The 144,179-nt window shown below is 40.0% G+C and overlaps 1 protein-coding gene across 2 annotated transcripts; it reads left to right on the plus strand.

Annotated features, from left to right (window-relative positions):
* The first annotated feature begins 49,453 nt into the window (after positions 1 to 49,453).
* Positions 49,454 to 106,897, plus strand: HTR2A (5-hydroxytryptamine receptor 2A). 2 transcript variants are annotated; one of them, XM_043578784.1, is made up of 4 exons: positions 49,454 to 50,091; positions 50,532 to 51,266; positions 54,056 to 54,256; positions 106,023 to 106,897. In XM_043578784.1, exons 2-4 carry the CDS (start codon positions 50,855 to 50,857, stop codon positions 106,820 to 106,822), a joined length of 1,413 nt encoding a protein of 470 aa, XP_043434719.1. In that variant the 5' UTR covers positions 49,454 to 50,091; positions 50,532 to 50,854; the 3' UTR covers positions 106,823 to 106,897. The 2 variants fall into 2 exon arrangements, with proteins under 2 accessions (XP_043434719.1, XP_043434717.1); XM_043578782.1 differs by having other exon boundaries at positions 49,454 to 51,266.
* The last annotated feature ends 37,282 nt before the right edge of the window (positions 106,898 to 144,179 follow it).

The raw sequence follows: 144,179 nt of genomic DNA on the forward strand, positions 1-144,179 counted from the left end.
AGGAGCTGGCTGGCACCATTTTCCTCCCCCGACCCCCAACATAAACACCCAACCACCTGTGGGAACCAGCAGGCCAATGGCATTCTCTACCTAACTTACTTACACCATGACCCACACCCTCCGGCCAGGCCTCTGTCAGTCCCAGGGCTGAGGATCCCCTCCTCCACAAAACCGACACAAACCTTACCAACACTGGGTCTCCTGACCTCCCATGGAGGATGCCCTCACTTTGTTAGACCTATACTGCCCTGGGTGCCGTGAAGAGCAGCCCCAAATACCCCAGTCTCCGCAGTGGCTCCAAGTCTCCTGTGGAGGACCACCAGCACCATCTAGTTAGTAGTGCACATCCCACCCACTTTCAAGAGAAAGACTTGACTGACTTTCCTAACATGCAAAAACAGGCACAGGTAAAATGAGGAGACAGAGGAATAGGTCACAAATTAAAGAATGGCAAAACCAGAGCAGGAAACCTAAGCAAAACAGTTATTAAAACTGCTTAAAAGCATAAAGTTGAACAAAAATCAAAATGGCTGTACTAATGCTTCAGTAAGGTTTCATTTTATACTAAGTATCCTTTTCCCTCCCTCCTGGAACCTCCCCTCCACCCTTCTTACACTTCTGTTTTAGGAAACTGGTACCAACCTAAAGACATGATAAATGAGGCTAGCAGCACTTAAAAAAAAATCCCTGTGAAAAGAAGCTAGATACTTGACTTTCCCATAAACCTCCCAGCCCTTTCCTGTAGGTGGGCTTTAGTTTTCAAGTACTCAGCCTGGGGCAGTCTCCTTTGCCTGGGAAAGCAATAAAGCTACTGGTCCTCTATTATACCCAACTCTGTCTTCACAGTAAGTATTTCAGCTTCAGAGCACAAAGGTCAGTTTTAGGCAACAATCTGAGTAACATGCCTGATAGAAAATTTAAGATAATGATCATAAATATAGTCACCGGACTTAAGAATGCAGGACCTCAAGAGACCCTCAAGAGGTAGAAAACTACTAGAGAGGAAAAGCACAATAAATAAGATTGAAAATACACTTGATAGATGGGGTGCCTGTGTGGCTCAGTTGGTTGAGTGATTCTTGATTTCAGCTCAGGTCACAATCCCAATGTCATGGGATTGTGCCCCACATCAGGCTCTGCTGCACTGTGGAGCCTGCTCAAGATTCTCTCTCCCTCTGCCCCTAAACCCCACTCACACATGCTATCTCTGAAGAGAGAGAGAGAGAGAGAGAGAAACAATACACTTGGTAGAACAAGTAGACTGGAAAAGCAGAGGAATGAATCAATCAAATAGAAGAGTAACGGAAAGTAATCAAGTTGAAATGAGAGAAAAAAAGATTATGCAAAATGACAACCATTTAAGCATCTCAGTGACTCCATCAAGCATAGTATCCATCACATTATAGGGATCCCAAGAAGGAGAAGATAAAGAAAATGAGGCAGAAATTTTATTTGAAGAAATAGTAGATGAAAAGTTTCTTAATCTAGGGCAACAAAGAAACATCCAGATCCAGGAAGCACAGAGATCACCCAACAAAATCCATCTAAAGAGGTCCACACCAAGACACCCAGTAATCCAGATGGAGAAAACTAACGAAAAAATTTTATCACAAGAGAAAAGAAGGTAGTAATGTAAAAGACAAACCACATAAGGCTACCAGATTTTTCAGCAGTAACTTTAGAGGCCAGAAGGGAGTGGCAGGATACATTCCAAGTGCTGAAAGGGGAAAATCTGCGACCAAGAATACTCTATATCCAGCAAGGCTATCATTCAGAATAGAAGGATAAATACAGAGTTTTCCAGACTAACAAAATCTAAAGCAGTTCATGTGCACTAAACCTACAATAAATATTAAAGAGTACTCTAATATTTAAGCAAGAGCTTAAGTGACAGTATGCAAAGTAGGAAAAATAAAAGCAGTAAAATTAAGTCTCTGTGAAGAAAATCGGTCAAGGGATTCACTAAATAAAAGGATGTGAAATATGACACCATATACCTCAACTGTGAGGGAGGGGAGTAAAAAGTGGGTTTAAACTAAAGGAACTTAATATGGACTGCTATATGCAGAAGATTTTATTTACGAACCGAATGGTAACAAATCAAAAGCTACTAATAGGTATGCAAAAAATAAAGACAAAGCAATTCAAGTGTATCACTAAAAGCCAGCATACCATGAAAGAGCAAGAGAAGGATCAGAGAAAAACAACAAAAACAAGCACAAAGTAACAAAATGGCAACAGATACATATCAATAATTATTTTGAATGTAAACGGACTAAAAGCTGCAATCCAAGGACATAGGGTGACAGAATGTTTAAAAAATATTTTTTAAAAAGGAACACCCGGGGCGCCTGGGTGGCTCAGTCGGTTGAGCGCCGACTTCGGCTCAGGTCACGATCTCGCGGTCCGTGAGTTCGAGCCCCGCGTCGGGCCCCTGTGCTGACAGCTCAGAGCCCGGAGCCTGTTTCAGATTTTGTGTCTCCCTCTCTCTGACCCTCCCCCGTTCATGCTCCGTCTCTGTGTCAAAAATAAATAAACCTTAAAAAAAATGTTTTTTAAATAAAAAGGAACACCCATCTATTTGCTGCCTACAAGAGACTCTTTTTAGACATAAAGACATCTGCAGATTGCAAGTGAGGGGATGGAGAAACATCATGTAAATGTCAAAAGCACGCCAGAGAACCAATACTTGTATCAGATAAAATAGACTTTAAAACAAAGACTTTAACAACAAAGAAGGACAGTATATAATAATAAAAGGGATATTCCAACAAGAAGATGTAACAATTTTAAGTTTTTATGCACCAATATGGAAGCACTCCAATACATGAAACACTTAGTAACAAAGAAACTAATTGATAATACAATAATAATAGGGGACTTTAACACCCCACTTAAATCAATGTACAGATCATCTAAAGAGAAAAATCAAGAAACAGTGGCTTTGAATGATGCTGGATCAGATGGATTTAACAGATATACTCAAAACATTCCATCCTGAAACAGCAGAATACATATTCTTTCCAAGTGCATATGCAACATTCTCCACAATAGATCACGATTAGGACAAAGCAAGCCCCAATCAATTCAAAAATATTCAAGTCATATATACAACTTTTCTGACCATAAAGCTATGAAACTATCAACAACAAGAAAAAAATCAGATATAAAGACCACAAATACATGGACATTAAACATACTACTAAATAATAAATGCACCAACCAAGAAATCAAAGAAGAAATCCAGAAGTCCATGGAAACAAATGAAAATGAAAACACAATGGTCCCAAACCTTTGGGATGCAACAAAAGTGCTTTTAAGTTTGTAGCAATACATGCCTATCTCAAGAAGGAAAATCTCAAACAACCTAACCTCACACCTAAAGGAGCTAGAAAAATAAAACCCAAAAGCTGAAGAAGGAAGTAAGATGAGAGCAGACATAAATTATATAGAAACTAAAAATCCATGAAACTAGGAGCTGGTTCTTTGAAAAGATCAAAGCTGATAAACCTCTAGCCAAACTCATCTTAAAAAAAAAAAGGAAGGGGGCGCCTGGGTGGCGCAGTCGGTTAAGCGTCCGACTTCAGCCAGGTCACGATCTCGCGGCCCGTGAGTTCGAGCCCCGCGTCAGGCTCTGGGCTGATGGCTCAGAGCCTGGAGCCTGTTTCCAATTCTGTGTCCCCCTCTCTCTCTGCCCCTCCCCCGTTCATGTTCTGTCTCTCTCTGTCCCAAAAATAAATAAAAAACGTTGAAAAAAAAATTTAAAAATAAAAAAAAAGGAGGGAGGCAAGAAGAGATGAACAAAATCACAAATGAAAGAACTATAAAAAACTGTATGACAATTAATTAGACGGCTTAGAAGAAAAGGATAAATTGCTAGAAACATAATCTACCAAAGCTGAAGCTAGAAAAAAATAGACAAGTTGAACAGATGATCAGCAAGGAGACTGAATCAATAATCAAAGAAAAAAACTCCAACAAAAGTCTAGAAACAGATGGATTCACAGTGCATTCTACCAAAGATTTAAAGAAGAGTTAATACCTATTCTTAAACTATTCTAAAAAAAAAATTGACGGAATACTCTCAAATTCATTCTAAGAGGCCAGTGTCATCCAGATAACAAACCCAGATAAACATACCACAGAGAAACCCTACAGGCTAATTTTTCTGGTGTAGATAGATGCAAAAATCAGTAAAAGTACGAGCAAACCAAAATAAACAACACATTTAAAAAACCACCACAACCAAGTGAGATTTATTCCTGGGATGCAAGGCTGGGGGGTTCAATATTTTCCAATCAACATGATACATCCCATCAATAGGAGAAATGATAAAAACAGTATGCTTATTTCAGTGGATGCAGAAAAAGCATTTAACCAAGTACATGCATTCATATTAACATCCCTCAACAAAGTAGGCTGAGATTGAACATACCTCAACATCATGAAGGCCACATATGAAAATCCAACAGCTAACATCATACTCAGTGAGGAAAAACAGAGCTTTTCCCCTAAGGACACTGTTCACTTTCACTGCTTTTATTCAACATAGTAATGGAAATCCTAGCCACAGCAATCAGACAAAGAGAAATAAAAGCCACCCAAATTAATAAGGAACAAGTAAAACTTTCACTATTTGCAGCTAACATGATATTCCATACAGAAAACTCTACAGACTCCACCAAGAAACTACAACTGGTAAATGAATTCAGTCAAGCCACAGGATACAAAATCAATCTGCAGAAATATGTTGCAATTCTATACACTAATCATTAAGTAGCACAAAGAGAAATTGAGAAAACTATCTCCTTTACAATTGCAGCCAACTTAAGATACCTAGGAATAAACTTAACCAGAGAGTCAAAAGACCTGCATTCTAAAAACTATCAAACACTGATGAAAGAAATTGAACAAGACACAAAGAAATGCAAAGACATTCCATGCTCATGGATTGGAATATATTGTTAAAATGTTTCTGCTACCCAAAGCAATCTACACACTTAATACAATCTCCATCAAAATACAGCATTTTTCACACAGTTAGAATAAACCATCGTAAAATTTGTATGAGGCCACCCAAGACCTCGAATAGCCAAAGCAATCTTGACAAAAAGCAAAGCTGGAGTTATCACAATTCTACACTTCAAATTTTATTCCAAAGCTGAAGTAATGACAAAAGTAGACACATAATCAATAAACAATGGAAAAGACTAGAAAACCCAGAAATAAACCCACAATTCTATCATAATATTCAATGTAATCAGTGGAAAAGAATAGAAAATCCAGAAATAAACCCACAATTGTATAGTAAATTAATCTTCCACAAAGGAGGCAAGCAAACCCAATTGGAAAAAGACAGTCTTGTCAACATATGGTGTTTGGAAAACTGGTCAGCTACATGAACAATGAAACTGGACCACTTTCTTACAGCATACAAAAAAAAAAAAAACACTAAAAATGAAGACCTAAATCCATAAAAATCCTAGCAGAGAGCAGAAACAGTGATATCTCTGCTCACAAGTGCTCAGTGATATCAGCCATAACATCATTTTCCTGAGGCAAAGGAAATAAAAGCAAAAATAAACTATTGGGACTACATCAAAAGGTAAAGCTTCTGCACAGTAAATAAAAAAATAAAACTAAAAGGCAACCTATTGAATAGGAGAAGATATTTGTAAATCACTTATGGAATAAAGGGTTAGTATCCAAAATACATACAGAACTTAAAATTGGAAGACAGGATCTGACATTTCTCCAAAGATGACATACATCCAGCCAACAGACACATGAAAGGATGCTCTGTATCACTCAGCATCAGGGAAATGCAAATCAAAAACACAATGAGGCATCACCTCACACTTAATGAGAATGGCCAAAATCAGCACAAGTGTTAGCAAGGATGTGGAGAAAGGGGAACCCTCTTGGTGGGAATGCAAAGTGGTGCAGCCACTCTGGAAAACAGCATGGATGGAGGTTCCTCAAAAACTTAGAGGGGTGCCTGGGTGAGTCAGTTGAGCATCCAACTTTGGCTCAGGTCATCATCACACAGTTCATGAGTTCAAGCCCTGTGTCAGGCTCTGTGATGGCAGCACGGAGCCTACTCGAGACTCTGACTCTCTCCTCTTTCTCTGATCCTCCCCCACTTGTTCTTTCTCTCCCTCTCTCTAAAAATAAACTTTATAAAAGTTAAAAATCAAAGTACCTTAGGATCCAGTAATGGTACTACTGGCTATTTACCCAAAAAACTCACAAACACCAATTCCAAGGGATACACGCACCCCCTATGTCAACAGCAGCATTCTCTACAATAGCCAAAATATGGAAACAGCCCAAGTGTACATCCACTGATTAATGGATAAAGAAGATGTGGTATACATACAAATGGACTATTACTCAGCCACCCAAAAAATAAAATCTTGCCATTTGCAACAACATGGTTTGAGCTAGAGTGTATAAGTGAAATAACTAAGTCAGAAAAAGACAAATATTGTACTATTCCACTCATATGTATAATGTGAGAAATGAAACAAAGGAGCAAAAGACAAAAACACACCAAGAAATAGACTTTTAGACAACAAATTAATGGTCACCAGAGGCAGGTGGTTGAGGGGATAGGGGAAATAGGTGATGGCCATTAAGGAGGGCATTTGTTGTGGTGAGCATTGGGGTGGTATGTGGGATTGTTGAATCATTTTATTATACACTTGAAACTAATTTAACACTGCATATTAACTACTAGAATTAAAATTAAAACATCCCTTCACCAAATAGCACAATTACAAGTTCTAGATCTCAAACTATATTTTCAAAAAATCTATCATTACTCCTTTGATCTACCTCTAAGATAAAGTTTTTGTAGCTGAGAAACTTAATTTTATAGTTATATATATATATATACATATATATGTATATATATATGTGTATATATATATGTGTATATATATATGTATATATATATGTGTGTGTATATATGTATATATATATGTGTGTGTGTATATATATATATATATATATATATATATGTTTATGTATTTTTGGCTTGTTAAATGAAACTGGTTTCACCGAGTTCAGTTTTCCATCAAATGCAATGTTTTCTGGCAAACACCTATCAAATATTTGGCACATTTACTGAAACACTTTGTACCCATTAACAAAAAAATATCAAAGACAAGTGTGTTGTGCCAAGAGGATATGGAAGCTTATCAGAAAGGGCTATCAAAGAATGAATGCTGATAGAAACACAATACTAAAACCCATGAATTCATAATGACAATTTAAAGAGAGCAAGGGAAAAAAACTAACTGAACATCTCTGAAAGTAAGTAGGTCACCAGTGCCTTATTTTGGAGGTTGGCTATTGGAAATTAAAGAGGAAAGAATTTGACCATCAGGTTGCCTTCCCTACATGAACTGTGTTTTATCATAGTTTTAGTTCATGATGGAAATTTTTATTTTATTTTTCTTAACCCAAATATTCTAGCTACAGTATGTAAGAGGGATACGAGATGTAGAAACACACTACTATAGACCAATTTCCCTGATGAACATGGATGCAAAAATCCTCAACAAGATATTAGCCAACTGGATCCAACAATACATTAAAAAAATTGTTCACCACGACCAAGTGGGACTTATACCTGGGATGCAGGGCTGGTTCAATATCCACAAAATAATTAACATGATTCATCACGTCAATAAAAGAAAGGACAAGAACCATATGATCCTCTCAATAGATGCAGAGAAAGCTTTTGACAAAATACAGCATCCTTTCCTGATAAAAACCCTCAAGAAAGTAAGGGTAGAAGGGGCATACCTCGAGATCAAAAAGCCATATATGAATGACCCAACACTAATATACTCAATGGGGAAAAACAGAGCTTTTCCCTTAAGGTCAGGAACAAGACAGGGATGTCCACTCTCGCCACTGTTATTCAACATAGTATTGCAAGTCTTAGCCTCTGCAATCAGACAATACAAAGAAATAAAAGGCATCCAAATCAGCCAGGAGGAGGTCAAACTTTCACTCTTCACAGATGACATGACACTCTAGATGGAAAACCCTAAAGATTCCACCAAAAAACTGCTAGAATTGATTCATGAATTCAGCCAAGTTGCAGGATATAAAATCAACACACAGAAATCAGTTGCATTCCTATACACCAACAATGAAGCGACAGAAAGAGAAATCAAGGAATCAATCCCATTTACAGTTGCACCAATAACCATAAAATACCTCGGAATAAATCTAACCAAAGAGGTGAAAAATCTATACACTGAAAACTATAGAAAGCTTATGAAAGAAATTGAAGACACAAAAACATGGAAAAAGATTCCACACTCCTGGATAGGAAGAACAAATATTGTTAAAATGTCGATACTACCCAAAGCAATCTACATATTCAATGCAATCCCTATCAAAGTAACACCAGCATTCTTCACAGAGCTAGAACAAACAATCCTAAAATGTGTATGGAACCCGCAAAGACCCGAATAGGCAAAGCAATCTTGAAAAAGAAAACCAAAGCAGGAGGCATCACAATCCCAGACTTCAAGCTATACTACAAAGCTATAATCATCAAGACAGTCTGGTGCTGGCACAAGAACACTCAGATCAATGGAACAGAATAGAGAACCCAGAAATAGACCCACAAACGTATGGCCAACTAATCTTTGACAGAGCAAGAAAGAATATCCAATGGAATTAAGACAGTCTCTTCAGCAAGTGGTGCTGGGAAAACTGGATAGCAACATGCAGAAAAATGAACCCGGACTACTTTCTTATACCAGACATGAAAATAAAGTCAAAATGGATGAAAGACCTCAATGTAAGACAGGAACCCATCAGAATCCTTGAGGAGAAAGGCAAAAACCTCTTTGATCTTGGTCCCAGCAACTTCTTACTCAACACGTCTCCAGAGTCAAGGGAAACAAAAGCAAAAATGAACTACTGGGACCTCATCAAAATAAAACCTTCTGCACAGGGAAGGAAACAATCAGCAAAACTAAAAGGCAACCGACAGAACAGGAAAAGATATTTGCAAACGACATATCTGATAAAGAGTTAGTATCCAAAATCTATAAAGAACATGTGAAACAACACCCAAAAAACAAATACTCCAGTGAAGAAATGGACACAAGACATGAATAGACACTTCTCCAAAGAAGACATCCAGATGGCCAACTGACACATGAAAAGATGCTCAACATCAGTCATCAGGGAAATACAAATCAAAACCACAATGAGATACCACCTGACACCTGTCACAATGGCTAACATTAACAACTCAGGCAACAACAGATGTTGGAGAGGATGTGGAGAAAGAGGATCTCTTTTGCATTGCTGGTGGGAATACAAGCTGGTGCAGCCACTCTGGAAAACAGTATGGAGGTTCCTCAAACAACTAAAAATAGAACTACTCTATGACCCAGCAATTGCACTACCATGCATTTATCCAAGGGATACAGGTGTGCTGTTTTTTTTAAAATTTTTTTTTTTCAAAGTTTATTTATTTTTGGGACAGAGAGAGACAGAGCATGAACGGGGGAGGGGCAGAGAGAGAGGGAGACACAGAATCGGAAACAGGCTCCAGGCTCCGAGCCATCAGCCCAGAGCCTGACGCGGGGCTCGAACTCACGGACCGCGAGATCGTGACCTGGCTGAAGTCGGACGCTTAACCGACTGCGCCACCCAGGCGCCCCAGGTGTGCTGTTTTGAAGGGACACAGGCACCCCCACGTTTATAGCAGCACTATCAACAATAGACAAAGCATGGAAAGAGCCCAAATGTCCATCCAGGGATAAATGGATAAAGAAGATGTGGTATATATATACAATGGAGTATTACTTGGCAATCAGAATGAAATCTTGCCATTTGCAACTACGTGGATGGAACTGGTGGGTATTATGCTAAGTGAAATTAGTCAGAGTAAGACAAAAATCCTATGACTTCACTCATGAGGACTTTAAGAGACAAAACAGATGAACATAAGGGAAGGGAAACAAAAATATAAAAATGAAGGGGAACAGAAGAGACTCATAAATATAGAGAACAAACTGAGGGTTACTGGATGGGTTGTGGGAGGGGGGATGGGCTAAATGGGTAAGGTGCACTAAGGAATCTACTCCTGAAATCATTGCACTATATGCTAATTTGGATGTAAATTTACAATATAAATATAAATATAAATATAAATATAAATATAAATATAAATATAAATATAAATATAAATATAAATATAAATATAAATATAAATATAAATATAAATATATATATAATATATATAAACGAAAAACACTACTTTGCAGCCCCTGAGTAAAATAATTGATTCTGACAACATTAAGAAGAAACCCTTAGACATATGCTAATGGCAACTTTACGATGGAAGAGTCAGGCTTCAGCAATTGACTCTTAATATCCCAAGGATTAAAACAACCAGACATTGCCTTCTGATGTTACACAATAAAAAGCACCCAAGATCCATTCTATGAAGTATTCTTGCCAAAAATGTTCAACAAAAGTCAGATCAAGTACCTAAAATTAGTATAAGTAACAAGAAATATAGGTGATGGAAGCTATCATTTAGTTAAATTACACAAGGAAGCCAACTATTCTATACTTAGGACTTTTTACACGTTTCTTATAACAAGTCACTGACCTGGTGCTGTCACAAGTCAAAAGGTCATCCAGAGAAATAGGAAAGGAGTCAATATACATGAAAAGAGTCTTAGGAACCAATTATGAAATACAATGTATAGATCTTGTTTGGATTCTAGCTTTAGAGAAAGAGACCTCTTTGAGAACATGGTACTGGGTTATAATGAATTATTAGGTATAATAGCATCGTAATTAAATTTAGAAGCACGAAGGTGTAAAATGACATGTCTGATATTTGTCTTCTGACACTTCAGAAAAGTTATGAAGTCAATATAGAAAAATCCTAACTCTTAAACCTTGATGTTGAGCATGTTCAAGTACTAGCCTGTGTACTATTGTATGTTTAATGTTTTTATGTTTAAAAAAACTTTTATTAAGAGTAGTCACTGAGATCATAAAGATATTTCCAAGTCTGCCAGCTAAGTTCCAGAATTATCTCTGATAAAGTAATAGAAGATTTGGGTGCACTACCAGCCTCTTTTAAGCATACGGTTGTCTTCCCAAAGTGATTTTATTTTTTTTTAATTTTTTTTCAATATATGAAGTTTATTGTCAAATTGGTTTCCATACAACACCCAGTGCTCATCCCAAAAGGTGCCCTCCTCAATACCCATCACCCACCCCCCATCAACCCTCAGTTTGTTCTCAGTTTTTAAGAGTCTCTTATGCTTTGGCTCTCTTCCATTCTAACCCCTTTTTTTTTTTCCCAAAGTGATTATTTTAAAGGGACAAGTGTCTTGAGTTGGAAATTGTCTTCTTTTTAATGAAATCACTTGAATTTGTAGTTTCACATGTCTTACTATTTACTGTAAAGTCAAATCATTCCGTCTCTGAAAAAAAAAAATTAAACCCCATATCTTCCATTGATAATGGAAAAGAAGGTCAGGTGGAAGAGAAAGCATCACTGGACCTCATAACCTTCCCTCTCAGAGATTTATCTTCTTACTGACTATAGCTGTCTCCCGGGGGAACACCACACCTTTAATATTTCAGCCTAAGACACAACATAGGAACCTTCTCTTACAACTCAAGCTAAACTGAGGTAATGTGGCAAATTTACACACTAGATTTTAGTTGAAAATTGGGAATAAAAAGTGAGCACTAAGAGTAATATAACCAGATCAGGGTTCCACGAAAAGTAGCCACTGAACCAGCATCATCACCACCACTTAGGGGTCTAATATACATGCAAACGCACGGACCCCACCACAAGTTACTGAGTTAGAGGATCTGAGGATACAGAGCACAATTCCATGCTATAAAAAGCTTTGATTTTTAACAATCATTAAACTTGATAGCCCCCAGAAATTCTTATTAGGTTGGTTTATGATAATAATTTTCTCAAACTTGATGACACATTAGAATCACCTTGGGAATTTTACAAGTCCTGACACCCAGGGCTTACAAAAAACCAATTAAATGAGAAACTCTGGGAGTAGATGCCAGGCATCAGTAGTTTTTAAAACTTCCCAGAGGATTCCAATGTGCAGTTAAACTTGCGAATCATTGGTCTAGAATGGGACATAACCCAGCCATCATTATTTAAGAATTCCCTTGGGGAACCTGGGTCTCAGTCAGTTGAGCGTCTGACTTTGGCTCAAGTCATGATCTCACCATTTATGAGTTCTAGCCCCATGTCTGGCTCTGTGCTGACAGCTCGGAGCCTAGAGCCTGCTTCACATTCTGTGTCTCCCTATCTCTCTGCTCCTCCCTTGTTCAAGCTCTGTTTCTTTCTTGAAATTAAACAAAAAAATTTTAAGAATTCCCTAGATGACACTGAAGAGCAGCTCAAATTAAGAACCAATGAGTGGCTTACACCCAAGATACATTCCATTCATCTTCAAAGAAGGCTCTAATGCATCTATTTGCTTCCATAGAACATTGATCATTTTTTCCCTACACACCAGAAATACCCACAATCATGACTCAATGCTAAAGAAAAATCCAAGAAAACAACAATGAAGGAAGTCATCAATTCCGTCTTCTAGCCTTAAGTGTGTTCCTTCTAAATTCTCATGAGCTTTGTCTTTAATAGATGGGTGACAGAAGCGATTTTATCCCCAAGACCTTAGTAACAACCATATCAGAATCTAGTACAATAGAGTAATTTTAACATTAAATTCTGATTTAGTATATTAGGTAAAACATGTAATCTGTATTGCCAAAAGTAATTCAAGCATTTGAGCATCCAGAACAGACCATTAGAAGTATGTGTGTGCTATACACATGTGAACTACTCTGGTTTCTAATTTGATTGTAGACCCTATGGCTAGAAATGATTTTAGATATTGATCTCCACGATTTCTGAAGGCTTTAGGGTTCCAAAGAACAATTCATCTGTTATTAATGCTATCCTCAACTACCACCAGAGGGATACTACCATGTTATGAACTTGTGTTTGGGATTTAGACCTGCATTTGAACCCAGATCCCTCAGTTACTATGGGATCTTGAACATGTTACTTTATTCTAACCTTGATTTCCTGATCTGTAATAATGGGATTAACACCTGCCCAGAAGGACTTTTATGAGGATGCCTGGGACATGCTGAAATTTTGTAGCATATTTGTGTTCAACAATGGGTAGCTATTGTTTTCAGAACACCCCGAGTCCTTTTGATGCCTCCATGATTTTGTCACACTATTTCCTCTGCCTAGAATGCCCTTCCCTTATGTCAGCCTGGTTCATTGATTCATCTGGTATTTATTAATTACCTGCTATGTATTGAACCTTTATTAGGCATCAAGAATAAACTAACCCACATCAGACATTCCATCATTCATGTTAGCACAACCCAAGCTGATAAATGCTGAGGCAAAACATAGAAATAAATTGAAGGGTATAAAAGAGCCTCTAGGGTATCAGAGAGCAGTACAATGTTGGGGTTGAAAGCATGAACTCTGGAGTCACACTCCCATTGCTGCTTAATGTGTGACACTGAGAAAGTTATTTCAGCCTCTGTGCTTGGTTCCTTTGTACCTACTACATAGTGTTGCTGGGACAATTAAATGCTGTTCAATCAACATAATACTTGACATACAACAAATATTTAATAAAGCCTTTATCTGGTGAAAGCCATCTTGACTTAAGTGTCATATTTTGTATGAAACCTTTCCTGTTATTGGCCTAAGGCACATAGCAGAAACACAATACTGTTTCTGGTTGCATGAATACAATGCACATGTGCTGCAAATAAGTCAGATGCTTTGATCAAGTTATACTAGATTGTATTGCAGTTCTGCATGGCAGCATTTTAGCATCTAGTTTAAGGTTTGTCATTTTAACCTCTATGTAATAGCTCATGTATTTCCCTAACATTCCCTAAGATCTTCAAAGGGAAGCTGTTTTAGCATAGGAAATGGTTTGTCTTTGTTAAAGTATAGCTTAAGTAAGTCTATCTTGGCAATTTTGCACCTATCCATACTAACTATAAGGTGGCAACTACAATACCCCCTATGAATAAAAAATCATATTAAGCACTTATTAATATAGTTGTATATACACTAAAAGATAATATTAGAAGAATAAACCCAGCTTGGAGGCTACTATGTCCACATTTGTAACTACTAAAAGATAGACACAACTCCTTCAAACATAGGCTTCCAAGCTCCATGATTTTTCACCTTCTTGCAGCTACAAACCACAAGATCCTTATTATATTTAAATCCTTTTTTTAAGAAAATGATTACCAATATCCCCTAGTAATTCTAAAGCCAACTGAGTCTGTGTCAACATGTACACAGAGGCCAATGTTTCACTGCAACCAAGCGCCACCTAATTCAATTCCTAACCCATCAGCTCCGATAGGTATTATAAACATTAGGAAGAGCGTACTAACATTTATGCTTCCTATGTGCCAGACACCATGCAAAGCACTTCACAGGTATTATCTCATTTAGTTCTCTCAACTTCTGAGATACCCAGTGCCACTGCCCTATTTCACAATGAGTGATTTGAAGGTTAGAACGGTTTATCTAGTCTATTTTCAAAGCTTTAATTTTTAGCCAGTTTTCTTCTTGGTGTTTTCAGCTCATCTGGGTTCTTGGTTATGGATAGGATACCATCTTAGAGTTTCCCATTCTTGTCTTCTCTGTTGCTTGGTATTATAGTTCTCTGCTTCAGGTTATTGTTCTTAAAGGTCATTATATTCTCTGCCAAATTTTTCCTCTGAAAGGGTCCTCAACTAAGTCTGAGAGTCTGTGTTCAATGTATCAGCCTTCGTACCTACATGGAAGGATGTGGCAGAAGACGAACCCTTCTATGCTGTTGGTTGAAATGTGAATTGGTTCAGTCCTTGTGGAAAACAGTTTCGAGTCTTCTCAAAAAATTCTAACTACCATGATTCAGCAATCCTACTTCCAGATATATATCCGGTGGAAATGAATAAAGGATATTCAAACCGTATTTCCACTTCCATGTATTTTTGTTTATTTTTATCTATAGCAGCATTATTTACAATAGCCAAGATATGGAAAAAAACTTAAGTATCTATCAATGAATGAATGGCTAAAGAAGATATGGTGTACATGATATGTATTTTCCTAATCATGACCAAGAAAAGGACATCCTGCCATTTGAAATATAAATTGGAGGGTATAAACACCAAGTGAAAAAAGACAACATACTTCATGATCTCACTTACATGTGGAATCTATAAAAGCTAAACTCTTAGAAACAGTAGAATGGTAGTTCATCAGGGCTGAGGGGTGGGATGACTGAGGAGATGATTGTTAAAGTGTGTAAACTTGCAATTATGAGTAAGTTCTGGAAACCTAATACCCAGTATCGTGTTTATAGTAATATTCCATTATATACTTCAGAGTTGGTAAGCATAGATTTTTCTCACACACACAAAAAAATTAACATGATCACTTCTTAGCTAATGGTAACTGTCATGGTTACCATATTACAACAGAAAAATGTATTATAACACATCATACCCTTTAAATTTACAATGTTATAGGTCAGCTATATCTCAAACCAAAACAATACTGCAAACTCTATACATGGGTTCAAAATCCAGAGAACTTGGCAGCAAAGGAATACAGCAAAGGAATACAGATGAAGCACTCAGAAGGTACTATCCTAGGGAGGTTCATGTGGAAAAAAATTCAGACTTGAGAGACTGAATTCATGTTATCAGAAGAGCAAATGTGGGAAGCAACAGGGAAGAATTGGCTCCCTGAGGGAATGAGACAAGGAGTTTAAGGATAGCATTGAAGTAGAGAAGAGAAATGGCTTAGCCTCTTGAAAGGTTACATCCTTGTCAAGTAAGGCCCTTGCGGTCAGGCAGGATTCCAAGCCACCCAGTCCGCTATCTTCGCAAGGATGGTAACCAACAGCAAAGCCGTTACCAAGTATGTAACAACTACCAGCTCCTCTTAGACACCATTCATGTGGGGAAGATTCTAGATCAATTCTGGCACTGTCCAGCATATTGAGGGGTAGAAACGTACACCTATTTCAGTTGTGATGAGAAGGAACACGTGCAGACAGACTGCCACCACAAAGAAATATACTTAGTGACTTAGCCACGTGTCTTTATCAGAGGAAATCCGAAAAGAGATACTTAAGAGGGGTGGGAGGGAACCTACACAGTGTTCCTTATATCCTTTGCAGAGTAAGAGGAGAGTCAGATAACCCAGGTATGGTTGGATTCCATTTGAAGCAAACACAAAAGGCAGCCCAGATGGGGATTCTGCCCCATCACTGGTGTGACTCAGTTTGACTCAATACTCAAATCCCCAGTCCCTCATGTTCCCTAAGGCACCGGCTTACCTCTAAGGCACTCATCTGCCTGGGCAATGGCAGGAGAGCTGTACCCAGAGGTTAGAGCACAAATCCTCCCAGCACTTTAATGTCCAGGCTAAGGAGAGATACCTAATAAAGTTCCTCAGATTAGCCATGCTCAATCCTGAAGGGACAGGGAAGAGGTGGGTGGCTGGGCCTAAGAGATGGGGCTCAACTATGCATCTTAGTCAAAAGGGAAATCAAGGGACAGTGAATATTACATAGGATTTTTCCATCAATACTTCTGTCATCTTTCTCCTCTGCTACAAGGGGCTTAGCAAGAAGCAAAAGTTACTTTGTTTTGAAACTCAGAAGGGTAGGCAAACTAATGGGGACAGCCCATTCTCTTGAATAATAGGAGGGATTTTAGATGGCAGGGCACACACATGAGAAAAAAAGAACATATTTGTGTAACGGGAAATTCTTAATTTTTTCTGTATGGTGTAGGATATAGAGGTCTCCTCTAATCCACTCCCAAAGAAAGTACCTTCAGAAAAACTAAGCAAAGAGTACTCTGGCTGTTAAGGTAACAATAGAGTGAGGTGAGGAAGTGCTAAGTCTGGCTGGAAGGTAGGAAGCAGTGAAGGTGAAACACATAGAGCCAGCCTCACCCAAGCTGTGTGAGGTCCTCCTATGGACCAACAGAAGGAGAGCTCACACTGTTTGCCCCTGTAAAATCAGACTTGTGTGCAGAACTGGCAGGGACATTGGCACTGAAAATCTGAGACCCTTTGGTTGCCAAAGGAAACAGAAGAACCAACACATCCTGAGGAAAGTCAGAAGCCATTCCAGTTACAGAAATATCACTACATAACAACCTATGTCCGAAATTATGTGGCTTAAAACAACTATTGTATCTCAATTTTATGAGTCAGGAATTTGAACGAGTCTTGGCTGGCCAATTCTGGACCATGGTAGTATCGCCTTGGATCACTCAGCTGTATTTAGGTGGTGACTAAATAAAATGTCTAAAATGTCTGCACTCAATGTGCCTAGGCCTTTCAGATGAGGGAGGCTGGAAGGTTGGGCTTGGATGGGCCCCTCAATTTCTCTATCTAGACTCAGAACTACTCCAGGGTACCTCCCAGCATGTTGATTTGACTGTGGACATATGGCCCAGAACTCTCAAGGAGCACTCCAAGAGACAGTAAGTAGGAACTGCTATCCCCTTAGTAGTTAGGCCTACAAGTGACATAGCACTGCTTTTCCAAAATCCATTGGTAAAGCTACAGCAGGCCAGCCTGAATTCAGGTAAAGTAGACCCACCTTCCAATGGAGCATCCTTAAATCTGTCAGAGAAACAAGTTTAGCACACCAACAATTCTGTTTTCCAAGGAGAAGGATGACTGAATACATACAGTATGTGTTCCTCAGTCTGCACTGAGGCACCCAGGCATATACACCAGGTTTTACAAAAGGGAGCTGCAGTGCAGAGAGGAGATAAAAGAACATCATCTGAGTTTTAGTAGAAAACTGAGGAGACTGATTAGCCCGAGTTGGGGCAGATCACCTGTCAATGTCAGATGTGCACCAGGCCAGGAGCCACCAAGGCCCTGAGCCTCCCTTCTGTATCACAGCCTCAGAGAAGCCTCCACCACAGCCTAAGGAGAGGACAAAGGATAGTCAACACCCATGGCCACCACATACCCTCACACACATAATGTGCCTGTCAACTCCAGGCCATCAGAGAGAAGGGGACCAAGTCCCATGATGTTGTAGGTGGAGAATGAGAGAATACATGTCTATTCCTACTCTTGTGATCCCCTTTTTCTCCCGGACAAACAGATGCCACTTATTTATCCCATTTACTTGTGATCTGTTGCTGAGAAGGTGGAACGAAGGTCGGCCTCTATGGGGACTTCTACATACTGCATGAACACAAATAAGCAATTTCTGGGACACTTGACTGGCTCAGTTGGTTAAGCATCCAACTTCTGATTTTGGCTCAGGTCATGATCTCATGGTTGCTGAGCTCAAGCCCCACATCAGGCTCTGCATTGGCAGTGTGGAGCCCGCTTCAGTCGCTCTCTCTGCCCCTTCCTCCCCACAACTCACACATGCTCTCAAAATGAACATTTACAGAAATAAGAGATTTCTAGTACATCACGACTTTCTTCCATATTTTGTCATTATTGCCACTCCTTCTGTTCAAATACTGCAATAAATGTTAGGGATATAGAGTTTCTTGTTGCAGGACATTCCTTCGTGTTCATGGCAATGCATCATGGTGGGCTTCCAAGAAGAATGTGAATATACTCACTAAACAGACATGGTCCACTTCCCTAGTCCCACAGACTCAATTACTCAATTACTTTACATACAACTCAGCAGCATAACCAAAATTGGGGCATATGCTGGCAACTAGAATGACAATGTAGTTTCTTTGTTAGAAGTAGGTGGTAAATAATCTGAACGAAGAAGCTCAACAATAAGATATAGGCAATATATTTATCCACTAATTTCCTTTCTTAGACTATCCACCCACATTCCATGCAGACATGGAAATCCTATCTGACAACCAAAAGATTTGATCATCGTTTTCCAATAGGCTCAGGATTCAGTATCTGAAAATATATAATTCTGTTACCTGTGCCATGTAGTATTAAGGATTATTATGACTTTCTCAGGTACAACTTGTAGAAATTCATCCAACGACCCTAAACCAAAAAAGGGAATTGACCTAGGCAACTGGAAATTTCAAGGGAGGATACACTTCAAGCACAGATAGATCTAGAGGCTTGAATGTGGTCATTCACACTGTCTCTCTACCTGGGCTCTGCTTCTCCTTGTGTATTTACCTCATTCTTTCCTACCTCAAGCTTACAGATTATTCTTCAAAAGTGAGATGTTCTCCTAGAATATATAATTCTAATCTCACAGGACTCTACCTCAGTCTTCTTAGATGCCATGTCCACTCCTAGACCAAGCACAGCGGTGAAGGAGATGGGCATCCAGATCACACTAGTTAGGTCCTGTTCTCACCCTAAAAGTCAGAAAGCCCTAACAACAGGTCTATCAGAACCCTGGACTTGAGAGGACAGTTTCCCTACTACTCAAAGAGGGATGCTGGGCTGAAAAAGGCAACACATGTCCATCTCACATGATCAATTGGGTTTGGTTAAACTGAAAAGCACATGCTAAAAGCAATGGTAAAACAAACTCTTGAAAGTAATCTAACAGTTTAAAATACAACTATTATATTCTATGCTGTTCTACTTTTATTGTTATATTTTTGTTAGATTTTAATTCCCATCTTATTCCACTTTATATTTAATGCAGTTATAGTTCTTCTTCCTTAGCACTTCCTGCTCCCTTGCTATAGTATTTTTTTCTCTAAGCATAGAAACATACTGCAACATTTTCCATCACAGTCTCCCCTTAAGCCCCACCTTCTTTTCCAGCTCCCACACTGTTTCTCTGGCCCTATTTATGGCAAAACTCAAGAACTGCCTATTAACTATCTCTTCTTTTTCACCTCTAATCTTGTTCTCCATCTATGCCAATCAGACTTTCATCCCACTTACTTCCTCAAACCTTTAGTCAACAAAGTCCTCAAGTGTTATCTCTTTTTTAAGACTTACCATCAATTATCAGTCTTCTCTTGATTCATTGCTCAGAAACATTTGACACTATCTGGTCACCTATGAAGATTTCCTTCTCTTGGCTTTCAGAAGACTTTTCTTTCCTTAGTGTCCTCCCACCTCAGTGACTTCTCCCCTTGTTTCCTTTGCCAGTGATCCCTCGTCTCCTGGACTTCTACCTCAGAGGTTGGCCTTTAGTTATCTTTTTCTCATCTATGTTCACCATTTAGGCAAGTCTGCCAATTCCACAGCTTCAAAGACTGTATACAATTTGAGGACTTTCAAATTTATACTCCAGTCTTAATCCCAATGCGAGGCTCCTACATTCAACTGTATCACCATTTGCATGCCTAAGGGGGCACATCGAATGTAACATTTGCCCTCCACCCCACAATAAGTTTCTCCTACAGTCTTTCATGTCTCAGTAAATGGTAACTCCATCCAATTGCTTAGGTCAAAAGCCAGAGTTGTCCTTGACTCCTGTCACACTCCATATTTCAATCCATCACCAAGTTTTATTGCTTCTACCTTCACAATATATCCTCAATCCAATGAGTACCTTCTCACTTTCACCAAAATCAGGTAGTCCAAGCCTAGATTATTTGAACAACTTCCATCTGGTCTTCCTTCTACCCTCTAGCTTCCTACAATTTTCTACCCCACTGCCAAACACTCTTGTGTTCTGAAGCATCCACCTACTTGCCATGATCTGTGCAACCCTACATCATCTGAGAGTTGTTTATTCCTCCCATCTCCTTAAACCATCTGCCTCTCACTTTCTCCCTTGTTAAGCTGTACATTATTCTATTCCTCAGATATCCCAAATCCATCTCAAAAGGTCTTCACATTTACTTTTCCTCTGCCTGGAAACCTCTTGTCCCAATTCTCAGAGCTCGATCCCCCTGGTTATTCAGATCTTAGCTGTAACATAGCATCCTCTGAAAGATGTTAACAACCCTCTCTAAATACTTCCCACCCACCTATCTTCCTACACTGTGTCATGGTCTTTGGCACTCACCATCACCTGGCCAAGTATTATATACTAATTTGTATACCGTGATTTATCTTCCCAAGTAGAATGGAATCTTTATACACATCTGTATACCCAGAACCTAGAGCATTAGGGAAAAAATGGTAGACCCAGAATAGTTAGTAAGTGAGGCAAATGTCAGAGGCTGTTGGAGAGAAACTGGGGGAAAATGTTAGCTGTCAGGGTAACTGGAACTGGAAAGAGATTACAGAAAACATCTTTCTGTTTAATTAGAGAGTTTTTATTAGTGACAGAACATCACTAACCCAATTATGTTTGCAGGAATATAAGTGATTTTTAAATACTGTTAAAAAAAGTACCAACATTGAGAATGTCAAACTTCTGACAAGAAAATGACAGCTGAGATTTGTTAGGAATACGTAATGAACATCTTCTGACTAAGTAGGTTATGATTAATAAATTGCATCTTAGAACTAGTATGTTTAAGTAATGCATATGAAATTTGATAGTGTCCAGTTATCTTTGTAAATCCATGTTGTATGGCATTTCTTCATTTAATATTAAAGACTATTAATATCTATGATTTATTTATCATTTAAATTTTGTCTCGATCTAAAATAGTCCATTTTCTTATATCCATTCATACTTAATTTGTCCATTTATAAACAGTTTTCAGACTGCCCAAGTGGTGCTAAAGTGGCATCTTTTCTCACGAATGGCACACAATTAAGGACGAAGATAGTGGTTTTTCAAACCCTTAAAAAATCTATATAATAACTATCTCCTAGAGCAACAGCCTATTCTAATTCCCCTTTCACAGGCTCTGCTTCAAGCATGCCAACGGAGTAGGTACTAAGTCCCTAACAGTACTGCTCTCCTTATAGATAAATAGAACAGAAGTGGATAACTGGCCCTAACTGGGCCATTCAGATGGTCTTTAATTCTGAGATGGTCTTCAAAATCCTTCAGCAATAAAACTTCACTTCCAGGAACAGAGACATACTTTTCCTTATTCTTTCCATGGAATTCAACTAAAAACCCTAGATGTTGTATGTAAAATGAATTTAAGACTATTCTGAATGGTGGAAAGGAGGCAGACCAGCTAGGGTCCTTGGAATCCAAGGAACACCACAGTGGTGAGTTCCTTGGGTTTTCTTTTTCTCTCATAGATTCCAGACTGACTTCTAGAGAAGGCAGAAACCTAGAAACACCAATAGGATTCAACAAGAAAAAACTTTAAAAGCTTCTCTCTAGCCAAAGGATCAAAAAAAGGCAAGCCTAGGAAGATGTTTTTTCAACTAATAACAACTCTCCTCCAATCCAACATCAAAAGATTAAACTGTGGTCCCATCAAGCAAAAGCAGAGTGGAAATCCTAGACTTCCACTCTTTCCAGGCTATACTGAGGTACCTAAAGGACCTAAGATGTTATTAGAGAAGGCTGAGTAGGTTGCCAGGACACTTACCTCTACTGAGTGACAAACAGCCCTAACTAAGTGTCACTGGAAACTGCATGAGGAACCTGGACTTCTAATGTCCACATGGCAGTAACAGAGGCACTCCCCTCCACTTCCCTGTAAAAGCATGTATCAGAGGAAGCCAACAAAAACAGAAGGTTTACTAAAGATCCCGAATCTCAAATCAAAATACCCAAATGTCAGATTTCAACTGAAAAAAATTATACAAAGCAACAAGATCTCTAATTGAAAAGAGATCATCAATAAACACTTGGATAACAGTGTATTAGAATTTTATGACAATGATTTTCAACTAGCCATTATAATACTTCTCCAAGAAACACAAACACACTTGCAACAAATGCAAAGTATCAAGTGTCAAGGAAGATAAAAAGAAATGAATGAAAATTTCGTAACTGAAAACTACAAAAATTTTACTCGCTCAATGGGTTCAACAGCAGAATGGAGAAGATATGGGGCCAGGCAGTGAGTGGACAGTAAATGGAGAGAGCGAACAATATAAGTTAGCTAATATGAACACAGAATTTTTTTAACATTAAAAGATACTGGTTGGAAATGAGGGCAAGTCTCAAGTCAATAATCAAAACTCCCCTATCAAGGATCCAGAAAAAGCAAAAATAAACTGCAATATAGGAATGAAGTAATGAAATAGCATAATCAAGAAAATTGAGCAGAAAAAAAATGAGTAAAATCAATGAAACAAGTAACTGATTCTTGGAAAATAAAAAAATGTCAATCCTCTAACAAGATTGAAAAAAGACACAAATTACCAATGTCAAGGGAAAAAAATCCAGCATATCACTAAAACTTTGTATATATTGACAAAGTGTCCATTATGATAAGTCTACACACATAAATTTGACAATTTAGATAAAATGGACCAATTCCTTGCAAAGTACAAACTACCATAACTCACTTAACCTAAAACAAAATGAAATCAAGGATCTGAACTGGATAGACATTCCATGTTCATGGAGTAGAAGTTTCTACATATTAAAGATGTCAATTCTCTCCAAATTTATGCACAAATTGAGTTAATTCCGTCCCCAATTTCAACAACAATTTTATAGATACAAGTGAAGTTGTTGAACATTTCAATGAAAAGGCTAAGGATCTAGAATAGCAGTCATTTTTTTGAAGAAGAAAGTAGAAAATCAAGTTACTCAATTTCAAGGATTATTTATCTACAGTAATCATAATTGTGTGGTTTTGGTAGAGGAACAGGCATACCGATCAAAGAATAAAGAACTCAGAATTAGTCCCACACAATTATGCCTTTTGACAAAGGTGCAAAAACAATGCATGGGCAAAAGTTGCCTTTTCAATAGCACTGGAGCAACTGGTCATCTATAGCCAGAAAATGAACCTCCACTTAAGTCCCACGCCTTATACAAAAATTCCTTTAAAGCAATCCCGAATATAAAACTATGAAACTTCTTCGGAAAAAAACCCAGGTTCATCTTTGGGGTCTAGGGCTAGGTACAGAGTTTCTCAACTTGACACCAAAGTAACAACCCATGAAAGGAAAACTATATAAATTTGATTTAATCAATTTATCAATTAATCAATTAATACTAAAAAAGCTTTCTCTGTGAAATTGTGGATGAAGAGGATGAAAAAACAGTCTGTGGAATGAGAGAAAATGTTTATAAGGTGCACGTGTGATCAAGGACTGGTTTGTAAACTATACAAAGAATCCTCAGTGTAAAATTAAAATTTTTTAAATTAAAATTGAAAAACCCCAAACTGAAAATGGCCAACAGATATCCACAATTGTTTTACTGAAAAGGATATACAGATGGCAAATAAGCACTGGAAAAGATATTCAATGTTATGAACCAAGGAGCTAAAAAATTAAAACAATGAGATCACTACATACCTGTCAAAACTCAATAAAGAATAGTGACAACACCAAATGTGGGCAAGGAAACCAAACAAACTCACACCTTTCTCATGTGAACATAAGATTTTATAACTACTATAAACATTAGTTTGGCCTTTTTGTAATAATCTAAACGTGCAACAACCTTACAACCCAGCAGTGTTATCAGATATTTATCCCATGGACATTTATGTTTACACAGCTACCCGAACATCAATGTTTATAATTGATTCAAAATAGCAAAAAGGTGGAAACCTGTTGAGCAACAGGTCAATAGATAAACTACAGTACACTTTTACCACAGAACTCTATTCCACAATATAATGAACTGCCAGTACACATAAAATCCTGATATACCTCCAGACAATTAGCTGAGTGCAAAAGCCCTTTTCAGTGCATCGCATTCTGCATGATTTCCTTCATGTACCATTTGAAATAACAAAATTACAATGAGGAACAGATTAGTGGTTGTCAGGGGATCAGGAGGAAGTGGAGACAGGAGAAATTGGGTGTAGCTATAAAAGGATAACGTAAGGAATCCTTGTGATGATGGAAATGTTCTGTATCCTGACTGTGCCCATGTCAATATCCAGGTAATACTGTCTTCCAAGAGGTTACCATGTTGAGGAAATGTGTAAATGGTACACAGAATCTATTTCTTTTTTTTTTTAATTTTTTTAAGCTTTATTTATTTTTGAGACAGAGACAGAGCATGAACGGGGGAGGGGCAGAGAGAGAGGGAGACACAGAATGTGAAACAGGCTCCAGGCTCTGAGCAGTCAGCACAGAGCCCGACGCGGGGCTCAAACTCACGGACCATGAGATCGTGACCCGAGCCGAAGTAGTACGCTTAACCCACTGAGCCACCCAGGCACCCCTACAGAATCTATTTCTTGAAACTGCATGTAAATCTACAACCATCTCAAATAAAACACAGCAAGTCTGTTGGGAGCTTGAGCTGAGAGTGGATTTAAAATGGAGGCTGGGAGGCCATGTTGGACCAAGTAAAGCAGGAAAAGAAGTTTGAAGTGATTGGAGAATAAAGCAAACAAGGCAGGTAAGAATGAGAAGCTATGAAAAAGGAGCAGTCTAAATAGATAGCTGCCTTGATTCCTCCTGACAGTGGAGTTCTTGGTTCCACATTAATGCAAGGCATAGCAGCAATTCCCAATTCTGAGATGTCTAAGACAGGTGTCCTTGTGTTTTTCCAGGTCAGGTTCCTTTGGCCTTATGCCAGTGTGAGTGGGTTGTATTACTTGCTACGCAACAATTCCTAACAAGACAGCCATGTTCAAATTACCTCAACTCTCCTAAGAAAAAAGAAACATAAGGAAAGTAAGGATACAGGACATATACTTCCTTTTGTTTGGTTGCACCAGGGTTCTGTATTTTTAAGACTAATAGACGGTGAAGTATTAAGTGTATTCAAATATTGATGTTACAGGTTAATTTTAATTGTAAAAAGGCATCTGCCAAGTAACATATATAACCTTATAATGTCACTTATATGTCCCATTTCAGTGGGAAATTTTCAAATTGTTTTTCCACTAAAGCAAGGTGTTCTGATACAACCTGTTTTTCTCTTTAGATCAGCTCATATTCAATTATTTTAAAAAACAAAGAAATGGTTAAGATAAACCACTGTTTGCTGGACATTTTTCAAGCTGGATAGCATAAACAGTGATCAATTTATACTACAGGACTGTGTGCACTATGAGTGAAACATCATTAGGCTTATGTTCATTTTATGCTTTTAATGGGGACGACAATTAAATGCAACAGGTGATTCAGATCCCTTCTTAGCAAGCAGAGAAATCATTCAACGAAATAATCCTCTAAAAAGCATTGGTGTCAGATTTCTTTAAAATAGCAATTACCCTTCCATCTCCTAAAATTCAGAATTAGTAAAGTTAGCTGGAACTGTTTCAGAACACTTTTATTATGAGGATCCCTCACCCACCCATTTATCCATTATTTATCTATTCAACACAATTATGGCACTCAGTGTTACAACCTCTCTCAACAGCAGAGTATCTCATGATTTCGAAGAAGCATATTCTGAGATGTACCTATATAGTCAACAGAAATTAGTCCATCCCAAGTAAAACCTTGCATTTTGTGTGTAAATGTAAGCACATTATGAAATTGAGCACAGAATGTCCTCGGAGGACATATCTTCTAACATTGTTGTGTGGCAACTAAAGGTAAGGTGGAGACTTTACACAAGTATCAGAAACTATTTCTAAGAAGAATGAAAATTCAAACCAAGATCAACACTGTATTTTAGAAATTGACACTTTTGACCCTAAAAAGCACATCTGATAGGGACAAAGTGAAATGCGTTATGTCCAAACTATGAATTTAAGGATGAAAACATCATTTTATCTCCAACAGTCACAGATTGTCCAGACCCCAGAAAATATAACTTAAAGCAGCTTGGCATATTTTTAACTCAGCAAATTACAAACATACCATCCTTATTTTCTTTGAATGAGACAAGCTTTTAACTTGTCCTCTGTATGCGGAAATACGATTCATGTAGAGTGAGCAAATGCTGCCTGAGAGTAAAACCTGAAGCACCTTCCTGACCTTCATCTCTCTTCACAACAAAGCACTTGTTGACTCTCATAATTCTAATCCTAATTTTCCATTTATTGAATGTCTGTTACGTGCCAGGTACCATACTTTGTACTTTCCAGAAACTTCATTTATTCCTCACAATCTTCAAAGGAATTACTACCCCATCTTATAGTGGAAGAAGTTGAGGCTCAGAACGTTTGGGCTAGCCTAAGGCCACCATATTGCCAACACAAGTCCAAAACCTCACATATGCTTGGAAAAACGAAGATGGTGCTCGCTTCTGGGAACTGAGCCTGACAAATGGTGGCTAAACAAGAGTTTGTATCCGCTGTTTTTTTTTTAAACAAGGAGAATGGTTATCTTTTATAATAAAAGCTATTGAATTCCTTGATCTGTTCAAACACATGCTGTACGAAAATTTCCAATCCCTGGAGAGCTGAACACAGAGCAAACACGGGGTATAAATAAAGTCGGTTAAAATTGATTCCTCTTAAAAATTGAAGATAAACAACTATACATACATCTTTATCATTTATGACGTGTCATTATACTATATATGAATATACATAAACCCTTATATCAAATATAGTTAATGTGCCCAAAGAATATTTAACATTCTTCTCTCCTGAATATGATTGATTCTCAACTTTCAAAGCACAGGTTCATCCCCATGGACTTTGTTTTAGTGAAGAAAATTTGGCCCCACTCCAGAGGAGCTGAATCTCAACCTAAGGTAGAATTCAGGCATATGCATTTTTAAAAATCTCCACATATCTGTTGAATGGACCAGTGACTCAGAATCCCTACAAAAACAGAAACTCAGCAATTCCTCCTTCTAGGCATATGCCCGACAGAATACTCATGTTTACCAGAACACATGTAGATTAGTAACAGCACGACTGACAATAGTCCCAAATTAGAAGCTAACCAAAAGCCTAGTGACAGAATAAATAAGTGCTGTAGTCTATTCACACAATGGAATGCTATAAAGCAGTCAACAGCTACATGCAGTAAGGATCAATCTCACAAAATGTTGAAAATAGCCAGACACAAAAAAGTACACCATGTGTAATTCCATTGCCCTAAAACAAGTCTAGATGGCAGCCACCTGTAAGGCTGCAGGAAGGGGAGAGTGACAGGGAGATTAAGGATTTCTTGTATGCTGCTACTGTTCTGTGTCTCCAACTGGTCACATGGGTTCATTCAGTTTAGGAAGGTTAATCAAATGGTACAGAGATGCTATGTGCACTTTGCTATATTATATAGCACCTTAATGATAAATACAAAACACCCATAAAATAGCAGTCATTTGACAGTTTAGAATTTAAGAACCAAGATCATTTAAAATATACAAAGAAAATGTGATATGAGTAATAGATAGGGGTTCAAGTCCCAACAGGACCATCAGCCTATTGGACTTCAATGGACTGTCATCCCTAAACTTCTGAAGACTCAGTCACATATTATATTTCACCTCTTGCAAAGGTTTTTTCTAGGATTATGTAACACTAACAAAGCTTAATATTTGGCACTTGGTTCACCATACACATCATTTCTCTTCCTTCCTTGATTTTATAACAAAATTGAAGCTTCATAAAAATCAACTCTTACCATTCTTAAATGTAGTAGCAATGCAGGAAAAACTACCAAGAAATTTTAAGCCAGTTCAGAAGTAAGTAATTGCAGAGTATTTTTAGATACAGTAAAACATTGGTTTGAGAGCAATTTGTTCTGGTAACATGCTTGTAATCCAAAGCATTTGTGTATCAAAGCAAATTTCAACAACCATTGGCTCAGTTATGATCATGTGGCTTTTGGCATCATGTACTACTCAGATTGCAAGAAATCACTCATTTCTCAAATTAAAATTTATTAGAAATGTTTGCTCGTCTTGCAGAACAGTCACAGAACAAGTTACTCACATTTCTAGGGTTCACTGTAATTCTAATTTTGCATGCTTTTCTGGGGTGGGAAAGCAAATGATAGGTGATGACTAAGCTACCAGACAGACATCTCCAGCAACCAAATCCATGGAGTGCATAATGTGCTATCTGAAACACTGACAGTTTTCAACAACCAGGAGCTGTGATTCTAACTCAGTGGGATATCGCTAAAATGTGTCACTGAAGGAAAAAATGATCAAATTCCAGCAGCCAAATTCAAATGCAGCAGAAAAAAAAAAGAGATCTGGGTATTGAACGATTTTGAGTTGAATGGCAGTTAGCACTAGCATGTTTCCATTTAAAAGGCAAATCATCAGATGTAGCACGAACTGGCCTATTGTTAATCATAGCACACTGACAGAACATTTGCTGTGTATGGAGACTCTGGTCTCACCACCCAGTCCTCATCTGGGCTTTAGGGAAGGGTTGAAGATGCTTAACAGCAGCAAAGGTTGATGACTAGGACATACAAGCACAACTCCAACTGACCAACATTACTCAAAGAAGAGAAAAGCAGGGCACAATTCAACAATCTGTGTTTGAATCAAAAGATCAGATTGAGAGAAGTTACAAATACATGGTCAATAAGATCAAACCTATTTGTCACTCAACCTTACTGCATGTTTTTAGCACCATGCCTACTGGACCCCTTTCTGCCCCCCAGACAAAATGATGGCTCCTTCACTGGCCTTGTTTTAGAGCAGTATGTGCAGTTAGGATATCATCCCTTTAATTTCTGATTACAATAATGAACCCAGGCCTGGAAATGGAGGAGGTAGAATGGAAGGGAAAGGAGTGACTGGGTGAATAGGGTGGTTTTATATCCCACTATCTTTATGTTACTTGGCTACCAGGTGAATTGCAAATGGCTTTGTAAGTCATGAATCATGAGCACCCCAAAATAGATCATAACTAAATTGAGGGAATTATGGCATGTTATATAGCCATGAGAGATTGATAAATGATACCCACCTGAGTATCACAAAAGGTAACTCAAGAGTAAAATCCTGTAACTTTGCTCTTTACCTTTAAATCTTTAAAATCTAGTTTTCTGTCCTCTCCCCAAAAATGAATGATGGCTTACAAATATGGGATCAGGCACATGGCTAAGAAATACTTTAAAAGCACTGTTTATATGCCAAACTTTCACATGCCATCTACTCAGATAGGAGAGGAAGAATGGAAATTTGATTTATTGTTAGAGTGACTGTAATAGAAAAAATAAAAATTGAGCCTTGTAAGATGGTAGACAACTAGTTCTTCTCAAGTAGGGATCAGTTGTGTTTTTTTTCCTGTAAAAAAAAAACACTTTAGAGTATGTAAGCTAAATGGTTTGCCACAACTATTCAACTCTGTTGTAGCTCAAAAGAAGTCATAGACTACATGGAAGAAAATGAGCATGGTCATTTTCTAATAAGCCTTGACTGAAACAGGCAGGGGGCAGTATTTAGCCTGAGAGCCATACTTTGACAATTCCTTTTTTTTTTTTAATTTAATGTTTGTTTATATTTGAGGGAGAGAGAGAGAGTGCACAAGCAGGGGAGGGGCAGCAAGAGAGATGGAAACAGAATCTGAAGCAGGCTCCAGGCTCTGAGTTGTCAGCACAGAGCCCGACGCGGAGCTCAAACCCATGAGCCCTGAGTTCATGACCTGAGCTGAAGCTGGATGCTTAACCGACTCAGCCACCCAGGTGTCCCTGTTTTTCTATTTTGAGAGAGACAGAGAGAGAAGGCGAGAGAATGAACACTCAGCAAGGCAAGCAGGGGAGGGACAGAGAGAGGAGAGAGAATCCCAAGCAGACTGTGCTGACAGCACAGGTGGCCCAACCCTTTCTTTAAAAAAAAAAAAAAAAAAAAAAATTTATGTTTATTTTTGAGAGAGAGAGAGAGAGAGAGAGAGAGAGAGAGAGAGAGAGACAGAACATGAGCAGGGGAGAGGTACAGAGAGAGAGGGAGACAGAGAATCCGAAGCAGGCTCCAGGCTCGGAGCCGTCAGCACAGAAGCTGACACAGGGCTGGAACCCACAAGGCAGGAGATCATGTCCTGAGCCAAAGTCGGACGCTCAACCGACTGAGCCACCCAGGCACCCCCAACCCTTTCTTTAGAATATTAAGATCTAGTTAGCAGAGGGGAGATGTTCAGTAGGTGTTGGGGCTTGAGAAATGCACTTGTGAGGAGCACAGGGTGATATATGCAAGTGCTGAATCACTATGCTGTACACCTGCAACTGATATAACACTGTATCAACTAAATAGGATTAAAATAAAGCAAAAAAATAGAGGCACCTGGGTGGCTCAGTCAGTTAAGCATCCAACTCCTGATTTCGTCTCAGGTCATGATCTCACAGTTCGGGAGTTTGAGCCCCACATCAGGCTCTGCACTGGCAGTGGGATTCTCTCAAAAATACACAAAAAATTTAAATAGAAAGATGTGGTAGAATATGGCAAACCACCCTTTTCCTCAAAGTGGCCATGAATAGATAACAGTCCTCAAAGCCTTGGCCAAAAGCTTGAGCACACATACTTTGGAAGACATTAAGTTCTTCAAATCTCCTTACACTGAGAAAAATAAGACGACCTTCTCTTCTTGATATTTAAACACATTTCACCTGTTTTCATAAGCTCAGGAATTACAGAATCAAAACTTTAAAACATAAGGCTTTGACACAATAGAATTGGTAGGAAAGGAGAATTCAGTCTGACTCCAACAGAATTCATCCAGTGCAACAAAAAGACAATTCCAATATATGTACTTAAGACAATTTTGCCCCTTTGTTTTTTCAGTGGCATCATACAAACTCCAGGAGTTAGAAGCAAATACAGGCTGTATAGCTTATTGCAACCTTGCAACGCATTGCAACCATATGTGGAAAAAGGCTGCCAAATTCAGGAGAAAAGAGGTATGGGACATGCCAAGAGAATGCCTGTGGCTTCGTATCTCAAAGCTGGCAGCATAGACGTTCCCAGGAAATGGTCCACTATGAGAGAGAGGACCAACAACCCATTTTGGTGTTTGTTTTTTGTAATATGCAGGATAGAATAAGCATGTTAACATGAGCTTTCCTAATCCAATTTGGGATAGAGAAGGCAAGGCTGAATGAAAAATCTTCAAGTAGCAGTGAGGCAGGGTATCTACGGCCAATATTTGCATCATTGTCCTGCAGTATCCATCTCTCACAGCTAGAGAGAAGTAAGCTGTAAACCTCACAGTGTATGATCAGCAACTTGAGCAAACAAGATGTAAATTGCTCTAGACCTATGGACAAATTCTCTAAGCAAAGGGGAAGAATATAAGGGGAGTGGTTGATGAAAAACTACCAGACCAAGACTATATGCTCTTCTCAAAACATTTCCGGGGAGAATATTAAAATTTTGACCAAACATAGGTCATGAATGTAAAGGTATTAATCAATCTCCTCTATAATCAAGAGCTTGAAACAGTGAGTCTAAGATCTCGGGCAGTCTCAGGTAAGATTAACAGGGAAATCAAGAAATATAGCAGGACCTGGCTCATGGCAACAGAAAATACGAAGTAGTTTCACAAATGTAGACCATACTGAAAATAGCAGAAATAGTGCTAAAACACTAAAATGTAGGACAGTCAAGATTAATAAAATTAAATACAAAGATGCATTACAAAGAAAATGATGGCCATGAAATTAAAGCAGTAAGACAAACTCATAATTGGTGTCCTGAAGGGACAAATACTAGGAAAGTTTTTTAAGGATTCTCTCCAAGAGCCTTTGGAAAGATCATGGCCCTGTCATAACCTTGGTTTTAGGCATCTGGCTTCCACAACTATTAGAGTATTTGTTGTTTTAGGCCACACAAAAAAGATATTAAGCTATAATTCAGGAAAGTTTCAGGAGGACTTCAAGAGGAATTTCATCTATACATTCAAAGGGCACAGTATGTTCCAGGAAAAACTGACAAGGATCAACAGCAGGACATTTCCAGGTAAACTTACTCGACATCAAAAAGCTTTAAAAAAAAAAATTTAAAAAACACACCTATGCCCTCTGAGCATTCCAACACGAGGAATCAAACGCTTAAAACAGTGAGAAAAATCTCACTAAACTCATATTTCTACACAGCCATATTCAACAGAAGATACTAAGAATATACATGGTGTCCTTTTATTGGCAATAGCCAAGACATGGACGCAGCCTAAATGTCTATGATCGATAAATGGATTAAGAAAATGTGATATATACACAATAGAATGTTATTCAGCCTTAAAGCAAATCCCACCATTTGGGATCACTTAAGTGGACCTGGAGGGCACTGTGCTAAATGAAATAAGCCAGATACAGGAGAAATACTAGATGATACCACTTACGTGAGGAACTCTAAAACAGCTAAACACAGAAGCAGAGAGTAGAATCACGGATGCTACGACTTGGTGTAGGGCAAGGGGAGAAAAAGAGGGAGATGTTCAAGAGGACTAACTTTCAGTTATGCAAAATGACTAAGTCCTAGAGGTCTACTATCTGGCATAGTTCCTAAAGTTAATAGCATATCGCATACTTTAAAATTTGCTTAGGGGGTATATCTTATGTTAAGTGTTCTTACCACAAATAAAAAATGAGGAAACCTTTGAAGGTGATAATTATGTTTATGACAAAAATGTGTTCAGAGGTTCCTAGATGCGTACTTATCTCCAAAGTCATCAAGCTGTATCCATTAAATATGTACAATTTTTTTTTGTCAAGCATACCTGAACTGAGGGATTAAAGACTTTATGTACAATGTTCAAGAAAATGGCAAGAATCTGACTAAACGTTTAAGTATACTTACAGAGGTGTTTAACTTTTCAAAGTCAGGTCATATAGTTTCAGGTGTCGTTTTTGAATAAACTACTACAGAACTATCTTCTATCAACCAAAAGATAACTAGACAGATGATCAACTACATGGTGGTACATCCCAGAAAACCATAGGACTAAGCCTAGATTAGATATGGGGATTATGGTCACAAAATAGTATTTAACATTATAAACCCCAGAAATTCTTAGTATTGTTATTAACAAAACCGGAAGGAAAACCAGGGGGGAAAAAAAGTAGCAATATAAGCATGCTGATTTTCTCTTTTTATAGTTTATTAAAGCTCTCTAGTAAAGGTATACACATATACTTAAAAGTTACAAAAGCTGTAAAAACCTCTATCACAGGCACAGATCTTCACAAGTACTAGGTGTTACATTTTTACGTTGCCTGAGTAGGTTAAGTATTTTCTCCTGTCTTTGACTTTTCTTTGTGGAAAATGATCTAGAGAAAGACATTTGACCTTTGTTAACAAGTTATCTGGAACCAAGTTACTACAACAGAGTTAAAATTAACTTTGATGGAAATGGTACGAGCAGAGAATTCCCAACTAAGGAACAGAGATATTCCAAGTGAAAGTCAGGGTTTTGCAGTTACAAAGATTGCAGGTTCCCCAAATTGCTTCATTTTTAGGCCTTGAAAGTTTATATATCAATGAAAAAAAATTTGTAGGTACAATAAACATTTCTTAAATATTTTCATGTGTCACTTAAATTTTCTTGTGTCTAACAGTGAGGCACAAGTTTTAACAACTGGTGGTTCATAAGATGTATTAAAAAAAAAGTTTTAAAAATGTAAAAATGTTAGAGCTGACAATTTAAAGGAAACCTGTGTTTTCATCGATTCCACACTACATTTAGAAAACTAATACCTATCCTTCTCAAACTATTGCAAAAAATAATAATAATAAAAGGAGGAAAAAGAATGATTCCAAGTTTATTCTACAGAGAACACTAATTGAAAATGATACGTGCACCCCTATGTTTATTGCAGCTTTTTTTTTACAATAGCCATGACATGGGAAGTACCCAAGTACCTATCAATAGATATATGGATAAAGAAGATGCAATACACACACACACACACACACACACACACACACACACAGGATTATTACTGAGCCATATAAAAGAATAAGATCTTGGCATTTGCAAGGGCATGAATGGACCTAGAGGGTATTTTGCTAGGTGAAATAAGTCAGAGAATGGCAAATACTGTATGATTCCACTTACATGTGGAATCTAACCAAAAACAAACAAAAACAAAACAAAAAAACAAAACAAGTGACTCATCTACAGAGAACTGGTTGTTGGCCAAGGGGTAGGAGTGAAGATGGAGTGAAACAGATAAAGGAGATGAAGACATACAAATTTCCAGTTATAAAATAAGTCATGGATGTAAAATTTACAGCATAGCGAATAGTTAACAATATTGCAATAACTTTAAATCTTGAGATGGTAATCATACTTATCATGAGCATTTTAGAATGTATATTATTGTCAAATCACTGTATTATACACCTGAAACTAACAGGATATGTCTACTTCAAAGAAATTTTGAATGCTTACAAAAACCTTTAGAGAATCTTAAAAAAAAAAAAAGGCCATAATTAGATATAAGAACATGATGAATGCAAGGATGTAAAATCTAACAGCATATACATAAAATGTAAAAGGAGTAAGCAAGTTTTTTACAATGTGTTTGAACTTAAATGATAGTCAAATTAACATAGACTGCTATGTACTTAGGTTATTACAAATAAACCTCATGGTGACCAGAAACTCACAACCTGTAATAGATCCACCAAAAAAAAAAAAAAATCAAGCCAAATGTAACAGTGTTATAGAAAGTCAATCCCCACAAGGTACCAGAATAACTCAAAAAATAAACAAAAACTAGAAAACATAACAAAATGGCAGTAAGTACATACTTATCAATAATTAACTGTAAGCGGCCTAAATGGTCCAGTCAAAAAACAGTTTGAATGGATTAAAAACAAGACTCATCTGTGTGCTGCCTCCAGGAGACTTACCTCAGACCTATAGACACATACAGACAACAAGTGAAGGGATGGGAAACCATTTACCCTGCAAATAGAAGCAGAAACGTTTTGTTTTTTTCTTGGGGAGAGGGGAGGCCCCAAGCTATACTTTTAACCAATAAAAGAGACTTCAAAACTATACAATAACAAGAGGGAAAAAAAGAGCACTACACAATGATAAAGGGATTCATCCCACAAGAAGATATAGCATTTTTAACTGGAGCTAAAAAAAATGCATTTTTAACTGCATTTTATCTGGAGCACCTATATACATAAAGCAAAAATTAATCAACAGGAAGAGAAATGGATGGTAATGAATAGTAGGGGACTTTAACATCCCACTTGTATCAATGAATAGATCACCCAGCCAGAAAATCAATAACATAACAATGTCTTTGAATGGCACACTACACTAGATGGACATAACATGTATACAGAACATGCCATGCAAGAACAGAATATATCTTTTAAAAAAGAAATTTTTTTTCATGTTTTTTTTATTTTTGAAGGAAACAGCATGAGCAGGAGAGGGACAGAGCACTGTTTTTGCTCAATGAAGTTGGTCAGTGCTGATTGGACAGGATGAAAAAGACATCCCCAAGCTCGTTTGTCCCTGGAGTGGGAAGTGTGGGTCACCACTTTTCAGGAAGCCCTCACCTCTCTTGTGTCCCCAGCTTCACCAGATCCCTGCCTGCATCTGACCTGCCCACCTGCCAGGTGGCACAACATACCTGTGTTCTGTCTCTCCAAATTTTAGAGATTCCTGCAGCACGGATCACACTGATCCTCTGGGAGAGGCTCTTACTGAGCTGTGCCAAGTATTGGCTTGTCCAAGAAATCAGCTGTACAGCTGTGCAGTGGGTCAGAGTTTATGGTAAAGCACAGAAGGCTTACTGCCCTCAGCCAGTGTCCCTGGTCCTGTGTTGAAGAAGGCAGCTCAGTGGCACCTGCCGGGTCTTTTGCTCTCAGAGAGGCTGTGTCCCATCTCCCAAATGTATCCCAAGCAGGGGAGCATCTCCCCCATGCAACCCAGGGGAGCCTCAGCCCATACTACCCACTCCCAGGTCTCTGCCCTCCTTCCCCACTGGAACAACACTAAACCCACCAGACAACATCTTTGATGGCCCAAACCTCCCCAATTTCAGACTCTGCACTCCACTGTTTATAGAAATTTGTGGTATTTAGCCCTGCTTTTTCCACAGTTAATGGTTTGGGGGAAGAGGCTTTTTTATTTATTTAGGAGGGAGGGAGGGAATCAAATGAAAGCAGGGGAGGGACAGAGACAGAGGGAGAGAGAGGGCAAATCCCAAGCAGGTTCTGCACTCTCAGTGCAGAGCCCAACACAGGGCTCAGACCCATGAACCAAGAGGATCATGACGTGAGTTGACATCAAGAGAGGGAAGCTTAACAACCGAGCCATCCAAGCGCTCAGAGGAAGATTTTCCTTGTGCAGTTTCCTGCATGTGCTTTTACTCTCCCTTTCTCCGATCAGGGTTCCCTCTCCATTGCAGCACCTACAGCTCTTCTCTCCCCCAAATCAACTCCCTGTAGTTCCTACCTTCCACAATGGGTTATTTTCACCTTTAGTTGTACATTTTTGCTGAGCCCTCAGATCAGTTTCTTGGGTGTTCAAAACGATTTTATATTTATCTGTGCTCCAGGAACCAGACAAAACTAGGGTTTCCATACTCCTCTGCCATCTTAAACCCTTCTCTCCTGAAGGAATAATTTTAATGTACAGTAATATTCTTGCCCATTTCAATAATTTCTGGAACCCCATTGGAGGTTTTGATAAAAGACCCTGAGGGGTTTAACTGCCAGAAACAGCAATGTCAGGTGGACAGAAGGGATATTTGGATTTAAAAAGTCACAAATTATACAAATTAAAAATGGGCAAAAGACATGAATAGGTATTTTTCCAAAGATGACAAATGGCCAACTGATAGGTGAAAAGCTGCTCATTACCACTTATCAGAGAAATACAAATCAATAACTCCAATGAGATATCACCTCCTACCTATCAAAATGATTAAAATCAGTAACACAAGAAACAAGCGTTGGCAGGGATGAGGAGAAAGGGGAACCTTCTTGCACTTTTGGTAGAAATGCAAAGGAATGCAACCACTCTGCAAAAACAGTATGGAGGGTCCCCAGAAAGTTAAAAATAGAACTTCCCTACCATCCAGCAATCACACTAAGTATCTACCCAACAAATACAAAAATACTATTTCAACGAGATACGTGCACCCCAATATTTATAGCAGCATTATCTACAATAGCCAAATTATGGAAGCAGCCCAAGTGTCTACTGACTAATGAATGGATAAAGAAGAGGTAAGATATATATAAACATACATACCACACATGCATACATATACATACAAATAGTGGAGTATTACTCAGCCATCAAAAACAATAAAATCTTGGGGCCCCTGGGTGGCTCTGTCAGTTAAGGATCCGACTTCAACTCAGATCATTATCTCCCAGTTCAGGTATTGAGCCCCATGTCGGGCTCTGTGCTGACAGCTTGGAGCCTGCTTCGGATTCTGTGTCTCCTTTTCTCTCTCTCCCCTTCCCCATTCATGCTCTCTCTCAAAAATAAACTTTAAAAAAATAAAATCTTCATTTTCAATGATGTGGATGGAGCTGGAGTGTATTATACTAAGCAAAATAAGTCAAAGACAAATACCCTTTGATTTCACTCACATGTGGAACTTAACAAATGAGCAAAGGCGGGGGGGGGGTAGGAAAGGGTCAAAGCAAGATTTAAAGTCTTAACTATTCAGAACAAACCAATGGTAACCAGAGGTGAAATGGGTGGGTGAATGGCTTAAATAGGTAGTGGGAATTAAGGGGTGCACTTGTGATGACCATCAGGAGATCTATTCAAGTTTTGAATCACTATATTGTACACCTGAAACTAATACTGCACTGTATGTTAACTGTAATTTACCTAATTTAAAAATAAAAATAAACAAGGGCCTCATGAAGGTGAAAATTTGGCTTTTCTGATATACAGTTTTACTCCTGAGGAAGGTCAATAATTACTATTCACATTCACTAATCTATGATTATTGCAGCCATTAGAATACACAGGAACCAAGTATATGGTCTACCCATCTTATTCTACCAAAATTCAAGATGAGGTAGAGATCCAATGTGGGTCAAACCCAAGGGCACAATTAGGCTGTAATGTGAAAAGATACAGCCTTCCCTGAAAGAAGCCAAGACATTAAAAATCTATCCTCTGAGCAATGAGCTGTCATGATTTGCTTTTTAGATGCATTTCCTCTAACAGGCTGCTTTTCTCATAGTGCTCCTTCAGTAAAATTGTCCCCAAGGGTTTTTCCCCCTTGGAAAGTACCTCAACCATCAGCTACCCATATTCCCTATTGCCCCAAAATTGGAAATGGAATGGGGACACAGAAGGGAGGTCTAACAGGCTGTTAGGTGTGGCTCTGATCACACAAATAGAATCCTCACAGCTCACATGGTCCAATGTGGTTCACTACATGTCCTAGTTAGGAATATGTGTATTTGCCAGGAATATTCCTCCAGCACATATCACAAACAACTACCAGGGTAGCACCACCCTCAGTTGGTGCCAGAACAAAATTTGGGATCCTGCCCAAATGTCTTGGAGATTCACTTAATAGCATCTGCAAGATTTTATGAGGCAATCCTTTGGAACCGGCAAAAATATTTGCCTTAAATAGTTCTGTGCTCTTCATATAAGAGGTTATCCCCCTGCCGTATAATTAGTCTAAAGAATATATATATGTTTATCCCCAAACCTGCATTGTGTCTGGTTGTAAATTAGTTATTTCAGGAAGCACATCTAGTAAGAATGTACCAAGTGGATTCCGTATGACTTTAAATAAAGGCAATGCACCTTGAAGCACCTCAGTTAATCCGACTGAATAAAGAAGAAATTGGCAAATCAAGTGTGTCATTCAATTAATAGGCTAGATAGTCATTTTACTAGTCTGAGTAGAAGTCCTTATTCAGGAAAGGGGTCCTAATGCACTGGTTAATCACATGTCCTGGTATCTCCGCACAAGGATGGTCGGGTGGCAGGACCCATGTTGGCCAGTTCAAGTACTCAATTCTTCCAGCCACCATGATTGGTTCAGAGATGGGCATCTGAACATCAGGTCCAATCAGGATCTTCCCTCCGTGTGATAAAAGGATTATGACAGTTAAATCCTTTTCGCAAGCTTCAATAATGCAAAAATTGGCATTGTCAGCAGCTATCTTTCACAACTATATGAAGGAAGCCATCTCAGTAAAAGAAAATCAATTCAGCCCAAAGGAAAGCCAGTTCTAGGGATAGAAATATTGTCTCCATCTTTTTAGCTCCTAGATGTTGCCATGCCTTAAGCTCCAGTTCTATTCCTGGACTTGTCAATTACCTCTCTGAGTTTCTTTGACTTAGATATTTTCCCCTTGCCAATAAAATCCTGAATACCACAACTACTATGTCTTAAAGGTACAAGCTATTTTTTGAAAATTTCACCTTAAAGTCAGTGTATCCCATAGTAAGAATGTAAGATCATCCCCAGCTCTCTTCCTAGGACATTTGATCATTAAGTAATATTTCTAGGAGCATATACATGCCTCAGAAAGCTTATAAAGTCCAAAATATGATGAACTTCTTGGCCCAGATGGTTTTGATCATTTTAATGTGTTTGCTTTAAATTTAAGAAAGGCATACATGTTCTCAAAAGTAACAATAATATTCTAGAGAGGTCTTTATATCCTACTCTTGTTTAATGTTACCTTATGAGTAGTTTTCCACATGATGAAATACTCTTCAAGTGCATGATTCCTAGAAGCTTCACAGTATTTCACCTTCTTTTTTAAGGAAAAAATTCCATTTACCATTACACCAAAAAGAGTTCGATACCTAAGAATAAAATTAACTGAAGAGGCCGAAGACCTGTTATCTGAAAACGCAAGCACTGAAGAGGACACAAATGGAAAGCTATTGTACATTCATGGATTGGAAGAACGTTGGGAACATGTCCATTCTACCCAAAGTAGTCTACAGATTCAATGCAGTATCAACAGCATTTTTCGCAGAACTAGAATACTATAATTTATATGGAACCACAGAAGATCCCAACTAGCCAAGCAATCAAAGCTGGAGGTATCACAGTTCCAGATTTCAAGTCATACCACAAAGCTGAAGTAATAAAAACAGGATAGTACTGGCACAAAAACACATATGGATCAATGGAACAGAATATAGAACCCAGAGATAAAGCCATGCTTATCTAGTCAATTAATCTAGGACAAAGTAGCTAAGAGTATCCATTGGGGAGAAGACAATCTCTTCAATAAATAGTACTGGGGCAACTGAACAGCTACATGGCAAAGAATGAAATTGGACCACTTTCCTACACCATATACAAAGAAACTTCAAATAGGTTGAACACCTGAAACCATCCAACATCTTGAAGCAGGCAGCAGGCATTAATCTCTTGGACATCAACGGAAACTTATTCTAAAGGTCTCCTAAGGCAAGGGAAATGAAAGCAAAAATCAACTATTGGGACTATACCAACATAAAAAGCTTTTGCAAAGTAAAAGCCAACAACAAAATAAAGGAACATTGAATGGAGTATGTTTAAAAACGATGTATTTGATAAGAATATCTAAAATAAAGAACTCCAACTCAACACCAAAAAGACAAATAATTTGATTAAAAGTTGGGCACAGAACCTGAGTAGACCTTTCACCATACAAGATACACAGAGGACCACACATAAAAAAATGCTTAACATTACTCATCATCAGGTAAATGTAAATCAAAACCACAATGAGATATCACTTCACACCAGGCAGAATGACTAGCATCCAAAAGACAAGAAATAACAAGTGTTGGTGCAAATGTGCAGAAAAAGGAACTCATGCACAGTTGGTGGGAATGCAAATTGGAACAGCCACTCTGAAAAACAGTACGGAAGTTCCTCAAAAAATAAAAAATGGGAATACCGTATGATCCAGGAATTCTACTACTGGGTATCTACCCGCCTCCCCCCCACACACACAAAATGAAAACACTAATTTGAGAAGATCTATCATCCCTATGTTTATTGCAGCATTACTGACAATTGCCAACAAATGGAAGCAACTCACGTGTCCATCAATAGATGGACAGTGTTATATGTATTCAGTGGAATATTACTCAGTCAAAAAAACTGAGATCTTGCATTTTCACCATGTATGGACCTAAAGGGTATAATGCTAAGTGAAATAAGTCAGACAGAGTCTAAAGACAAACCGTATTGTTTCACTCGTATGTGTAATCTCAAACAAAAACATAAAGATGGTTACAACACAGAGAACAAACTGGTGGTTACCAGAGGGGAGTTTGGGAGAGGGCTGGATCAAACAGGTAAAGGAGATTAAGAGTACATTTATCATGAGCACTGGGTAACGTACAGAATGTTTTAAGTATTTTTTAAAGTTTATATACTTTGAAAGACAGACGTGCATGCAAGCAGGGGAGAGAGGCAGAGAGAGAGAGTGCGCGCGAGCACGCTAGAGAAAATCCCAAGCAGGCTCTACACTCAGTGCAGAGTCTGACACAAGGCTCAGTCTCACAAACCGTGAGATCATGACCAGAAGCCAAAATCAAGAGCTGATGTTCAACCGAGTCACCCAGGTGCCCCTACAGTTTTTAAATCATTATGTTACACCCTCTATGTTATACATCAATGTAAATAAATTTTTTAAAAAATATATTCTATTGTCTTAGCTCCCAGGACACCACACTCTTGCCTTTTTCTCCTTCGTCATCACCTCCACCCCACTGTCCTTTGTGGGTTCTTCCTCATTTCCCTCACCTCTAAATGTTAAAGAATCTCTGGATTCTGTCCTTGCACAGCTTCTTACTCTCCTTAGATGGGATGATTTCTCAAGTATTTCATGACTCTCAACACCACTTATATATTCACAATATCCTAATTTGTGTCTCCAACGTCAATCTCCCTCATTCTCCTCCAGACCTTTACATTCACTTGTGTTTTAGGACATTGTTATTTGTTATAATTCATCTCCAGTTTAACATGCCCCAAACTGATCTGAAATTTTCTAAAAGTTGTACCTCCTAAAGCCTTGCCTTCCCCACTTCGGTTAAGGACCACTCCGCCCACCCAGTTGCTCAAATCTAAAACCTCATAGTCACCTTTAGACACTTCGTTTTCTCATGTGTCACATGCTATCTTTCCACCTCCCATTCACCCCCTATCAACCCATTTTGTTCGTGTATATTTTAACATTTTCAATGAAAGGGATCTTATCAAGGTTATCACCAAACTCATGTTGCTAAATCCAATGGACTCTTCCGTGCTTTCATCTTAATAGACATCTCAGTATTCATGGACCTCTTAGCCTCTTTCTTGAGAAGACTTTCTTCTTTGGGGTTCCAAGACACCATACTCCCCTAAGTGGTCTTACCATTTCTCTAAAGATTTTTTGTTGAATCCTCTACCTCCTTAAAATCTTTAAAATCCATCCCTTGTCTCTAAATCAAAGCTGTCATTCCAGCAATTATTTCCTGCCTCTATTGCATGGCCAATTTCTTCCTTTCTTCTGGATCATTCCTATCACCACAAAAACACAGTATAATTTATCTTGAAAAAAAAATTCTCTTTGCCTCATATCCCGTCATTTGCAATTCCATTTAGATTATCAAAGTAGTTATCTCTGTCTATATTTATCACTTCTTCCCGTCTTCCTATATTTTTTTTGTATCCACATAGTTGGGCTCTTACTCCCAACTACTCCAGTTACAGTCAAAGCCAAAAGTTTCCATTTTGGCAAATGTGATTGTCATTTCTTCTATCTCATACTCAGCTAATCAGAGCATTGGACAGTTGAGTATATTCCCCCCTCACCCCTTTTCTTATCTGACTTCTGGGATAGTACTCTTTGTCCCTCCTAATTCACTGAGTGCTACTCATTCTGCTTGAGTAGCTCCCCCCTAGATTGCTCCAATGTCAAAATATTGGAATAATCCAGGGCCCATCCCTCAAACCTCTTTTCCCTTATGTTTCCACTCCTTCCCTCAGCGTTCCCACCAAGTTTCATACTTTAAGTACCACCACAATGCCACGGATCACCAAGTTTATACCTCCTCCCTATACCCCTGAACTCCAACTTGCTGCCACCAACTATTTAAGTTTATGAATTAAGGCAGGAATCTTATCTTCAATGTTCTACTCAGCACTACAACAGGGCTTGACATAGCACTCAAAGGTTCTCTGTTAGGAGTATTGTTAAACTAAACACCACTGTGCAAATATTTAACAGAGAACAGTGATTAGCTAATTCCAAGTAATTGCTTCTTTTGACCTAAGTCAATGGTGTAAGGGAGGACAACTTAAGACCTTGCTTTTCAAGCATGCAGTCATCAAGTGGTCTGGTTTGTTCTAAACCTGAGAACTAGAGCATCCAAAGGAAGAGATGGATCATTTATCATTTGGGAAATCTTCTGTTAAAATTTGTTCTTGGGGCACTCGGGTGGCTCAGTCCACTGGGCAGCCAACTTTGGCTCAGGTCATCATCTCACGGTTCGTGGGTTCGAGCCCCGTGTTGACAGCTCAGAGCCTGGATGCCCCTTCGGATTCTGTGTCTCCCTCTCTCTCTGCCCCATCCCTGCTCATGCTTTGTCTGTCTCTCACTCTCAAAAATAAATGTTAAAAAATTTTCTAAGTAAAAATTTAAAGAAAATTGTTCTCATTCTCAGACTATTAGTAGGATTTGGACAGCCTAAATCTCAAGGATATATTCTTAAGAACAGAGTTGAAGAATTCTAGGCAGCCATTTCAGAATAAAATCAGACATAGTCCACTGAGCAGAGGTGAAGGTTGACATGGCCCTGAAGAGAAACCTAGGAAGACTGCAACAAGGATGTGGCCTAGGTGTCTTTGAACAAGAGGAAATAAATGACTTCCCAAACATACAGGTCATTTAACAGTTTTTCAGACTACGATCCACAGAAAGTTTACAGCAACATGGATAAATCTCACATACTGCTGAGCAAAAGAAGCCAGAACCCAAATCAGTATATACTACAGGTTACCATTTAAATCAAGGTGAGAAGAGCAGGAGGAGAGAAATTTCAGAAGTGATGGCAATGGTGGCTTTTTTGTTTGTGGGATGGTCACACCAGTAGATGCTCAAAACTTGAACTACATGCTTATGATCTTTACATTTTAGTTTTACATTCCTTACATGAATGAAAGGGGCCTGAAATGAGTGTTGTGGGGGACAGATCAGAATTGAGAAAGGTAATTGTGAGCAAATCTCTTCACTGCACAGTCCCTCACTGCATATGTTAGGTTTACGGTACACTGCAGATATCTAAGAGGAGGCAATAGGATGCATTCTACTCCCGATTTACTTGCTCAACAATTTCCCTCACACATCTACTAATACCTGTAAGGCACTCATATTTCAGAAGCCACTCACTTTTGACTGTAGGAAAATTCAAGGCTGCAAATACCACTGCAACCATTAAAAAAAAAAAAAAGTCAACATCTGATTTAGGCAATCATCTTTTGGTGAACCCTTCCAGAATAAGCAGAACATTGCAAAACATATCCTGAAAGAAGGCCCAATTAGGAACTCAAGTAATTGTGCCCCAAGGAAGTTTCTTTTGGGGGTTATTGGCCTTAAATTCCTTGTGGAAGTATATAGTAAAGCCAGTTGTCCAATAAAGAACTTCTAGATTATGAGAATAATGTATTTTTATAATGTTTAATTTCTGAGAGACAGCACAAGGGGGGGGAAGTGGCAGAGACAGGGAGACACAGAATCTGAAGCAGCCCCAGGCTTTGAGCTGTCAGCACAGAGCCCAACGTGGGGCTGAACTCACAAACCGTGAGATCATGACTTGAGCCAAAGTCGGAGGCTTAACTGAGCCTCCCAGGTGCCCGGAGAATAGTATATTCATCAATGTACTTTTTTTTTTTTTCTATTTTCTCTAAATAAGCTCATCCAGAGTGAGCATTAAAAACACAGGTTTAGGGGTGCCTGGGTGGCACAGTCGGTTAAGCGTCCGACTTCAGCCAGGTCACGATCTCGCGGTCCGGGAGTTCGAGCCCCGCGTCGGGCTCTGGGCTGATGGCTCAGAGCCTGGAGCCTGTTTCCGATTCTGTGTCTCCCTCTCTCTCTGCCCCTCCCCCGTTCAAGCTCTGTCTCTCTCTGTCCCAAAAATAAATAAACGTTGAAAAAAAATTTTAATAAAAAAAAACAAACACAGGTTTAAAAATATAGGCCTTTCTTCCCCCACCCCCACCCATGATGGGCATACAGGACGGCACTTACTGGGATGAGCACTGGGTGTTGTATGTAAGCGAATTTGACAATAAATTATATTAAAAATAATAAAATGGGACGATTAAAAAAATAAGTAATAGAAAAAGATATAGGCCGTACAGGGGTGCCTAGGTGGCTCAGTCAGTTAAGTGGCCAATTTGGGCTGAGGTCTGGTCTTGAGGTTCGTGAGTTCAGCCCCATGTCGGGCTCTGTGCTGACAGTGCAGAGCCTGGAGCCTGCATTGGATTCTGTGTCTCCCTCTCTCTCTCTCTGCCCTTCCCCTGCTCACTCTGTCTCTCTCAAAAATAAATAAACGTTAAATTTTTTTTTTATTTTTTAAATATAAGCTTTAGGTTCCCTAAGAAGCCACACTTGTGTGCAAGAGACACACTTGTGTGCACGAGAAGGAATGCCTAGAGCTCCAGATCCGTATCTGCAGGGCAGCGAGGGAGGCAGGACAAGGGAGAGGGAGGAGATTAACTATGGTGTAGTCCCAACAGAGGCCTCAGCAGATGCCATGGAGGCTCTGGTATATCAGGATGGTCCCTCAGCATCGTCCAGTCCCGAGGCAAGGGAGCCAGACTTTTGTATTCTCACAGGAGACTCCAGGGGAGAGGCAGGACTATGGCCAAAATGGCCTCTTTGGTGGAGGTTAATTTTCACAATGAGAATCCACTGAGAGCCATCAGTTATCAACACTTCCAGCAACAGGGAAAACGAGTACCTCTGAAGGAGAAGCCGGGCTGCACATCAGTGTTCACCATAGCAGCCAACCTACAACCCTCTTCCCAACTCAACAGTGTCTGACCTTTAAGAAACCATTCCTACCAAATCTCACCCCCACCCTATTAATACACAAGCTCTGCTTAAGCACAGTAGCCAAGGCTCTGAGTTTTGCACAAGTATTCATACAGTTGTGAATAACCCCAAAGGCTACTGACAATTATTTTTGCAATATAAATCGTACACCAAGAAATTCATGGACTGGCTTTGCCATGATTGCAAACCTACCTATTCATGAAGACATGAAGCCTGAGATCAGATTTCTCCAAAAACACAGTAATCCATAAAACAAAATGTATCATCAGAAAGCTTTAATTTTGTAACAAAGTATTTTTCAATCACACTTGCCTTTGCCTTCTTGAGTAAGATTAAATTAGTATCTCATTGGACAAAGTAATGAAAATGGAACTAGAGATTCTTTGTTTCCCCTGATTCTGCTTTTAATACAGGCTGTCAATTCATTTATTCTTTCAAAATTCAGCGGGAGATACCATGCTTAGCCTTGAAGATAGGTAAGAAGTTCACCATTTAATAAAGACAGACATGTGAACAGGTATTAGTCACACGTTTCTTTCAACAAACAAATCTAAGCACTATGTGTACAGCCATCAACAAGACAAACCTAGTCTTTGCCTACATGCAATGTGAGACCTGATAAAATAGAAAGCTGAAGGGGCCTACATATGGGAGGAGAGCCATGGAAAGCTTGATTACTGTAAGCCAACAACTAGCCTTTACAGAGCTCTTAAGTTTACACGTGTCTGGTGATTTTTTGTTTGTTTAGAGAGAGCAAGAGTGCACATGCACAAGCATGCGTACGTACACATTTAGGGGAGGGGGCAGAGAGAGGGAGAGAGAATCCCAAGCAGGCTCCTTACCATCAGCACAGAGCCAATGCAGCGTCAAACTCATGAACTGAGAGGTCACGACATGAGCCAAAATCAGGAATCGGATGCTCAATGGACTGAGCCACCCAGGTACCCCATGCCTGGTACATTTTAACTCTGACATCAATTATCTAAGGTAGATACTATTTTTCCCTATTTACAGATGAGGCAATTCAGGCACAAAGATGAAGCAGCTTCTCAAGGTCACACAGGTAGTGAGTGTCAACAGTGGGATTCAGAGGACTTACCTCTGGAACTGAGCCTTGACAATGGAGTAGGAATTTGCCAGATGGATACTAGGAGGGGGGTGGGGAGCATTCCAGACACAGGGAACTGCAAGTACAGAGGCTTCAAAAGGATCAAACCTGCAAGTTCACTTGCACTCAGGCTGCCTATAGAAGAAAACTGGAATCCAGGCCTGGGAAGTGAGAACGGTGGGGGCAGAAGAGACCCGAGTTGTGCCTCACAAGGGAGAGACTGAACGAATGGAAGCACAAGTTGATCGGGAGTGAGGTCAATTTTGTTTTAATAAAGTCAACACTAGTATTAATAGAAGCCACGGACATTAACAACATCCTTTAAGCATGTTGGGTTAATTATTTATATGCATGACCTCCTTTTAGTTTCATTGCCACCTTGAGGGAGGTACTACAATTATCCCATTTTTACATGGGAGGATACGGAGTCTCAAGGAGGACAGCTGGATTGTCCAGGGCTCTGCTGTTTGAGCCAAGGAGCTGGGATTCAAAACCAAGGAGTCATGACCCAGAGCCCAGGCTCTCCGCTGCCTGCTCTAGGTGCCCGGCATCACCCCCCTCCTTCTCTGAGGAATGCAGAGGGGGAGGAGGGTGGCAGAAAGGGAAAATTCCCACTAAGGAGACGCTCCAGCCCAGCAAGCTTGTAGGGCATGGGCCGGAGGATAGGACATCTGAGTCCACCCAAGTGGCATTGTGGACAAAGTTCTGGCAGTGAGAACAAACAAAGAGTCTTGCTAACAGCCAGCTGTCTGAAGAGATGCTGATTCTGTGACTAAGAGAATGGGTGGAGATAAGCACCAAGAAGTGGGCACGGGGTAGGGAGAAAGGTGCAGAGTCAAGGTCTTCTAGGGCACAGACGAAGGGGGTCAGGCAGCTGAATGTCCAAGTCAAGAGCTGAGAGAAACCATCTGCTAAGAAGGTACAGGTTTGTCCCAAGACATGTTGAAGGGACTCAAGTGATGGAATGTGTCCAGAGACAACGTGAAGACAATGGACAGAAACCGAGAAAACTGTGCTATTCAGCAAAGACTCCTGTTTTCTTCTGTAAAAATAAGCAGATAGCGTGTGTATGCATGTATACACTTCTGCGTCTGCCATACAGCTGCTTTCTTTAGAAACTATAGAAGGCGCATTTTGTTTGGTTTACAAGGAAGGCAGGAGGCCTTCAAAATTCTCTGAGAAACTAACTCTGTCTTCCACATGTGAGATTTTTAATTACTTCTAGGCGGTACAAGTCTGGACAAAGTAAGTTAGTTGAATGGTGTTATGCTTTTAAGAACTAAAAATGCTACAAACGGTTTGAGTATCGCCCAAGAGGTGCTTGGCCACTCTGAGCCCAAGTCACTGACGTCAGTAGCTGCGCTTCGGGCATAAGCGCTTACGGGCTCTGGACGGAAGCATGGCATGCTTACAGCGCTCCCGGGATATGCCATTTTCTAGTCTTATTTATGTTAGCTCTTCACCCTAAAAACACCACAGAGCAGCTTACCTGCTTTAGCCATCTGTACAGAAGGCGATTTCTCCCGTTTCTAACAATAGAAAACTTCCCAGTGTTAACATGTAGCAAAAAGGAGAAACAAGAGAAAAAGAAAAAAAAAAAAAAAGCCTCTTTGGTCCGCCCTCCCTGGCTGTTGCTACCTTGCAGTTTATGACATGCAGATAGAGGGAGGTCTGGTGAAGTGAACAAGGCAGCCGGAGAGCTGGTCCATTCCCGTGGAAACCACGAATCCCTGGGCACAGGCAGCTCTCCCTACTTTCCTGCGGGATTTCTTTTGTGCGACTTTGAGAGGGGCTCATGAATGATTTCTCAACGTGTGCCTGGCTCAGGCAAGCCGCACAGGGAGGGAGTAACCCAGCTGAGTGGGGGCAGAGCCAGCAAACACAGACCGCGCAGCGCTGGAAGTGGTTCTACTCGTGCATGCAGTTTTTGAAGTCAGCAAAACAGAAATCAAATTACTATCCTATTATGCTGGTCGATGCTCAAGAAGGGACTCTATGCTCGCTTAATTACCATGAGAGATGCGGCAAGTCACAGAACAGCAAAGTATGTCTAACGTGGGAACCCTGAAGACAAATGTAAGTTCTCATGCTGCTGTATTTTACTGCCGTACAATTTTCTTTCTGGCTTGAAATCGTGCTTGGCCAAAATGTTACCATTTCCATGAGAATTGCTAGCGTGGAAAGTTGTCTGATCTTTGCTTAAGACTTTTTTTTTTTCCTTCTTTTATTAACTAAGAATAATGCAAATGGAAATTCCCGACAGCAGCTGGGAAATTCCCGACATTCAGCCTCAGACTTAGAACTATAACCCCAACTAGATTCAATTACTATGGGATTAACACTGGATGTATTTTTAATGGATTTTCTTAATGTAGAATGCCTCCCGCCCCACTGTTTTGGACTGCATGCTATTTTAATACTGCTGTGGCTAAACTAGTGTGATCAACATAACCAACAGAATGAGATAGAGCTCAGGGAGATTCCTGGTAATCACCAAACTTTTCTTTTCTGGCCAGGATCACCTTGTTTCTTCCTGAATCCTCAAAACTCTGCAACCTCTGTTAAAAAGTTCATTCTGCTTTTTTGACCTTGCTTTGAAGGAAAAAAAAAAATGCAACCAACAAGCCTCCCCTAACATTGTGAAGGAAAGAAACAGAAGAAGCCACTGCAGTTCCTCAATAACCATTGTGATCATGAGGGAAAAAAGGCAACCCAAGGAGCCCAGCATGTACACCAGCTTCCGTGTGACAGAGCGTGAGGAGAGAAAGATGAATGGCGGGCTGAGGCTCTGACTTGTTAGTTTTCCTTTACTTCAGCTGCTACAAATTCCGGCTTAGCAATGGATGTTCTTTTTGAAGAAAATGCTTCCTTGAGCTCCACTACAAACTCCTTAGTGCAATTACATGACGATACAAGGCTCTACAATAATGACTTTAACAACGGAGAAGCTAACACTTCAGATGCGTTTAACTGGACAGTGGACTCGGAAAATCGAACCAACCTTTCCTGTGAGGGCTGCCTCTCACCACCCTGCTTCTCCTTACTTCATCTCCAGGAAAAAAACTGGTCTGCTTTGTTGACAGCTGTAGTGATTATTCTAACCATTGCTGGAAACATACTCGTCATCATGGCAGTGTCCCTAGAGAAAAAGCTGCAGAACGCCACCAACTATTTCCTGATGTCACTTGCCATAGCTGATATGCTGCTGGGTTTCCTTGTCATGCCCGTGTCCATGTTAACCATCCTGTATGGTGAGTGGCGTTAGTTTCCCAGCTATACCCACCCTGGTAATAGCATGTGCATGTGAGGAGATGAGCTGGGGCTCAAGGGACAAACTCAACACCAGGGTTTATTTATAGTCAAGGGTCTACCGTGTCATACTCGTTAAATTTAAAGTGAACTTTCACATATTACACGATCTGACAACCTATTATTGGAGAGTTTGGGGCTTTGGGACACGTACATTTCATCTAGTAATTTTAAATGCCCCCAAAGAAGTCATAAAGCAGTAATCTGTCCTTCTGAATCCCCTTGGTTTTCACTTCTGTAGATTCCCAAGTATTCCAGCCTCCGGGACAAAACACTGTGGTATCTTTGTCACAGTTTTCAGCACTTCTACTGGAGTGGTAAAACCTTCCCAGTTGCCTTAGAACATGTGCAGAGACAATCTCAGTGGTGCAGCGGGTGTGATGTTAAAATATGCAGATTCTCCTTTAGAATAAATGAATTACTCCAGTGTCAGTTGTTCCTACCCAGAGAAGCTAATTCGGAAGTGTGCCTCTGAATTATGCCCTCCGCTCTTTAAAAACACAGCCACACCAACTCCTCCCGTCTGGTTTGGAGGGTAGAAAACAAACGGGAAGACATTAATCCTGCTGTCTCCAACAGTTTCAAAGAGTCAGACCTCTTAGCAAGTCAGCAAACACTGGGACGGCTTCAGCAGAAAGCAGAATGTGAGGTTTTCAAGTCAGGAGTAATACAGCCGGGTTTCTTTTTAAAACAATATTTAGACTGACATAGGCACACAGTCACTCAGAGCTGGAAATACATTATGGTCAGTGTAACAGGGGATCTTTCTGGCCAGGTCTTAGGGGCTATATATGTATCACCCCAGCGCCGAGTCTGGAAGAGGAGGGAGATGGGCAACGCAGAGCAGGCGCCGGTTTGCACAGGGTCGATAATGCTTCCTTGCAAGGCCAGCCTCCGTTTGGCCACTCAAATGTCACACCGGGATGATTTCATTAAATTCGCCGTCATTTCCCAGACAGGCTGCAAAGGTTCTGGCTTCCTCAAACCCCACCCCCTTAGAAGGCGAACTCCGGGAGTTGCGCACGACTCCCAGAGGTTCTGTCAGGGAACCAAAACCACAGCGCGGGGCGGGGGCGGGGGCGGGGGGTGACCCCAGTGGCAGGTGGGGGGCAGGCACCCGCCAGCTGGGTTAAGAAGCTAGGACCTGGCCAGGGCCTCCCGCTCGGGGTCCAACTGCGCCCCCTGGCGGCGGCCACTCCGCGTGCAGCCTGTTCCAGCAGGAGTTGGACCTCTCCCCGAACCCATCACCGCAGGGTGAGGAAATGCTCCCTCCCTATCCTTGCCTCGGAAACCAGACTAGGCCCGCCCCAACTGCCTCCTCCCTGCAGAGCAAACTCCAGAGGCTAACATCAGTTCCGACCAGACGGAGCGAGCGGGGCTTCCCTCCAGGCACTGCAAATGAAGACGCTCCTGTTTTAGGTTTTCCTTGTTGGTTTTTTCCCCCTCCAAATAATCAGAGTGAACAGCATTATGTTAGGCTGGTATCCTGCACCCTTTACTTTCCTAAATATAGGTGATGGCATTTTCACAGTCTGTTTGCGAATGTAGTTCATTCAGCTTTGTGAGTCTGGAATATCGCAAAGAAAGGCAATCTTTAGAACTTGCCTTTTCACAAGCACACAGATGCAACATCACTGCTTACACAGCTATCAAAACCAATACAGGTTTACCTGTTTGAATCCCTCTCCAACAAAGACAGGGCACTTCAAATATGCCTTATGGACCCTCCTCCCGCAGAGCTCTTCATATTGGAATCATCAGGGACAGATTTGCAACACTTTGTTTGGGGCCCACCTCCACCCACACCCCTAGGCCCCGGGACCCTAGAGAAAAGCTCTCCAAGCTGATTGCAAAGTGCGGGGGGGCGGGCTGACAACCACTGCCGGCAGCAGCGGCTGCCCAAATGTGATCCTTCGACCAGCAGCACCACCTGGTGACTTGTTAGAAATGACCCTTCTGCCCCACTGCAGATTCACATCATCAGGACCTCCAGGTGGGGTCGGGCAGTACCATTTTAAGACCCCATCAAGGAAATTCTGAGGCTCCCTCAAGTTTGAGAGCCACTTCCCTGAAACAATGGTCAGGGCAAGAACACCGTGCTTTTCTGCAGGTTTCCCCTACCCACAGGCACATTCCAAACTGGAGTTAAACATCCCCAAATATTATGTAATTACTTTGTCTTTCCAAATAAAAATATTGCCCATCTGGACCTTTTAATCATTTATTCATTCACACCAATAGCATTGATTGGGAGACCACCAAAAGCAATCACTGTGGAAGACTGAGGGGTTCTAGTGATTCGCAGGTGGGTCGAACCTCCGGGACCCTACAACATGTGTAAGAGGTGAACTGAAGGCAGTGCACTACAAGAGGAGCTTCAATAGAGGGGCTCAAAATACATCGAGGCTGCTAGCTCATTAAAGACAATAAAGGTCGATTCCGTTAGGCAGAGGAGATAGATCAAGAGAAACCTTGAAGACAACCCATGTTAACCACAACACCCTGGCCTAACTGCAGCCACAAGAAATTTCCAAACCTTGTGTTCCTCAGCCAGTATGGGCTTATTGTAAACACAATTTTTTTAAGGCTTTTTAATATATTGAAAATCTGTGGTAATTGCCCTTTGCCAGCACCTGTGCCTTTGCCCGGAATGGAAACCCTTCCGGCACGGTAAGTGCCACCCACCAAGAGGCCAGAGGTCCCTTACTAACGCTAACCTTCTGCATCACAGGCTATCGGTGGCCTCTACCTAGCAAACTCTGTGCTGTCTGGATCTACCTGGACGTGCTCTTCTCCACGGCCTCCATCATGCACCTCTGTGCCATCTCGCTGGATCGCTACGTTGCCATCCAGAATCCCATCCATCACAGCCGATTCAACTCCAGAACTAAGGCATTCCTGAAAATAATTGCTGTTTGGACCATATCAGTGGGTAAGTTGGGTACAGGATTTCAGGGTCTCATTTGAAAGGACAGGTCACACCTTCCAGAGGGACTGGTCCTGTTTTGTTGCCCTGAAACCTGACACGCTGAATCTCTGGGTGTTTTTTTGCTGTTGTTGTTGCGAGAGAAGGTATAATGTAGTCATTATCAGGTTTGCTTTAGGAAGCAAAGTCTATTAACGTCACTGGCTGACAATGTCAAGCTTTCACAGTTAAGACCATACATACCTACAGCACCAAAATTAGACCTAACTGTGCCAAAGCCACTTCCAGATGCTTTTTCCCCATCTCACACTTTCGAACTCAGTTCTCTACAATTCCCCCGGAGACCTCAGCATTTGTCATCACCAGACTGTGGTCAGTTTAAGACTACAGATCCCCACGCTGAACAACACACAGCTTCTCGAGACTGGGGAAAGGTGCTGGATTCTGTAACTCAGAGGCAGAGGACAGAAGACTTGCAGAGGCAGTACTTGCTCAGGGTCAAGACGTTTCTGCCTGCCTCATGCCTCTGTAAACCCTGGTCCTGTTATGTCACCACACCCCAGAAGATCTCAACCCCCTTATGTTGATCACACACATTCACCGCTCACCAGGATTGATGTTCTGTCACACACCCAACAAACAGGAAAGCCTGGGTAATGGAAGCCAGAGGGGCAGCTCCCAGGTAACTAAGTCAGTTGCACCTGTCACCTCAGCAGACTTGGTTTATAACCAGATTCCCCCGGGGTTTGCTTTAAAGCTGCAGAACTTCACAGGCAATAACACTGCACCTGCTTATGGTCACATGGGTACCAGCATCTACTAACATGAGAGACTATGGGATTTGATAGCAGGCTTGAGTCTACCCCACAGCGTGTAATAGAAATCCTAGTTCATAGCTAACACGAGGATGGGCTTTTTTTGAGTTCCTATTGTTTGCCTTGCTGCTACAGATTCTTCTGCAGAATAGGTAACTCCATCTTATGGATGAGGGAACTAGGGTTCAACAAGTGAAAAGACTCCTGCACAGTTAGCCAAAAGGACTCCCACAGCTAGCACATAGGACCGTGCCAAATTATGATGGAAATGCTAACAATCTGCATGATTTTTTCAGTTGTGTAGAGTCTTCTATTTTCCATTTTAAATTTCCTATTGCAGTTTGAACTAGATAGATCTCATTAAGCTTATTTGATCAATTAGGGAGCCAGAGCAATGAAAGGTCTTGTGGGCTTGCCGGATCAGCTCTCCAACTAATGGCGGGACTGGGACTCCCACCCTTCTGGCACCAAGCCCTGCACTTACTGCTGAATGACCACCTTCTTTATAAAACCATATTTGCTTTACCAAAGTTTGTTGTTTCTGCATCTATGCCATCTTAGACTCATTCTCTTTCAAGAGAAAGACTAGTGACTCTCAATCCCAGCTGCACCCCTGGGGAGCATTGTGATTTAATTCTTCTATGGGAGGGTGAATCTAAGAGTACAACTAGGGTTGAGGAAGACAAACAAATAGCAAGAGGTAATTAGCAAAAGTAGGCAATAATTCAAATGAAGTAAACCATGCTATAGTCTAGTTTTACCCTTGTACACTGTCCCATTGGTGAGACAGACACTAGGAGCACTACCCATCTTTTACCTTCTGCTGTACTAACGGCCCTTGCCCCATCTTAGTCAAGCTCAATAGCACTAGAAGTAAGGGCTGTTTCTGAGCAAAGACTACCAACCCGGCAACGTTTAAAGCACCTTACAGGAAATCAAGTGCAGAGAGGTTGCACAGGACGACATCACTCCATTCAGCCATCACTCCAGGAGGAAGGCAGCCTGCAAAGGTTGTGGGAGTGCTAGTAGGGGGTCATCATCAATGAAGCCATGCTTACAGCATAGCTACTATGTGCTTAGCACTGAATGGACCAAGTTATGTATTTGAAGACCTCCAACAAGGTGGTGGGGGAAGGCAGGTAAGAAGACAAAAATGGAGTTTACCTAGGCTCTATATCACAGGTCTGAGATGTAAGGCTGAGTAGAGGAGAGTTGGGGGAAAAAATTCTTAAGAACCCAAAGGAGCTTAGCCTAACTATTCTGAATTTTCTTGTGTTTCCATTTCTATTTTACATTTAGATACTTAGTTGAGATGGAATTTTGTGTATACAAAATAACGGGTTCTTTGACTAACTTCACTTAGCATCATACCCTCCAGTTCCATCCACGTAGTTGCAAATGGCAAGATTTCATTTCTTTTGATTGCCAAGAAATACTCCATTGTATATATATACCACATCTTCTTTATCCATTCATCCATCGATGGACATTTGGGCTCTTTCCATACTTTGGCTATTATATTGCTGCTATAAACATGGGGGTGCATGTGTCCTTCGAAACAGCACACCTGTATCCCTCGGATAAATGCCTCGTAGCACAATTACTGGGTCATAGGGTTCTTGTACCAATGAACATAGCCTTTTCAGCATCTGTTGATAGATCAATAAACTGAAGGGGAAAAACTGGTATCTTGTTTTCTTCCTAGATTTGAATTTGAACTGCCCTTGCATTCCTGCAATACGTTCCTAAACGAAATTGTTTTTGGAGGACCTTGTTAGTGAGTTTTTCTTAGAAAGATTCTTTTTCTAGCTACAGTAAGTAAATTTGGGGCATTACTCCCCCCTTCCACCATGGTCTTTAAGTAGGAACATTCTTTAAAAGTTATATAGAATTTAATTCTAAATCTCTCTTCCTGCTACCTTTTCAAATGTTATCTTTAATTGCAACCCTAACCTTTCTTCAGTGGTTATTTACATTTTCTACCTTGCCTTGGGTTAGTAATTACAAAGTTAAAATTTTCTTTCATACTGATTATTATTAAATGCAATTCTTGCCTTAACATCAAAGTCAACTGATCTTAGTATAGCTATGCCAGTTCCCTTTTGGTTATCATACTCTGGATCTATCTTATTCCATCTTACTACTGTTACTTTTTTGATTTAATAAAGTATATTGCTTTTAAGCAGCAAATAGTTTTCTTTGTAATCCAATCTTTACCTTTAATTGGAGTATTTACTCCATTTATAATTTGTGTAACCCATATATGCAGTGTTTGGGTTTAAATTTACCCAGTTATTTTTCCTTGTATCTTCACATTTATTCTAAAAAATTTTTTTTATTAGTTTTCTTTATTTTTGAGAGGCAGAGACAGAGCATGTGTGGAGGAAGGGCAGAGAGAGAGGGAGACAGAATCGGAAGCAGGCTCCAGGCTCCGAGCTGTCAGCACAGAGCCTGATGCAGGGACCAAACTCACGAACCATGAGATTATGACCTGAGCCAAAGTTGGACACTCAACCGACTGAGCCACCCAGGCACCCTATCACAATTATTCTATATTCTGGTTTCTATCCTTGCTTCAGTGGCCTCATCAAGAATTATTCATTCATTATTCCCTTTATAAGCTTGTTATTTCTTTTAAATCCTTTTAGTGATTGAATATTCATTTTTTTTTTACCTAATAGAGTACAACACAAATTACCTTAGTATTTGTTGGATAGTGGAAAACCTTTGGAATAGTTTAACCCATGTACCCCTAGATTTCCTATTATTTTTTCCTATTTCCTTTTTTTTTTTTTATTTTTTTTTTTCAACGTTTATTTACTTTTGGGACAGAGAGAGACAGAGCATGAACGGGGGAGGAGCAGAGAGAGAGGGAGACACAGAATCTCAAACAGGCTTCAGGCTCTGAGCAGTCAGCACAGAGCCCAACGCGGGGCTCGAACTCACGGACCGCGAGATCGTGACCTGGCTGAAGTCGGACGCTTAACCGACTGCGCCACCCAGGCACCCCGTCCTATTTCCTAATTTTAAGAATCCTTTTAAAACCCCTAGGACTTAAGTGTTCTTCTCCCTACTTCCCATATACTAACCATTTCTGTTGCTGTTCATTACTTTGGTCATTTCCATGATTCTGCTGGCCTTCATATTCCTTACTTCTGAGGAATTTCTTTTAGCCTAAGTATGTAGTTTTCTTTCAGCTTATTATTCTCAACACCTTTATTTTGCTGTCTTTTTTAAGCAGGATTTTTGCCCAGTCAATAATTCCAAGTTTCTAGTTTTCCAGCAACTTAGAAGTGGCATTCTCAAATTCTAGCTTTTAGGATTTTGTTTGATTGTGAGAACTCAGCTGACTTAGCGGTGTTCCTTAGAAACCACCATATCTCTTGCTACCCTTTGCTGCTTTGGGATTTTTTCTTTGTATCTTAGCAATTTTACTATGATGGGCGTACATGAGGTTTAGCTTTGGTTTTGTCCTGCATGGTCCTTTTATCTATTCTTGTATTTGTTACTCAATGTCTGTTGTTAATTTAGCAACGCTATTGGCCATTGTCTTTTCAAGTACTGCTTCTGCCACATTCTCTCCCCCCAACACATTTCTTGGACTCCAGTTTCATGGATGGTGGAACTTTCATGGTTAGGACTCAACTTTTCTACTTTTCATCTTTAAGTCTTTAGTCTGGGCAGTTTTACTGCATTTTCTTCTGGATTATTAATCCTCTCTCCAGCTACTTCTAATTTGCTGTTCAACCTACGTATTATAGCCTTAATAGTTCACTGTGTTTTTAGTTTTGATATTTCCATCAAATTCCTTTTGTATGTATTTAGTTCTCTGGAATAATTCTCCATGTTTTTAACAGTTTTCTTAAATACTGAATCACAGGTGTCTATATAGCTGAGTTACCTGGGGATTTCTATTTTCTGGGATCTTTTTTCCCTTTGGCTCTTAGTATGCCTGGTAATTTTTTTTTTTTTTTAATACTGGACACTGAGAAAAATTGTGAATATTCTCTCTTGACAGGGGTTCTTTAGCTTCAGCAGGCAGTTACAATAATCCCCTTAATCCAATCAGGGATTGAGTTTATTTTAGTCTGACTTCATAAGCACTTATTTTTAGTTTACCCTTATACCTAAGGGTATAGTCCTTCATGACTTCAAATGAAAGCCTCAAGCATTTTCCATTTTGTGCAACTCTGATCACCTATCTTCTCAGCACTTTAAGGACTGCTGCCGACTCTTCAGTTACTCAGGCTCTCAGTCTATTCCTCTAACTGGTATATGACTACTTGGCAGAAGTGGATAACGTTAATACATTCTTTGTGCTCCCTTCACTCCTGAATCTTAATTCCTGAAATCCTGGCTGCCTTGGTAGCCCTAACTCCAATTTTTGATCTCCCTAACTCCTGAGACAAGGCTTTGGGCCTTGAGTTCTGCTTTATTTCAAACTACTATTACCATACCTTTTCCTCATTTGAAATTGTCCAGTGCATCTTTTCTCCTCTCATTTTTGTCATTGTTCCTTTTATATTTTCACAACTTGTGTTTAACCCACCATCTGCCTACCTCTGCCTTTTGAGGAAGAAATTCAGCCTATGTTACTGTCACAATTGACAATTTTATTCTTCTATTTCATATGCTTTCCTTTGTAGTAGCTCATTTTCCCTGTTTCTTAGGTTTACTCAATTGTACAAGGCCTTCATTTCCTTCACCCCATCCCAGCAGTTTGGATTAGCTGGTTTTTCCATTCCTTTCATTATCCCAAATCATTTCACTGATATTTCTACTAATATATCATAAATAATCCTTCTAAGGTTGTTTCATTTCCTCGTTCACCCTGAGGCCAAAATCACAGATTTTTCCATAACTTTAAAAGCACTAAGTAGTGAAATAGCTTTTTAAGTCAAAAAAATGCACAAACTGTCAATATCCAGACATAACTGACTACCTGAGAAAAAATTTTATGGCTAAAAACTCAATATGAACAGTCAAAAGAAAAATTTCTGTGTGTATGAAGAGACCAAGGGTTGACATTTCCAACCTACAGTAAGTACCTACATTTTGAAAAACAAAAAGACAACCCATAAAAAAACTAGGAAAAATATGAACAGGAACAAAATGGATGATAAATGCTGGAGGAAAAAGGACAATAAATTGACTGGAAAATGCTTAGCTTCTGTAATAGTCACGGAACTGTAACTTAAAACAATGCATTACCATTGTTCACCTGTCTCATTGTTCACCTGTCTCAAAGTTAAAATGAATAGGGCACCACACTAGGTGTTTCCACGTGTACTCACATTTGTGTGAATATGAATTGCTCTTGGACAGTCTAGCCAAAGTTATTAGAATTTTACCTACTTCAGATCATCTGTTCTACAAAAAAAAACCAAAGTAGGTGTAAGAATCTATGCCTACAATATTAAGAGGTGCAGCAGTCTTGGGAAGTAGCAGAAGAGAAGGTTGGATTATGGTTTGTTGTATTGTTTTTATCCTAATTACTCTTAAGAATACAGAGGTGGGGTTATTGGATATTCAACTGGAAAACTGGCCATGGTTCTAAGTGAAAAAAGATTTCAGCATGGTGTGGACGATATGAGCCCCTGCTGGTAAAGTAGGAATTTATGGAGATCTATTAGCAAGGAGAATCTGAGGACTTCACATTTGCCAACAAGGTGAAATTAGGGGGAAAAAATGGCAGGATTATTGTATTTTCCCTTGTATTCTTCTGTATAGTTTTGTCCCAAATATTGTTATGATGATGAAGAATGAAACATTTCCATCTGTGGCATGGGAGGGGCTTCATGGAGACGGTGGCAGACCTTCCAAGTTGGCTCGAATCTAGCATACGGCAAACCTTGGGAACCACAGCCTAGATAGCTCGTTTTCTCCTACACTTGGCATTTCCGAGATTTGCTGCTGCCTCCCCTACTTACTGCTACCAGCTTGGTCATTTTGCCATTGCCAAGGCTTTCATCCAATTCTGAGGCAAATGAACGTAATTACAAATCAATTGCATTTTCTATTTGTGAGCTTCTTTGAGTCAAGAATTGATGACAGAAAAGATTGAGGCATTAGATTAAGAATGATCCCAGGGTTCTTTGGATTTCATCATCCCTTCATAAACCCAATTCCCATGATCAGAGGCAACCATGACTTCGCTACAACATATAAAATAAGCAAACCCTTTCCCCTCAATGATTGCCTTGCTAATGTCATGTAACAAGAGAAAATACTTTATTCCCCAGCTGTCTTTAACAAGTCTAAGTATAGGTTAGATGGAAAAAGTGAAATAGACTCTTTTTCATAGTCATTCACGTGACAGGCAAAGACACCTATGTAAATTTTTTCTTGCATTTCAGAAATCTATTTGCAGCTCATGGAATCATTTTTTAGTATCATGGATCGAAAAAGAAAGATTTTTTGCCTCCCTCCTCAAGGCTATGCCTGACTATGTATTCTCTACATTACTACTTTTATAGTAGGAGAAAGGCCAGCTGTGTCACAGGTATTCAGAACCTGTGTTTTCACAAACTGACAGCAGGCAGAAATCCTCAAATTAAATGCCTCGGCCACTAGGTACAACCTCTTGCCTTCGAGCAAGTCAAAAATTTACCTTCTTAGTGCAGATTGATAAAGAAACTGAGGGACAGTGGAAGGATCTCGGTGTAGCCTTAATATTTTGTATAGGACTTTGAGTATCTTTAGACAATTTTCTATCTTGTTTGGTATGGTCAGTCGGCCACAGATCTGGGTTATAAAGTAAAAGCCTGGAGTATTGCTATCTAACTGTCGCTCCTAATCCCTATGACAGAGCAAGTTTACTAACCTCTCTGTACCATAGGTTCCCCAAGCATGATGACAGTAATAGTACCTATGTCCTGACATTTAGGGATTGAGTCAATATAGTGTTTGTGTCTTAAGTGTTACAACATGTAAACCTTTCTGTAAGGTTCTTGGGGTTTTTTCCTAACAAATTATCGGGATTAGCATTTTGTCTCTTTTCAGGATTGATCTATGTATTCCCAGTACATTACTACTGGTCACTTGACATTGGTGGTTTTTACCACAGGGATTTTTGTTTTTGGGTATGTTCTTTTCTTCTTTAGGTCTTTTGAATTTTGAGTTACTAAAATTGCCTAAGTTATTAACAATATAAAATCAATAAAAGTAATGGAAGATTAAGTCTTTGAGATATTTAGAGAATTTAACCTGCAATTTTATTCTTTCTACATTGCTACTTATGCCTTTTTTCCCCTGATTTGACATGCCACTTTATCATAATCTGAGTTCCCATATATGTATTTGGGTTTATTTCTGGACTTGTTTTGTTCATCTGTTTATTCTTTTACCCAAGGTGTATTTTGGATTAAGAATACATAATAGCATTTATTATCTTATATCAACTCCCTCATTCTTTCAGACTTACCATGACCATTTTCACTTGCTTTGAGTTTTAGAAATCTCATCTAGCTCCAGGGGGGGGAAAAATACTTTTATTGAAATTGCATTTAGCTTAATCAACTTTCTAGAACTTTTGGGTGGTATACTTGTGTATCTTTTGGGTCTTTTCTACTTTTCTGTGTTTTTGTAAGAAGACTCCAATTCAATATGAAATGAACTGAATGTATAGAAACAAATATAACTATCTAATAAAATTCTAGCATTTGTCATTTTAAAAAGCCATATGCACATAGGTCCAAAAGAAACAATAGTGAACTATGCTTCATTTTTCTATCAGATCCTATCTTCTGGGGAAAAACAAAAACTTACAAAATACAAACTGAATTAACTGAATCAAATGAGCTCAACACCAGTGTTCTGCTGGCCTTTATGCTGGGGCCAATTCCCAGCTCCACTGCCTGAAACCAAGTATCTAAGGAGTCTGCCTGGGTTTCTCTCCTCTGGGACCTGACAGGTTTATGCCCAACTCCCTTACTGCCAGGAGTCAGCCCAGGAAGTGGGGTCCAGAGACTCAAGCAACCAGGACAGGAAGCCAATGGGTCACCTGCTCTGTCTCCCACTGCTGGGAGATCACAATGTAGGCTAGCACCTACCAGGACACAAAGGCAAACCTGACGAACTAATCTACATCTTCCTTCCCGTTGGTTTCTGTAGTCATTTCATCTCCTGGGTGAAGTGAAACTGCCCCCCCAACTTTTTTTTTTTTTTTTTTTTTTTTTTTTTTTGCCTCTGCCATCCTGCATGGTCTTAATCCAGGAGCTCTGGGCACCACCTCAGCCTGCAGGTGAGTGGGCCAGTGTCCATGAACAGGGATGCTCACAGCCACACACAGATGGCTGTCCTTCCCAAGAGGAGCACAGTGCCAGACAAGCTGCCAAGTGGCCAGCCCCCGCAGGGCCTCTACCCACTCAACCCACCTTCTCTTATCCCTTGAGTTCCACAGTCCTTTCCTTTTCTGTCCACAGGTGCAGAATTTAGGGACCTCTTCCCTGCTGACCAGCGCTTCTCATACTTAGGAACACCACAGAAAGGCTAGGCTTTTGGAGGACATGTCCTTGATTGTCCTCCAGGATGCTCGCCCATGGATAGGAAGCCATTTAATGGTCCACGCAGCTCAAAACCTGCCAGACTGACAGCTGACTTCTTTCTGCATGGCAGACTCAGCCACAGCTATGGGACAATATGCTCAATAAAATGACACTTAGCATATACTCTCCAGGGTTACTGGAAACTGGTGAGAACATTAACAACTGATTTTGGTGGTAAAGAAGAAGGGCTTATACTTTGTCTGCTGCTGTGGCCTGCTTACAGACTTTTTTGCTCTTTTTAATCACTCCCTCAAGGAAAATGAGGAAGGAAAGGAGGGACAGGACTCAGACTTTTGTTGCCTCTGACCATTTTTTAAGTTTTACTTAGAGAGTGTGTGCACATGAGGTGCGGGTGGCCTAGAGCAGGGGGGAAGATCCCAAGCATGGAGGCCGACATGGGACTTCATCCCATAAACTGTGACATCATGACCTGAGCTGAAATTAAGAGCCACTCTGCCTTGGGTGACTGAGTCACCCAAGCACCCCACTTCTGGCCATTTAAAGCAGAGGGCTAGCATCCATATACTGCCCCTCCATGCCCACGGGCTGTGTCAGGAAACTTCAGGTTACGGAGGCTTTCACTTTTTCCACGTCTAACCATTCCTTCTGGGGTAGATGGTAGGAACCCTCCAGTCAGAGACTATGGTAGATCATCTGATTGATAGGTTATCACCAGCACCCTTCATGTCCTAGTACCTGCTTCTTCGTTGGCCCAACAAAACTCCAACCCTGGATCACTCAGAACACCAGCCCTCACTGTTGCTGCACCCACGTAACCAAGAGCTTTTGGAGAAAGTAGCCCACTGAATTTCATGGCACCATAGATCCCTGGTTTCCGACTTTGCCTGGACCCTCACTCTGGTCAGTGCTTTGGTTTGTCCCTAGTGGATCTTTCAAGTCTTTTCCTATTTAAGTTTTCTCAACCTCAGACATTCATTCTCCATATAGATAACCTTATCCCATTCTCCTCTAAGAAAAGGCCATCAAGCCCAATTCCCCCTTTCCCCACTTCTACTTCCCATTTCCAATTTCCAAATAGGCATTCTAGGACCATCCATGTTCTTCTGTACTTTGTCTCTACTTCCTGTCCTTCCCCAAAGTGTCTTCAACTCCTCCCCATCCTGATTTAGCTCCTTAACAATTCCACCCTTGCTTGTTCCATCTTGTCACATTGTTCACCCTCAAAGCACCATCCAGCTTTGGCCGCCCTCCTTTTCATTCATTGTTCCCAAGGTCACCAAAGCCTTTCTCATTTCCCGTATCTGGAAGGCTTTAATAATATACTCAAGTAATATGTAAATACCTTCTCAATGTGAAAGTCAAGCAGTTCGGACTACAGAGAACACAAAGTCGCTGTCATCTCTTCTGCCTTTCCTGACCAGAACCCACTGGGGTAACCTTGAACCTCACCTTACCATTCAACACGGAGCACAGGCATGAGAGGAGCAAGTGAGTAGTACCGAGCAAAGATCCCTCAGATTTCAGCCCTTTGACAAGGCCCCTCAGTCCCCTTTCATCTGTCTCTCCTTGGACTCTGCACTTCAAGCTGTTCCTTCTAAACCCTGCTGGCCTTCGCTGCAGTTGCTCTGGTTTGGCCCTTTCTTCAAGTTCTGCGTTTTCTAAACCAGATCCCATCTGCTGTCCTCCATTTGTGAATTACTAATGAGTGTACATTCTTTACATGGGTTATTCCAGTTAATTTTGACCTGTGCGTTTTGTTTTTTAATCAAAGGAATTTTAGGGTTGTCTACACAACCCTGATTCAAAGAGATTTCTCATTCCTTGTCTATTCTTTTATGTATTTAATTCAGATTAATCTCTTCTTCAAAACATTCCTCTGTTCCTTTACTATCTCCCAGAAGAATCACTGTGAAGGTTTATATGAGGAATCATATTTACAGGCTACACTCAGATAGTTAAGACATGACCAATTCCCACATTTAAGGATACCACTTAGTAAACACATTTGATATAGGAACTTTGGAAACCACTCAGGATATAGGAACCCAAGATCTGATTACTCAGGGATCCTTTTTGCTTCTGATACAGCAGTTACCCCATCTAGTTTTTTGTTTGTTTTTGTTGTTTTTTTTAATTTTAATTAAAATTTCATTTCATCCAATGAAAGATACTCCACCCTGTCTGGGAGAAAGTTGATGCTCATTGATTGTCTTATTTGGCCCAGTGGTTATTGTGTCTGCCTTACACACTGGCTAATGAACCCCTCATAAATGCCCATGTTGTACTATAAACCATGTACCTGTGGTTCCTCTACTCAGAGGGAAAGGAGAGGGTCCTCTTACATTTCCCAACTACCTAAGTTCCCAGCACCTTCCTGTACATTCCTACCAGCATTCTATTGTGGCTCCCATCACTATTCAGACATCACCATTCTTAGATATATATTGAGGCATTACCTTTTGGATGCCATGATGAAAAGTCACCAAGTCTGCCCTATCATTCTGGCTTAACACACATGCTCCCCCGACGTATGCCTGAAGACATTATTTCTTTTGATTGGTCTCCTAAAGTCACCTATCAAGGAATCAAACACCTAGGAGACAAAGGCAAAGTGTATTTACCCATATATAGGAACTCAATCATGTTGTTTCAACTAAGTAAATCAACTAGAAAAGGATGGAGGAAGACCCAGAAGAATGGATAGGGAAGCAAAGGGAGGGAAAGCAATAGGGTTTCTTCAGAGGCCCTTGTAGTTTTTCCCTGATACCAAGTCATATTTAAAGTAATAGGTCCCCTATGCCAGCTGTTTTACATACAGGACCTCAGTTAGCCAAGCGTAGCTTTTTTCAGTATTCAGATGTAAGGTCTGTTACCATAGAAACAGGTTTGGCAAGATGGGTCAAAGCAGCAGCAGAGACCTACCATAAGCATTACATTAACTTCAGGCAAATGTTAAAAGTCACACTTTGGTCTCTTCTATAACTTCGTGCTTTAAACTCAGCAGGAGAGCTTTATTAAGTCAAGCAAAAAATAGTTATTAATGAGGTTTCATTTTTGACTTAGATTTCTCGTAAAATTGACAGCAGTCACACAACAGTGTGACTTGGTAATGTTCCTCTAGGGAATGGAAAACTTTCAGATTCTGGGTATGGTGATCAGAACCGCCCCCCACCCAGCCCTTTTCTCCGTGAACTGTCATAGCCACCACTTGCTCATCTGCATATTTTGAGGTATTTTATGGTTTAGCTAAACACTTGGATTGTTAGAGAAAACTGAAAGACTCAAAGAAGATGACTGAATTGTGAAAGTGTTTCTCTAAGCATCCCTAGTAGCCATTCTCATGTAGCATGTAGCCATTCTCATGAGCATTCTCATGCTCATGGTTTCTGAAACCATGTGCAACAAAATTGACAACCCATAACTGAAGACCATTTCCACCCTTGGAGGAGAACTTCCTTTGAGTCTGAAGGACGACTTTTCTGTAACAATGGAAGTACCTTAAAATTACTGTAAAATGCACGTGCTTGGGGCCCATTCCCAGATCGTCTGGTTCAATAGGAACAGAGAAGCCCAGGAATTGGTATACCTCAAGAAGCACTGCCCGGACTATCAGTTTGGCATTTGAATTTTTTTTATGTATATTTTCATGTATCATACTACACGTATTAAGATTTCAGATTGTACGTATTTGTCAAGAACCAGGTCAGCATTTCCACTGGTACACAGCTGTTCAACCATGAAGAACATACTAGGCTTTTAACAAGGGGGGGTGGAGGGGCAGGGGCAGGTCTTACTGGTCTGTGTTCTTTACTAATAACAGTAGATAGTCACTAATTTCTTGCAAAACTGACCAATAATGAGCCAATCCCGATTTCCTCAGTTTTCCTTTCAAATCTGTCAAGGTAATAAAGTACTTTCTCACATCTAAAGGAAGATCATGATATTTTACAGATATCACGACCCATCAGTAATATTACCAGAATTTAAGAGGTAAAATACAATTAAGACCTAATTTCCCTGGAGCTCTTTTGAAAGGGTTTAGAAAATTTTACATCTTACATGGGATTTGTCTAGAATTAAATTACATTTTGATGATCCTAACTTTCTAATTCCACTTTCTACTCTTGGGTCTCAATACCTAGAATGGTCAGCAAGCCTCTGAACAAAGATGCTTTTGTTCCTGTAGCAAAGAATTCTATTTCTAGATCTGCATTCAACCTTCAGAATCACGCTCAGAACAAGTTGTATGTCAAAATATGGAGGAGAGCACTGAAACCACTTACTGGCCTGCCCAGACAGTGTTACCTCCAACTATCTTTTCCCCTATCTGGAAAGTGTGTCAGCTCTTCATAATTATTTTGAAATGGGGATGGTTCTTGGGTGACTAATTTACAGACCCTATTGAAAGAGTAATGCTAAATAGCCTAGCTTCAGAATGATTTGCTTTTCTTTTTCCATAAAGATTGAAGACAGAGAAGACATCGCTTATTTAGCAACCCAATCAGTGGCTCAGCAGCGCAAAACAGGATATAAACAGAATTAGAGCAGGTGAGGAGTAACGAATCTAAAGGGGTTTTTTGTTTTGTTTAGCCCAGATCCAGTTTCAAGTAGAACTCAGTAGAGAGCAATCATAAAAGATAGGGTCTTACGATTGATATCCCTTGGTTTGTCAGGTCAAAATTGACTGGTTTAGGGGCTCTTAACAGATTTTTCCCAAGGATAAAATAAGAAGTCAGAATCAGATTGCTTTCAGAGTTCTTTAGGAAGATTGTTCCACATTAATACATGCTAGAAGCTTAAGGTCCAATTACTCTAAGTTGAAATAATTCTCACCACGTCAAAGACCCCTAAAAGTTAAAAAGAAGGAGAGTAGGGATGATGGGTGTGGCTCATAGCAAGAAGTTCAACATTTTAGAGCGGCCTTGCAGCACCAAGCCCCTCTGTCCATGGTACACTGACATTCAGAGTTGAGCATCAACCAGGTAGGAAGCTTCACCGGCAGGATGAGCTGGGTATGGAGACCCAGGAGACCCAGGCTACCATCCAGCTTTCATCAGCATGTGGGCTGTGTCCATGTACTCGTGAAGTGCCAAGTTTGGACTACAGTCCTAAAGTCTGTAAAATTGAACCCTGAAGTCTTGGTATCAAAGGAGAATATTTAGGGAGAGCCCAAGTAAAGCTTAATTAAAATTTATTATCTCTAAACCACCAGTTTGGCTGTTCTTCACATTTTAGCTCAAATTAGATAGAATTCACCAGATTAAAATCGAGTATAACTGATATAGCTCTAAAATATGGCTCAAAACTCCAATAGGTAATTAACAGGTCATTATTAATATACACAAGGTTTTGAGCCAGGCAATAGCTTTCCTCTTTAAAGAAAAAAAAAAGTTGAAAACAGTTGCAATTTCAATCCTAGAACTATTTTCATCGGTCTCCCACGTAGAAAGTATTTTAGCAAAGATAATACCCTTCATGTGATTCTATATCCTAATACTTTCATAACGTTGTTTTGATGTTTTTCTATTTTTCCATTACAGGCTCTGTTACAGGGTTTTAACAGAGACAAGTTATTCCCTCATGTTGGTAATGCATACTGTGTTAGCAATCTCCCTGTGGTTTCTAGTTTTGACCAACAGTAGTATATTCAGGACATTCATTTGGCACTTAATAGCATTTACTATATTCTGTCCTTATGATTGTCTACTTTTTAGTTTAGTACTTTGTTTCACTTGCCCATATTTCCTTCAGGTGCATTTACTCTTGTCCAAATGATTTCTTCACTGTTTTCCTATTTAATCAAATCTGACCAAGGTTTTTTTTGTTGTTGTTTTCATTTTTTTAAGGTCACAAAGGCATGTACTTTTCGAAACCAAGTTTTAATATCCAAGGTTCCATTTCACTATTAAGCATCTAATCTCACGGTTTCACCTTCAGAATCTTGTGCAACCATCACAGCTTTCCATTTCCAAGCTTCCATGCCAAGCAGAAGTTGACCATTAAGCAATTATTCCACACTCCCTCCTACCCTAGCCCCTAACTGCTAACCTACTTGGTCTCTCTGAATCAGTCTCTTCATTTCATAGAAGAGGAAATATATTTGTCCTTTTGAGCCTAGCTTACCTCACTTAGGTTTTCAAGGTTCATTACACTATGTATCTAGAAACTATATTCCTCCTTCTAGCTCAGTAGCCTATTGTAGGTACTTTTTTTGTTGATTTATCTGGTGGTGGACACCTAGGTTATTTTCACCTTTTGCCTATTGTGCCAACTGCTGTAATGGACTTTGGCATTCAAGGTTCTGTCGGAGTCACATTCTCAATTCTTTTGTGTATTTACCAAGGAGTAGAATTGCAGGTGTTCTAGGTTTTACCTTTTTGAAGAATTGCTACACTGTCTTCTACAGCATTACATTTCCATCAGCAACATGTAAGGGTCCCAGTTTCCCCGTATCAAAGTTACCTTGTTTTTTATTGTAGCCATACTAGTAAGGGTGAAGTGGTATTTCATTGTGGCTTTGAAGTTTATTTCCCTAACGACCGATGTTTTTTCATGTGTTTGTTGACTTTTGTGTGTCTTTGACAAACTGTCAAGTCCTCTGCCCATTTTTTAACGGTTTAATGTTTATTTTTCAGAGAGAGAGCAAGCACACATGAGCAGGGGAGGGGCAGACAGACACAGAATCCGAAGCAGGCTCTAGCCTCTGAGCTGTCAGCTCGGAGCCCAACGTGGGGTTCAAACCCACGAACCACAACCTCAACAACCTAAGTTGGACACTTAACCAGCTGAACCACCCAGGCACCCCAACTCTTCCCCTTTAATTGGGATGCTTAGCGGTATCTGAGTGGCTCAGTCAGTTAAGTGTCCAACTTCAGCTCAGGTCATGATCTCACGGTTCGTGGGTTCAAGCCCCACATCAGGCTCTGTGTTGAACACTTGCTCAGAGCCTGGAGCCTACTTCAGATTCTTTGTCTCTTCTCTCTGCCCCTCTGCTGCTCATGCTCTCTGCCTCTCAAAAATAAGTCAATGTAATAAAAAAATTTAATTGGGATGCTTATCCTTTGATTTCTAGGAATTCTTTACGTATTTTGGACATAAGCCTTTCAGGCAACACTTGCAAATATTTTCCCTTATAGGTTGTCCTTTTGACAATCAAAATTACACTTGTGCATGGAAGGACATTAAGTCCAATTTACCTTTTTCTTCTGTTGCTTGTCCTTTTAGTGTCCTGGTTTAATCACTTTTTATTCCTTTCATCTAGTTTCCTTCCTCCCTTCATGTTCCCTAAGGTTTATCACAAGCTATACTATTGTTAGATAGTCAATCAATTATCAAGGTTTAAATAGATTTGCAAAAAGTTGTTTCCTCTCATTTAAGTGTTGAAATCGTGTGTGGCACTGTTAATAGAAGTGAACCCTTCCGTTTTCAGACATGGCAATATGTCAGCAGTTGGCAAGTGTTGATGTTGTTTACAGAGCACTTTTGGATGCTTCAAGGATAAAGAGCCACCCTAGATTTCTTTGGGGAAGTACCTCATGATAGATCATGAAAATAAGGTGTAGACAATGAAATCCCCATGCAGTCAAATATAGAGAATTTAAGATATTCTACACCTGTGTGAAAACACTCTCAAAAGAACTAGGTATAATTACACATTTGATGGTGCTAACTCCTTCATTTAAGAGATAAAAAGAATCGAGCAATATTTTAGTCAAGTGTTAGGTAGTCTAATTCCTTCAGTCGGAGTTTGCTCTTCCTCATATGGTTGATTCTTCCCAATACATGATCTTCTGAATAGTTATTTGTTCTTGGCTTCACCCTCAAGACCTTATAGGAAGGTTAAATCTCAATACCAAGCTGTCAGAGCTTTGCCATCTAGTTCATCTACAGATTGCATTTCCAGCCACACAGCAGCCTTCGGTGATTCCATTCGGCTGGACTCTGACCCAGCTCTGGCAGCTTTGCACATCCAAGGATGCTGAGCTTTCAGATGATGCAAATGTTATGTGCTTCCTGAAGCCTGACCTCTCAAGGGAGAGGACATCCGCATGGCTTTAGAGATGGGAAGGAAACATTTTAAAATGGGAACGATTTCCACTGATCAGCTTTTAAATTCACAATTTATATCATCTAGGTTTCTAATTGCCTAAGGAAACAAGCCACCTAAGAATTGACCATCTCTCTGCAATACTGAGACAATTAATGAAATATCCTCTTTATATTCTACTTTATGATCTGGTTATTTTGTACCTCGGGACAAATGAGGTGTAGATTCTTCTGTAACTTCAAGTTTATTATTTCTTAAATTTATTCTGTTCTAGCAAAATCTAATTAATTCAAATAATAGATGTGAAGAATTAATGTGGATCTTAGGCTTACCTCTACGTGCAAAGCTAACAAATTAGCTTGCCAGTTTTATAGATGCTGGCAGAGGATATCAAACTCTTGGGTCAGAGATTCCTCGCATAGAGTATCAGAATATTCTTATACCTGTTGCCCGAGCCCTAGTTCCCACAGTGTGCCACCCAGAGAGCCATCTCACAACCACACAGTGTACTGCATTACAGGAAATGAACCTGAGCTTAAACCCAAATCCTTCCTCGTGAGCAGTAAGCAACCAGCCCCTTGCTCCACATGAAGAGGTTAGCTCTGTCATCCAAGGCTGTTCACTTTTCAGACAGCCTTGAAGAGATGCTCTGGAGGAACGACAACTCGGAATTCTGTTGAGAATGGTCTCCCCAGTTTAATTTTTTTCTCCCTTTAAAATTTTAATTCCAGGGTAGTTAACACACAGTGTTAGATCGGCTCTTTTTTATGCTATATTGCACATCGTATGTACCAGGCGGTCACAAAGTTGATCTAAATTGGCGAGAAAAAAAAATGCTGAAACAAGACAGATTTCAAATTAAAAATGGCAAATTATCAGTATCAGGGGACAAGAGAGCTGCCTTCACTTTCTAGGATGAAGGTCACTTGGTACCAGCTTGTAAAGAAGATCTACACTATTTTAGCTATCATCTATGCCAGGTACTTCATCTACTCTGGGCCTCACATGTAATGAGCATCTTGGAGGAGCTGTTTTCAAGGTCGTTAGGTCCAAGAAAGTGTGGTTTAATACATTAAACTATATATAAAATATAGAAGCTATGAAAACTCATTTATATACAACAAACTAGGTTTTGTATTTTCCTGTTTCTGGATCCAGAACTGTGTTACTTTGAAAGCTCCTCCCCAAATAGGAAATGGGCCAAAAGGACGTGTACCTTCAAGGCTTTGCTCCCGTGTTCATTTTCTGGAGAAGCCTACCTGACCCCATCTGGAGAACTTCTCACATTCTTTCCTGTCTACCCTTCCATCCACCCTACCCAGCTTATTACCTTCTTTTTATGTGTATTTATGTTTATCTTCAGCTTCCCCCACTGGAATCTATGTTCCATGAGGGTAGAAGTTTGTAATCTAGTACCTGATCAATCTCCAGCCCCCAACAATGTCTATCCACCCACAGTTGATGCTCAGTTTGTTCAAGGAGAGAACAGAGGCACAGGATTTCCTGAAGAGGTAGGATTGGGACGCAGATACAGATCTTCTGCCTCAGTTACTATCTCTACCTCTCCCTGTCCTCAGGCCTCTAGGCATGGTCTGTGCTAGCTCGACCTAGGAGCTGAATGACCCCAGGAAAAGGGGGGACTAGGAGGCGGCAGAAGGATAAGTCAGCTTTCCGGGTAAACAGACTACCTGATCCAGCCGTATGTATGCGTTGGCCTCCTGGGTTAGTAACAGATGCACATGTCTGAAATCTACAAAGGTGAGCTTTCAGAAGTCTAATCTCTCCAAGTCAGGACTGCCCAGAGTAATAAACACTTGATATTGAATTTTAATCTACAAAGCAATTTCTAAAACTCTCCCAAGCGAATCCTCTTAGGATTCCCAGGATGTAGACAAAATAGCAGAACTTGAAAAGAATGAAGTGAGACCAACAGCAAAAAGGCCTCATGAGATGGCTGGAAAGCCCAAAGGAGTTTACCTCGGTCTGAGCATCCCAATATTCCCATCACTGCTAACAACTTTTAGAACTTCCACTCCAGTGTCTACATATCCTGCTGTCATTCATAGGTCCTCACCAGTATCCTAGACTTATTTCCCCCTCATAACACATGTGATGTATATTTTCACATATACCCTAAGTGAACCCAAGATTTCCATTAAATCAAATAGTTCCATAAAGCTACCCATGAAGGAACCACTCAACCCGCGCATTGCTATTTAAACTTGAAAATATAAGAGGTAATTATTCACATTGCTACATTTTCAACTTTCAGTAGACACATATGGCCAGTGACAACTGTGTAGGACAGCAGATATATGACACTTCCATCACAGAAAGTTCCAATGGACAGCATCATTCCAGGTACAGCCCATGTGAACAGGTATACTCTGCATGTCAACCTGGTAGAGCTACGATGGTTTTGTATGGCAGTCTGTGGGAAGTCCTGGTGCTAGAACTTGTGCCCAATAGTCCCTTCAACACTTTTCTTATGAATTTTGGGGCATTGCTTGGTCTCATACAGTCTTATGAGGCCAGCAAGAGTTTTACTCTCCATCAGGGTTTTCTTGTTGACCTTGAGTCCTCAACAGCTGAGACTGTTCCCTCCCCACGTGCACTAATTTTTGTCAGCCAGCTGGCACTTCCTGGCCACATGAGACTTAGGACAATCTAGTTTGCTATTCTCCTTCTTTGATGCATCAGGGTCTCCGTGTCCAAATTACAGGATTAGCTGTAATCCCAGAATATGGGGAGGGGTAGCAAAATCTCTTCCAGTACCAAGTAGCCAGATATGGAAATAGGAGAACTCAAGTTTGGTACTCATGGTTAACCCATAGACCAGTCTCCTAACGTCTCTCAAAATCTCTTGTCATTTAAGTATTCACATCTGCTGGAGGCCTGGCAGAATATTTTAACAGCAGGAAATAGAACATCAATTTTAGATCTTGTTGAGAAATTAAACACAGATTCTCCCAACCCAGAAAACCTCTCCACAAAACAACTGAGAATTCTTAACTAAGAAGCATTGGTCAGCACATACTCTGCATCACAGGCAACTTGAGACTGAGGAGACAGGGTGAATTTTCCTTTATTTAGCCAGGCAGTGACAGCCAGATACCCATGTGGTCTGAAGCAACTGGTCCTTAAGTATACAGGATTTGCCGGCAACACTTGTCTCACAAAGTTCATCCTAGACTTACCTGGTAATTGGCATGACCTGACTATCTGTGTTAGCTAATTTGTTGTATACAAATGTGAATTTCTCATCTTTATGACAGGAGGCAGTTTTGCAAATCAGTGGGAGGTATTGGCCAAACTTAAGATTCCACCTTCCTACAGAACCTGGTAGATGTAGCATCACTCTTGTAAGATCTCCTTTAATAATTACATTTCAAAAGGATGGCTTCCTGATCCTTAAGATATCCCCTCGTTTAAGACTCACAATAAGCTTGTAAGATGACTTAAAATTCAACAAGGCCAAGAAAGAATATACCATTACAATTTGATCAAAGAAAATGCCTTAAGAAAAGGAAGGGGAAGGTCTCTCCCCTTATTAAGGGGAATTAAGCCTTTTTTCGCTTGTATTTGTCCTTTAAGTCTTTATAAGCAATAGGCTATTTCCAATTTGTATCTTGACTTATAATGAAACCTTATCTAATTGTTGGGAAAGCAAATCTGAATTAAAGCATCTTAAATGCCTATTAATTTTACCCTCACGTGCATAGTAAACTAGGGTTATACCAAAGAGAAGGCAGTGAACATAGGTCCTTGATATCTTCTCCCACTGAATTAAACAGTTATGTAAGTAGTGAATTCACACCAATGCAGACCATGTACCTAAAAGCAGTGTAGACATCTTAATATTTCCCCCAATAACTTATTTGAGGTTATAGAAATGTCATTTTGTAGATTGCATATATGAGAAATACTTGTGTGAAGTAGTGATAGTTTTATTATAGGAACTGAAGAACCTAATTTTTCTTGGATGGGTTGCATGACAGGCCTTACTATAGGTCTGACTTGTGTTATTGAAAATGTCATATGTAACAATGATGCACTCCTATCAGCTTTGTCATTGTGAAGGCAAACTCAAACAACCCTATTTCTTAGCAGTTGATTCCAGTACTTGATAAACATCAGTCAGGAGTCCTAGCATCATTCACCTCAAGAGCAGTCAGCTATGGTCCACATATTTCATGCTCCTAGAGATCTTAATGGCAATCAAGTGGTCAGAACAGTACCAAGATTGTTATATACTCTTTAAATACATATACCTATTAACCCAGTTAATTTGTGGTTGAATAGTTGAATGTTTAAACACCCAGAGGTTTGATTCATTATTTTAGGTACTCAGAATTGAGAGGGAGGGATTCTGAAAGAGCTTTTAGTAACTTTTCTAATGGCTTACCAGCCTTTAGGAGGAGTTTGAGAGGTGTTTACTAGGCTTAGATGCTAAGGAAGTCCTTCTGCCCACCCCCCCCCCCCCACACCTGCTCAGGTCTCCACCCTCTTTTTACCCAACTTGTTCTGTATCTCCCTTCAGACCTGCCTTGACTTTCCCACACCAGTCTTGCTCCTGCTTCAGGGGTCAAGGACTTCCTCCCCCACCCACTATTCACTTCACTTCCTATTCTTCCTTTAGGTCTGAACCCCAAATTTTTTAAACTACTAGGTTTTACTACTGGAGCCACTACTAGTTAGAGGACATGGAGTTAGTGAACCCAACGTAAGTCATCATCAGTTTAACAGAAACCACTCACAACTTTATTTCCCCTCACTGGTCAGCCAAATTCTCATTCTTCTTCCTATTTCTGGGGTTTCTCACTAGGGGCTTCTAGGTCCCTGTATGCCACATTTAAAACCATAGTTCTACTTCTTTTCCAGCTAATTTTCTCTTGTTTATATTAGACTGTATAGTGAAACCGTTTATCTTCCCCATTTATTTGGATTGAACTGATCTTACAGTGCTTACCTCTAGACTCTTTGGTTGTGATACCTACCACAGTAGGCTCGAAATGATCTAATACACAAAATCCCTACCACCACTGCCCCCTAAGAACTGCTTGCCACGAGTCTATTTCTTCCAATGTGTGATATGCTTGAGCTTTGAGCTGCTTGGTTCCCAACTCTAGATGTAGTTCCTACATGCTGTGTAGTAACTGTTGAGTTTAAGTATACTTTCAGAAGGTACAGTAATTTCCTTCATTAGAACAGAGTCAGACAAGAAACTTCCCCATCTTCATCCAGTACTCTGTTGCACGCTTGGATAGAGATCATTTAAACCCCCAACTCATTTCTCATGAAATAAACTAGTAGGTCTTAGACACCTGATCCAGAAACTAAAGGACAGGCAACAGCAACACAGAATCTTGTCTGTGAGGTTGCCTCCCTAATAAATTCAGTATTTACCATCTTAGGCTCTTCAGTAATATATCAAGGTATGACAACTGCCATCAGTAAGCCTGCATGGCTCAGTTGTGTGTCCCAGTCTTGGTTTTGGCTTACGTCATGACCTCACAGTTTGTGGGTCTGAGCCCTACATTGGGCTCTGCGTCAACAGTGCAGAAGCTACTTGGGATTCTCTCCTCCTCCCCCTTCCCCTCCCCGTTAGTTTAAAGAAAGTTTAAAGAAAAGAAAAAGAAAAAACAAATTGACTTGAGTTGGGCAATTAGTGATTGGGGAAGTTGGCAGTAGAAACAGAGCCAGAGAAGGAGCCTCTTCAGAGGAGAGCAGGTAAAACCGAGTTCTTTACACATACATGCACAGGAATACAAGAATAATTGTCGGTAAAGGAATCTGAAAGCCCAGTGTAGTGGGTTGAATAGTGCCTCTCCCCACCCCACGTTCACCTGCACCCAGCACTTCAGAATGTGACGGACTTGTCTGAGGTTGCTGTAACACACCATCACTAGCAGCTTTCTTGTGGATTCTGTGGGATTTTCTAAATATAGAATCCTGCCATCCATGAATAGACGTAGTTTTAATTCTCTCCAATTTGGATGTTTTTTCTCTTGTCTAATTGCTCTGGCTAGACTTTTCTGTACAAATATTGAGTAGCAGCAGTAAAAGCAGGCATCCTTGTCCTATTCCTTATTTTAAGGGGAAGGCTTTTGGTCTGAATATGTTAAGTGTGGGGTTTGCGCAAATGTCCTTTATCTAGTATATAATCATCATTTAAATATTTTGGTCCACACTGGGATACCGTTTATGCAGAATGCCATAGTTAAAAAAAAAAAAAAGCCAATGTGTTATGATACCAATGAAAAAGATTTTCATTGTATAAATAAGTGCTCTTTACCATGAAAAAGAAAAATCCCCTCTTCTCCCTTCGGAGTGTATTACTCTCCCCCTCTTTCATATGCTGATTTCCCGATCATCTATTCTACCTGCTTCAGTCCCCACAGGACTTCTATTTGGGTTAAGGTTTTAGTTGAGCTAGTAGGTTCCAAGTTCCTACCTCTTCCAGAAAGGAGTGTTCAGGAACAAAGAACTAGGAAGGGGGGGGGGGGGGGTGGGAATCAGGATGCTTGATACAATGAATGAATCTGATTGAAAAATTGTAGGAAGGTGGGAGAGCTCATTTGAGAACAGGCCTTTCCATGGTCTCCCAAACTATATCCTAGAAGCAGGTTCACTCCTTTGTCCACAGCTGACTGGGGGTTGTCCATGGAGGGAGGAGGGGAACCCGTTTAAGTACTTGTTGTTGCCGGTCATGTGCCTGGAGATAATCCAAGTTTAATAATGGCCTGGGGGATAAGGGAAGAAAAATTTTTACCATCTCCAAATGTCAGGGAGGAGGAAGCTGCTTAGGAGAAGAAAATCGCATTCTTGTGTACAGCAGCCCAAGCTTCCCGACTTCAGAAACGCTAACACTCCATAGGATTTGATTTATCCTCCTTCTCACTTCTAAGCTTTTCTCCTCCATTTCCCTCTGAACGTGATTTCAGTTCAGTTTCCTACCAGCTGTTATGAAAGAACTAGGACCTTTTGAAAGGATAAATTCCTATTCTCCCCCCCCCACTCAGTCAGCTCCCCATTCCTGCCTCCAACAAAAACATCTGGCAAGTCTAATTTTAAATCAACCTTTCCAATATGGTAATTAAAAGATATATATATGGATTTGCATTCGTTTATAGGAATTCTTCCTGCAAGCCATTCATTTTTCATCAAGCTCCCTGTGCTTTTCATTACTTCCTTCCTCACCTCCTCCCTGTGGGTTAACCTGAGTAAGCAGATGAATTTCACTCCAGGCTCATGTGCTCTGCACAAGTCCAACTATTAGCATATGTTAATAGTAACCCATCATAGTTCATTATTTCAGTAATGGAATCTGTCAGTCAGCCCCTGATGGCCATTAATGACCACTTTGTTGATAAATACAGGATAACTTCAACAATATTAATTTTAAGCAAATAAAATATGTTCTGATTAAGAACTCATTCTGCCCAGTGGGGATCCAATTAAGCCAGCTTCTGGAGGAAGGTTCATTCAGGATCTCTCAGTCGTAGAAACTTAAGCTTGACTGGGCTGCCTGGGTGGCTCAGTCCGTTAAGCATCTGACTTGGGCTCTGGTCATGATCTTGAGGTCCAGGAGTTTGAGCCCCACTTGGGGCTCTGTGCTGACAGCTCAGAGCCCAGAGCCTGCTTCAGATCCCGACTCCCTCTCTCTCTGCCCCTCCCCTACTCACACGCTCTCAAAAATGAGTAAACCTTAAAAAACTTAAGAAACTTGTACTCCATACAGCTCTCCTCTTTGAAAGCAAGGCAACTTTGTCCTTCTTTCAAAACAAAGGGTGATAGCTCTGCAATCCTCCCTGGCCACAGACCTCCCCATCTCCAACCTTAACACGCACAGACCCACCCACTTACCATTTCTGACACTACAGGTTTTCTTCCATTTTTCATGTTACCATTGCCCATCTCAAATTCTAAAGGTTTCCACGTATCATAAACCAGCATAAAGCAGATTCTGACCGCGAATTAGGAGTGTAGTCACAGGGGACCGTCAAAAGATTTCACTGACCTATTCAACACAGACACCAAGGACATTTCAGTAAGAATGACAACTATATAAACAAAAAGCAGGATTTGAAGCTGATGGAAGTGCTCTGAACACATAGTCCATAGCTCCCACTATTATGATACTATTTAGAGAAGGTGTTCAAGGAAAGCTTTTCACATTTCAGCTGAAACTTTAAAAATAGATCAGCCATATAACATCTTGAGGCCTTGGACAAGTTATTAAAAAGCTTTTCTTACCGATATCTGTATCTGACTTGCGAAAGAAATCCGTGCTACCAATTCTAAGTCCTAGTACTTTTCCCTCCACGTGTTGAATACGGACACCTCTTTAGAAAACAAAGTAATTTGGGGCACCTGGGTGGCTCAGTTGGTGTAGTGTCCGACTTTGGCTCGGGTCATGATCTCGAGGTCTGTGCGTTGGACCCCACGTCAGGCTCTGTGTGGACAGCTCAGAGCCTGGAGTCTGTTTCAGATTCTGTGTCTCCCTCTCCCCCCCCCGCTCTGCTCCTCCCCTGCTCACACTCTCTCGCCCTCTCTCCAAAAAAAAAAAAAAAAGAAAAAAAAAAGTAATTTCGTGGAGTGAAAATTCCTAAACCTCAATATGGATATAAACAGGTAAAAGGGACATCACTGCAAATTCTTTACTGCAGATGGAAGTAAAAGTTGCTTTTTCTCATAGTGACTGCCACTTCTAATGCTTCAGTAACTCATGACTTGAGTCAGACGAAAAACCGAGGTTTGTGACCCATCTACACTGCTTTCCCTAAAACTCCCTCTTATCATCACCCATCTGGTGTCCTTACCAAGTGACCCGCCATCAGCCAAGTCAGAACCCGGAGCACCATTCTTGCCTTCCTGCCTGAGTCCATGGCTCCATCTACCATTTCTGTCTCAGTAGTGCCTGGATTCACCCTTTCTCCATCCCCTCTGCCTCAGTTTGTAACTTCTTTTCTGACAGGAGTAGTACTGTGTTCTCCTAAGTAGCGTGACTTATTCCCACTTCCTGTACTCCTGCTAGTCACTTAGGTTTCTAAAGCACAGATAAGAGGAGGTCTCTCCCCTGTCTGAAACCTTATTGGCTCCTTCCTAGTCCCTTAGGCATAGAACAGGCCATGGAAGACCTCATGATTTCTTGCCTTCCTAACTCCATCTCAATCCCCTATACCATGTACAGTTCCTCGATGCATTCTGGTCTCTTTCACCAACCTGCTCCTTTCTGGAGCACCTTTACCTTCTTTACCACCCAACTACTACTATTCATCCTTCAAAACTCAGCTCAGTACTGCTTTCCGGGGTCCTCCTCCAACAGCAGTCTGAGCGGCTCCTCCTCCTGCCAGAGTCTCTAGCACCTTCCCTCTCCAGGTCTCATGAATCTGTTTACCTGAGAGCTCTACTTGGATATGCCCTGTCTCCCAATTAGTGTGTCTCAAGCTAACTTCCTTTCCTTTTCTCTAAAACTGATCCTTCTCCTGGGGTTCAAGTTCCATGGGGGGGGGGGGGGGGGGGGGTACCACTCTATTAACCTTAAGAAACAGAAACACACTTCTGCTTCTCATTCATACCCACTAAATTCTACCAGTTCTATTTTTCAGTAGCTCCTGTATCCCACACTGCCACTCTTGGTCACTTCTCCCCTTGTTTACTGCATCAGCCCCATTACTAATCTAATTCCTTTCTAATCCCTTTTTTTTTTTTTTTTTTTTGTACTGCCAGGCAACTCCTCTGATCCTTTTCACTAAGATTTAATGGCAACCGGTTGCTCTCAGGATAAAAGTAAAACTTCAAATGGCTCACAATGCCCTTCTTGCATACCTCTCCAAGTTCTTATCTCTTGAGGATCCTCCTAGTGAATTACTTTCAGTTCCTATTATGTGCTGTGCTTTTCTGCCTCTAGGCAATTTGTCCAGTTTGCCTGAATATATACCCTTCTTATTTAGAGTCATAACTTACAGTCCCTCTCTATAGAAAGCGTTCTTGATCAGTCCTCAAATTCAAGTGAAGTGTGCTCCATGGTTTCTTCACAGCACCAGTTACCATGAACCTGTTACCATGAATTCTTAATGCCTCCTACTGAACTATAAACTTCATGAGGCCAGAGACTGGCTGTTTTGGCCAGGCATCCACCCTACTTAGCATCATGCCTGACACTTAGTTGACATCCAAAAAGTATTTGCAGGATGAGTAATTAGATCATGAAATCCCTTTAATCTAAGTTATGAGGATTTTAAGAAGAAACTGATCCCAGGATCAAAGTACTTAGATCGTAAATATAACCATCACCATGGGGCACCTGGGTGGCTCAGTCAGTTAAGTGTCAGACTTCAGCTAAGGCCATGATCTCTTGGTTCCTGAGTTCCAGCCCCAGGCCAGGCTCTGCTGACAGCTCAGAGCCTGGAGCCTGCTTCAGATTCTGCATCTTCCCTCTCTCTGCCCCTTCGCACTCATGCTTGGTCTCTCAAAAAATGAACATTTAAAAAAAAAAAAAAACCCACAACCATCACTCTACTATTCTAGGGGTCCTTTCATCCTTGTGTTTTGTTAGTAAGAGTCGAAGCCTGCTAAGAAAGAACACGTTTATCTTCCCTTTTACCAGCTTTAGGGTCTCAGACTCCTATCCACTTAAAAGACTTCTATTCCATAAAGGAGGGGGATAACCAAGCTTCATGTCCACTTAGAGGACTGCTATTAAAAACTCTGCATTTTTTTTTAACTTCTTGAGTTCCAGAAGCTTGGATCAGAGTGAATGAAGGAACACCTTACATCTTTACTTCCAACTTGTCTAGGAAAAATAGAGGCTACCTCCACTTATTGAGGGTTCACTGTCGACTTAGGAGATAGTGCCTATGTATGTGCTTTCATTTCACATCTTTTCTCAACGGCATATTTGATTACGAAGCCACAGGGGATTGCTGGGTTTTGTTTAATGAAAAAAATTTTTTTTTTAATTTTTTTTTCAACGTTTATTTATTTTTGGGACAGAGAGAGACAGAGCATGAACGGGGGAGGGGCAGAGAGAGAGGGAGACACAGAATCGGAAACAGGCTCCAGGCTCTGAGCCATCAGCCCAGAGCCTGACGCGGGGCTCGAACTCCCGGACCGCGAGATCGTGACCTGGCTGAAGTCGGACGCTTAACCGACTGCGCCACCCAGGCGCCCCTAATGAAAATTTTTTTAATGGAGATCGACTACTTCAAGTGGGGACTCTTACAAAACAAGGAAGCACTGGCAAGGAGAAAAATCACCTGAATCTTGTTCCCAGCCCACTGTCACAACAGTCCATTTTCCCCATGTATCAGAGATGAAGTAGCACCAAGGATTCCTTTATTCCAGGTCTTTTGTGCTCCGTTCACAAAGTCTCTCATCTCAGAGGTCAGTGTACGAGCAAGGAAGGGGGGTAGGTGCTAGACGGTAGTAGCTAGAGGAGGAAAAACCACTTGCCCCGATGCCCAGGGCTGTTGAAGATTTTTGCTTACTGTTACATTTAGAGACTTCACCCACATCATAGCTTAAATAGGATTTCATGTGGTCTACTGATCTGAAATTATCTGAACCGATCTGGCTGGGTTATAGTTTAGATATTCAAGTGTTTGAGGTTCCATATATTTTGGATATTTTTTTCCAAGTCTTAAGATTTTCTTAGGCCCTTCAGAACACCAAAAGGTCCCCACCTCCCCACCCACCTCAGGCTTTTCCAGGGAGGGAAAGCTTTAGAGTTCTGTTCCTCCTCCCTTATCCCACCAGATTTTTACATCACCATATGGGATAGGAGAATCCCACAAAAACGGAAAGCCTAAGAAATAGGTGCCCAGGATGTCCCCCAGTTCAGAGCACTTCCTTCCTTCACCCCACAGGAAGTGAAAAATCCAGAGAGCGCCCCCACCTACCCTGAGATTCTCAGGTCTCACAAAAGGGTCCCCCCACTAGCAAAGTCTTTAAGTGGATCATGGGATACTACCCTTCCCGAAGGTCAAATACCAGCCTTTTCACTTCCAACCTAGTCATTCAATGAGGGTCTCTGAAGTCAACCAATCCATGGCATCCCTGCTCCTGAGAGGCAGACAGAAATAGTGTGCTGGATTCCTAGGGTTGCCATAACAAAATACTACCAACTAGGCAACTCAAACAAGAATTTACGGTCTCAATTCTGGAAGCTACAAGTCCAAAGTAAAGATGTTGACAGGGCCAATTCTTCTGGATGGCTCGGAGAATCCATGTCATGCCTCTCTCCCAGCTCCTGCTGGTTTGCTGACAATCTTCCGCATTTCTTCAGTTGATGGACATCATCTAACTTCTACCTTCATCTTGATAGTATTATCCCTGTGTGGTCTCCACCATCATTTCACCTCTTGTAAGGTCACCAGTTATATTGAGTTAGGGCTCACCCTAATGACCTTATTTTCACTTGTTCATCTCCAGAGATCCTATTTCCAAATGAGGACACATTCAGAGGTGCTAGGGGTTAGGATCTCAACATGGGGGGGGGGGGGTGGACAGAAAGTCATCTATGGTCTACTAGCCCCAATCAGTTTCAGCCTCAAATGTTCTTATCACATCTGCCGAGTTCTGTTAGGTAGACTAATAACCTCAGGGCAGATTCCAGCCGGCAGAGACTTGAGGTCAGATAGGGCCAGACCTGGAACGGTGAGATTTTATTCCAATATATTCTAATACGGACTCAAAAACAAAAACCATTTAGTCCAGACACAAAGTTTTATCACCTTCTACCAACAGCCAATCCAAGCCTGAAGTTACAGGAGGTTTAATGCCCCTCTTGTAGCCTAACAGAGGAATCTCATCAACTAAATTCTAGCCAATTCTAATAAGCGATCTTAACAGAAGGAAGCACTGAGGTGTGGCTCACAGCCACTGAGGAACCCCTAAGTCTGTGATTTTTTACCACCACCTACTAGATGGTTCTTCTATTCTCAGATAACTGATCCCTGGTCACTTATCAGTTAATGTTTTTATCCTATTCCCCCCACAACAGTTAACCTCCAGCTAATATCTAGGATTACCTCCTGAGAGCCCATTGCTGGTGCATACTTTTCTATTTTATCCCATTTAATCCTCACAAGAACTCAGGGATAAATTTGTTTTGTTAAGTATCTAATCCCAGACTTGGCACTATGTGGCCTGGGTCTTCTCCAATAACCCCTCAATTGGATAATGTTCTGAAGCAAAATATACAGGACACCGAAGACCAGGACCTTTCAGGCTAGTTTCCCTTCAGTTCTACAGGTGCTGTCATGTAGGCAAGTGGATCAGGTTTACAAGAGGCAGCTGGCAGTCCTAAGAGGGAAGTTGGTGAATCTTAGAACATAAAAGCTTTGGAAAAAAAACCTTAGAGAAGGGGATTAGACCCATACATGGCAGACACGTAACCCAGATGGAAAAGCCAGAGAGCCACAGACAGGGTGGTTGGCTCCCTTTTGGAACCTCCACAAGGCCCTTGGCAGGGGCCCACCAGCCCAGGACCAAGCCAAGACAAACAACAGTGGTGGCCCAGGTCCTCCTCCAGCTGGTTGACCAACTTCAGGATAGGCCCAGAGCCACCTAGATAGAGCTTAGGCTTTGTGGCACATTAGTATAACCTGTGGAGTTTTAAGGCCTCCTTAGGCCTGAGGCCTCACCTGCAGCTCCTGAGAGACTCAGTTCATTCTAAGTATCAATATTTTTAAAGCTCCCAGGTGGTCCCAACATGCTCCAGGGTCGAGAACCACAGAATTTAGGCAAGTGAAGGGTGAAAGACCACCTGTCTGGTCTTAGCTTTCTCTCCTCCTGCTCCTCCCAACCCAAGAAATTGGAATCTAGAGTAGCAGCCCAGACGGGTGTCCGTAGAGGGATCTGGGAAGGATGCAGGTAAATGGGGAGTGCGGGGGTGGAGAGAGCCTTAAGCCCACATTTTAATTCTAGAGGTTCTCTGCCCTCATTTCCTCCTTCCACTCCAGCCAGAATCACCAGGAGGGGAACAGAGTAGGGCTTCAGCTGCATCCCCTTCTTCTGTTATATAGACTTGGTTGTGGTAGCTTATATCCCCAGAGCAATATTAACACACAAGAAAAAAATATTTCAGCATAGGAAAACCAAGTCTCTACAAAAGACACGTAGCAAGTAGACCAACCTCTACCCCACAATTCAGAAGTAATACACGACACAAAGGAACAAAATGAGCAAAAAGAATAACGCAGCAATACTGGATGTAAGGACAGGTTAACATAAAAACTTACAAGATCTTTTTGGGGGGAAAACAATGAAACCTTAAGATTATAGGACATCAAAGACTTAGCCTTTTCAATACAACACGTTTGTACTGGGATAGTTTAGTGTTGTACGTTACAGGACTAAGATATTTGTTCTCCCCCAAATTAGCCCACGGTTTTGATGGTGTCAATTCAAATGCCGGTAGGACTTGACCTTGATGAAATTCCTGTAAAGATGTTTCTGGGAAAATAACCACAGCTTGCATGGGGCAGAGGAAGGAACAAGGGAAAAGCCAGGGCCCTCACCCCCCAGACTGGGCCTCACTTTACCCTACTTGTCTACAGCTCTGAGTTACATTTTAATAGGCTAGTAAAAGTGAAAAGCACTGCTTACTTACAGCTTGCTCACAGAAAAATTTGAAAGTTAATCCAGAAGTCTGAAGGTCATAAAAACCCACCAAGTCCATCCCCTTGAAGGATTCTCAAAGTGACGATCACTCCAAACGCAAAGTAATGCCATTCAAAACAGTGGGAGCAGAGGAGCCCTCCACACAAGCAAACCTAGTCCTCCCAGGCCGAAGAGCAGCCCCCCACCCTCTCCAGGAGTGTGCACAGCTACAGCAACATCCAAATGTTGGAGCAAGAATGGGGCCAGCCAACATACATTTATTTTGCTGCTCTAAAACACTAGCACTTTTTTAGTTAAAAAAAAAAAAAAAAAACAAAACAAAACGTAAATTCAAAACTTACAGTTTCAGCTCAAGGTCCAAAACTGTTCTCACTGGGCCAAATTCAAAATGTCAGCAGGGCTATATCCCTTCCGGAGGCTTTAAGGGAAAAAGCGTCCACTTGGGACTTCCAGCTTCCAGAGAACACCCGCCACTCTCTGCAAAGACAGAAGCACTCTGACATACCTCTCGCCCTCCTCCTCCTCCACTTTTAAGAACGCTAGTGATTAAACCAGATCCACCCAGAAAACCCACGATCCTCGCCCTATTTGAAGGTCAGCGAATTAGCAGCCTTAATTACCCTTTGCTGTGGAACACATCGTATTCAGTTTCCAGGAGACAGATGGAAACTTTGGGGGGGATTGTTATTTCTACCACAAGATGCATTGGGGTCAAATGTTTAGCGGGCTGAAGTTGGTTAAACAATGTCCCTGTTACTGTCACAAACTTTAGAAAAGTGATGAGTACATCACGAGTAAGTTCACAGCTTATTTAGCTGATCCACAACCATCCCAGTTGCCTAAAATACTGTTAAAAGGAGGACTTCTCTCCCAGTTGGCTTAAAACCATCCTAACTTTATAAGGCGAGGTGGAAAGCTGAACCAATTTTTCACATGTTCCTATTCCCATTAGATAGATATCCTGTGTGAAAGTATCTTTTGGGTTGACTTATTCTAAGTGCTTCAATTTTAACATGTGTCTAGCCTGGCAAGTTAACTTCTCCACAGGATACCAAAGTGAATGAATTAATGTGTTTTGTGGAGTGTGCGTCTGTGGGTTTTAACCTGAATACACGACTCATAAAGGAACTCATTCTTTACCACTTTTCCTGCATTTCCTTGAAACTATCGGACTCATTATATTTTGACTGTGAGTTGTCTCCTTAATGTCTCGCAAGGCTCCAGATTGCTTCCACATTTTCAGAAATGAACTATCCAGGGGAAGTAGAACTCTGGAGATGGTTTTTTTTGTTGTCTTTTGGTTTTTTGGGGACACACACAACATAGCCTTTGTACACCCACGCTCAGTGATTCAGAATCAATTTTGTTTTACAGAGTATTAGGGGATTACCTGTCTAATGAAAATTTTACACAGTCACAACAACATAAATTTTCTATTCATTCTCAGGGGGTTTCTGCCCCACTCCCACCCCTGAAATCATATAAAGGTTAAGTTGGAAGAAAAGCATTCAGCATCAGAACGGGTGTAGGACGCTAATCCTCTGGAACCCATGAAAAGAAAATAAGCATAGTAAGAAATCATGCCAACAAGTCTTATTCAATATGCCTCAAAGATATAGCATAAAATTCCGTTAAAAAAGAATATAATGATTAAAATAGTAAATTCTATGTATGTTTTGCCACAATAAAAAAGAGAATGCAGAGTGCCTTACGGGTATAAATTTCCATTTCTTCCAACATTTAGTGCCTGTAAACTCTCATTATTTTCTAAAATACCTGAAACCATAATAAGAGCGAGTTTAACACTTCGCAGATGTTTAAAAACATATCTTCCAAATATACTGCTAGTGAGAAGCCAAGCACAAAACAATACATGCTGAGTGACTCCAATATAGAGAGTTTACAAGCACACGAAGCTAATCTATTGCAGAGGAAGAAGACCCGGGACCTTCGGGAAGGGGGAGGGGGAGAGGAGGAGTGGCCACCGGGAGGAGTCTCCAGGGTGCCTCTGAGGTGCTGGTAGTGCTGTGTGTCAGGCACATGGATTCACTCACCTTCAGTAACTCAGCTCTACCCTCTGATTATACACTTTTCTTTGTGGGTGTTACACCTCAATAAGTTTTAAGTGTCCACTTTTAAAAAGTGGGGGAGGGGTGCCTGGGTGGCTCAGTCAGTTAAGCGACTGACTTCAGCTCAGGTCATGATCTCACAGTTTGTGAGTTCAAGCCCCGCTTCGGGGCCTGTGCTAACAGCTCAGAACCTGGAGCCTGTTTCGGATTCTGTGTCTCCCTCTCTCTCTCTGCCCCTCCCCTGCTCACTCTCCCTCTCTGTCTCTCAAAAATAAATAAATGTAAAAAAAATGTTTTTAAGTGGAGGAAATTATAATTTTTTAAATGTTAACATTGTTAATACTAATGTAAAAATGCTAAATTAGGGGGGAAAAAACTCCTGAGGGGTGGATATCAAAGGCTTACAGTACATAATGACTCCACAACCATGAGCCCCGCAACAGCACGTCCCGTATCGTATCTCATTCATGACTCAGGGCCATGACTGGCCTTCCTGTGGAGAGCATCTATGTGACTCTAAATGTGAAACGTGTGCCCAAACACAGGAAGAAGGAGACTCAAGCTAGTCGCACTCACTTTATCAGTAGAGCACGGCAGGGATGTCAGGATCCAGACCTGAGGCTGCAGGGTGCAGGAACCAGGCCTGACTGATGGGGCTCGTCAAGCAGCAGATTCTCTGCAGCAGGGTAGTTTGATCCCTCCCCCACCCAACACCAACACACACACACACACACACACACACACACACACAAGCCTGTGGGCCTGAGGGCTAAGCTGGGCTGAGGCCACACAGCAAAGCAGCTCACAGACTGTGGAGCCAGGCCGAGTGCATCTCAAAGTCCTAGTTCCTACCTAGGATTGTGTGACTTTAGGCAAGTTACTGTGTGACTTCAGGAAGCAAACTTCACTTCTCTGTGCCTCAGGTGTTTCATCAGCAAAAGAAGACACTGTAGTATGTACTTCACAGGGTTGCTGCTAAGGATCAAGTGAGCTAATTGGTATAAAGTGCTCAGGCTAGTACTTGGAACATCGGAAACATCACACAAAGATTTGCTGTTACTATTTTTACTGTCCTTATCACTACCACCGCGGCAAAGTGTCCCTGAAGTAGTTAGGTTGTAAAGATCAAGTATTATCAACTCCAGGATATTAGAGAAAGAGTAATATCTGTAGAAAGCCCTCATATTTAATAACTTTACCTTTCACCTAAAAAGCCCTAATTTACCAGAATTTTTCCTGGCCCAAATGACCTCTTTTCTGGGCAAACTCTTACCCTTACCCCTATAACCAAGATAATGAAGATGTCTACCATCTAGTCACAATTTCTCTTTTTATTTCCCAAAGGCCTCTGAATTTGCCTGTTCACTTATTCCACAGATCTTTATTTAGTATTTACCATTTAAATACTATGTGCCAGGCAGCCACTATCTTAGGAGAACGCCTTGATATTATGGGGTTCACATTCATGAAAAGAGACAGACAACAAACAAGCAAATAAATAGACCAACAAAAAATGTCATGGAGTCACAAATGCTATGGAGAAAACAAATCAGGGAAATGTGCTATAGAGTGACTCAGGTAGGGGTGAGGAAGGACTAATTTATGTGAAGGTCTCAGGAAGGGCCTCACTGAGGAGAGGGCATTAAAACTGATGCTGAAGAATAAGAAGGAGCCAGCCTTGGGATTGTCAGTAGAGGGCATGTTCTTGGCAGTGGGATCAGGAAAGTCTAAGGCCCTACTGTGGAAACCAGCTTTTGGGGTTGAAGGATCAGAAAGAAGCTAATGTGGCTTGAGCAATTCATCAAGAAGGGATAAGTGTAGGAGACAAGGAAAGAGAGGTAAGCAGAGCCTTATAACCAAGTAAGGAGTTCGGACATTGTTCTGAGTGTAGTGGGGGACCTCTGAGAGTTTTAAGCAGGGGTGGGAGTACACAGGTAAGGGTAGAAACAGTGAGGGTAGCTCAGGTTAGAAAAATGAGTTGCTAGTTGGGGACTCTCTGTGTCCCCTCCTCCACAGACACTGTCAGAACAAGAGCTTATCCACCTGGTGTGACACCTGTGTGACTGGATCTGAATCCAAGGGGATTGCATCTTGCTATAATCCAGTTGTGAGTCTTAATGGCTTGGAGTACTGAGACGGCAGTGGAGATGGAGAGAGGTGGACAGACTTGGACAGAAAATATATTTCAGAGATAGAATTAATAGGATGTGGGTGAGGTTTTTCCAAGGGGAGGCTAATGGAAAGAACGACTTCTAAGTTTTTGAGCCGTGCACCTGGAAGGATGGTAGCACCATTAGCTAAGATGGGGAAATGATGGGAAGTGGGCATTCAGGGGATAGGGAGGCAGTGTGCATTCCAGAGTTCTATTGTGACCGTGTAAGGCTACGGGTGCCTATTCAAGACATCCAAGCTGAGAGGCAACATAGGTAGCTAGATATTTGTTTACTCCTTATTAAAGAGTTGTTTGTGACCTTGAATAGAATACTTTTATTGAAGAGCTTCATGAGCCCTGAGGTGGAGGTTTGATTTGTTTTCCATTCCTTATCTCCGGTTTCTATTCCTACCTCCCATGTATAAGATCTCACATAACGTTCAAGTGCATCTCAACATTTCAAGTGTTACAAATAAACACTCATAATCCTTAAAGCCTAACGAAGTATTTGTTATAAAATGAAAGCAAATGAAAAAGCTGACTAAACGCTGATGTAGTCAAAGGGCCTCTAGACTAGGGAACACAAGGCCAAGGTCCTAACACAAAGCGAGGTACAGAAGAAAACCAATGAGGCCTACGTTGGAATCCTAGTCCATTCATTCACTAACTGAAAACCTAGAGCCAATTACAAAATATTTTGGAAATACAGTTTTCTCCACCTGAAAATGGGGATAATAACTCTTGCCTTATGGGTACCTTGTGGGGATGAAATTTGTGGAAGGCTTACACAGTGTCTGACATACGGCGGATACCTGTAAGTATAGGGTTTGTCACTCTTTTTGCCAGTACACCACTCTTTTATCAGTGTAAACTTGTGAGAAGCATTTAATATCTCTCTACCTTAGTTCACCAACTATGAAAGGAAGATGCTTCACCAGCTGATCGTTAAGCTCCATGTTAGGTCTTTGAAAACAACAACAACAAATGATCGTCTTGATAACAACCAGATAACACTTCGTGGTGAAGGCTGCTTTTTAATCTGATATCACTGCATCTTTCCGCAAAACCACTTAGACCAAAGAAGACAGGGCATTCAGAAGCAGAAATTAGACCAGAGAACTGTATCTCCGATGTCACAAAAATGTTCTTCCCCCAAACCACTAAAATTTCAGGATACAAACGACTATGCAGAAGATGGAGTAAATGAAATCTCACCACAAACACAGTCTGAGAGGAATCAAAACCCAAAGCTCTTCATCTCAGGCTTCCTAAACCGGATGGGAAGTTTGGAGGTCTGGGCCAGACCAGATGGGAAAGGTGGAACTACAGGTAAATTTCTAGAATCCTAGCAGCTCAAAGAGATGGTGGCTAAGACAGGAGGGAGATCCTGAAGTTTAGCTCAGGTTAGAAAAATGAGTTGCTAGTTGGGGACTCTCTGTGTCCCCTCCTCCACAGACACTGTGAGAACAAGAGCTTATCCACCCTCTGTGACACCTGTGTGACTGGATCTGAATCCAAGGGGATTGCATCTGACACCCATGCTGAGATCAAGACCCTGCTTGATCGATGGGCTTAGGAACCAAAACAAAAACGTGATTGAGCCTTGTGATAGAAATAGTGTCAATCTATCAATGCAGGACCAGTGACCCCAAGAGCAAAGCCAAGATAAGAAGCCCATAAGAGATATGAATAAAGAAGAACCCCAAATAAAGTTTATTTAAAGTTCCAAACCTGTGCCAAGCTAACTGAATAATGAAAAATTTGTCTAGCCCAGAGATATGTTTTCTCTGGCTTGTATAACGTGTATTTTTTTTAACTGAACCTGATTGTCCTTAGACACTTCCCAAGTTACCAAGTACTGTTCTATCTATCACCTTATACCCCACAACATGGCTCAGTTATATGAGCACGCTAGCCCCACAAACATTTCACAGGTACCGGTAGGTAATTTCCAGATTGGCTCATTTTAAAATATTAAATAGTTGAACGTATGCTGACCACAGAGATGGCAGAGAAAAGAGAACAATCACAGGAAAAAAGATGAACATAGGAAAATGTCAGAAATTCTAGCATCGCCATCTTTGGGAGAAGCATCTCCCAGGCCCAGCTCAGTTACAGCAGCTACAAATCATGCCATATAAAGGTCAAGTTAAATGGGTTCTTGACATATTTGTGGCTGCCTGTCTCTTTCAACTAACCTTTCTATATTTAGGGAAATTCCCAAGAAGCAGAACTCAAATTCCAAGCCTTCCCTATAGCTAGAACATTGGCTCATCGCCTAGATTCACCCAAATAGCAGTACCCTGGCAAAACTGTGATGTAGAAAAGAGCAAAGTGAACAAATAGGTGAGCAAACCACCTCTATTTTTGCCAGCATGGAGGTGGCTGAGGTGTCCGGCTTCCAGCAGTTGCGTAATTGAGTCCCTGATGTAGAAGTGGCATTGGTGAGGCAAGGCCTTCTGTTGTTGTCGTCCCTGGTGCTCAGAGGACAAGGAAAACAGACATTTCCTCATCAAACAAAATTTGTAATGCAATTTTACTCCTGGAATTTAAGCCTGGAGCCCAGCCCTGTCAAGAATTCTTTGAACTACTCCGTATCATTTTATTAAACTCATTTTCTGCTACATCAGCCCAAATCAGCTTCTGTTGCTTCAAACCAAAGTACCCTGACTGATAAAACAAGCAACGGCAGACCCTCCTTTCATTGGGGGTGCCTTGGGAGAAAGCCAATCACGCTGATATCTGTGAACCCTAACACCTGTGAAAGAAACCCCAGATTTTGTAAGGCCATCCTTGTTCCCACAGAGGAAGTACACAGTAGAAATCTCTCTTTATCCTTGCTCTGTGAATCCTAGCATGTACTTTCTAAAGCAATATCATATTACACACCTGTTACTCAGTACTCCTGGCAGTTGACTTACTTGTCACCATTCACAGAAGAGGCCATTAAATTTTCATCATTTGCTAGTCAGTTATGGAAAATTACAGCTTTGAGGAGTCCATTATCAACCATTCTGGGCGATGGTCTTGCTCTACGAGGCCTCTAGGTAAGTGATAACCAGGTTCCATATTAACAGACTTCTACATGAGCAAGCGAGGCACAGATTTTTAAGCTAAACTGTAAAGATGACATCAGGCTGGTTTGGATTTCTATGACATCCAAACAAGGGGCATTGGAGGTCTCAGCTACAGAAGGGATTTTTTAGACAGAATAAAGAACTCAGCACATTAAGGAAGGCTGTGGAGCATTCTGCTCTATGATTTCCATCTACTAGACAATACTGTATTTATTACCAAGAGAACAGCAATTTTCATTGTCCCTCATGGTAAGTTGTTAAAGGGGATACTATTAAATAATAGAACATTCCCCATTTTAAAGGTGAAAGATCTCACAGGGATTAAGTGGCTTGCTTAAAAGTCATAGGGAATCCAAACGTGGGTTTTCTGATCCCAAGCTGATAGTTTTCCTCCTACATCAGTGGGATTTCTGGGGATACCTGAGATGCTTTCAAGATGTCCAAGAAATTGATACTATTTTCATAACAACAGAAACAAGAACAACAACAGTACTAATATCCAAGGAAAAGAAATCACTATCTCAAAGAGATATCTGCACCTCAATGTTTGTAGCAGCCGTATCACAATAGTCAAACATGGAAATAACCTAAGTGCCCAACGATGAATGGATGAAGAAAATGTGGCTTGTATATCTATATCTATATATAGATAGATAGATATGTGTATGTATGTAGATACAGATATAGATATAGATAGATACAATGTGACATTATTCAGCCACGAAAAAGAAGAAATTCCTGTCATTTGTGACAACATGGATGGACTTTGAGGCCATTATGCTAAGTGAAATAAGTCAGAGAAAGACAAATACCGTATGACCTCTCTTGCATGTGGAATCTAAAAACATCAAACTTCTAGGAACAGAGAAGAATGGTAGTTACCAGGAACTGAAAAGCGGGGAAAATGAGGAGGTGTTGGACATAGGGTACAAACTTAGTTATAAATAAGTTCTGGGGTTTCCGAGGTACAGCATGGTGACGACAGTTAACAAAACTGTATTGTATATTGGAAAGTTGCTGGGAGAGTAGAGCTCTAATGTTCTCACCATAACAATAACAATGAAACGGGAATTGTGTGAGGTGAAGGATGTGTTAACTAACCTTATTGTGGCAAATACATCTCAATGTATAGGTGCTTCAGATCATCACACACTACAGCTTAAACTTGCACAATGTTATATGTCAATTATATCTCCATAAAGCTGGCAAGAAATCAGGTGTTATCTTCTCTTTTCCCTTTCATCCTTTTATAAGGGTATGGTGGGGTTTTCTGGAGGATATGTTGTATGTGATATAACAGACTAAAACAGAAGCGTCTGTGAGAATCCAGCTGTGTTCTATTAAACCAGCCATAAGAGAAACTTTCAAAACTACAAAATAGTGCCATTCTTCTATTGACATTTGACATTTGCCATTCTTCTATTGTTCTGGAAAATATAATTCTTTTCCATAAAAATGTTATTTATGTTGGGGCACCTGGGTGGCTCAGTCGGATGAACGTCCTACTTCAGCTCAGGTCACGAGCTCACAGTCCGTGAGTTCGAGCCCCGCGTCGGGATCTGTGCTGACTGCTCAGAGCCTGGAGCCTGTTTCAGATTCTGTGTCTCCCTCTTTCTCTGACCCTCCCCCACTCATGCTCTCTCTCACTCTCTCTCTCTCTCTTTGTCAAAAATAAATAAACGTTTAAAAAAATGTTATTTATGTTAACATGGAATGGGTTTATTAGTTTTCTTTTTTAATGAATTGATACATCATTATTTTAAGTGCCCTCGGTTTTCATTTCTAATACCACAAATATTTATAGGTATATTCCACAGAAATAAAGATTCTTTAGAGTCCTTTATCATTTTTAAATGTGTAAAGGAGTCTTGAGACCAAAACATTTGAGAACTGCTATCTCTCATTATAGCTGCCTTTAAAAAACAAGAACCCAGGGGCACCTGGCTGGCTCAGTCAATTAAGCATCTGACTCTTGATCTTGGCTCTGGTCATGATCTCACTGGTTCGTGAGTTGTAGCCCCACGTAGGGCTCTGCATTGACAGCATGGAGCCTGCTTGGGATTCTCTCTCTCCCTCTCTCTCTTCCCCTCCCCTGGTCATGCTCATGCACATTCTGTCTAAATAAATAAATAAACTTTAAAAAAAAATCCAGGCTAAATACAGATTTCCTTTGATTGTATTATTTTTAACCAACTGACGCCCCTGTTAAACCTAGTTTTTCTGCTTACATCTCTGTGCCGTCTTTCTCCCTAGTCTTGGTTTGGACTGAGGAGTTCATGCGTGACAGCAAAAAGTCTTGGAATGGAAAGCAGCGATTATAGACTCAAGCACCTCCTTCCTCTCAAATCCCTAAAGTACCTACTTCACTGTATATTCAATTAATATTTGATTAACGGGTGGATAACTGAAACTGATTGCTAACACAGAGAGGCCTGCTTGATGCCTCTGAGAAGTAACATGTGTGCTTGCTCCTGAGTTCACAGATGCATGCCAAACACAGCAGAACTCAACCCAGCAAGGCCAGGTGCACCGGGGTCCTGGGTGCACAGCAATCATACACCTGTCTCCCCCATCCAGATCATACTGCCATCTGGATTCTGTTCACTCACAGGACGTGAATCAGCAACTCGTCTCCTACACAGCTTTTTCCCCCGGAGACGGTAACCCACAATGAGCATCACATGCTGAGCTCACACATCCATCCATCTTTATCCATGTGGCTGCTTTTGTCCCTTGATCTCATTCTTTTTTTTAAATTTTTTTTTTAATGTTTATTTATTTTTGAGACAGACTGCAAGTGGGTTAGGGGTAGAGAGAGAGAGGGAGACACAGAATCCGAAGCAGACTCCAGGCTCTGAGCTGCCAGCACAGAGCCCGACACGGGGCTCGAACTCACGAGCTGTGAGATCATGACCTGAGCCGAAGTCAGACACTCAACCGACTGAGCCACCCAGGCACCCCCTCTTGATCTCATTCTACTCCGCACCACTGTCTGTCTAGATTAGGTGTGTGTATTTTATCTTAGGAGATAAAGATCTTAGGCTCCATGAAGGTTCTCAAAGGCCTTTCGAGGTACCCAAGAGTCTAGCATAGCACTAAGTAAATTATAATCACTGTCATCTCAAAAGTTTACAAAATAGTTCAGACACATGGCCCCACTGTTTTCTCACCAAAGCCCTATATGTAAATTATGGAAGGTCCTCTGTTTATGTATCTGCACCTCACATAGGGAGGCTTCAAAGTTAAGCAACCTAAGGTCACACAGTCGGTGATTGTCAGCCAGGGCGCACACGTGCCTCTTGGGGTGGCCCAGTCTGTACTTACCTCACTGCATCAGGCTCTTATTTGTCAACACACACTCATTCAGTCTATCTGAAAGAGAGCTTTGAGAAAAATAACAGCCCTACATCCAGACTATGAGCCAAAACATACAAGAATAAGCCCAGGTCTCCTGATTCCTGCTCAGGCACTGTATTTTACAGCATCTTTCCCCTGGTGATTTTAGCTGTCAGAGTAGTCAGTGCACGTGCTAGTTAATCTTATATGTTCTTCTCTCCGAAAAGTACACAAATTATTAAGTATCATTGCAATACGCACTTTCCTTCTTTCTGCCCTCAGTGGCTAATTGGGAAGCCACACTTTATTGTGTTTTCCCAGCAAAAATGAAGGGAAACATTATAAAATAATGCAGTAAATTCAAGCTGTGTCACTAAAGTTGATTATGATTCCTTTTTTTTTTTTTCTCCCTTTCACTGATTCACTCATCAATCCCACAAAATGCTGGAGTGGCTTCCAGTAAGTAAAAGATACCCCTGCCATTAATGAGATTATCGCCTCGTGGGTGAAATGACACTTCCAGAGAAAAATTCTAAGGTATTAGAAGTGTGAATTAGCACAGCATAAATTATTTATGAAGGTGATGAAGGAATATAGACTAAAAGAGCTCTTATTACAGGGAGAATTTTAGGAAAGCTTCATACAAGGCATGTCCTTAAAGAAAGATGTCATGAGATATATCTTAAATGTAGGGAGTGGTTTGGGCACATAACCTCCTTCTGCAGCCCCCCAAACCCAAACAATCATAGAGTCAAAGCAAAAACAGTATGCTTCCTCTGCAAATGGAGCCACAAAATGAGGTTATTTCAGTCTCCCATGCCCAGCCAGATACCACCCGTAGGGCCCTGCTACAGAGACATTCTGGAGCCCCCACTGGTTGGTAGAGTATTTCAGGAAAGAGGATGGAATCAGAACTGAACCAGGGCAAAATGGAGAAGTGAGTCTACCTTTCAGTTACTATTTACAGTACACGTTTCCCCAGAGGAAATACGACATGCCACAGATACCACATCCTCTCTGACCTGCATCCCTGAGCTATAGCCTGTGTCTTCTCTCCTGTGACTGCTTTCCTTTTCAAGGGCCACGCCCCCAGGGTTCTTCCCGGCTGTGCATCTCTGTGCCACTACACCTTGGGCTTGGATTATTAGTTAGCTGTCTGAGGTGTTACAGGTACAAAACAATGGGACCTCTCTCATTCTAGCAGTGGCACATTGCAATGTTCCAGCAAGCGAGCCACTGGGAAAAGACACAGGTGGGAGCCGGCAGATTTTGAGAGTTCTTCAGATCATTGGCTGAAGAAATCAGCCAATTGGCTGAGAAATCAAGCTATATATAACTCCATTCTGAATCGTTCAAGAGATGGCATAAAGAAGAGAGAGACTGCCACATGACTATGTCAAAAATTGACAACGTTGAATGATCACATTAAGGCCAGATCACAAAGACCTTGTAGGATGGGCTCAGTAGTTGGTAATGGCTTGAGCATTAGGGCAACTGTAGTCCTTCATTATGTCATATGATAAATGCTGCTTTGGGAAAGTATAAGAGAGGCTAAGGGAAGGAGAATTGACAACCTGTGGGCCTGGATTATGTGGTCACCTGCTGCAAGCCAACTTTCCAGCTACCATCCCTGTGGCTGAACACACTCTAGACCAGAGTCTCTGAAATGAGACGTCACATGTGGGACCCATTCCCCATGCTTTCAGAAAGAATCACTACAAGATCTTTTAAAACAAATGGAGGAAAGGATGTGATACTTTGAAGATGAGGTTTAGTAATATGAAGCAGAGATGATTTTTTTTTCTAAATAAACCTCTGTGAGCATATTGCTAAAAGAAACTTTTCCATTGTTGGTGAATAGTGTAATATCCGCTTATTTAAAAAAGGGTCAGTGGATGACAAGTTGAAGAATTTGAGAAGTTTCTCTACGAATTGTGATTCCAACAGCAAAATGAGGCTCTGATCATTTATCCACATGCCAACATATCATTCAGATTCTATGTGGGATACATAACACATTGACGGGAAAAGATGGTACATGGAAGTCAATCTGCCTTGGAAGGAAAGACATGATGGGCTGCCAGGTGTCAGAGCGACAGCTGACAATCCACATCCTGCAAGTCAGAATTCAGTCCCTTTACCTTTCAATGCAAGATCATCATAGTAAAGCACAACTTCCAGGCTACGAAACTGAAAGGAAACAGGATGAGGGTCTGAAGAGCAAGAGACCATCTTTCCAGGAATCCATGACAGGGCAGTTGGGCCAGTGGCTTTCGGTAGCTCCCGACTGGCTATACTTCAGGAGACTGAGTATTTCTTCCGAGTATCTCCTATCTCCTGGGACACAACACAAGCTTTAAGCCTTTGGGGGCATTTAGCCATAACAGTCAAACTATTAAAACAAGGATGGGTAGCTTTATACAATAACTCACTCAACACATTTTTTCCCCCAAATAACTCATAGCCAAGTTGAGGGAGGGGTGGAGGCAGGCTTCTTTCCCTGGAAACTCTCCATCATTTCTCCACTTGAGGTCAGTCCGAGCCTTTTGGAAATTAATAGAGTTATTTAATAAAGGCAAAGGGAGCAGCTGTAAGACTTTCCTCTATTTACTCTTCTTTCAAAATAAAGACATTTGTACTATGCTTCTCACCCTATACATCCCAGGTTCTCAGCACTAGTTACATATCAGGATCACCCAGGTGTTCTTTTGTTTGAGTAACAATGTTCGTGTGGGGTCCGAACATTACCATTGTCTAAAAGTACCAGTATCAGAACCTCTGGGAATGGTGCCCATGCAATGTAATTTTTAAAAGCTCCCTAGGTAATTCTAATATGCAGCCAAATTTAAGAATAACTACCATACTTGGGCGCCTGGGTGGCTCAGTCACTTAAGCGTCCGACTTCGGCTCAGGTCATGATCTCATGGTTCGTGAGTTCGAGCTCCGCATTGTGCTCTGTGGTGACAGCTCAGAGCCTGGAGCCTACTTCAGATTCTGTGTCTCCCTCTCTCTCTGCCCCTCCCCTGCTCATGCTCTGTCTCTCTCTGTCTCAAAAATAAATAAAACATTTAAAAAACTTAAAAAAAAAAAAAAGGAAGAACTACGATACAAAAGAGGAAACTAGGTGTTGATTATAAGGATTTTAGTTTTAGAATAGCTGTCTGACTTCAAAGAATAATGTCTCACCAGAGGAAACTTTGACTTTGAGATTAAAGAATGAAAAAAAGAAAGTATCAAAATACAGAGAATCATTAGAGTGTGTGTGTGTGTGCTCTTGACACAGGGAAGCGATATAACTTAGTGTTTATTAACTGCTTTGGGGCCTGGAACTTTTTTTGATAATCTGTGTCAAAAAGTAAGCACATATATGAAAACTGTGCAGATTTCAGAAACATCACAGACTTCCTGAAACCAATGTTAAGGACCTCTGGTATAGTCGTAGACTTTTGTAGCTACTCTTGTAAATAAGCAAGTAGGAAAAAAAAATCATCCATAAGAAATGAGAAATTTACATAGGAGTCTGGATTTTGCCCCTAAATTGCTATGAGTGTAAATAAATCACCTAAGCTTGCTAGCCCTCAGCTTTTCCACAAACTGAAATTTTTATCTACCCATAGGACAGTGTGGGTAATGTTTTTACGATTTTGTAAAAAAAAAAAAAAAAGTCAAGAGTGAATGAATACATGTGAAAGTACTTTGAGAAGTTATGATTTATTATTAGAGATATTAAGAATTAATCTAAAAAGAAACATAATTTCTTGGGTAACTGACATGTTGATCTAGCTCTCACTTTTATCTGCCTGGTCAGCAGACCATAGATTATAAGAAATTTAGCGACTCTTGAACTTTACACTTCCTATTAGAAGGATGAGTCCCAGCCCCAGTTGCCCTTAGATACCCCATCTCTCTCTCTCTCCCTGCCATATGATGACTATCCTGCGGTATTCACGAATGGCGCTTTCTGTCAAACTGATAGTAAAGCCATTCGTATTACTGGAGAACATTCGGTGTGAGTTAAAACACAAAGGAAAGGAAGTAGTTCCAGAGGAAATGAAACCCATGAACCAAAATTCAGTCTTTTTCACAAAAGCCCTTAAGTATTTGTTTCTTTCCCCTCTACCCCCCACAAGACCTGAGGCCCTGCGGACTCCATTGTCATGTTCCCTATCAGAGGATCATACCTAGTAAGGCACCTTCTTATTTCCCAAGGAAACGCTCCTGCAGAAGCACACTCAGTCCCAAGATATTAAAGCGTAAAAAGCTAGGATTAAGAATAAAGCTTATCTTTCACAGCCAGTGCTCCAGAGTTAAGGCCATTCACCAGACCATGGTTAGATGTTAACCAGAGGTGCAAACTTAATGTGCAGAGTAAGCACAGGCACCCTAAAACACGACACCGGCCCAAGTCTTCATGCTCCTGGGTGTCAGTATTTCCCATGCATTTCATTGTCTGAATTTTAATGAAAAAAACAAAATGAAAATGTGCATGGAGGAGCCAGTACTGATATTGAATCTTGACTGCTATTTACCACTCCTCAGAAAAATATATTAAACAAAATGCAGAGTCACGTAGTTTAAGCTACTGTCTATTTGTTCATAAAGGAAAATGCTTTATATGCAGAAATTTCAAGTGAGAGGAGATGTCAGGTCTCCAAAAGCAGCTATTATCAAACAAAGCAGCCAGAAAATTAATGCACTGCAGATGGCTGTGACCGCAACCTTGGATACGAGCCAGTGTCTTCGTCTCTCTTGGTAGGAGAGTTTTTGAACTCTCTCCTACCCACAAAGCCTCCTTAAATGTTCTAGTTCTTTGACATAAAATTCTTTCCCCTCTTTTACAGAGTATTACTTTAACTGTCTAGTTTTTCTTTCCATAAACCCTTGCTGACCTTTACTACAAGTGAGGCACTAAAAAAGAATGGTAAATTGACAATAGTCAGGACATTCGTGTTAAATGTAAAGAGGAATGGGTCATTTAAAGAACAATCAGGTTGATTCTCCTCCTCCAAATCAAGGTCCCCCTTCCAGACAGCCTGCCTGTGTCTTCGTTCCATATCCAATTTATAAAGAGTTTTTTTTTTAATTTTTTTAAATGTTTATTTATTTTTGAGAGAGAGAGAGAGAGAGAGAGAGAGAGAGAAACATAGCACAAGCGGGGAAGGGGCACAGACAGAGGGAGACACAGAATCCAAAGCAGGCTCCAGGCCCTGAGCTGTCAGCACAGAGCCCAATGTGGGGCTCCAACTTACAAGCTGTGAGATAATGACCTTAGCCAAAGTCGGGCGCTTAACCAACTGAGCCACCCAGGCGCTCCTTGCCATATGCATTTTAAAGTGGCTCTTTATCCCAGGCAGCTAAAAGAGGGAATCTCCACTTTGTAAAATGGCTCCATCATCCCTTTTTCTCCCTGGCTACAGAAGTTGAGCCATTCTGGAGGGTGTGTGTGCTTTTGTTCTTGCCAAACAAGTACACTCACCTGACTTCCAAATGACTGAAGAGTTTTGTGTTTTAAGTGGTACTTTATTCTGGTTAATTGAGAATTGCCACTTATATAAACCACCAACCAGGCTGCAAACAAAATAGGGCAAAAGACTCACAGTAGCAACTTCCTTTGCATTAGGAAAATGCACACCCAAGAGTTTAATAACAAAACCATATACCTTTTTACACAGTTGGTATTTTGTTTATGTGTATCATGACTAATAGTAATGGCTGTAATTCATCACAACAGAAAAGCAATCAACCGCTCTAGCTGTAGAAAATTAAAATTGATTGAGACCTTTTGTCTACCCTGACAGAAGCTAATAATTACATCATTATTAACAATATAGCCAGTAGCCAAATTTTTTTAACTTCTTTTGGTTTAAGACAAAATAGAACAAAATCAAGTTAATGTATTCAAGTTGAGTGATTCTGTGGAGCAGGCTACTCCCATGTGGATCTACCATTGGCAGAACATCCACTCTGGACTAAGGACTGTCCTAGGTGTTTGCACACTGGATTCATTTTATCCTCCCGACATCCACGGAGGCACGTTGGTGATAGATGAGGAACTATGAAAATGAAGTAACCAGCCCAGGAGCACAGAGCCAGGACACAGACTCAAATCCAGGGCCGGTCTCACTCCAAAGCCTCCATTCTAACCAATGAGCAACTACACTGTCGAACAAAGACCTTCTAGATGAGTACAGGAAACACCTGTCACAGGTACATACTCAAACACCTGGAAAACAGAACATTCTTCTTAGAAACCATCTCTTAATTTTTGTGATCCAGAGTTTTCTGAAGGCTAAACAAAACTGGTATGTATACAGTCTCAGAGGATGTCCCCGGGCCATAGAATGTTCCCAACAACAGGCCAGGGACAGAGAGGAATAAAGGAAATGAAGAGTCATTAACCACACTCAGTGTCCTTAAGACCAAGCTCTGATGTCATTTATTTCCACCTTCCAAGAATACTGGGATGGCCCGGCATGGACAAGTGACAAATACTTGTCAATTAAGTTTGTGAAGATAATGGCAAATGCCACTGAGAAAGACTTGCATTAAACATTAACTCAAGCTAATGTCCCCTCCTTGCAAAGATGGCCAATGTGAGGTTAGGAGAGTCAGGTGCGTGGTTGGATGGAGCTGAACTGTGTTCTGAGTATGCACAAACTAGATTACAGAGCCTCAAAGGAAGTTTTCCCAGATGGATAGAAGAGTCCAACAAGCAGCAGCTCCCAAATCTGAAATGAACCTGTGTTCTTGGCTGGACTGTGACCATTTATTAGGCTCTAACTGATGGTCAGAAGCAGTGAGCAAGATGCTCCCTGTTACACAGCTCTGAGGGAGAGGGTAGGAAGAAACTTTGTTCTGATGTTCTCCCAGGGTGCCCCTGTGGCATCAACCCTTTCATGAAAGAAGCCACCTTAAACTAAGTTATACAAAGTAGTTACTTGATTCATGTTTTCTCTCCTTCCTCTCTCCCTGACTCTTCCTTTATGGCAATCACATGATTGTCTTGGTCTGTCCCAGGCCAGTAGAGGAAGACATTCCCAGTCCCCCAAAACTGCACAGTGGTGGTAGTGGCCGGCTCAATCTCCCTTAAATAAGGTCCTACATCATGGGGGAGAAATTAGCACCATTAGAGGCCAAGTGTTCCTTTAACTCACTTTGTTCTCTCTTCTGCCTAACCCCTGTGCCTAAGGGAGCTGCATGGGTTCTCTAAATTTCAATGATGGAACAGTTGACCACGGGCTAGTGTTCCCATGTATTCTCTCATCTCATACCTAACTCCCGTATTTATCAATAAAAGAAAAGTTTGTGGCTGCTTATGATTTTGTATTCCACCCTTATGAATGTTCTACTACTAAAAACATATAACCATTTTTATGGACCAATTGGAAATTTGAACGCTGATTCCATATTTAAAAATATTAAAGAAATATTAAATTTCTACTTAGGAGTGGGAATGATACTGTAATATTTGGGGTTTTTTAAAGAATGCATAGCTTTTGGGGCGCCAGGGTGACTCAGTCGGTTAAGCGTATGACTTGGTTTCAGCTCAGGTCATGATCTCACAGTTTGTGAGTTTGAGTCCTGTTTCAGGCTCTATGCTGACAGCATGGAGCCTGCTTGGGATCGTCTCTCTCTCCCTCTCTCTCTCTGCCCCTCCCCTGCTCTCTCTCTCTCTCTTTTTCAAAATAAATAAATAAACTTTAAAATATAAAAGAATGCATAGCTTTTATATCTATATATGAAAATATTTACAGATTGGATGATATGCTGTCTGGGATTTGTTTCAAAATAACATGGGAGGAGTTGTAGCAGGTGGGAGTATGGGTGAAACAAGATTTCCCTTGAATTAATTATTGCTGGAGCTGGGTAATGGGTTCATTGTACTAGGTTTGTTTTGGTTTTTCGGTGGTACTTTTTCTGTATGTGTGAGAACTTTTTGATAGTAAAAAGCTTTTTTAAATTTTTTTTTCAACGTTTATTTACTTTTGGGACAGAGACAGACAGAGCATGAACGGGGGAGGCTCAGAGAGAGAGGGAGACACAGAATCAGAAGCAGGCTCCAGGCTCTGAGCCATCAGCCCAGAGCCCGACGCAGGGCTCGAACTCACGGACCGCGAGATCGTGACCTGGCTGAAGTCGGACGCTCAACCGACTGCGCCACCCAGGCGCCCCAGTAAAAAGCTTTTTTAAAAAAGAATCAAAATTAGCTAGATTTAAAATAATAAAATATAAAATATAATTGGTGACTTACTTTAATTCACATTAGGAAATTATATTTTTCAAAAATACTTTAAAATATGTGCAATTTGCATGATTGAATGTTAAATGGAATAGGAAGATCTAAAACTGCACATAAAATACTGCATATGCATAATTATTTACACATGCATATAAATGGAAGAAAAACTACATAAAATGTGTATCAGAATTTTCCCTGGCTGGCAAGAATATATATTATTATTCTTTATTGTTACTTTTTTCTATTTTTCAAGTGTTCTGAAAAGAAAATATGTTTACAATTTCATAAAGTTCTTTTTATAAACTATACTCATAATGTTAGGGGAAAAATAGTTACAGAACTGAATGTGAAATTCAGTTATAAAATGGGTGTGAATGGTGTGTGTATGTGTGTGTGTGTGTGTGTGTGTGTGTCTAAAATAAATAGCATCATATTGTTAATAGTGATTATCTCTGTGTGATAGCATCATTGGTCATTTTTATTTTTGTTTGACTCTCTGTATTTTCTGCAATTAACAAGAATTATGTTATAATCAGAAAAAACATGAAAAATTAAAGCTAGATTTATTGTACTTCTTTATAAGTAAAGGACTATCTCTATAGGGCAAACAACATACAAGTTTAAGAAACCATGCATTATATATAGTAAATATATATTATATACATTAGTATATTATCACTACATATGTCACTAAATATAACCATATATTATAACCATATATTAAATTTTATATAATAACCACATAATACCTGTAAAGACGGGAGACTTTTAAATTCTCATTGAAGGTATATGTTGAGATTTTAAACAATGTTAATACAGAATCCTTTGCACAGCCACCATGATGTAGCGATACTCACAGATGATTCCTTCATAATCATGTTTCGTTTTCTGTCCAACTCCAGGGATATCTATGCCAATACCAGTCTTTGGACTACAGGATGATTCCAAGGTCTTTAAGAAAGGGAGCTGCTTACTTGCTGACGATAATTTCGTCCTGATCGGCTCTTTTGTGTCATTCTTCATTCCCTTAACCATCATGGTGATCACCTACTTTCTAACTATCAAGTCACTCCAGAAAGAAGCTACTTTGTGTGTGAGTGATCTTGGCACACGGGCCAAACTAGCTTCTTTCAGCTTCCTTCCTCAGAGTTCCCTGTCTTCAGAAAAACTCTTCCAGCGGTCAATCCACAGGGAACCAGGGTCCTATGGGAGAAGGACTATGCAGTCCATCAGCAATGAGCAAAAGGCCTGCAAGGTGCTGGGCATTGTCTTCTTTCTGTTTGTGGTGATGTGGTGCCCATTCTTCATCACGAACATAATGGCCGTCATCTGCAAAGAGTCTTGCAACGAGGATATCATCGGAGCCCTGCTCAATGTGTTTGTTTGGATCGGTTACCTCTCCTCAGCGGTCAACCCACTTGTGTATACACTGTTCAACAAGACCTACAGGTCGGCCTTTTCACGGTATATTCAGTGTCAGTACAAGGAAAATAAAAAACCATTGCAGTTAATTTTAGTGAACACTATACCGGCCTTGGCCTACAAATCTAGTCAACTCCAAATGGGACAAAAAAAGAATTCAAAGAAAGATGCCAAGACCACAGATAACGACTACAGTATGGTTGCTCTAGGAAAACAACATTCAGAAGATGCTCCTACAGACAATATTAATACAGTGAATGAAAAGGTTAGCTGTGTGTGATAGACTGGTTGCCATAGCAACCATGGAGGGCACACTGGGCAAATTTTTACCTATCTGGGGGAAAAAAAAGACAAAGGGGAGACTGGAAAAAAAATTAGGCCGATCTAGTAGAACCAACAATAATATTTATATGCCTCATTTTATTCTGTCAATGAAAAAAAAAAGGCAGGGTTAAAAGACACAAAATGTGCACTTCAAAAATGTTCTGACAGCATTTCAGCTGTGAGCTTTACGATACTTATTTTTAACATTGTAAATGATATACATCTTTAAAATAATTAGCTTTTATTGTAAAATTATAATGAGGCCATAAATAAGTCTAAATTAACTTCTATTCCAAGTGGAAACCTTGCTCCTACGTTAGTTGATGGCATGAGTTGGTTACCTATTGCTGTAAATAACAATAGCTACAAATAGTGAGAAGTTGGGTGAATATAATATAATGACCTCTTAAAGAAAAATCCTCTTTAAAACTTATGCTACATATTTTGAACAACAACAAAAAAGACACTAACGACGGTGTTATGAAATCTGTATTGTTAAGATAATTAAATGAAATACTTGACAACTTTTTCATTCCTGCTTTTTCACAGATGTCGTTTTGAAATATTCACAAAGTTGCTGACATTTGCTGCATTTCAACTTAATTCTTCAAAGAAGTGAAAAAGTTTTAAAATGTTATTTAATAACTACTGCTGCTTTCTCTTCTACTATTTGTGCTTTATTCTGAATTTCCAATGTGGTCTTGTTTAGTGTTTCTTCTCATAGGTAAACTATCAAAAGGATAACTTAACATTACCAAATACATTTCTAGAAACTGCTTCTCCTAAACGACACCATAGTGGTGTTTGGTAACTCGCTGTTTAATGACTACACCGTGCATGCGCTCCGTTGAGCAGTAAGCAGTATTGATGTAACTGTGTCAAGATTGAGGAATAAACTCAGGTTTTTGGCTACTGCCAGCAGTACAGTCTTAGGAGATCTCTGTAAAATAAATGCAGGTGACTTTCCCATTGGCACCCATCGGGTAAATTGATGCTTTCTGATCAATTAATCTCTATTATTTGCCAAAACTGTTCAGCTTTGGTCTCACGATCATCTACTGAGTGTACATTATCTGTGAAGAAATTTCCTGGGTACTGAGGATATAAAAATAATTAAAACAAATCCCTGCTTTTAAAGCAAATGACCTAATTGGAAGAGTCCTTGTCAAAAATATTAATTAACAGACATTTTGAGAATTGGTTCAAACTATTTCCTTCTACATAGTTCAGAAAAAGGCTTGTTTTGACCCTGAGGGTAATTTTTTCAGTAAGTTTCCTGATTGGTTGTTGATGAATATCAACCAAATGACCGAGAGGGGAAATATTACATGAGGTCAAAATTTGTAATTAGTTTAGAAATATACACCTCAACCTGGGCCCAACCTATGACTACCAAAGTTTGGAGCAAAATTTCATTTGGAAATTTCATTATGGAAATTTGGAAATTTCATTATGGAAATTTGGAAATTTCATTATGGAAATTTCATTTCCATAAAAACTAACTTCTTTATTACTTACTAACACTGGACTCCATAAAAAAAAAAAGCAATAATATAATGCTATGTAAAAAAGTTTGCTAAAGAGAGAAAGACTAACAGCAGTTAATTCACCTTGATGTCACTCGAGATTAAATTACATATCCTTACTAAAATAGAAGTTAGGTATGAGATTACAATACTGAAGCATTTCTATTGAATGAAAAATAGTGTTTTGCACTAAGCCATTTGAAAAATATTATGGATTTGAAAACTAAAGAATGTGGGAGATGCCACTGTGTAATTTGGAAATGTATTAAGGCTATCCAATTATGTCCTTGTAGATACATTGAAAGATATGTATTTCAAAGCTAGAATTTATAGTAAGCCACTTGTATCAAGGCTGCATTTGAACTGAACTACTTTAATGATTACACCATACTAACTGATAAAACTACAAATGTTAAAAAATCTCTTCGCTACTGTATTTTGCCTTAGTTTGTAACTCTGCACATCTCATTAAATATTAGAGAAAAAATTCCAGACTCTATCCCCATACACTCAATCTTGATCAGAATGAACATAAATACTGCCTGACAGATATCTTTTGACTACATATATATTACAAATGTGTATGTGTTTTCTTTCCATAAGTATCTATTCAAGTGTATATAGACAACCATGTATCTGCGTACATGTACAGACATGTTCTCATGCACTTTATTCGATATTTATATATTTATATGGAGAAAAAGCAAGAAGTCATTAATGAAAACCTTCAATATATACACATGTGTGCATGTTGTATCCTGTCCATTAAAATGTGAATTCATGTTCTAATGTTTCTATGACCTTCCATTGCGGTCAAAGGCAGATTAAAATGTAACAGAAGTATCAGCTCTTTAAATAAACTGGAAATTCACCTGATTTTATGGGAAGACTTTAACACAATTCTGTAAGGGTGGTGAAAACAATAGTCCTTATATACAGTTGAGTGATCTTGAATAAAATGGTACCTTTGGGCCCTTTGTTTAGTCTAGGGACTTTCTGACTACTAAGGATTTCAAAAATACACCCCCAGCCCCAGTGAAACACGGTGCTTGAATGATTTATGGATCTGTGATTAAAGGACTCACTCCTAGAAAATACTATTAAAATACAGTGACCAACCTTACTCTACTTTAAGTTGAATGGTAGATTCTTCTATATTTAAAGGAAGGAATTAAATGCCATACCTAATTAGGGGAAACACTCAGTTTAGACATACTTAATCTACTTGGCCACAGCGCCACCTCATGGTCATTTTTTAAAGTGCTACCGTAGCCAAATTGAACTAAGTTACTGTACTGCTTTTGGCAAAGGGTGCTTTTCCCATTTGCGCATCTATGAAACATGTTCATAAAGTGTTAAATTATTCTGTGCCATATATAATAAATACGGTGAAGATTATTTTGTGTAATGATTTTAATCAAGGTAATTCTAAAAGATTTCAAGAAAGAAGGAATAATTATCAATAAAGTCTACTCAAAAATCAATGCAATTATGTGAGTCCATAGTTTTGTCTGCCAAAGGGAGTGACCCACACCTTTCAGATACTCACACTAGGAATTCCATGTATCATTTAGATATTTTGAGAGAACAAAGCCTGTTCTTCTGAAGTTCAGTGACTCAACTAGGACTTACCTGCTTATGATTCAGCTTCCAGTTATCTGCAGCAGAGACACTCCACATTTGGTCACTCTGTCTGGTTGCACACAGCCCAGAAACATAGAGAACTGCTGCTGTAACCCCAACACATGCACACAGGTACTGATGGCCACGTGTGTACAGGCGTACCCCAAGACATGCACAGGTGCATTCACACAAACAGTACACACATTTTCACAGGAGATAATTTCAGGAATTAAAGTAAACCAAGAAGACACAGTATCATTGAATAAACTGGAAAGCTGCCTTGATTTGTCATTTCACCTCTAAATGTTGGAAAAGTTTATGAAATAGGGACAGCAGGTATCTTTTCCAGTGTTTATAGCTCCCTGTATTGAGTACCTACCACGTGCCAGGCATTAAGCTGTTCGATTTGTTTGCTTCACCTAATGGAATCTTCACAACAATCCTATAAAGTAGGTATTATTATGCCTTATTATTCATAGCTAAAGAAACTGAGATTCAGAACAGTTAGTAATGTGGCCAACGTCCCACAGCTGCCAAAAAAAGAATGAGTGGCAAGTTCAAGCCTGGCTCATCTGACTCCGAAAAATAAGTTCTTGTTTCTACCCAATCTGGAGAGAACAAAGAGAACTGAGTTTAGAACCAAAGGATGCGAGATCCCATCTTGGCTTGGACAAATCACTTAATAACCCTGTGTCTCAATTTCATTGTCTCTAAAAATGGAGCTACTAGCACCTGTCCTGACTGACAGCATCACTTAAATGAGGTCATGACTATAGCTGTGCTTGATAACCTATAAAGCACTATGTAAATGTAATAACTGTTATTAAAAAGAAAAAAAACACAGCCATTATATATTATTGGCTATCAGAGCAAAAAGTAGACAAATTGTGGGATAGTCAATATTATTATCAATAGCTTCCACATTCTGTGAATACTCTCATTTTTAATTTTTTTTTTTTTTTTTACTTCTGCTTTGTGCTCACCATGATGCAGAATTCCCTTTGCTGGTACTCTTTCTTCCTGCTCACATCAAAACTTGCCCATTCTATGACCCATTCCATTAGGTTTCTCCTCTTTGCTGGAGCACCAATAAGTAATTCAGGCTGATAAACTATTGTCTATCACTGAGGTCCCTTTAGCTGTTCACCATGATATTAATCCAAAAGGTAAAACTTTAGCACCAGGAAGACAAGTGAGAAAGAAATTTAGGGACAAGAAATAGTCTCCTGGTATCACTCAAATGACCCACAGAAAAACAAGCACCTTCAGAAACTCCATAATTTATATAAAGTTTTATAACTTAATATTAAATTTCAAACCATAATAATAACAGCGATTTGAAAGAAAACATATGATTTCTAAGATTTGATTTTAACTGAGAACACTAATAATATTACTAAGTTTATCTCAAGTTTAATACCCAATGGACATTTGCCCCAGTCGCTATGCAGTAAGACAAAAATTTTGTTAAATTTTTATTATTTTAACAGGTGTTTTGCTAAAACAAATGGTTTCCCTATTTTCCCTAGTGGTATATACCCCAGTCTTAGCTCTATTCTTCGTTTTTGATATTTAACAACAGTATATCCACCTTAGCTAACACATGATGGGCGGTTTTCACCCCTAATTAGAGCCTCAGGATTTGATGTAACCCTATTGTCATGGAAGACTGAGGAAGGAAACCGAGGTTCAGTCTGCTGCTACTTTCTGAACCTGCACAAACAAAGCCTCTCTTCCCTTGAGTGTATACTATGGGACTAGAGTCACTGATCTTTTCAAAAGTTCTCTTCTAGGTTTATGCTCATCTCAATGCTATGGAGTCCAGTCAAGGCTTTGATGAACCAAGACACAGCTTCATGACCAAAGAATATTCTGGAACAATACTCACATTCTCTTAAATTCTTTTAGATGAATTGCAAATAAATGACAGTTTTAAGTTTTATATGGGAATATTATGAGAAAAATCAAATTTTTAATGATCCAAGGAGTTTCTAAGATATGAGACCAAGAGTCAGATTATCAACACAAATGATCCCTAACGTGGCATTTTTCTTACAATCAGCCTCCCTTCTGCACAGTTTCTAGCTGCTACCAGATATCAGGTTGTACTTTATAACAGCCCCCGAGCTTCCTGAAGAACAAGTACTCTCACTATTTAAGTTCAATTTCCTTAAAGGGTTAAAATTTTAAAGCTCAAAAAGATTTAGATATCACGGTGCAGAGGAGGTCTCTTTTTAACTGCTAGATTTTTATTGAAAGTGAGCCAAGGTCATTTAAGTTTTTATTTATAATTAAGATTATAACATCTTCAAAGGTATTTATTCTGGATTCTGGAGAACAGCACAATCTGTACTTCCTGTCCTACATTTATTTCAGATATTGAAAGGTAATAATATGCTATTATTCTGATGATCTTGTCTACTTGGGGTGACCCCAAGTACAGAGCCAAGACAAGAACTTGAGTGCAGATTGTTTATGTGGAGCATGATCCCAAGAAGCAGACAGAATTTGGGAATAAGTAAAGTCTATTTAAGGGTATGGTACCAAGGATCCACAGACAGTTAGGGATCAATTCCCCTACCAGGAGATGCCTTGGAACTCTTCACTGCAGATGGAACTAAAATCAAAGGTGGGCCAAAAGCAACCGGTTGAGCTTGCATGAAGGTTTTACTCAGTTGGTGATTAACCATAGTCTCAAAAATCAATATGCATCCTGAACAGAAAATGCTGTTATTATGGTTAGTAACAATAGTTAAACGAACATACATTCATATTGTACAATCACGTCTAAAATTATTACTGAGACCGTCAGACACATTTCTTATAGAATGAAACTCAGTAATTCCTTCCAGCTTTGCTAAGACAGTTCTGGTTAGCCATTACCATTCCCACAGGAGCTGCAGAAGACCTAGAAAAGTTCTCTAACATCCAAATACATAAGTGACTAATTCTCTGTATGAGCTCTACTTATTTAGCCTATGTAATGGTTCTAAACTACTAAAATATAAGGAACAAAAAGAAACATACTCAATAAATTAAAAAGCTAGATAAGCTTAGACATCATCTGATCCAGGATTCTCTTTTAGCAGAAATGGTGATAAAGAGCCAGGGAAATAAGAGAAATTATGCAAGGCCACCTGGCCAAGCAGCTGATCAGAGCCAGCAATAGGATCAGGGCCTCACATCTTCCAATCTCTAGATTTCTCCTTTTATATGAGAAAAGGATCTAAGAAGGGCCCATTGGTCCATGGTTTATATGGCGTATTTATTCATGTAACCAAAAATATATTTCAATAAGGTTGAGAAACCAGTGCTGCAACACTCTCTCAACATGCTTGTCAGTGAGGGTCTACTATGTTTATGTTATATCTCAGACATCGTCTAGTGTAGGAAGTCTCAAGATGAAATTACTCCTGGGGTGCCTGGATGGCTCCGTCAATTGATCATCTGAATTCAGCTCAGGTCATGATCTCACAAGTCATGCATGGGTTTGAGCCCCAAGTCCGGCTTCAGCGCCTAAGCCTGCTTGGGATTCTCTATCTTCCTCTCTCTAATTAACACACTTATCCATGATGCTTCTTGAGAGACTGCATCTGATAGGTGTCCCCAGGGCATGCCACCTCTCTCACGTTGATGTTTCAGTGACTGTAGGCCCTAGTGAAAAGCATACTCATGTGGGCCACTGGCAAAAGTGTTAAAAATATTGAAATTGGAAGTTAATTTTAAAGGGTGGGAAATTAAAACTAGATATAATGTTCAATATCATTATCTCCAGGCTCTACTATCAATGTTCTGCATTCTACAACACAGGTTCACAATAGTTTATATAAAGAAGACTATCCAAAAGCTGGGAACTGAGTCAACATAGACAAGCAAACAGAGAAGAATTTTTTTTAATAATAAAAAAAATTAAAAAGAAATAAAACGATGATAAAATTCAAAACTAATTTGCTCAGCATGTACTCATTTAATAACTTGTCTGATACTCTGAAAATGAGAAATATCTAGAAGTATTTAATTTCTAAAAATGAGATGGTGCGTTTTTTTTCTGAGTTAGCAGGAAATAGGAAATGTTCGTTATTCATGAGTGGTTATGAGTATGACAAATTTAATTCAACTAAACATTTCCAAGACTGAAGAGCAAGAGTGATTTGCATGAAAATGTCATGCTATTCTCAGCCTTCAGTTCACCAGAGAAATCGTCTTTGATAAATTCATCCCTGTACTTGTCTACAGTAGTATGTGAAGTTCTGACTCACATTTGGTCCTCCATCTGTCCACCAGATAGACCTAACCAACTTGCACCACTCAAAAGGAATAATTCTTGTCACCCTTAGAATTATAATGGTAATCATGATGCAAATATCATGCTATCTCAATTCATGTTAAGCATAATAAATAAAACACTGAAGCTATAGGTGCATTTATATAATCTTCTGGTTTAGGAAATTTGCTTAATACTTTGAATTTGAAACACAAATTTGAATTTGCCAATGACTTTGAAAGACAAATTATTTCCCCCTTGGAGAAGAATTTTTTTTATTTGAATTCAATAATAACTTGCATTGCTAAGGGTTTTGAGTGGTCCTACTTGGTTCTAAGAATTCATGCAAAGTACAGCCAGCTACTTGTAGGTAGATGATAACGTGTATATGAACATAAACTACAGTGTTTTGCCATCTTTTTGAAATCATGGAATTAAACCCAGAACTATCCAATCTTTCTTCCTTACAGTAGGAAGGAAAGCAGAAGGAAGAATGTAAAAGGAAGACACTGACACTACTATTTATTGAGCAACTATTTGGTACTAAGGGCTTTCACATATGTAATCACAGTGATACGTATGTCCATCTGTCTATAGTGTATCTCACTATAACCAGTGAGGAAACTGGGTCTCAAAGGGAAATTGGCCCAGTTTCCCTAAGCTAACGACTCCAATCAGAATTCAAGTTCAGAGCTGTATGACTGTTATGCTTTTACTGTTTCCTCTTTCCACTATGCCAAAGATCAGAAAACAGCTTCTACAAACAGCCAAGTAGTATATATCTTAGGTTTTGTGGACCATACGATCTGTTAGAACCATGCAGCTCTTCTGCTTGTAGTGTGAAAGCAGACAAAGACAATAAGCAAATGAGAGGACATGACTGTCTCCCATTAAAACTGTATTTATAAAAATAGGTGGCAGGCCAAATTTGGCTGTTGGGTTGGGCTAGCCACCCTCTGGAATACACCATCCAGCAACAGTAATAATTACAACAAACACAATAACTATGACATATTCTACCATCACAACTATTCATTTGGACCCTTACTGAATGCTAAGTATTGTTTGGTCCTTTAATATATCATTTCATTTAATCCTTACAGCATCAACACTAAATGCTTGATACTATTATTATCTCCATTCTGCAAATAAGGAAATTCAAGATTAAGGGACTTGACCAAGCTCACACATAGTAAATGGCAGAGCTGGATTTTTGAATCAACAGTCCATATTCTCAGCCACTTGTTCTATTTCTTCCCTACTCCATAAATGTAAGAGCAAATCTCCATCATGCCTGCATTATGTCCAAGATTGTTCTTCCTAAGTTAAATTAAAAAAAAAAAAAAAAAGGTGAACAGAACTCTAACCTTGTCGAGGGACAACCCCTCCTAACTTCACTAACCTATAATGCAGAGTACAGGAGACATTGCTGAATAAACATTTTAACCTGTGAGTATAGTTCATCATCAACATGATTAATGCTTACCTAAAGGATCATTCTGGATCTTATAAGATACAATCACCATATATTGATTGCTGTCTCTTCTCTTGGCTTACCTTCATACCCAGAGAACGTATGTCACGTTAAGTTCCTCCCAAAGAAGGCTAAAATGAACAAACACTATGTCCTTCATGCTAGTAGAATTATGCTTAAAAATACATTTCTGCTGTTTCCTTTCTATATCTTGCACTAATGAATAAAAGAATGAATTTGAACTAATGATAAAAATACTATTTAAAATGAGTGTTAGACATGCTGGTTTGTTGAAAAATGTCCTCAAATTCCTTCAGAGAACATGGAGTTTATTGTCATGAGGCACACAAAATGAGTAAGGAGGAATCACAAATGCTAAGTAGACTTCCCAGAAGCCAAAAAGAAAAGCCCAGTTTCATAACAAATCTAAGATCTGAGGTTATGCAGGCACCAGTTCTTCCACCTTGATTAGAGGGTTTGATCATCCATGGGATCCAGCTACTCCCTCTCAGCCTGTTCCTCTCTGTGCTTCTTTAACTCCTCCTGCACCTACCAGTTGGCTTCTTTCCAGGTTCTCCTTACTTGTAACACTCTCACTCATGGTCCACCATAACCTCTCTCTACTTCATGGACTTCCATCTTCTACACCTGCCACTAGTTACTTGATCTTTGCTGTACTACCCTGTTCAGATTTCTAAAAGATGGTGATCAAGTTGGTAGTTGGTCCATACTCTCCCTATTTAGGCAGAGATTTTGTTCTGAGCCCCTCTTATGGTCCACTACCATGGTAAGGCCAGATGCCCATCCCAATCCAATCAGCTGTGTGGACTGTGCAGAATGTACCCTCCAACTTCCATTGGGTCCCTGGACAGAAGAAGAATTTTCATGTAACAGGTTAAGAAGTGTTCAGTACTGTGTCTAATCAGCACCTTATATGAAAAGGTAAAAAATCTATTGACTTACTATTCTGTTAAGGAAAGCCATTTCTTTCAAATAGCACTCCTATTTTTCCCCTTGTAATACAATAATTTCCAATTTCCTACCTGTTACCTAGTCTATAAAACAGAACAGTCACATTTTAAAGAATGTTACCAAAAAGCGAGCCAGCCAATTTTCTTTTATGGGGCAATCTGCAAAACAGTCATTGCTAAAAAATACAGAAGCTTAAATATGAAACCCAGAAAATACAATGGACAGGAGATGAACCAAACTCAATGACACTTTTCCAGCACTCTCCCTAGGAACTGTGATTTGATGACCTCAACAAGTAACATAGTGTACTGTGATTAAAATAGCCATCTTACAATCCAAAGAAAATTAGACAACACAGAAGAATAAATCTGCCAAGCCTCAGTAGAGGAGGAAATCACTGAGTAGCTGAGTTGGAAACATTTGTGTTATTGACTGGGCTAGCAGAGTCCTCCAACCACCTGACCCTGATGTTATGAAGACAAACCTAGGAGAAGAAAGGCAAAGAATGACACAAGTGGCCTGCAGCCCTCAGTACGATGCCCAGCTTATACCCATGAGCAGAGAGGAGCATGGGTTTAGTTATCTGCAAACCAAGACTCTAAGAAGAAATGAGGGAATTAACTACAGGATGTTAATAAAAATAAGCTAATAAAATATTTTCCCCTGTAATGCAGCAAGCATTGGTCGAGTTATTCCATATTCCTTGGATTCACTATAACAAGAAGTTACACCAGAGAGCTAGGGGGCTTTATTTTAGTGAAAATTGCACCAATTCAAAGTTCATGGTAAGGCCATTAGGGGAGGTTGTGTTTTAAATCTAATGGGAAAACACTTAGGAAAATGTTAGAAAGGGCATGGGTTTAGGAGTTTAATATAGACATTACTTCAGATTCTGCCTCTACTATTTAATGGGGCTGTATGAGAAAATTACTTAACCTCTGTGAGACTAATCTGTTAAATGGGGATGCTACTACCTCGTGGTGTTGTAAGAACTAAAGGTAGATCCTCAGACAGCATTTGACCTATTCTAGATGATGACTATTAACGTCACCAGCTAGAGAGCAAAGACACAGCTCTGCTTATTAAGAGCATCTGCCTGCCTATCTCTCACACAAAGGAGGACCAAAATGAAGGCAAAGGGATCTCTAGAGCTACCAAGTCATAGGCAAAAATTACACCTGAGGTCTGGCAAGCCTCTCAAACCAATCTATCCCTACCCTGCTTTTCCTTTGGTGTTTATATAATAAGGTGGGTTAGCAAGGAAAAAAAAAAAAAACCCACGATTGTTTGCAGCTTTTTTACCTGTAGGGATTTAAAAGGAATAATTTCATTTGCCTACTTTCACCCGTCTCTAAAACTCTGTGGGCTCCTTGCCACAAGGGGGTTGGTGAACAGGCCTGTTTCAGACCTACCAAGACTGTGTTCTATCAGAAGCACAGAAGACAGAGCTAATGCTTTAAACTGCAGGTGGAGGTGACGGTCTGCACCACAGGTTCCCTGAGTTTCGGAAAAGTGCAGGTTGAGCATTTCTATAAGTGAGAAAGATTTATCCTCTACCCCATCCAGGGCCCTGGGACTCAGGAACGCTTCTGTCTGGCTCCCAGTGAATGGCAGAGAAGAGAAAAGCAGATGCCTTTGCAAAAGCACTCCAGGCCTGGGGCACCCGGGTGGCTCAGTCAGTTAAGCGTCTGACTTCAGCTCAGGTCATGATCTTGTGGTTTGTGAGCTCGAGCCTTGTGTTGGGCCCTGTGCTAATAGCTCAGAGCCTGGAGCCTGCTTCAGATTCTGTATCTCCCTCTTTCTCTCCACCCCTCCCATGCTCATGCTCTGTCTCTCTCTGCTTCTCAATAATAAATAAATGTTAAAAATAAATAAATAATAATAAAAAAAAGCACTCCAGACCTGATGAAGGCCTGGGCGGTATATGCTTCCCAGCCTCCCTCCTCAGCACAGCCATAGCCATGAGTGTCTCCAAGTTTCTGGACGATGACCTTTGGATTCTTACAAAGTAAAATAATCGACTCCCTGGCAACAGTGACCAAACTGGACTGTTCTCCAAACCTGGGGGGCAGGGAGAGGGGAGGGAGAGGAGGGAGGGGAGCTCAACCCAGATTTGTTTTTATTTAGAAAACTAAGTAATTTTTTGTTGTTTTGTTTTGTTGCTCTTGGGGGTCATTATATAGAGTAGCAATAAGAAGGAAGAAGGAAGGAAAGTCCCATTTCCTTTTTCAACTCTGCCCTTTGATGATAAGTCTGTTTGTCCGTTGATGATGAGTCTGTGAAGACTATCAGTCCTGACTGTCCATGAGAAGGCCTCATTCCATTCTAGTGAAGCCATCTCTGGGCAGAAAAATCCTGTTCTAATAAAGGAATTCTTGTACCACTGGCTGACATTTTCTTGGCATTAGCTGTCCAACCACCTCAGATCTCCAGAACAGAGTTACAGAGAGAAATGAGTGAAAAGGACTTGAGGGGCCAAAGTAACCTCCATCAAGGCCATCGACGTAAGTCTGTTCTTTATTCCACAGAAAATGCCCTCAAACCCCGAAGCAGAGTCAATCTGTCTATGTAATAAGCAATATTATGTCCCTCACACCTTCATAAACTTGAGGTTCCTTGTACCTTGGGATTGTGGCAAGGATCAGAAGATGAGGTGCTCTTGATTACTATTGTCTGGTTGCTTGTTGTAAAACAGATTAGGAATTGAAGACTGGGAAATAGGAAGGAAATGGGATCTAAAGAACAGCCATGGCTGAGTGGTAGGCAGAAAAACTATAAAGCGGGTAGGAAAAGAAAATCACCTGAACAGTTTCTTTCTGCTACAATTCCCACGTGCCTCAAAGACCCCCAAAATAACAGCTTTTAGCTTTCAAAACACCCCATGAGTTTGTTTAAAGTGCAGATTTCAGAGTCTCCCTTTGGAATTCTCTTCGGGGCCATCTAGGGTTGGGCCCAGAAACCTGAAGTTTTTTAAGAGACCTTGGGTATTTTTGTAAGAGTAAGTCCTTGAATCACTTTTCAGAACGTTGAACTGAAGGTATGACTGCACCCCAGTTATTCATTCCTTCAAATAATGTTTTTTTAAAATGTACCAGGTCCTGGGGTGCCTGGGTGGCTTGGTCGGTTAAGCGTCCGACTTCGGCTCAGGTCATGATCTCACGGTCCGTGAGTTCGAGCCCTGCGTCGGGTTCTGTGCTGACAGCTCAGAGCCTGGAGCCTGTTTCAGATTCTGTGTCTCCCTCTCTCTCTCTGCTCCTCCCCTGTTCATGCTCTGTCTCTCTCTGTCTCAAAAATAAACAAACATTAAAAAAAAAAATTAAAATGTACCAGGTCCTGAGCTGGATGCTGGGAATACAGAGATGATGGAGTCATGGCCTCTGCCCTCGGGATGCCCGCAGCCCAGGTGGAGATACAGACAGGTAGATAAAATCTGCAACAATGCCATCGATACTCTGCTGGCATATATTTATACATATTCTAAGCACACTGGTGACAAAAAGAGAACAATCAACTCTACCTCGGCAGAGCTGAAAAGCCTTCCCTGATGAGGAGATGTTTGAATTGCACCATGAACATGTATGAATTCACAAAGCTGACCTAAGGGAAGGGCATTTAAATAACAGATGAGCTCCGAAGTTGGAAAAGTGAGGACAGCGAGAACTGTTAGGTCTAACCTTGAGAGTGAAGGAGGAAGAGAGAAACAGAAGAGGAGGTACAACTGTACAGGTAGGGGGCCGGTCAAAGCCAACCCTGAATTGCAAACTTGTCATGTTAGGACTCTCTCCTGTGGGCATAGGGGAGCCACTGACAGAATTGGTGGAAAAACAACACATAGATTTGTACCTTTGATCTTTCGGGTGCCAGTAGGCAGCCCACACTTGAAGGTTAAGGGTGCCGACGGCTTCAACGGTATAAGCCCGAGCCTTATGTAAAGCAATAGTAGCAAGGGTGGAGAAGCCCAAAATGTTGAAATGTGCTAGTATAAAGAATAAATTAGAGATGGGAGGACTATAGCATCAAGCTTTCCTGGAACTATTATACAACAGGCACTGAGTTCTTTAACTGTAAGTCCCAAATCCATTACCCTCAATTCCAAAGCCAAAAAGCTCTGAAAACTAAAAAAGAATTCCTAATGACTGATGTGGTAGCAAAACCTGACCTGATCTAGTCATTTATGACAAAACCAGCCCTGAGATGATATGATAAATCTTGCATAATGTTTAGTCGTCCCCCTTGGTGTGACTTTATGTTTTGCTGCAGAAATATTAAAGGATCCAATTCCTCGTTGCTGTTCTAGCTCCTGCTGGTGATGTTATGGAATGTGTGCTTCAAGTTCCAGATTCCTTGTCTAAAATCAGGATAATCTGAATTCACAGACACATCTGTGTGGTCCCAAGGATTTTGGATAAAGGGCTGTGGCCCTATGAAACTAGAGCCAAGAGCCTGCCCTGACTTAAAACAGCCACAGCATCAAGAGAGTAAAGGAGATCAAGACTTGTACCTGCATGTGATGGAGAGAGAGAAATCTCATTTCCGGCCTGGGTCTAGGACAATAAAAACTCTCATCATCCAGAATGATGAAGAGGGAACCAAGAGATCAAGGAACACTTGAAAGCAGCTCAGGAATACTCCAATTCGTTATTCATTTTGGGGGCGCCTGGGTGGCTCAGTCAGTTGAGTGTCCGGCTCTTGATTTTGGCTCAGGTCATGATCCCAGAGTCATGGGACCAAGCCCCACATCAGGCTCTGTGCTGAGCATGGAATCTGCTTGAGATTCTCTCCCTCTCTCCCTCCCTCCCTCTCTCTCTCTCTCTCTCTCTCCCCCTCTGCCCCTTTCCCCCCACTTACACACTCTCTCCCTAAAATAAAAAACAAAAACAAAATAATTCATTTTTAAAATGGTGTCTAAATGGGCACATTACACCTATCTAGAAATCCATGTGTCTAGAATATCTCAAATCTCTTTAAAGCTAGATAAATGAAATCAAAACAGTAATTCCTTATATTGTCGTGTGCTTTAGAGATTATGGAGCACTGCCCTATAACTATACCACTTAGCCCTCTGAACCACCCCAGGGGATTTTTTGTGTGAATGTACTCATAGACTTAGCTGAATTTTAAATTCAAAAAGAAGCAGTCAGTTTATTTTTGCATCTGTAATGTTTGAAAACATGCACTGAATATCAGAAAAGCCTCTGTGTACAAGGAAAGGCTTGCTAATCTAGGGAAAAGACTCTATAGAGCCACATGAAGTCTAACTGGTGTACTTCCATATCAGTGTGGAAGATGTTGAAATCTATATTGAATTCATCAAATGGTACAGGATTATGGGACTTCTGTAGGGAAAAAAAAAAAAGGCAGGCTGTACCTCTCTCTCCTTAAGCATTCTAACAATATGGTTAGATCACTATTTCTTTCAATCAGTAAACTTTTCTCCCTTCTAAAAAATGCACCATGATCTATAATTATACATCTGTTAACCTCAACTGTATCTCAATCTCCTGAGTCAATAACGAATTTAATTGTTCACTCTTGATTGCATTTTTCTTTATAATTGTTTATCAGATGATTCCATGGCACTTTGCAGTGTTCTTGCCAATTGTAGGTGCTAACTATTTGTCTCAATTAACCTACATCTCTGACAAAACTCATGTTAAAATTGCATACATGTTGCCCAAATGAAGGGAGAAGTGTCCTTGACAAAAGTTGTCAGTCTCATCTGTTAACTTTTTTTTTTTTATATCATGCAAGTAACATAAGACTATATTGTTGTTGTAAAAGATTCAAATACTCAGCAGCACACAGCAAAATGGGAAGATTCCTTTCACAGCCATTTAGGCTCTTGTATTTCATGTCACTGACAACAGTTCGGTATAAGTTTTTCATGCTGCACACCCTTTCCGTGCTCCAAGAGTAGTTCAAAGGGGATTCAATTGTTGTTCCTTTTAGATTCTCTCTCTCTCTTTCTCTCTCTGTACATTTAATGTCTTCTCCATCAGGACACCTTGTCGACTCAGTCTTCAAAATATATTCATCACCCCATTCTGTCACCACCTTGGCCCAAATCACCATCATCTCTCACCTGGATGACTGCAGTAGCCTCCTTCCTGGTCTCCCGGATTCCATTCTTACCCTACCCTAAAAATCTATTCATAACACAACAGTCAGAAGGATCCTTCTGAAAACAGTGTTCTGCTCAAAAGCCTCCAGTGGCTCCCCACCTCACACAGTCAAAGGTCTAGTCCTTTTGGAGCCCAGAAAGTTCTATAAAATCTGCCCCAGTTCTTACTTCTCTGAGCTCATCTTCTGTAACTCTCCTAGCTCTGTCCAGCCGCACTGGCTTCCCTGCTATTCTCAAATGTGCCAGACCTGGGTCCACTTAGGGTCTCCAGAATGAACACAGCTCCACCAACACTTCGATTTTAGGCCTGGAAGACTCATTGTGGATGTCTGACCTCCAGAAAGTAGAAGATAATAAGGTTGTGCTGTTGTTGTTTTTTTAATTTTTTTTTCAACGTTTATTTATTTTTGGGACAGAGAGAGACAGAGCATGAACGGGGGAGGGGCAGAGAGAGAAGGAGACACAGAATCGGAAACAGGCTCCAGGCTCTGAGCCATCAGCCCAGAGCCCCACGCGGGGCTCGAACTCCCGGACCGCGAGATCGTGACCTGGCTGAAGTCGGACGCTTAACCGACTGCGCCACCCAGGCGACCCAGTTTGTGCTGTTTTAAGTCACTAAATTCGTGATAATTTGTTACATAAATAATAGGAAACTAATATATAATCTGCAATTCTTTTACAGTAGCCCCATGCAAGCATCCCTTCTAGACACAAGTGGAAAAAGTACTTCCAACTTTGAAATTTCACTAATCTCCCAGTGAATCTGTGGATGCTTATTTACTTATTTGCTTACATATTTGTTTGTTTATGCTTGTATAATATATGGCAACTGGAATTCTAGCCTATTCAGTAGACATAATGTATAGAAAAACAGGCATTTAAAAAGAGAAAGGGCAGAAACCTAAAAAAAAATTTTATTTATCCAGAAATTACTGAAAATCTCCGATGGGCCAGATGCCATAACCATGGCAGGCAGTGTGCCCCTGAAAAAACAAAGGACAGTAATCATTCAAGGACTGAATTTGTGACTATGGTTACTGCTCATCCATTAGCCATTTAGCAATTACTGGCTGATCATCTACTACTCAGTACTATACCAGACACTGAGTAACACAAAGAAGCATTAAGATTCACAATTATGTATGACTAGACTGATAATAAACAATGTAAGGCACCACAGAGTTTACGTTAAATCATAAGGATGGCAATAGATCCACATATATGGACCAGAGTGAGGGCTGCATTCAGCAGGGCCTAAATGGAGGACTGTAAGATTAGGATGAGTGGAAAGGGGATATCAGGGCATCTTAGGCAGGAGAAAGAGCAGGAGCAAAAGTGTGGAAGAGGAAATGAGCATAGCACAAGTGAGGGAGAGTGAGGAAATTAGCTTGGTTACAGCACAGGGCTTGATAGGGAGCAGTGGAAATAAAGTTGGACAGGTATAGCACAACTTTTTAATTCTGAGTTTTAACAGCCAGGCAGAGGCATTTAGACTCAATGTGATAAAAGTAGGGAGCTGTGGCATAGATTTTCCCATCTTACGTGGAAAATTTTCAAACAAGAAAAACAGCTGAAAAAATTGTACATAAAAGATCCTATATGCATAATGTGGGTTCCACAATTCACCTGCTGCTATGTCCACTTTATTCTTATCTAATCATCCCTGTGCCTCACTAACAATCAATCCATCCCATGTTTCAGGACTTTTTAAAAGTCTTAGGGCTTTTTAAAAATTTTTAATTCTTATTCTTCCAGATGAATTGTATCATTTGCCAAGTTCCACAAGAACACCTTTGGAATTTCGAGGGATATTACACAAAACTTGTCCATCATTTTGGAAGAAATTTACATTAAAAAAATTTTTTTAATGTTTATTTATTTTGAGAGAGAGAGAGACAGAGCATGAGCAGGGGAGGGGCAGAGAGAGAGGGAGACACAGAATCCATAGCAGGCTCCAGGCTCTGAGCCGTTAGCACAGACCCTGACACAGGGCTCAAACCCACAAGCAAGATCATGACCTGAGCCAGTCAGATGCTCAAGCAACTGAGCCATCCAGGTGCCCATGGAAAGAATGTACATTTTTAATTGTCTGCTTTTCTTCTTAGGGAAGTGGTTTCAGTAATTTTTTTTTACGTTGATTTATTTATTTTTAGAGAGAGAGAGTGCACGTGCAAGGGGCAGGGTCAGGAGACAGGGAAAGAGAGAATCCCAAGCAGGCTCCACACCATCAGCACACAGCCTGATGGGGTTGGGGGGAGGAGGAAAGGGGAGATGATCCTATGAACTGTGAGATCACAACCTGATCCAAAATCAAGTGTCAGGCGCTCAACCCAGAGACACTCAGGCTGCCCAAGTACTGTACTGTATTTTGTGTTTTCTGTTTGCATAGGTTTCACAAACTTACGATCAAGATTCCGTAGTAGTTTATCAATAATGTGAATATCTTTTCCCCCTATTTCATGTTTCTAACTAGTGGCCCAGATCTTTTCTTTCCTGGTCATGCTTAGCCATTCTTTGCTCGTCTTGTATGTTTCTCTTACTGAGAACCCATTATCTCCTGGACTCACAATGCCTCATGCAGGGCTGAGATGGGTGTAGTCTATACACACAAACCAGCAGTCTTCTCAACAATCCATTCAGAAAATATTCATAAGACTTGTTTCTCAGTCTTATGTATGTATATAAGAGTACTTATATACTCTTTTGCTAACATTTGGGAGAACAGTTTACTCAAAACACATTTAAGAATTTAGGGAACAGGGGCACCTGGGTGGCTCAGTCAGTTGAGCACCTGTCTCTTGATTTGGGGTCAGGTGATGATCTCATGGTTTGTGGGATAGAGCCCCATGTGGGGCTTCATGCTGACAGCACAGAGCCTGCTTGGGATTCTCTGTCTCCCTCTTTCTCTGCCCTCCCCAGTTTGCACTCTCTGTCCCTCAAAATTAATAAACTTTAAAAAAAAGTTAAGAGAATAAAAGATCTAGCAATTGACAAAAATCAATAGCCCAAAGTAAATATACATCCTTCATCAATATTTGGTAGCATTTATTTCCTGAATAAATATTCTTCTGAGAGAATAAAAGGCCAGGATACACAAGATGGTCATTTAAAATCAAAGATAAAAGGTGGTGGATATGATCAAGTGAAAAGAAAGGGGAAAGCTGTGTGGCACATACCTTCAGCAGCACAGGGCCACCTTCCCCTGGAGTCATCATCTTTTGATTCAACACTGAATGAGCAGAACTTCTAAATAAATGATGTATTTCTTTTACAGCTAACCACAGAACATAAATATTTTCATTTTGCTTTAAAATTAATTTTATAGTTAACAGATTCAAATGTCTTCAAAAAATCAAACCAAAATGATTAGGACTCCCATGGCTTCCTGTTTCCTCATTTTCTTCCTCATTTCCTCATTTCCAAAATTTTATTTATGGATAGCACACTTCAGTAGATTTGCGTATCCTCCCAGTATTTCTTTACACAAATACAAATACCTACTTATATTTTTCCACTTTTATATATGAAAGGTACCATACTACATGCATTAATCTATACCTTTCTTTTTCCTTGAACTACAGATCATGCCATATTTGTACACAAAGAACCTCCTCATTCTCATGTAAGGCCACAAAGAATCCCATTTTGTGATGTGGCACAGTTTATTTAACCAGCCTTTTACTGACGGAGACTTAGGTTGTTTTCCTTGGTTTACCATTATAAACAATGCTGCAACAAATAGCCTTGGATGTATAATATTTCATATATTTGCTGTCATATCATGTGGTTTATAATGTATGTAGATGTAATATTAATGATTACAATAGCTAAAAGAATGATGGTGGAGAAACGAAACTATATGGTCACAAAATTCTCATTTCATAAAGTGGCATAATATTAAATCAAGGTAGACAATAGTAAAATGAGAACGTACATTGTAATTTCTAAAGAAATCAATTTAAAAATATAGAGGTTGGGGGCGCCTGGGTGGCGCAGTCGGTTAAGCGTCCGACTTCAGCCAGGTCACGATCTCGCAGTCCGTGAGTTCGAGCCCCGTGTCAGGCTCTGGGCTGAAGGCTCAGAGCCTGGAGCCTGTTTCTGATTCTGTGTCTCCCTCTCTCTCTGCCCCTCCCCCGTTCATGCTCTGTCTCTCTCTGTCCCAAAAATAAATAAACGTTGAAAAAAAATTAAAAAAAAGAAAAAAAAAGAAAAAAAATATAGAGGTTGGGGCGCCTGGGTGGCTTAGTCAGTTAAGTGTCCAGTTTTTTGGTTTCATCTCAGGTCATGAGCTCAACTCAGGTCACAAGTTCTAGTCCCACATTAGGCTCTGTGGTGACAGCGATGAACCTGCTTGGGATTCTCTCTCTCTCTCTCTCTCTCTCTCTCTCTCTCTCTGCTCTTCCCCCACTTCCTTGCACTCTGGTTCTCTCTCTCAAAATAAATAAACTTTTTTTAAAAATACAAAGGTTAGATTAAAAGGCAATAAAGAATACTGAATACTGAAAATAGAACACTGACAAATATTCAACGAACCCAAAAGAAAGCTAGAAAAAAATATCAGAAAAAATAAAAACCAGAGGGGACAAACAGAAAATGAATAGCTAACGTATAGATGTAAATTCAACCAATATTTACATTAACTGTAAATAGACTGAACATTCCTACTAAAAGACATAGACACTTCAGGGGGTGCCTGGGTGGCTCAGTTGGTTGGGCGTCTGACTTCAGCTCATGTAATGATCTCATGGTTTGTGGGTTCAAGTCCCACATTGGGCTTTGTGCTGAAAGCTCAGAGACTGGAGCCTGCTGCAGATTCTGTGTCTCCCTCTCTCTCTGCCTCTCTCTCTCTCTCTCTCTCAAAAATAAACATTAAAATTAAAAAAAAAAAGAGATACTTCAAAATGAAAAAGGGTCAATTTATCAGGAAAGTATAACAGTAAAAAATGTTTACCAGAGTTTCAAAATACATGAAGGAAAACTGACAGAACTAAAGAAAAAGGACAAATCTATAATCATGGCTGCACATTTAAATACCCTTTTATGAAAAATTAATGGAACACCTTTAAAACTACCTACACAAAAAATAGTAAAGATATGGAGTAGGTGAACAACATTATTGACCAACTGGACCTCATCAATATTTATAAACAGTCACTCAACACCACATCACACATATTATATTCAAGTGCACATGGAATATTCACTAAAACAGACATTATACTGGGCTGTATGAATGTCTCAATAAATTTCAAAAGTTTGAAAGCTTTCACAGTATGTTCCCTGACAGCAAGGAAATTAAATTAGCAATCAATGACAACAGACAGCTAGAAGATAGAAAGGAGAATTACAAGTATGGAAAGGAGGGAACACTAGGCCTTGGCATTGGACAGGAACTGGGGACATCAGCCTGAACACATTAATCTTAATATGTATAGAAACAAATACAGGAAGGTATGCCTACAGGAATATGTGTGCCCATTCTAGTCTGGCTTCCTGAAAGGGCCCAGAAGCAATTACATGCCAGAAGCAATTAGCACACTTAACTCCTAAATCTTAATTTATAAAAACAGACCTCCTTGGAGAAAAGACTGACTCTGGCTCTGGGGCAGGGATAAGCCTAGAGTATCTTGTTGCTCCAGAATGTAAGAAATTGCTCACAAAAATAATGGAAACATGTCAGAAAGACATGAGAGCCCCTCGCAAAATCTGGGACACCTCAAGCCATCAGAATAAATCATATTAGTAATGGATTACATAACCCATTGAAAGATACAAATGCATGAGTACATTTTGATATAAATAAGTGAATTAATAAACAAATAGAGGAGAAGGGAAACATCTTCCTTATATTAGAATGCCCGCTAATAAAGACAGAAGAAACAAGAAAGCTAGAAAAGCATTAATGAATGCTAAAACTAACAAAAACTCAATAAGAAAGAGGATACTCTAAAATTAACTAGCCTGTGTTCTTCAAAAAAGGCAAAGAAAACCTGAGGAACTGTTCTAGATTAAAGGAGACTAAAGAGATATGTCAGCTAAATGCATGACTCTGGACTGTGAGAGGTAAAACACACACACACATAGATGCACACGTGTGTGCGTGTGTGCGCGTGCACACACACACACACACTTTGAATATTCAAAGGGAAACCTGACAAAATTCAGACATGAACTGTGGATTAGGTAATAGTGTTATATAATGTCAATTTCCTGATTTCAATAATGGCACTAGGTTATTTCAAATTTCAATAGTGTCTTTGATAGAGCATAAGTGGTAAAGGATGTACAATACTTCCTTATGTTATTTTTGCAATTATTTTGTAATCTCTAAATTACATCATCATAAAATGTTACCCAAAAATGAATATCCCAAGCATGGGAAATTCCTCTAAAATCTTTTCCTCTAAAATCTTTTCTACCACTCTTGTAATATACCTCCATAAGACTGTTTTCTCCACTATGGTGCTATTAAAACAAAACATAAAAACATTTTAGACGTCTATTATCCCTTATGTGTAACACAAGTTATCAATCCACCCTACTTTAGATAAAGTAACACACAAAAGGCAAACTCATTTGTCAAATTGAAACTTCTTTTTCATGTGCTTTATATATTTTCTTTTGTTTATTTATTTTCAAGTTAGTTAACATACAGTGTAGTCCTGACTTCAGGAGTAGAACCCAGTGACTATGTCATACATATGGCACGCAGTGCTCTTGGGACTTCATCAAGACAAAAAACTTCTGCTCAGCAAAGGAAACAACCAACAAATCTAAAAGGCAACTGATGGAATGGGAGAAAATATTCGCAAATGACATATCAGATAAAGGGTTAGTATCCCAAATCTATAAAGAACTTTCCAAAATCAACACCCAAAAAACAAATAACCCAGTGAAGAAATGGGAAAAGACATGAATAGACACTTTTCCAAAGTAGACATCCAGATGACTAACACACACATGAAAAATGCTCATCACTCATCATCGGAGAAATACAAATCAAAAGCACATTGAGCTATCACCTTATACTGGTCAGAGTGGCTAAAATTAACAAGTCAGCAAACAACAGATGTTGGTGAGGATGTGGAGAAAGGGGAACCCTCTTGCACTGCTGGTGGGAATGCAAACTGGACAGTCACTCTGGAAAACAGTATGGAGTTTCCTCAAAAAGTTAAAAAGAGAGCTACCCTACAACCGAGCAATTTCACTACTAGGGATTTACCCAAAGGATACAGGAGTGCTGGTTTGAAGGAACACATGCACCCCAATGTTTACAGTGTGCTATCACCAATAGTCAAATTATGAAAAGAGCCCAAATGCCCATCAATAGATAAACAAGATGTGGTACATATATAATGGAATACTACTCAGCGATGAATGAAATCTTGCCATCTGCAACAACGTGAGTGGAACTGGAGCGTATTATGCTAAGTGAAATAAGTCAGTAAGAGAAAGATATCATATGACTTCACTCGTGTGGAATTTGAGAAATTCAACAGATGAACATAGGGAAAGGGAAGGAAAAATAAGACAGAAACTTTTTTTTAAGTTTATTTATTTATTTAGAGAGAGAGTGAGAGCAAGTGGGGTAGGAGCAGAGAAAGAAAGGGTGTGAGAGAGCATGAGAGAAGATGAGAGAGAATCCCAAGTAGGCTCCACACTGTCTGCACAGAGCCCGGCCCAGAGCTCAACCTCACAAACCATGAGATCATGACCTGAGCCAAAATTAAGAGTCGGATGCTTAACCAACTGAGTCACCCAGGGGCCCCTCATATCGACACTTTTAATACTGATATGCACTCTGCTCATTCAAAGTATGCATATAGGCATTTTATATGTGGGAATGACTATTTGATTCAACTTTTAGTTTACTTATGAATGTGGAATTTAAAAAGTAATTAGTGATTATCATCTATTCCCATGAACATGTTCAATAAACATTTTTTCTAATTAGAGTTTTCTCTTCTTATGTTATGCTAATTATATTTACCGAAATGTAGTTTTTATCTGTTTAATCTACTAATTAAAAAATTGGAACTTACTTACATTTTGGCCTTTGTGGGGAGTTTTTGTTTTGTTTTTTGAGAAATTCATTTTTATTATCTTTGTCCATAACATTGGGCATTATATGTGCAGTTATTCATCACAGACAGTTTAAGAGGCACTGGTTAAAAGACTTATTTATGCATAAACAATCCAGCCTCCCAGAGGTATCTGCTTACTGAAAGGACCTGATCTCTTTCACTAAGAGAATAAAGGATCCAGTGGATTGATAGGATTTCTTTAATTTGTTTGTTTGATTCAAATAAATATTCCCACTATAACTGAACTATGCTGTCACTTCTACCCACTTTGGTAATGGAAGAGTCCAAATATGTGGGTTTCATCTCTGCAAGGACCAGCTATCCTTACTCACAGAGAAATCATTCTAGACGACAGCCTCGTTCAAGAAGGCACACTTCCACGGCCACCTCACATCTGCAGTGTGCAGTGATAATGAGGGGACCGTATACTTAGCTCAGTATTTGGAAGGCTGGAGAATGGGAAGTGGAGCACATTTAGGAGGTTAAAATCCACTGCCTAGTTACATCTAAGTGGAAATTTATTTTTAGTTTTCTTTAATTAGGAAAAGTTTTTCTCTCATGTTCTCACAGAAAGCTTTAAAATTCCTGTCTCCAGTGGAACTATGCAAGGCCTTCACCTGGCAAGCTAAACCCACATAAATCCTTCTCTAGAAGTTACTAAACCCAGGCCGTGGCACCACTGTAGAAACAAAGTAACACATACACTGATTAAATAAATACTGTCAGTGGAAAATTACTGACTGCTGAGAAAAAATTACCCAATACTTAAAAATAGGCAAAAAGATTACTGGGAGTGCCCTGGATGGAGATTGGGCATTGTCTAATGGACACTCTGGGTATTACCTGATTGTAAGGGAGCTTGCATCCATGATTGACTTTCTATTGGCGAGGCTATTCTACAACGCTACAGGGGTAGAGGTTAAGTAATAGAAAACTTGTAGCAATGCAAATGATTCCAGTTAGTCACAATGCAAATTACTCATATTTATAGTAATGCAGATTAATTTTATCTAGTAGAAAATATAATCTCTGACTATAAAACTTTGAACCAATTTTAACATCTTACTAGCTTCTCCTTTAATTAAGAGGTTGAACAAAGTTGGGGTGCCTGGGTGGCTCAGTCAGTTTAGCACCAGGTTTGGCTAAGGTCATGATCTCACAGTTCTTGGGTTCAAGCCCCACGTCAGGCTCTGTGCTGACAGCTCAGAGCCTGGAGCCTGTATCTCTTGTCCCTCCTCTGCTCATACTCTGTCTCTCAAAAATAAATAAACATTAAATTTTTTAAAAAATAATAAGAATAGGGGCGCCTGGGTGGCGCAGTCGGTTAAGCGTCCGACTTCAGCCAGGTCACAATCTCGCGGTCCGTGAGTTCGAGCCCCGCATCAGGCTCTGGACTGATGGCCTGGAGCCTGGAGCCTGTTTCCGATTCTGTGTCTCCCTCTCTCTCTGCCCCTCCCCCGTTCATGCTCTGTCTCTCTCTGTCCCAAAAATAAATAAACTTTGGAAAAAAAAAATTAAAAAAAAATAATAATAAGAATAAATAAATTGAATAAAGTCTTTGATTCATGTTACTCATTTTACTTGTATGAGAATCATGCACATGCACATGACTTTTTAAAAATTACACTTAGCAGGACTATCAGGTAACAAATGTTTCCTCCAAGGAAACCAAAAAGGCAACGTGGTCAAAAGAAGAAGGAGTGACATCTTTATCAGTAATAAAAAATATCCTTGGAGAGAAATTAGGCCTGTCGAGGGGGCTGAAACAACCAAGGCATATGTTGATCAAAGCCCCTTCTGGGGCGCCTGGAGGGGCTCAATGGGTCAGTTAGGTGTTGGACCCTTGGTTTCCGCCCCAGTCACGATCTCACAGTTGGTGAGATGGACCCCCCACATGGAGCCCCCTGACATGACTCCACCCTGACAGCACAGAGCCTGCTTGGGATTCTCTCCTCCCTCTCTCTCTGCCCCTCCCCTGCTCCTGCACTCTCTCACTCTCTCTCAAAATAAATAAATAATATTTTTAAAAAAAAATCCCCCCTCTTGAGGAGGTAATTCCAGAAAATTAAAAAGTGAGAAATATTTGTGAAATTCTGGGAAGAAAAATGAAGTAGGAGTTGACAATTGGCTGGGAAAGTAGAATAAAAGGCGATCAAACATATAACTGCTTGGAGTTTCTTGTTTAAGAAACAGGTGATACTATGATATTAAGAATAAAGAGACATTAAGTCGTCCTTGGAATACAAACAGTTAAGGACTTAGAAAAAGATTATGGGGTCTGATCCAATGGGAACATGACCACCAGTGAACTAGACGGGAATTTCCCAAATTGTGTTTCAGACGATACAAATCTATCAGAATGCTCTAAGACAAAAACAGTACTATATCCCACAAGGGGAGATTTATATGTTCCCTAGCACCTTGAAGATTCAGTGAAGTCCTTTGTTTAACCTACCACTCCCACATTTAATCACAGAAACATGAATCTAAATAATTTCCTAAGGAAATGCGAGTTTCTCAACATCACTTTGAGAAATGTGGCACCAGATTTATAAAGAAAGTGCATTTATTAAACAAGTTTTGTCAAGCGATGATAAAATTAAAGTAAGATAAAATTATGTGAGCTCTGACTTCACCCAAGTGTATTCCTGAAACATCCTGGTCTATGGTTTTATATAATTAGTTCATGAAAATTCCAGAAATCTGGCAGTCTTATAAGACTGGTTTTTTATAGTACCAGGCAATTCAAATATAGTAATAAAATTATCACAGTTTCCTTACCATTTCCATTAAGTCCAAAATGGTCTCAGCATTTTTCCATTCTTCCATTTCAAATCAAGTTCCAGTCTGTAAAAATCTCTAATATTCACACATTTATTCTCACCTTAGTCTCATTTTCCACTAACTCATCTCACTCATACTTTTTTAAAACTCTACTCTCTCCTTCTCTTATGGATTCCAATAAAAACAGTTTTAGATATGGCTCATTACCCCTGTCTCCTACTCACAGCGTAATGCTTCTAGAGTGTTTATGTAACATGGCTGATTTCCAGGTTCTGTGGCCTAATTTAGTAGAAGGTAAACTGGAAAAGATCAGCATTTACTAAGAATCAGGAGATACTGGCTATGTCTTCTCAAGTTCAACTGAACTTTACAGAGTTGAAAGCACTGGTCATTGACAAACACATCAGCTACCATTCTATGGGACAGATGCCGCCTCTCTTGCAAACCTTGGTCCGCTCCAAGTAAGTGGATTCATTCAGTGTTTAGGCTGGAGCCAGATCACTTGGGTTCATGGCAATCTAATCTTAAACTTGATTTCCAGCTGTGCAAATGCCTTGACTCAAGTCATTTATTCCCTTGTGAATTAGTATGTAATCTGTAAAGACAAAATTAACTGTATGTGAAGATATTTGATTCTGTTAACTGAGTTAGTTTTAAAATTTGCTTTACTAATACAGAATTTTTGTCACACTTTTGGAAAAAGTAAACTCCATAAGAGCAGAGACTAACTTGTCCATTTCTGTATTGGTAGTACCTAAAAAAGTGCCTGGTATATATGGTAGGCAAACAGTAATTATTGGTGGGTAAAAGAATGGATGAATGGATGATGGTATAAGTGGAGATCCAGAAAGTATAGATCCAGAAGGTATGGCAAATGAGTTTACTTTGCCCAGTGATGCAAAATAAACCCATGTCCTTGTAACCAGTATCTTATATTTTAAATACCAATTCCTTATTCTTTTCATAAGATGTAACATGAGGATAACATCGATTTGTTTAATCTACAATGCTTTGATAGCAAAAATAAAGGTGTATGCCACTATCTTCCTCATTACTGTTATCAAGAAGCAGTATGGTTTAATGGTTAAACACACAAATTCTCGATTCTGACTAATGGAAACAAATCTCTGTTCTGCCATGTACTACCTCTTTGATCCCATGTTAAGTAACTTATCTGTGTTTCGGTTTCCTCATCTACAAGAACATAAACATAAAAATATGTATCTTATAATCTCATAGGTTAACACATGTAAAGAACTCACAATAGTACCTGCCTGTAGGAAGCACTATATGAGTCTCTACTGTTATTAGTAATAGCACTGTGCACTCCTATCTCAGAATCAGAAAAACGCAGAACAGCCGTTAGAAATGGGAAAGGCTGCCTTTCATTTCGATTTTTTTTTTTTTAACATAAGCTTCACACCCAGTGCGGAGCCCAGTGTGGGGCTTGATCTCAAGACCATGAGATCAAGACCTGAGCTGAGATCATCAAGAGTCAGATACTTAACCAACTGAGCCACCCAGGTGCCTCTCATTTTGATCTTTAGGTATTAAAAGAGAGTCTCTGTTAGAGTAAAAAAAAAAAAAAAAAAAAAAAAATCAGAGCATCTTTAGTATCTGCCCTGTTAGCCTTCGTTCTTTTGTGGAAGCACACCAAGTCCTACCTTAGGGCCTTTGCACTACCTATACTCTCTACTTAGAATTGTCTTCCACTCATCTTTACAGAAAGGAACTATTCTGATTCTGATCTCAGCTAAAATTTAGCCTCCTCAGAAGTCCTTCTATGACCAATGTTTCTAAAGTAGAGGCTTATTACTATATCCCTACTTAATTCTCTGAATAGTACTTACAACTAACTAAAATTTTCTTATTTATTTACATATTTATTTTTATTTTATTTTCTGGCTCCTCCTTCTGGAATGTAAGTTTTATTTATTTTTTATTTTGTTAAGTTTATTTATTTATTTTGAGAGAGAGAGAGAGAGAGACCACACTGTCAGCACAGAGTCCAATACAGGGCTTGAGATCCCCAACCATGAGATCATAACCTGAGCCTAAATCAAGAGTCAGACACTTAACTGACTGAGCCACCCAGGCACCCCTAGAATGTAAGTTTTATAAGATCAAGAACCTTGCCTGTCTACTGCTGTCTAGTTCACCATTTTATCCCATACATAAAAGGTAAACAAATATATACTGAACGAATGCATTAGTAACTGAATCAACCTTGAGTTCTTTGAAATGACTCATGGCTAAAGTCATGGGTAACTTTTATTCCAGTTGTCTCATCTCTCGAAACAGCATTTTTGAGGAGGAAATTGCTGTTTAACTAGCTACAATCAGAATTGATTTTACATGGTTCATAGAACATTTGTGGAAGGGACACAGAATTAACTCAGTAGACAAATAAATGTACACATAACTATGAAATGTAAATCCTATTTTCCCATGACATTTGGAAACCTAACCAGTCTCCCATGTCATATTTGCAAGCTAACACATAATAACAGAAAGCCAAGATACCAAACATGATAATGTTTAAAAAATACAGAACCAGAAACATAAACTATTTCAGGCTGTCAACCTACAGTTGCTAGATCTGTCATCTGTGTAAATATAAAACGTTAAAACAGGCAAACCTCTCTTCTATAGCTAGTTCTGTGTTATAAAGGAATCCATTAGATGTTTTATTAAATACAGTTTATAAAAACAAAATCAGATTAAACTTAAAATAAAGCCTTTGATTACTCCCAAAGTCCTAGTTTCTTTTGCCAGGCAGAGAAAGGTGAATAGAAAAATAACTCACACTCTAATTTTTAAACTGTTTCTAAGTCATACATAAAAATTAATACATATTTAGCCCAACCCCAAAATCATCTATATTACTAATTAAAGATATAACTTTTTTTAAGAGGCAGGGGGAAAGAGCAGAGGGAGAGAGAGAGAGAATCATAAGGCAGGCTCCATGCCCAGTGTAAAGTCCCACACAGCACTCTTTCCCTCAACCCCTGGATCATGACCTGAGCCAAAATCAAGAGTCAGACGCTCAACTCACTGAGCCACCCAGGCACCCCAAGATAGAATTTTTATCAACTGGTTTATAATTTGACCTTCTCTCCCTACCTCTAAAAAGTATTAAAGGTAGATTAATTATAGTAAGAGCTGAACATTCCACAAAAAAAGAGAAATAAAAAAGGACAAAAGAAAATTTATATTTTAAAAAATCTTGCTTAAAGTGAATAATGCTATAGTAATTGCATAGAACTTAGTTCTGATAATCCTAAAAACCAGGACAAAAAAAGGAAGTACACCACATAGCTCTCACCGATAGACAGAAGTACACTAGTTTATTGGGAAAAACAAACTTTTATTCAGATCCTTAGGGCTAAGAGAAATACTCCTAGGGGATTTTGTAAGAGGCCATTGAACTGTTTTAAAAATATTATATGGAGGTTTTTCAAATGCTATATGTTTTCATATCAGCCATCTATATAAGAAAATAAGCCAAAGCATGGTTCTGTAAATGTAGTTATAAAGGGCGCAGGGAAATACAGACAGGTGGTGCAGTGCAAGTATTGAATTTTCTATTTTCTTTAGCACATGGTGCACGTGAAAAAGACACAAAACATTCATCAAAACATCCTATTCCTAGAGAATTACAACTAGAGAGTTGTTCGATGTGATTTCTGAGTTAACTCTGAAAATTTGTAGTTAAATGTGCTTTACGTTATATATCAGAAAATGCTAAGTGCCCCACTGTTGAAGAACATTGTCTAATGAAAGGACATGTTGATGGGATGTAAAATGACATAAATGTTCTGTTATTTAGGCAGTATGTATCAGGAGGCTTAAACAAGAGGATAAATTTTGACTTGGCAATTCTACTTCTAGGACTGTATCCTTAGGATATAATTAAGAAAGTGGGCAAAGGTTTACTTACAAGAATATATACATCATCAAATTCCTTAGAGTGGTGAAGTACTAGGAACAATCTAAACACCCAAACAATAGAAGAGTGGCAAAATTCATTATATGGAAAACTATTTATGCATTAAAAATTCCTTGACAGAAAAAGTATTATCCTGGAAATACGCTCAAATACAGGTTAGTGTTTCAATCTCTATCAAAATAACACCAGCATGCTTCACAGAGCTAGAACAAACAATCCTAACATTTGTATGAAACCAGAAAACACCCCGAAGAGCCAAAGCGATCTTGAAAAAGAAAACCAAAGCAGGAGGCATCACAATCCCAGACTTCAAGCTATACTACAAAGCTGTTATCATCAAGACAGTCTGGTGCTGGCACAAGAACAGACACTCAGATCAATGGAACAGAATAGAGAACCCAGAAATAGACCCACAACGTATGGCCAACTAATCTTTGACAAAGCAGGAAAGAATATCCAATGGAATAAGGAATCTCCTCAGCAAGTGGTTCTGGGAAAACTAGACAGCAACATGCAGAAGAATGAACCTGGACCACTTTCTTACACCATACACAAAGATAAACTCAAAATGGATGAAAGGCCTAAATGTAAGACAGGAAGCCATCAAAATCCTTGAGGAGAAAGCAGGCACAAACCTCTTTGACCTTGGCTGCAGCAACTTCTTATTCAACATGTCTCTGGAGGCAAGGGAAACAAATGCAAAAATGAACTACTGGGACTTCATCAAAATAGAAAGCTTCTGCACAGCAAAGGAAACAATCAGCAAAACTAAAAGGCAACTGACAGAATGGGAGAAGATATTTGGAAACAACATATCACATAAAGGGTTAGTATCCAAAATCTATTAAAGAATTTATCAAACTCAACACCCAAAAAACAAATAATCCAGTGAAGAAATGGGCAAAAGACATGAAGACTTCACCAAAGAAGACATCCAGACGGCCAACTGACACATGAAAAAAATGCTCAACATCACTCATCATCAGGGAAATACAAATCAAAATCACAACGTGATACCACCTCACCCCTGTCAGAATGGCTCACATTAACAACTCAGGCAACAACAGATGTTGGCGAGGATGCAGAGAAAGAGGATCTCTTTTGCACTGCTGGCGGGAATGCAAACTGGTGCAGCCACTCTGGAAAACAGTATGGAGGTTCCTCAAAAAACTAAAAATATAACTACCTTACAACCCAGCAATTGCACTACTAGGTATGTATCCAAGGGATACAGGTATGCTGTTTCGAAGGGACACATGCACCCCATGTTTATAGCAGCACTATCGACAATAGCCAAAGTATGGAAAGAGCCCAAAGGTCCATCGATGGATGAATGGATAAAGAAGATGTGGTACATATATATATAATATATATATATATATATATACACACACATATATACATATATATACATGTATATATACATACACACACACACACAATGGAGTATTTCTCGGCAATCAAAAAGAATGAAATCTTGCCATTTGCAACTACGTGGATGGAACTAGAGGGTATTATGCCAAGCAAAATTAGTCAGTCATATATCATATGATATATGACATAAGACATATATCATATGACTCCACTCATATGAGGACTTTAAAACACAGAACAGATGAACATAAGGGAAGGGAAGCAAAAATAATATAAAAACAGGGAGGGGGACAAAACATAAGAGACTTAAATATGGAGAACAAACAGGGTTACTGGAGGGGTTGTGGGAGGGGGGGTGGGCTAAATGGGTAAGGGACATTAAGGAATCTACCCCTGAAATCATTGTTGCAGTATATAATAACTAATTTGGATGTAAATTTAAAAAAAAATTTTTTTTAATGTAGAAAATTTTTTTTAAAAACTGGAAAAAGGAATACAAACTTAGGAATACTCAGCTTTCTCAAAAACCAGGTAAATACAAATTTTTTCATCAGATTAGCAAGAGAATGATCTTCTGCAGAATTGGTGATGTTCATTAGAAACGGACACATTTCTATACTGTTGGTGGAAGTCTAATTAGAACAATGTTTTGGGAAACCAATACGAAATGTCTACCAAAGTTTTAACATCAAGTTGTATAGATTGAATATCAACAGCTTTTTGCATGCCAATCACTCCTCAATAACAGGGTTAAATTTAAAATATATATATAGGTTAGTGTCAGGAAAGCGGTAAAGAAATAACTTCTTTCATATTGTAGAGGGTGCATAAATTTGGCAAAGCCCTATGGGAGAGATATTAGGTAGATTTATCAAAATTCTAAATGTGCATCCCCATGGAGCAGCAATTCTATTTATGGGAAATATGCCCTGTAGGAACTCTTACCGTGTGCATGCAAACATATGTATGCACATGTTCATTGCTATGTTGTAATGAACAAAATCGTAAATGACCTAACTATTCATAATAGATGTGGTGGTTTTATCCACAAAGTCTCTGACACTTCTTCCTTCAAAAGATGGGGTCTATGTCCCCTCTCCTGATGTGACTACCATGACTGACTGAGTGCAACAAAAGTGACACTAGGCAGTTTCTGCCTGGTGCTCTGGGGGCATTCACCTTTAGGACTGTCAGCCGCCATGAAAAATGCATGTCTAAATGCAGTCAAGCTACCATACTGTGAGGAAGCTCAGACCACACGGAGAGGTAAGTGCTCTGGACAAGATCCAGCAGCAACCACAGACATGTGAGTGAAAATACCTACCAGTGATTCCATTCCCTGGTTGTTGAGTCTGTCTGGCTGTTGGGTGACCCCAGCTGAGGCCACAGACATCATGTATCAGAGATAAATCATCTCCACTGTACTCTGTCTGAACTCCTAATCCACAGGGTGAGCACAACAAAATGGTATTTCATATGACTAGGTTTTAGGGTAGTTTTTATGCAGCATAGCTCCCCAGAATGATAAGGCATTGGTTAAATAAAATATGGTACATCACTGAAGGAAACACTTGACAGCTATTAAAAAGTAAATGATGGCGTAGTTTTAGAAACAATACATAATATAACCCAACTTGGTTTTGTGTTTTTTTGTGAGGCAGCCTGATCAGGGACGGGCTGACAGAATGGGCAGTAATAGAATCCGCTTAAAGCAGAACAAAGGAGATAGGAATTTATTTGAATATACTGTAAGGGAGCAGCTGTCAGGAGAGCAAAGGAGAGACTGTCTGCCACAAGGCAGTGAGTGGTACGGAACTATAGTGAAGGGGGAAGGTGCAGAATTTTCTTTTTGGTATCTATGTCTGGGTGTAAGTAACACATTGGTCACATTGGTCAGCTAGAGCTTATGGGTATTTAGAGGTGGGTCCTAATGTGCCTGCTTGTATTCAGTCAAGGGGGTCACTGGTCTCTTCTACCTTACTCAGGCTTCCATTGCTGAAGTTGGTTGCCTAAAAGTGGCCCCTACATTTTAAAAATTTTGTTCCAACTTTATTGAAGTATAATTGACAATTACGGCCCAGTTCATAAACAGAGAAATAGAGATAAATACTGCATATGAGTTTTATGAACTGTCTAGAAAGCAATTTGGCAGTACATTTATTTCAAGAGCAGTAGAAATGTCCAAAACCATTGACCCAGTAATTCCTTTTGTAAGAATATATCTATATTTTGCATTTTAAAACCTCAAGTGTAAATCTAAGAATTGTTCTTTAAAAAAGTCAACTAAAAAAAAATTCCCATCTGAATGAAAGAATCAAGCAAAAAAAGAAAGAACACAAACATTCAAAACTAACAAGGAAAAAAAGTGTGATAAACACAGGAGTGGAGATTTAAATTTTTCAATGTCAAAAAATATAAAATTGGATAAAAGAGATCGCTTTTTTTGAAAATACAAATTATCAAAATTATCCTTTTTAAAAACAGACATTTAAAATCTAAGTAATCATGTTAGAAGGTAAAAAATACTTCACTGCGACTTCCAAAAAATTGTCAGGCACAAAAAATTATGCATGCAAGCGGTTTCAAAACTTAAATGAACGGAAGACCTATCAGAGAAATTAAACCAAATTCTCTCTTAACCAGTCGGATTATTGGTGATTTAATTTTCTTTTTCCACTATTCCATATTTTCTAAGCGTTCTACTTCTCAAATAAATTTTTATATGATTAATATAATATTACAACTAAAATGCGTTAAAAACTTGGTTGAATCTAACTGAAATCATGAAACTGGCAATATGTAACTTTTTACAAAGCTTTGAAATCAGTGAAAGGCAAGGTCAAGGTGATACTCATTTGGCTGGGGACGTTGAGCTCTTTAGAAAGAGATAAGAACAGAAGTGTAGCTTGCTTCCCAGGCCAAAGCTCCCGAAAAAGCAAAGTAGGCCTCCTCCTCCGAAGGACAGGCCTGTGTTGCAGTCTGCTATCAGCCCAGGGCTGTAAGGGTGCAAGTCTGGTGCTCTTCCCTCCAGAGCCAGCCCATCAAGGAGCTATCCCTGGTTTCTCACTGCAAAACCTGGGGCACCAGACTGTGTGAAAGCTCCCGTCCGGGAGATAATGAGGCTGTGGAGCCCGGCAGAGGGAGAGCCCGAAGGCGCCCACCAAGGAAAGAAAAAAGGTCTAGGGGAAAAAAAGGAAAATGGCGCCTGCCACCAGTGCTATCGCTAGGAGTATCCCAACAGGCCCCTGCCCCTCCGGGAATCCTTTAAAATTAGCAATTGAATCTCTTTCACCTAAATTCTGGGTATTTTTCAAAGAGCTGCTTCCACTCTAGACCCTAGGGCAGCTGAGTCTGCGGGAGCCCTTTAAGGGCCGCTCCTTGGTTCCCTTCTGGTCTCATGGACTCGGGCCTTGTTTGTTTTCAAAGCCAGATGTTTTGTGGGTTCCTTTCTCGGATGCAGGTCTTAAAAGTTGGGGGTGCCTGATGTGGGATACAAACTCATCATTCCTCACAGAGAAACTTCAAGTTTGTGGGATTCCTTCTAATTGTGAGTCACCGTGGGAGGGAAGTTAAAGGTGAGCTTTTATCCCAGCCTCTCTCGTACCTGCTACGGTGTTTTCATTTGCCCAAGTGAAGGAGTTTCTCAGCTTGCTTTCAGATCTTTTTCAGAGGAAATTGTTCCATATGTAATTGCAGATTCTCTGTGTCCGTGGGAGGAAATAAGTTCAGGGTCTTCCTGGGTCGCCATCTTGAGCTGCCTCCCAGGACTTAACTACGTAATAGGAAATTTGTAGCTTTAATCCACTTGAGCTTTTGCCCATTTGCCCACCCCCAATTGCCTAACTCTGACAACCTCCAATCTGTTCTCTATACCTATGAGCTTGGAGTTATTATTATTAATTTTTAGGATTCTACATTTAAGAGAGATCACATACATGTAGGTGAGACAGTTTTTGCCTTTCTCTGACTTACTTCACTTATTATTTTTTAAGTTTTTTAATGTTTATTTAATTTTGAGAGAGAGAGAGACAGAGCAGGAGTTGCAGAGGGGCAGAGAAAGAGAAGGAGACACAGAATCTGAAGCAGTCTCCAGACTCCAATTTGTCAGCACAGAGACTGATGCGGGGCTCAAACCCACAAACTGCAAGATCTGAGCTGGTCAGAGGCTTAACCAACTGAGCCACCCAGGCGCCCCCTTATCTCACTTATAATACCCTCAAGTTCCATCCATTTTGTCACAAATGGCAAGATTTCCTTCTTTTTATGGCTGATCAATATTCTATGTGTGTGTGTGTGTGTGTGTGTGTATACACACACCACATTTTCTTTATCCATTCATCCATCTATAGATACTTGGATTGTTTCCATGTCTTAGATATTATAAGCAACATCGAAACGAACGTTGGGGGAGGGGGTGCAGATATCTCTTCAAGTTAGTATGTTTCCTTTGGATAAATACCCAGAAATGGAATTGCTGGATCATATGGTAGTTTTATTTTTAATATTTTGAAGAAACTCCATCCTGTTTTCATAGTGGCTGCCCCAATTTACATTCCCACTAACAGTGCATGAGTGTTCTCTTTTCTCCACCTTCTCACTAACACTTGTCATTTCTTGTCTTTTTGAGTCTAGCCATTCTAACAGGTTTGAGGTGGTATCTAATGGTTTTGATTTAGATTTCCCTGATGATTAGTGATGTTGAGCACATTTTCATGGATCTGTTCACCATCTGATGTCACTCTTGATCTTTTTGAGACAAGTAAGGAGTTACAGATAATATGAATGTGTGGTGGAAAAGAAATACAAGCTTTAGGATTTAAGAAATTAAAAAAAAATGACAGTGGGAAATAAAATGGAAAACAGTCTGCTAGATTTGGACATTTGTCAATACGAGTGTGGGAGTTAGATAATCTTCACTAAGGTTCATCTGTACCATTCTACTGAACTCTGCAGTTAGAATTAAGGTCGTAATGTTGGGATGCGACACTGACATAGGGCTACACAGTTGCAGTACTGGGTTGAGTTCTCATGGTTCAAAATCTGGTCTTTAGCGATACATATTTAGAAACTCAATTTTATAAGGTGAGTATCGCATTCAAAGGTGAACAGTCTCTTAGAGAATGAGTCACCCCAATTAGATTC

Source organism: Prionailurus bengalensis, chromosome A1, assembly GCF_016509475.1.
Source record: "Prionailurus bengalensis isolate Pbe53 chromosome A1, Fcat_Pben_1.1_paternal_pri, whole genome shotgun sequence".
Taxonomy (NCBI): domain Eukaryota; kingdom Metazoa; phylum Chordata; class Mammalia; order Carnivora; family Felidae; genus Prionailurus; species Prionailurus bengalensis.

What these genes read in the sequence shown, in the direction of transcription:
- HTR2A (XM_043578782.1), top strand. Translation starts at nt 50,855, where the DNA reads ATGGATGTTCTTTTTGAAGAAAATGCTTCCTTGAGCTCCACTACAAAC. An exon ending in CATGTTAACCATCCTGTATG is followed by an intron (nt 51,267 to 54,055) that starts GTGAGTGGCGTT and finishes TCTGCATCACAG; the next exon opens with GCTATCGGTGGCCTCTACCT. An exon ending in TGTTTGGACCATATCAGTGG is followed by an intron (nt 54,257 to 106,022) that starts GTAAGTTGGGTA and finishes GTCCAACTCCAG; the next exon opens with GGATATCTATGCCAATACCA.